The sequence below is a fragment of the Anolis sagrei genome, chromosome 2, assembly GCF_037176765.1.
Source record: "Anolis sagrei isolate rAnoSag1 chromosome 2, rAnoSag1.mat, whole genome shotgun sequence".
NCBI lineage: Eukaryota > Metazoa > Chordata > Lepidosauria > Squamata > Dactyloidae > Anolis > Anolis sagrei.
In genome coordinates this window covers 233,667,281-233,779,595 of record NC_090022.1, presented here as the reverse complement: position 1 = coordinate 233,779,595, position 112,315 = coordinate 233,667,281, and the positions used below count along the sequence as shown (strand labels likewise).

The following is a 112,315-nucleotide window of genomic DNA, read 5'->3' as shown; positions in this document are numbered from 1 at the left end:
ATAAGTGTGTTGTATGAATATAAGAAGAAACCTCTAAGTCTATGTGAAATAATATATTTTAGAAAAAAAATAAAGGAAAAGTTTTCCTGAGATATGTTGTGCTCCCACACATTTTGTTAATACAATTTCTCAGAAATGTCCATATGTATTATAAAGGGTTGGTTTAACCTCCAGTTTGCTAGTAAAACTGAATTACTGTGTCACAAAATTATGTATGTCTGAAAGGTGTCACCAACATGAAATGTTTGGAAAGCTCTGCTTGCCAGGATTTAAGCTCCTCTGAATTCCACAGAGTTTACATTTGAGATGGTATGCACAGAATTACATTGTAAGTAATTAAGCAATATAACTAATACGGTGATACAAATAATTTGGAATGCACTGAGTAGACACACATAGGGTTGCATTACAAATTGGCTTAGCTCTATGACCTCTAGCTGGTTTCTCATCTTTGTAAAGCCTAGTCTCTCTTCCTCCCTTTCTTCCTGTCTCTCTGTATAGGAGAGTGGTAAGAATATGTGTTATGAACTGGAATTCCCAGCATTCTTAATCATCATCATCATCATCATCATCATCATCAGGTATACTGACTAGGGCAACTGGTGGAATGACAGTCTAGCAACATCTGGAGAGACATGTAATTCCTACCCCTGGTATATGAGATACTGCATAAATTTCTACTGCTTCAAGTAACTTCTTTGAAACAGTATGATTGATTCCTGTGACAAAGATCACAAGATTCTGCTACTTTCTATAGACACATCCAGAAGACCTCCTCAATGGATTGTCAAAAGGTCCTGAGGAGAGGACATGTGTTCCACTGAACCCAAGGGTGAAACCATCTGAGTCATGTGCTTCCAGGGGGTCTCCCAGGGTGGCAAGGTCACAGGGGAGAAATCGGACCAAGCACAATCTGAAGTTTTCAATAGCCAAGGAGGCAGATGATAACATGGTACATGTTATAATGGATGTGAAGGTGGAAGAAGGCTGCAGCAGATGAGGGGCCACCGGTTGTCGGGTTAACCATACCACTGGATCGGAACCTATTTCTGTAAAGACTGTGTGTTGATCAAGTGTGCACTGATCTCTCCACACGTAAAACAAGCATCTTCCAAGAAAAATGAAAGAAAACCAATAAAAGTACTGTCGTGATCAGCTAGTGACGACAGGACAGGACTGTGAAATATGGAAGCCCCTAGCCACAGACTGGCACATAGGTGGGGATATTGACAAAATCATCATCCTGGATTATTTTAATGCAAGAGTTGGATGAGATTTTGACCTGTGGCCACTGTCCAGAGACTATAGGAAAAGACTGGGTTGGAAACAGCAACTCAAATGGCATCCTACTTCTCACCAAATGCGTGGAACACAACCTTGTCATCACCAATATGCTCTTCCACCAGAAAAACAAATTTAGGACATCATGGAAGCACCCCCGATCAAAGCATTGAAATCTCTTAGATTATGTAATTATAATCTAAGAGGTTATAATCTAAGCCACAATGTGCTTCTCACAAGAGCCATGACAAACACTGATGACTGCTAGACAGACCACGGGTTAATTTGATCCATGATGACCATCAAGATTGCCCCCAAACACAGACTCCAAGGAAAAAAAGATAAGGAGTAAAGTGAATACCCAAGCCCTTCAAGAGCCCTCCAAATGAGCCCTTCTCCAAACAACACTCAAGGATCATCTACCCATGGAACAACCTGAAAATGTTGAGTAACATTGGAATAAACTGAGCATAATGGATATGGACTGTGATCCTACACATTTACATGGAAGTAAGTCTACTGAGTTCAGTGACTCACCCCTATGTGAATGTGTATCATATTATAGTCATACTCTATTGCAGTATATTTACATGTGGATGTGGATGTATATGTTCTATAACTGCTTGGCAGCAACAAAGTTGCAAAGACAAACAACATTATGGTCTGCCTTGCAAACACTGTACTAACAGTTTATGACTGTCACAGCAAAACAATGGTAACAAAAACAAATCATTGTCTGCATATACAAACTCCCATTGCAAAACATTGGATCAAAATGAAATCTAATGAGACTATGCATATCAAGTCAAGAATGAGGGTGTTGCTCTCTTGGAAGTGTTGAATTCCGAGAGGGCAATTTGGAACATATCTCCCTCTGTGAACCATCAAGGAGGTTAAGATCTTCTGGGGAGGCCCTAATCTCAGTCCCACCAGTATTGCAAGTGTGGTTGTGGGGATGAGAGACGGGGCCTTCTCAGTGGTGGCTCTGAAACTCTCTCCCCAGTGAGATTAGATCAGCGTCTTCCCTCCTGGCCTATAGAAAGAGAACAAAGACATGGTTATGGAACCAAGCTTGTGACTAGTGAAGTGACAAAGTACAAGAAGTAATTATGGAAAATGTGTAATCGACATCTGGAATGGCCTTGTCTATGAGTTTGGATCATGTGATTTTAATGTTTTTAATTTTTACACTTCATGTTTAAATGTCCTATTATCTTATGGTGAATTTGTCTTTTGTATTTTATGCTTAGTCATATGCTGTTTGATTTATGATTTGGTTTATAATGGCAATATTTTTGCCATTATTTTTTTAAACTGCTTTGAGGTGTATAAAAACCTCAAAGGTGTGAGAAAAGCAGAATGGCTAATGCTTACGAATGATGGGACCTGTACTTCAGTGTCTTTGGAATCATGTTTTCCCCTCCCCTGCATTACATATGGCAGTAGCTTTCCTATAGTCAGGAAAAAAAAGTATCATTATACTTTTAAAATCAAACAGATGAACTTGTTGCACTTTCAAAGCCCCTTTGACAGCACAGCTGGTCTCTGTAAATGGGTCTAGCAAACTGTCCAGAGGTCTAGCAAATTGTCCAGAGGAAGGTACAAGCAAACTTTCACTGAACTTATCTTGCCAAGAAAACTTTGCAATGGGCTTACCTTAGATTGTGGTAAGCTGGAAATTGCTTTAAGGCAAACAACAACAAACCCGTATTTCCACTTTGGCACAATTGCCCTCCAGTTTTTAGGACAAATGAAGAGAGCTTTCACTGGCAAGCTAGAAGAAACATACTTCTTTCTGCCTTGGTTCCTTGCTTTGCTTGCAGCAGCACAAGCATCTGACATCACCACCGACAGTGGCGCCCGGTTGGCATTTATACCAGAGAGGTGTTGGATCCAATCCAGGTTTTAGTCTGACCTTCAGAGATGTTATCTAAAAGGGCTGAAAAACGATCATTGAACAGGTTCGAAACCCCGGATAGTGCTATGCCTGCTGAAATTCAGTCTTCCAATCAAGTTTTAATCAGTCTAATCAAATGAGCCCAGCCTGCATTTGCATTAGGCTAACATAGTTTTCCTTTGCATTTTGATCAAGTGACCAGAGATTTTGTATTTGCCTGTCCCAACAGCAGATTTTTTTAAACAGAGGGTAAATCTACATTGCAGAATTAATGCACCACTATAACTACCATAGCTCAGTGATATGGAATAATGGAAAAAGTTGTTTTACAAGGACTTTAGCCTTCTCTGCTAGAGTGCTGGTGCCTCACTAAACTGCAAATCCCAGGATTCCATAGTGTTGAGCCATGACAGCGAAAGTGGTGTCAAACTGCATTAGTTCTATAATGTAGATGAACCCTTAGAGCAGATTCCTCACAGACATGGAAGCTGCCAGCTACCATTGACCATTAGGGTTAATATGCAACACTCTCTACGTGGGGTTGCCCTTGAAGACTGCTCGGAAGCTTCAAATGGTCCAACGTTCAGCAGCCAGGTTACTAACAGGAGCGGCTCTCAGGGAGCACACCACTCCTCTGTTGCACCAGCTCCACTGGCTGCCAATCTGCTACCGGGCACAATTCAAGGTACTGGCTTTAGCCTATAAAGCCCTAAACGGTTCTGGCCCTACCTACCTCTCCGAACGCATCTCCTCCTATGAACCGACCAGGACATTAAGATCGTCTGGGGAGGCCCTGCTCTCGGTCCCGCCCGCATCGCAGGCGCGATTGGTGGGGACGAGAGACAGGGCCTTCTCGGTGGTGGCCCCTCGGCTATGGAACGCCCTACCTGTGGACATCAGACAGGCCCCTTCACTGCTGGCATTCCGGAGGAAGGTCAAGACTTGGCTTTACGAACAAGCGTTTGGCTAATAATGCAATGAAATACAGTAAGATGGTTCAACTGAACATAGGAATTGGTATAAGGATTATGATTATGGATTCTGATTTTGATTTGTTTTGCTGAGGCGCACATTTATGATAATGGTTGTTGTGACTTGATGTTTTGTATAATGTGTTTTAATTGCCTTTTTGATGTTATTGTATTAACCTTTACTATGTAAACCGTCTTGAGTCGCCATTTCGGCTGAGAAAGGCAGTATAGAAGTAAAGCAAATAAATAAATAAATAAATAAATATGGTCCATTTGGGTTGTTCATACTGCATTTATGCCATTGTTGTAGAAGAGCTCTTCCTACCTGATAAATCCTGACAATTGCACAAAAAGCTTTTATTGTTGTTGTTTTAGGCTTATTTGAAGTTAAGAAAACAATTTCCATCATTGTGCTCCTGCCAAATCAAAATAAATTAAACTGTCCATGTGGCCTGCAGATCTGTATTGTTTAGTATTCGCCCTTGCCGTAAGATAAATGTAACACTATTCACTGTTGCTCATCAGTAATACACTTGGGCAAGAGAAAAATGATTAAACCAGTCAGGATGGGGCATTTGGATGCAGTCCAATGTATGATTACGCATTTCTTACCAGCTTTGTGATTTCAATACTTTTGACTTTTTTCCAAGTAAGTCACAATTTAAACTACCAAAGCCATAATGATGGTATTTAAATGATGACTGAAACTGTAAGCTCTTAAGTCTTCCTTAATTATTAGAAAAAAATTCTGTTGTCACACTGAAGCAAAAAAAAAAAAAAGCTAAGTTAAGTAACAAATCTAATACTGAACATAAGTTGGATCACTACATTCTAATTAATATAAGTGCTTATGTATGCAATTGCCCATGGTTTTCTATTAAATGAGGTCCACAGTTACCTACTTAATGGGACATTTATTATATGGCTTAAATTAGAAGGCTTTTCTTCCCACTGGATCTGCTTAATGATGAAACTAATATATTAGAGTAGAATCCATGATGCCAAAATAAAGGCTTGCTGAAGCAAAGTTGGTGCTTCATATATAACTGTTCTCAAATTCAGTCTCCTCTTTCTGTGCTCCTTCAAGTTGCCTGTCAATGTATGCTGATTCCATAATTTTTATGGGATTTTCTTAGGCAAAGAATAATCAGAGGTGGTATTATCAGTTCCTTTCTCTGAAATATAGCCTACAACACCTCGCATTCTCACCCAAGTGGTTGATCCTGCTTATTGTCCAAGATCAGATAGGATTTGGTACCTTAAGGGCAGGGCCCCCCAAACTAAGGCCTGCAGGCCAGATGCAACCCTCCAAAGTCCATTACCCGGCCTCTGCCCTAAACCTTAGACATAGGGTTGCCCTAAGTCTGAAAGGACCTGAAGGCACACAACAACAATCCTAATTAACCTGACTATCTCATTAGCCAAAAGTAGGTCCACAACTATGGTTAAATTATTCTTCATTTTAAATATTGTATTGTTCTTTCATTTTTGCACTACAAATAAGATATGTGCAGTGTGCATAGGAATTTCTTCATGTGTTTTTCAAACTATAATCCACACCCTCCCTCAATCAGTCTGAGGGACCATGAACCAGCCCTCTGTTTAAAAAGTTGTAAGATATTTAAGCATTCAATCCCTATGTTTTATATTTCAAAGCAAAGCAAAGCAAATTTGAGGTTTTGACAAGTACTTGAGCTATTTATTTATTTATTTATTTATCATGTCAGAAGCAAATTGGGAATACAGTTATAATGTATAAAAAACTACAAACAAAGTTACAAACTTTGCATTATACTAAATTTCCTTTGACCAGAAGCTGGCCACTCCAAGTGCCTCTGGTATTGCTGTAAGAAGGTCCTCCACTGTGCATGTGGCAGGGCTCAGTCTGTATTGTAGGAAGTGGTCTGTGGTTTGCTCTCCTCCACACGCACATGATGTGAACTCCACTTTATAGTCCAATTTCTTAAGATTAGTTCTGCATCTTGTGGTGCCAGAGCACCATCTGTTCAGCCTCTTCCAGGTCACCCAGTCTTCTGTGTGCCCAGGAAGGAGTTTCTCATCTGGCATCAGCCACTGATTAAAGTTCCGGGTTTTAACCTGCCACTTTTGGACTCTCACTTGCTGAGGTGTTACTGTGAGTATCCCTGTAGATCTTAGGAAGCTATTTCTTGATTTAAGACCTTGGAATCCTGGCTAATGTCCGAACAGAGGAAGGGCCGGAGATGTTAATGCCTTGGTCCTTTCATTACTGGCTGCTACTTCCCGACGGATATCAGGTGGTGCAATACCAGCTAAACAGTATAATTTCTCCAGCAGTGCAGGGCATAGACACCCTCTAATAATGCTGCATGTTTCATTAAGAGCCAGAGCTGAAACTCTGGGAAACCGGTGTTCAAATCCCTACTTCAGCAAGTCACACTGAGGTTCCTCTCAGCCTCAGAGGAACACAATATCAACCTCTTTGAACAAATCTTATCAAGAAAACCCCATGATAGGTCCGTTTAGGATTGCTATAAGCCAGAAACAACTTGAAGGCAAGTATAAAACCTATTTGAATTTAATGCAGTACTAGATCACCTAGGTCAGTTGTTATTGGGGTTTCCAATTTATGGTGATAATAAATTTTGTAGAGTCAACCTTGTTTGTTCAGTGGTTTGGGACTTCAGACCAGGGTCCAAATCGCCGCTTGGCGATGGAAACCGCTGGGAGACCTTGGGCAAGTCATTCCCTCTCTCTCAGCTTTTGAACAAATCTCATTAAGAAAACCCAGTGATAGGTTTGCCTTGGGATTGCCCACAGTCAAAAATGACGAAGTCAAACATGAATTGCAGTCCCAGAACCAGCAATTCCTAATAATTGAGTAAAATAATAAAAAGTAGCTCTGTTCAGCACCCCGTGTAGGGATTTATTGTATTGATTTGTATGATTTAAATTGTATTTATATTAATATTATATTGTATTATTTATATTTTGTTCTGCTAAAACACACACTAAGCGCCCCCCCCCCCCCCCACACATTATCTGCTTTGAACTGGGTTGTATGGCAATGTGGACTCAGGTAACCCAGTTCAAAGCAGATGTGTGATTTTTTTGCCTTGATATTCTGGGTTACATAGTGTGGGCCCATAGGTCCCTTCCACGCAGCTGTATAAAATCCCACATTATCTGTTTTGAACTGGATTACATGACAGTGTAGACTCATATAACCCAGTTCAAAGCAGCTGATGTGAGATTTTATTCAGGTGAGTGTAAGGGGCCTGGTTTATATGGCAGTGCGAACTGGCCCTCAGATAATCTTGGGCCCTTCCACACATCCCTATATCCCAGACTATCAAGGCAGAAAAGCCCACATTACCTGAGTGTGGACAGAGATAACCCAGTTCAAAACAGATATTTTGGATTATATGGCTGTGAGGAAGGGCCCATAGCCACACTCCATTCTTTGAGCTGTTAGGGCCCTTCCACACAGCCATATAACCCAGAATATCAAGGCAGAATATTCCACAATATCTGCTTTGAACTGGAATATATGAGTCCACATTGCCATCTAAGTTCAAAGCACATAATGTGGGATTTTATTCAGTTTTGTGGAAGGGGCCAACAGTCAAGTAACCCAGAATATCAAGGCAGAAAAATCCACAATATCTGCTTTGAACTGGGTTATCTGAGGCGACACTGCCATATATCCCAGTTCAAAGCCGATAATATGAGATTTTATTCAGTTTTGTGGAAGGGGCCACAGTCATGTAACGCAGAATATCAAAGCAGAAAAATCCCACAATATCTGTTATGTACTGGAATAAATGAGTCCACACTGCCATATATCCCAGTTCAAAGCAGATAATGTGGAATTTTATTCAGTTTTGTGGAAGAGGCCACCAGTCATGTAACCCAGAATATCAAGGCAGAATAATCCACAATATCTGCTTTGAACTGGGTGATCTGAGTCCACACTGCCATATATCCTTGCTCAAAGCAGATATGTGGGATTTTATTGTGGAAGGGGCCACAGTTATGTAACCCAACATATCAAGGCAGAAAATCTGCTTTGAACTGGAATAAATGAGTCCACACTGCCATATATCCCAGTTCAAAGCAGATAATATGAGATTTTTTTCAGCTGTGTGGAAGGGCCCTCAGTTCAAAGCAGATATTGTGGATTATATGGCTGTGTGGAAGGTCCCACAGTTAGGGCTCTTCCACACAGCCCTATATCCCAGCATATCAAGGCAGAAAATCCCACAATATCTGCTTTGAACTGGGTTATCTGAGTGTACACTCAGACAACGTGGGATTTTCTCCCTTGATATTCTGGGATATAGGGCTGTGTGGGAAGTCCCAATAGTGACTGGCCATCATTGGATCTGGGAGTGTGAGAGACCACAAAGCCCCGGCCCTCCTCCCTCACGGCCCCGCCTTTGCAGAGGCCCCTCCCCTTTCTCTCTGTGTGCGTGACGCCACCTCCGGAGGGAAGTCGCGAGGCAGGGGCGGGGCTGATTCCCGCCGCCGCCGTTGCTGCTGCTGCTGTTGGGGTCACGCGCCCTGGGCGGGGCCTGGCGGGGAGTGGGCGGGGCCAGGGCTGAGGCGGAGCGTTAACGACGACGCCTCAGAGAGAGGGAGAGAGCGGCAGTCGCTGGTGCCTCGTCCGCCGGCCTTTCTCCGCCTCCTCCTTCCCTCCCGCGACGGTGGCAGCGGGTGAAGGGGCCGCCGGCGGGAGGCCGCCCGGAGCCCCGGCCTCGCCTCCTCCTCCTCCTTTGCCGCCGCCTGGGCAGGATGGGAGCGCCATGAGCCCCGAGCCGGAGCCGCCTCCTCCTCCTCCGCCTCCTCTTCCTCCTCTGCCAGGCGCAGGGCCGGAGGTGGTGGCCCTGACTGTGGCGGCGGCTGTGGTGGAGGGCGACGCGGCCAAGAAGTGCGGAAGCCGCATCATGCTGGTCCGGAGGAGGGTCGGCCTCAAGCCTGTCGGCTCGGCCGCTTCGGTGAGTCGCTTTCCTTACTGAGGGAGGGAGGAAGGGGGCTTCCCGATAGGCCTCCACCCGCCTTCTTGGGCAGCTTGGCCTCCTCTTGCTTTCTCCCCTCCTCGAGTAGCGAGGCCACCCACTCTAGTCCATTCCTTGCGGGCCATCTTCCCCGCCGCCTGATCCAGGGTGCATCTGCACTGGAATTAATACAGTTTGACCCCACTTTCACCGCTCTGGCTGCATGCTATGGGATTACAAGGTCGTTCGCCTCCTCTGCCCGACTCCCAGGCATCCATAGTATTCAGCCATGGCAATTATAAAGAGGGGGCAAACTGCAGCAATGCTACAGTGCAGGTCAGGCATGGGCCAGCTTGGGCCTTCCAGGTGTTTTGGACTTCAACTCCCACCATTCCTAACAGCCTCAAGACCTTTTCTTTCCTAATAATAATAATCTTTATTTATACATCGGCATACTGGGTGCAGTGCCTAAAGACCTTGGCCTGCACTTAAACACAATCGGCACTGACAAAATTACCATCTGCCATCTGCAGAAGGCCACCTTACTGGGATCTGCATGCATCATTCACCAATACATCACACAATCCTAGACACTTGGGAAATGTCCAACGTGTGATCCAATTCAACAGCCAGTTGAGTGTCTGCTGTGGACTCATCTTGTTGTGTTTATAATAATAATAATAATAATAATAATCTTTATTTATACCCCACCACCATCACCCCGAAGGGGACTTGGGGCGGCTAACATGAGGCCAAGCCCGTAGATACAATACAGCAAAATAAAGTGCAAAATACAACAAAAATTACATCACAATAAAGTACATACAGTGGCAAAATAAAATAAACAAAGCAAAATAGAAAACCGAACACAATGGGCAGGCCAAACCGACGAGATGAAATGATAAAACCCTGGGTGGGGTGGCAGAGGGTGTTTGGAATGATGGGAATTCAAGTCCAAAACACCTGGAGGGCCCAAGTTTGCCCATTCCTGTTCTATACTGTGGAATGAATGCAGTTTAGTGCCACTTGGACCGCCATGGCTCAAAGAAAAAAAGAGAAAAGGAAGGAATGATAAAGGGAGAGGGAAGAAAAGAATAGGAAAGGAAGGAATAGTCCAATCTAGGTCTACGTCTAGATTGGGCTGTTGCAATGCTCTCTACGTGGGGCTGCCCTTGAAGACAGCCCAGAAACTTCAATTGGTCCAGCGATTGGCAGCCAGACTCCTAACGAGTGAATTACAGGGAGTGGTCAACCCCCCTGTTTAAGGAGCTCCACTGGCTGTCATTCATTTTCTGGTCCAAATTCAAGGTGCAGGTAATCACCTGCAAAGCCCTGAACGGTTTGGGACCCACCTACCTTCGTGATCGCATTTCCTCTTATGAACCTGCATGATCTCTTTGATCTTCAGGGGAGGCCCTCCTCTCGCTTTCACTTCTGTCGCAGGCGTGGCTCGTGGGGACGAGGGAGAGGGTCTTCTCCATGATTGTCCCCCCAGCTCTGAAACACGCTCCCCAGGGAGATTAGACAGGCACCCACCCTCATAGCCTTTAGAAAAAAAATTAAAACCTGGCTTTTCCGGTGTGCCTCTGGGGACTGAACAACCAATTTCCATGCCATGTCCCATCCCAAGTCCAACTTGTCTTTCTGATGCTCTTCACCGTATCTCTCAGTTGAAGTCTAATTCCACTGTTATCCCGTCCGAGCCCTTCACGAACCATAGCACTTCTACCTATCTCACCTATGGGTTTTATCAATTCTATCCAATTTTAGTCATGGGTCTCGCTCTCTTCGTCTATTTCTCTTACCATTTTATCATTTGTTTTATTATGGTTTATATTTTTATTTCACTATTTTATTAGTAAGCATTTTATTTGTCTTATTGTCTTGTTTATATGTATTTTTGCTCCATTGTATTCGTTTGGGCTGGCCTCATGTTAGCCTCCCTGAGTCCCTCTGTGGAGATGGTGGTGGGGTATAAATAAAGAATAAAGTTTATTGTTATTCATTATTAATAAGGATGTAGTGATGAAGAGAGGGAAGTAAAAAAAAAGTGGCTTACAACAAAAGAAAACATACAGTACCAAAGTTAAACATGGTTAAAATCAAATCTTCATAACCTGTTACCATAAAACCCCTTTCAATATCCAGCAATTAAATCTTAAAACTCAACTTGAATCCTGGCCTCCCAGTGTGCATCTACATCAGGCAAGGGCAAACTTTGGTCCGCTGTTAGGAATTGTGGGAGTTGAAGTCCAAAACATCTGGAAGACTGAAGTTTTCCCATGCCTGATCTACACTGTAGAATTTCATTCTGTTTTACCCCGCTTTTAACTGCCATGGCTCGATGCTGAGGAGTTCTGGGAATGTTATATGTAATTGGGTGAGGCATGAGCATTCCTTTGCAGAAAAAGCAAGTGAAACACCTTATGGACGTACTGTTCCCATGATTCCACAGTATTAAGTTATAGCAGTTAAAGTAGGGTCAGACACTATCTAGACCAGGCATGGGCTAACTTTGGCTGTCTAGGTGTTTTGGACTTTAACTCCCACAATTCCTAACAGCCTGTTCTTCGATCTTCAGGGGAGGCCCTCCTTTCACTCCTTCCTTCATCACAGGTACGATTTGTGGGTATGAGGAAGAGAGCCTTCTCTGCTGTGGCCCTCCGGCTGTGGAACAATCTCCGTGCAAGCAAAAGAATGATTAAAGCAGTCCCCCGCCCTTATGTTTACAGTTGAGTCAAAACATAATATGAAAAGAAAAGGGGGTGGCAGTATGGGAAGGGATGCAGATGCGGTTTCCATCTTGCTTTGAATTGTACAGCTTCTTGAGAACCTTTTATGGGCTTTGATTCTGGGGGAGTCGATTCAGATCCAAATAAACTTTTTCTTATGAGGGCTTATGCCCCCAAACTTCCCCTCTCCTTCTCATATCCACCTGCAGAAGAATAATGCAAATATTGTTCCTTTTTTCTGGTTATTTAATAGATTTTAAGACCTGGCTCCAGCACAGAAAACTACACGCCTTACCCACATCCCAAACAGGAATAAAGCAGTTTGTTTTGGGAAGGGCTTATAAAATGCTTCTCAGTTCCTTGCATTTCCTTTAGGAGCTTTATTACACTGTTGCCATGTTTTATTTCTTTGGTAAAAAAGCTGTTGTTGTTGTTCATTCGTTCAGTCGTCTCCGACTCTTCGTGACCTCGTGGACCAGCCCACGCCAAAGCTCCCTGTCGGCCGTCACCACCCCCAGCTCCTTCAAGGTCAGTCCAGTCACTTCAAGGATGCCATCCATCCATCTTGCCCTAGGTCGGCCCCTCTTCCTTTTGCCTTCCACTTTCCCCAGCATAATTGTCTTCTCTAGGCTTTGCTGTCTCCTCATGATGTGGCCAAAGTACTTCAACTTTGTCTCTAGCATCCTTCCTTCCAGTGAGCAGCCAGGCTTTATTTCCTGGAGGATGGACTGGTTGGATCTTCTTGCAGTCCAAGGCACTCTCAGCACTTTCCTCCAGCACCACAGCTCAAAAGCATCGACCTTCCTTCGCTCAGCCTTCCCTATGGTCCAGCTCTCACATCCGTAGGTTACTACAGGGAATACCATGGCTTGGACTAGGCGGATCTTTGTTGCCAGTCTGATGTCTCTACTCTTTACTATTTTATCGAGACTGGACATTGCTCTCCTCCCAAGAAGTAAGCGTCTTCTGATTTCCTGGCCACAGTCTGCATCTGCAGTGATCTTTGCGCCTAGAAATACAAAGTCTGTCACGGCCTCCACATTTTCTCCCTCTATTTTCCAGTTGTCAATCATTCTTGTTGCCATAATCTTGGTTTTTTTGACGTTCAGCTGCAACCCGGCTTTTGCGCTTTCTTCTTTCACCTTGATTAGAAGGCTCCTCAGCTCCTCCTCGCTTTCGGCCATCAGAGTGGTGTCATCTGCATATCTGAGGTTGTTAATGTTTCTTCCAGCAATTTTCACCCCAGCTTTGCATTCATCAAGCCCCGCACATCGCATGATGTGTTCTGCATACAAGTTAAAAAGGTTGGGTGAGAGTATGCAGCCTTGCCGTACGCCTTTCCCAATCTTGAACCAGTCTGTTGTTCCGTGGTCAGTTCTTACTGTTGCTACTTGGTCCTTGTACAGATACACACATGAAAAAGTAAGTTCCAGGAAGTTAAGTGGAATTTATAACCAGCTGTATAGTTCTTAGTAGATCTTAATCCGCAGGCATTTTGAAAGTCCATCACCACACCTTGCAAAGTAGACAAGTGTTTCGGTGTTGGAGACCAGCAGTTATCCTCTCCCATCCCTAATGTTTCAGAGATCAGTAGTAGATTTGGCCTCGTTGGGTGCAACTTTCTCTTTTCTAGAAACTCTCCACAGAGCAGCAGCCAGCATTTTATGGCCAGTACTCATCCAGGAACCATCACTTTGAGAAACAATGGGCTTCTCAAACTATATTTTCTATTCTGTATTTCATTCTTCCTGTTTATCTTACGTTGTGTTATCCTCAAGTAGGTGTTCCTGGTTCCTCTGTTCTGAAATCTTTCCCCATATTTTTCCATTTTTCCCATTAAGCTTTCTGGTTAGGCTTCCTTTTAGGTGGTTGTCTTAAGACTGCTTAATGTTCTCTGTCACATGCTTGATGTTTTTCATGTTAATTTGTAATTTCCAGCACTGAACAGATATAATGCAGGCAAACCTCAATAAAGACAGACTTTGATGAAGGGGTTCTTTTAAATAGGAATCCACCGTATTTTATGGGAATCCACCGTATTACCTCCTTTTCTTGTCTTCTGTCTAGCTGGAAGAGGGTTTTTTTTAAAGAGGGGGGGGGTTGTTTTGTGTTTGATAGGAGGTCTTTTTCTGTTTTTGCAGAATTTGCATTAGGATGGATAAAAAGGGCTGGTGATAGAATCACTTTCAGAGTTGTGTTTTTGCAGCATGTGTGTAGTAGACAGCACAATAAAACCTGATACAGAATCTAATGGGATCCTGTACAAGGTGATCCTTTTGTAGGTGTGTTTGTTTATATATCACTCGTAAAGAAAGCCTCTGCCTACAGAATAACTTACTGAGCATGTGTAAAGTGTAAAACAGGGGGGGGGGGGGGAAAGGGGGGGGGGAGAGATTAGCATGCCTTACCAGTTATCATGGCATTTATAATTATAGATCTATAATTTTTGCCACCAAAATGAAAATCATAAAAACTAGAGACTGTTGAAATTAAAAGAATTGTCCTGTGCTGCATTTTGTAAGAAGTCTTCAAGGGATCTCTAAAAGATTAAAAAAGTTTTTAAGTTTACTTATACAAGTTTTACCTGATGTAGTAGTTTGATTTCACAGGTACATGCTGCTAATTTTGAGTAAAAACATGCTGCTAGTTTTGAATAAAAAGTTGAACGGTTCATATTTGTGGTTCAGGTGCCTATTCCTGATCTTTCTATGTTATTTCCACTTTTTATGACAAACTCAGTTTTTGTTAACTGTGTTTACCTGTACTTTATGGAACACACAAAGAATTGACTTATTCTAAACATTATTGGTTGCCAATAATTGATCAAAATTGTGGACTTTCTGATGACATGAAGGAGATTTCATTGGCGTATAGGCGTTGTGTTCTTGGATTGCCACATACGTTGCTAACATAATAAATTTGGAATAAATGTATCTTGGAGATAATTCAGACATTAATTTGACAGTGAAGATTGAATTCACAGAAATAGTTTGTGTAGTAGCTATTCAGACAGTGCACCTCTTGATATTGGAAGTTATTATGTAATCTGGTACAGAGATGTGGAATATATGTGGTTTAGTACTTGGTATTCCTGAGAGCAGTGATGGATAGCAAGGGCAGAAAACAAAGGCATCCCCCAGAGACACCTGTCTTATGTTGTCTTCTCTGCTGTTCGTTCAGTAGCTCAAATGTAAAGTGCAAATCATTCATAATGCCAACTTTATAGAAGCTGCTAGCACTGAAACTCGCAGTACATATTGCATTAATGTTTGTTTCCATTTTTGAAACGTTTTCTGGGTGTCAGGGTACAGAATTAGGGTGTAGAATTAATGCAGTTTGACACCACTTTCACTACCATGGTTCAATGTTGTGGAATCCTGGACATAGTCAAAACAACAACTCCGCAGATTCCATAGCATTGAACCATGTACATTAAAGTGATGTCAAACTGCATTAATTCTACAGTTAAATATTGCACATGTGATCACATCTGTGCATGCTAATCTATATCTAGTATAACAGAAACAAATGATGTATACAGATATTGTGAAAGGCTGCAGATGAATATAGAAACAAGATGAAGGTAAATCACCAAATATACTGTTGGCTGTTGATTTTGAGCAGACAGCTGATCCTGGGATGTACACAGTTTATATGATGGGCTTGTCTCTAAGTAGCTCTGTCCTATCTCAAAGCAGAATATGTACTATATTGCATTGCATTATGTACTTCTGTAGTAAAATTATGCTTGTCTTGCTACCTGAGGCGTGTTTTAGGGTAATATGGTTCTGCTGTTGAGATGATTTTATTCAAGCAGAAAATATCAGGTAGTCCAGACCACTTGCACTTGATTGCTCCCTGCTCACTGGGAATAAACTGTTGCTTGCTTTGACAGATTAACTGTAAGCCAGCAGAGATGTCAAAATATTCTAAATAAAGTGTGGAAGCATAATTATAATAACTCTTTCAAACAAAACAAAGCAGTTATTCAGAATGTCTTATTGCTTTGTGCAGCCAGTTTACTTAGGGCTGTTCCAGATAGGCCGTATATCCCAGGATCTAATCCCAGGTTTTCTGATGTAGACTGGTTCATATGAGTCTGCACTGCCAGATGATCTGTGACAAACAGAAGACCTGGGATCGGATCCTGGGATGTAGGACCTGTCTGGAAGGGCCCCTAGTCTCTTAGGTTTACAAGGAATGGGAAATAAACATATTGTGTGATATTTTTGAGAGTGTATTTCAGAACATGGTGAAAACTAATTGATGGTGGGAGAATACAAAATGTATTCACTTTGCCAATATACAACACAAGACAGTTGCCTTTATTTTGTTATGCAGAACAACAAGTAATACAGTAATAACAAATACCGATATGTTTATTGGTATCATGATATTATTTTACCATTCCTCAAGAGAAAATTTTATTAATATGAAGATGAATGTTGACATTGGACATCACTTTTTCCAGAATTTTGTAATACAAAGAGTTTGTCTCCAAATCATTCTTGCTACCGTTGCCAAGAGGATTTTTTTTATCAACTCTGTCCTAACCCTAAATCAGTGTCTGTATTCAGTAATGGACTGGATGATGGCAAACAAATTGAAACTTAATCCAGACAAGACAGAGGAGCTCCTTGTAAGTCAGAAGGCAGATCAGATCAGGGAATAGGGATCCAAACTGTGCTGAATGGGGCTACACTTCCCCTGAAGACATAGGTCCGCAGTTTGGGGATATTCCTTGATTCAGGATTGAACCTGGAGGCCCAGTTATCTGTGGTGCTCAAGAAGACATTTGCACAATGAAAACTTGTGCACCAACGGTGCCCGTTCTTTGAGGGGCCTGATCTGGCCACAGTGGTACTTGCCTTGGTCACCTGCCATCTGGATTACTGTAACACGTTGTATGTGGGGCTGCCTTTGAAGAGTGTTCAGAAACTTCAGCTGGTACAAAGAGCTGCAACCTGGCTGCTAACTGGGGCTGGCTACAGGGAGCAGACAACTTCCCTGTTGTACCACCTTCATTGGCTGCCATTTTGTTTCTGTGTACAATTCAAAGTGCTGGTTATGACCTTTAAAGCCATATACAGCTCATGTCCAAGCTATTTGACTGACCACATCTCCTTGTAAAAGCCTGCCTGGACCCTGAAATCTTCTGGAGAGGCCCTTCAGTCCCACCTCCATTTCAAGCTTGGTTGGTGAAAATGAGAGAGCAGGTCTTCTTTTCCAGTGGCTGCCTCTCAACTCTGAAACTCCTTGCTCAGAGATGCCAGAATGGCCCCCTCTCTGCTATTATTTTGGCGGCAGGCTAAAATCTTTTTATTCAAACAGGATTTTAAAGAAGAAGGTTTTAAAGACCAAGTCAGGGTGCTGAATACATTTTTTTTAAATAACATTGATATTTAATTCTGTTTTAATGTTTGTGTATTTGCAGATTTAAAATTGTATTGAAATGCTTTTAATTTAAGCCATTTTGAGTCTCCTTTGTGGAGAGAAAAAGTTGGGTATAAATAAATATAACAACAACAACAACAACAATAATAATTGAAAAGTCGACGACAGATCCCAAGTGTAGACTCTACAAGGAAGCAGATGAAACAATAGATCGCATCCTCAGCTGCTGCAAGAAAATCTTGCTGACAGACTACAGGCGGAGACATAACACTGCTGCTCAGATGATTAATTGGAGCTTGTGTCACAAATACCATCTGCCTTTGACAAAGAACTGGTGGAATCACAAGTCTGAAAAAGTTACAGAAAACATGTCAAACTACTCTGTGACTTCCGAATTCAGACTGACAGAGTTTTGGAGCACAATATTTCTGTCCTCACAATCATGTTAAAAAACCAAGTATGGATTTTCAATGTTACAATCCCAGGCGACAGCAGGATTGAAGAGAAACAACTGGAAAAGCTGACACGATACGAGGATTTAAAGATTGAATTGCAAGGACTCTGGCACAAGGTAGTCCCAGTGGTGATTGGCACACTGGATGCATTGCCTAAAGACCTTGACCTGCACTTAAACACAATTGGTGCTGACAAAATTACCATCTGACAACTGCAAAAGGCCACCCTACTGGGATGTGCACGCATTATTCACTGATACATCACACAGTCCTAGACACTTGGGAAGTGTCCGACGTGTGATCCAATATAACAGCCAGCAGAGTGACCTTGTTTGCTGTGAGATAATAATAATAATAATAATAATAATAATAATAATAATAATTTCAGTCAAAAAGGGAATTGGGTGTGGGTGACACATGTAAAGGAAATGAAACTGAAAGAGTGTTTTGTCATAAAACAAGCGGTAGAAACTTCTTACAGTATAATGTAGTTTTGATTCTTAGCATCATTTAAAATAAAAGGAGAGGAGAACAAAGTGAATAATCATAGTGATAATCTCTTAGTGGGCATACCTTATAGTGGATTATTGATATTGCTGGGGGTGGTGATGGTAAATCAGGTTTTACAACAATCTTTTGTGTAGTATTAGGAGAAGGGGGTGGATGGATGAAGCAGGAAGAAAATATATATTTTGGGAGTGGTGTTTTTAGATTAAATACAATCAGAGCAGAAATGTGTTAATAGTCATTATTTTTTCCTTTTAATTTTGTCCCAGCTACATTTAAAAAATCTACTCACAGCAATCATTTGGGTTCTGGATGAAATCCAGTGATTTTGCTAGCACAACTCTGCTGGTGCAGTGTGACTTTCTCTCCTGTCCGTCACCACTGCAGCCCGTGGGAATGCAAAAAAATAAAAAAAATCACATTGATGTTTCTTAGCTCTCTAGAGCAAACAATAGGGATGTGTCCCGACTGCAGTTGGAAAGGGAGAATACCTCCCAATCCAGTTGACATAAACCATTGTGCAGCAGAATCAAAACAGAGCCCCACCCTCTCAGCTCTTCTCTGGTTGTGGTAGGCATAACTTTGGGGAAATCCCTGTAGCTGCTATGATTCATCATGATAAGAGTGGTGTGCAAATAACATTTAATATTTCACATGAATTGATTATTGTATTATTGAAACTGCTCTTTGCAGTAACTTATAATTTTCAGAAAATATTGGACCTATTCGACTGTGATGATTTGTAGGAGTGTAAATACATGTAAAGCTTGGTTAATTGAATAGATTGAATAATTGCATATAAAATATTTGCTATTGGCACACATACCTTCACAGTTCTTAATATAAGTATTAATACATTTCAAATTTGGTTAGTGCTATATAGGGAGTCAATGATACTGCAGAGCATTTTGTCATTTTTACTGTCTGCAGCAAATCTGCATGTATAACAGATTTTATATGTACACAAAATACAAAATGATGTAGTTCTATCATTTTTGAGGAGTGGGAAGATATAGTGACTGAAAGGATCTAAAAGCTGATCAGATTTGTAGGCAAAATTGTGTTTCTGTTTGGTAGAAGGATCGAAGAACATTTTATTAATTTTATTTCACAGAATAGTGTTGCACAGTGACAGATGGTTAACTTGCAGATATCGTTCCACAGTGCTGTCAATGCCATAGGGGGAAAATGCCTTTCCCTCCTGGGCTGTTTTAGCCTTGGTATGTTTGGGGTTTTCTAAAACTTCCTGTTCAGGTAAACAACTTTTGATGGGCATAAAACAAGGCGAGAAGAACCTCGAAAAATGGCATAAATCTATTCCGTGGCCGATAGAAGATGCACAAATGGGGCTTTTAAAGGAAGACATACTGAATTTGTGAATTTTACCTGGTTTGATCTGGGTTAGAGGCACTCACACCTGGTTCGCAGATAGTCACTGGTGAAAGCCATACAGTGATAGCCTGGCAGAGCTCCCTAGCTTGAGTCCTGTAATTGTTATAACAAATGATAGGTCTAATCACCATTAAGTCCAATGTTTTTTTTTTAGAGGTGATGGGAGTTATAGTCAAAATCTGTTGGAGCAGAAAATCACTCTGCTATGCACATCACACTGCATATACTGACAGGGTGTCCCTTGTTCAAATGCTTGGGACCAGAAGTGACTCAGCTCAGATAAGCATGCTGAGTTTTTTTTAATCCCCTAGCTTCTAAAAAAAGAGGATACAAAACCGTTTTTGATAATGTGAATTTTCCCCATGTGCAGTCCGTGGCTTTTATTTGCGTCGAAATTTAGTGATCTAGGTTTGGGTCATACAAGTTTTCTTATCTGCAATGATTTATTGGTCGTGCTTTTACCTGCTCCAAATTTGCAGAATCAACTTAATTACACGTTTTTAGAGAGAATTATAGTGAGAATTTTGTCCTGTTGCTGTACTAATTGTCAAATACTCTGTAGTGGTATTCTGTCTTCATGTGAATGCTTTACTCTGGTTGATTTGACAAAAAAAAAAAAACAACCTTCTGGCTCTATTATTAAATTAAAATACAATGCTGCTTTCTATCATTTAAAATGTTTTTAGAACCTTGTTTCAAAGAACTGCACTGTATTAACATTGATTTCTTTCTTAACAGCAAGGTATTGGCCGACCAAGTGTGTACCATGCGGTGATTGTCATCTTCCTTGAGTTCTTTGCTTGGGGGCTGCTCACAACACCCATGCTCACAGTGAGTTTTCTTACCTGGGGTTTTTCATTAACAAAGATGTGTTCATAACTGTGTTTAGAGTTACACTTGATTACCTTGAGTTAAGACACCAGATCCTGTCTCAGATCAGAGGCTGAACAGAGTATGCCCTGGTTTTACTTGATTGATATACCAAACCCAGGGGCTGCAATTCAGAGTAAGGAAATGGTAAAACTACCTTTGATTGTTGTGAGTATGTCATAGTATAGTGAGGCACAAGAGCTTTATGCCTAAAAATTCTAAACACTCCCCCACCCCCAAACTGAAAATCCCATTATTTCATAGATTTTTTTTCATGTCATGAAAACATGAAATTTAAAGTAGAATCATTGTGTTGGGTGAAAGGATTATGTAGAACTTCTCTTGTATTGCAGCTTTGTGTGTCTCCTAGGCGTCCCAAAACTCAGTTGACTTTAAAAAGAAGCTTCCAAGCAATAGAAGGAATTGGAATAAGAAACCAGAGAATTGTAGATGTATGTAGAGCTACTAAAAACCTTTGGATTGTGTAGGATGCAGCTATGGTATTTAGAATGGCATCTCAATACTATAATTGTAGGGTGAAAGAGCACCTGAAGGTTTCTTTCTGTTTTAGAATCCTTCTTGGAGGTGGTACATTTGAGAGTTACCTGATAATAGTATTATGGAGTTCTTCCCTCCACCCCAGGTCCTGTGCTGTTGATACACTTATTATAAATAGGTGTTTTACCACAACACTCTGAAAATACCCAATCTCATCTGATTTTGGAATCTTCACATACTTTGTTCTGGTTAATACAGATGAAAAAGCAAAGGATCTTCAAGTAGCAGAAAGACAGAATTCTGCCTAAATTGTGGAGAAACCTTGGATAAGTCAGAGTTGGCTGGCTAGATAGATAGATCAAAGAATCTGATTTTGCACAGAAAAAAAGTAGCTGGCTCTCAGGGGGGTGGGGGTGGGTGGGAATAAAAACAATCTTCATCTCATCAGTTTTGCTTTTTTCTAGAGACTGGAATGGTGTGGATAATGTATTTAAATAAATAACATATTCGTGACCTTTTAATGGAAAAATAGTCTTTTGTAGAATCTGCTGAATTGTTAGAATACTAATGCTACTTTGGGCAATTTTTCAAACAATTGAAATCTACTTAAGATGCTTTTTGGATAGTTACATACATTTCTCCTGGATGGTTCCTGATTTGCACTTAGTGGAGTTCCAATGTCACTAAGTGAAGGGAACAGGATGAAGTTTCCCCACAAATCTCCCCATTTCCTCAAGACCCAGCACAACCTCCCTCAACATTCTGTCAATTTGGTGGACCATCCAGAACAGTGCTAGAGATATAACACTTGAAGCTGCACTGGGAACAGAGAGTTGTAGAAAAATCTCTACAAGTCCTTTTCTTCCAGTGGAAAACTTCTACTGGGTCCCTAGTATTCAGCTAGTTTTTGTAATTTATAGTGTCAGGAGCGAACCAAACAGTTGTATTGCATTAAAAAACAAACAGACAGACAAAACACAAAGTTTGCAAACTTGGTAGTTGTTTAAATGTCCTTTGAGCAATAGCTGGCCACTTGGGAGTGTCTCTGGTGTTGCTGCAAGGAGGTCCTTCATTGTGCATGTGGCAGGGCTCAGGTTGCATTGTAATAGATGGTCTGTGGTTTGCTCTTCCCCACACTTGCATGTCGTGGATTCCACTTTGTAACCCCATTTCTTAATGTTGACTCTGCATCTCGTGGTGCCAAAGCGCAGTCTGTTCAGCGCCTTCCAAGTTGCCCAGTTTTCTATGTGCCCAGGAGGGAGTCTCTCATTTGGTATCAGCCATAGATTTTGGTTCTGGGTTTTAGCCTGCCACTTTTGGACTCTCGCTTGCTAAGGTATTCCAGCGAGTGTCTCTGTAGATCTTAGGAAACTATTTCTTGATTTAAGTTGTTGGCGTGCTGGCTGATACCCAAACAGTGGGTGTGCCAGAGATGTCACTGCCTTGGTCCTTGTAATGGTTAAATTTATACACACTTCAATCAAAAGTTAATTTTAATATTTTTTTTCTTGTTTAGGTTTTACGTGAAACTTTTCCTCAGCATACATTTCTAATGAATGGCCTCATCCAAGGAGTGAAGGTAATGATGTTTAAAAGGGTACACCATTTGCCGAACCTCTTGCATAGTGATGGTTTAGGTCTATTGTAGGTAGCCATCAATGTTACCTGCATGACAGAAATAATACCAAAGTAGGCATGGGCCTTAAGGATTCATTTTTCTGATTATTTTAAAAGCATGTCAGGATATATTTTAGGTGACTGTTGCAGTCCAAGACGGAGAATCGCCTCTGTACATAACACACACTCCAAACCAAGATAAAATAGCAAAGCAGTTTATTGAAGAATATATATGAAAAACAATCCAGCAAAATAGTATAAAAGCCAAAGTCCAAATATTAGGATTAATCCACAGAAATCAGTGTGTGATATCATTGTAGTTGGCATGGCTCAGCTGCGTGGCAACTGTTCTGTGTGTATTTCCAGACCCCCCCTTGCAGGCATCTAATGGTTGGTTTCACCCAGAAGTCTGCTAACTTCTAAGTGTCAGGAGTCCAGTGGCCTGTGTAAAGCTTGTTCAAGTCTTTCTTTCCTTGTAATTGTAGATTCCCGATGAATGTCACTGCAAGTATTTCAACTTTTTGATAAAATGTTGTAACTTCCTCCCTTAGAGCAGGCCTGCACAACCCACAGCGCTTCAGCTGTTTTGTCCTCCAACTCCCAGAATTCTTGACAATTGGACAGGCTGGCTTCTGGGAGTTGGAGGCCAAAACAGCTGAAGCGCTGTGGGTTGTGCAGGCCTACTCTAAGGGATGAAGTTACAACATTTTATCAAAAAGTTGAAATACTTGCTTTAAAAAATAGTTCTTGTAAGTTTAATCAGAGCAATGGGTAAACTAGTCTTTGACTGGAGAGGGTATGTGTGTTTTCTGTTTCTAATTCCTGGCTTGTTGAAAATTGGGGAACTTCATTAAATTTGTAAGCTGTTGCCTCATGTTTCTTTTGTCCTTGGGGGGTTAAAAGGAGATTACATTCCATCTTTCCCAACTACTGTCTGTTATAGGAGTAATATAGGTTGATTTTCTCTTATCTGAAATGTGTGGAACCAGAAGTGCTTTGGATTTGATATGCCTGTATTTGCATATATGTACGTAATGGGATATCTTGGAAGTGGGACCTAGCTCAATACAAACCTAACTCAATACACTATCTATACATAGCATGAATGTCTTTTTATACAGTTTTTTAAATTTTATACACTTTTTTAATAAAAAAAGATTTGTATACATTGAATCATCAAGACCACTAAGATCATCTATAGGGGCCCTGCTCTCGGTCCCTCCGCCTGCACAAGCACGGCTGGTGGGGACGAGGGACAGGGCCTTCTCGATGGTGGTCCCTCGACTTTGGAACTCCCTGCCATTAGAGATCAGAACTGCCCCCTCCCTCATGACGTTCAGGAAACTAACAAAGACCTGGTTGTGGAACGCGGCATTTGACAACTGATTTAATTCTTTGCCCACATGAAAGGAGGATGATGAATGGGATTGTGATGGTGTCGGATGATTTGGCTCTTTTAAGTGGCATTGTGTGGTTATTGTATATTTTTGGTATGTTAACACATGTTGTGAACCGGTCCGAATCCCTCTTTGAAGGTGAGAGGGTCGGCATATAAAACCTCGAAATAAATAAATAAATAAATCATAAGAAAACACAGGTGTCAGTTTTGGATTTTTGGATAAGGGATGATCAACTTGTATAATGTCTGAGATTGTAGGCATTGTTTTAAAGTTGTCAAAAGCATGATGGTCTAGTATGATTCAAAATGTATGTTTGACATCTTGTGCAAAAATTCTGCTCTTCAGAAGAAACTGGGTGGAATTACTGGAAAGAGATTTATCAAAAGTTCAGGATTTTGTAAGAAAAGTGAAGGAATGACTAGAGAAGGCGATGGTAGATTGGATCTACCTGCCTTGAGTGGATTACTGCTTGTAGGACATAGAAGGTCCACATGCCCCTATAATAATCTCTGGCAAGTTGCAGAACATTTTGTAGCAGCTTGGAAGGTGATAAATGGATGGTTCCCAGTGGGACCATCCATTTCATTTCCTGAACTTCTGTTTGTATAACAGCAAGTATATGTTTAAACATAACTTTTTGCTGAGGTTCATGTTACATCTCATTTTTTTTCTTAAGGTAGGATTTCTTGATGAATTGGGGCCCAGATAACCTAACCAAAGTATAACTGCATCGCTTATGAAATCTGAGTATATCACATTTGCATCAGTATCATGGAATTTTTTGAGATATAATAGGCATGGGTCTGGACTGTTGGAAGATGCACATGGCAGGAATTGCAGATGTTGAGGGCCTGAGACTTGATTCTTTTGCCTGAGTAAATTTAAAGATGTAGAAAAAAACTATCATTGATGCACATTAAGATGCAACACATTCAGAATTCCAAAATATGTCAGAGTGAGGTATTGAGAGTTCAAAGTGTGTTTGTGGGTCGTTTATGCTAAGTAGAGAATTTTAATTTCAACCTGTTCAAAAATCATTAGGGTATTAGTAGTTAGAGCGACCTTGAGACTGGCATTATGCTACTTAACTAAGAGTTGCATGGGTTTCCTGCCAGACAATTACAGTAATCTGGTACTGCAGCAACACAGAACAGATTTGGCAGGCGTTATGCTTTAGATGTCTAACAATTTCTCTCATGCTCCTTGTGCTCTAGGATGTAAAAACATAAAATAAATGGCTGCTTTATCTCCGGGAAAAAATGTGTTTGTTCAATGTTGATTTTTTTCCCCCATGTTGACATTCACTAATGTTATACTGGAGGGGAATAGTTTGTACCACATCTTTAAACAGAAACTGTATTACATCTTTAAGCTGTGGGATAGTAAACTTCAACTGAAACACTTTAGTTACAAGCCAGGCTTGATAGTGATAAAGATATTGTATGCTATTAACTTTAAATATGATGCTATTTTTATTTCATATTTACATCAGTTTATATTGTGCAGACAAATAATAGTCTTATGCCTTTCCTTAAATATTTAACTAGTCAATTCAGGAAAAAGATTGGGATTCCAAGCACTGTTTCCTTGAAGATGAAGTAATGTTAAAAGTAGACTGCAGGGGAACTAAAGAGAATTGGAAGTCAGGTTCTTACTTGTGTGTGTATGGGGAGGGGGGGGGGGTTCAATCCTGTTTTAACATGCACATAATTATTGACATATGACATGTAACTTACATTTATTCAAATGCTGCATTCAATTAGTTTGTCTTTCACTCCTATTTGATCTGAATATTTCCAACTAAGCTTTATACCTGACAGGGTGCATCAACTTTCACTTATCTTTGTCTTCAAGGTAGAATCTGAATTCCATACAATATGTATTCATGTGAAACTCAACCACATATGTACCTTCAGTGCATTTTTGGAGTGCAGAATTTTGGATGTTGACATGACCTATGAATAAGTTGAGAGTAGATCCACAGAGAGGGGAAGGTGCCAGTGCAGCCTTGCAGTCAGATACTGGCCACCACCACCATTTTTTCCCCAGACATTCAAAAAGGCTATTCACAAATTCTAATCTGAGAAGGAGATACAATATTAATAGTAATAGGTACACTATTAGCTCTTTTCAACTAAAGGAACTTGTTTCTTTGGAATTGTGTGGTGAAATAAAGAGGACTAAAAACAAGTACCAAACCCCTCTATCCTCTCAGTGTTCATTTGAGGTACTAAAGACCACCCCTGCCATAATTTCGCTGCCCAGGCATTCATAAAAGCCCGGAAGTAGTGCCCTGGCAAAGAGGATAGAGGGGATTGGTGCTTCTTTTAGATCCTCCTAGAACAGAATATATATGACTGAGGGTGAGATACATACATTGACTTGTGAGTAAATCAATTCAATTTTAAGGAATCTTTTTTTTTAAATCTTAATATTTTTAGACTTTCTGTTATATACAGTAAACTCTGTGTCTCCCTTGAAAATTGCTATAATAAATAGTCAAGAATAGATTTTATGCTTAAAGAGCAGAAACACACTCATTTTATTTCAGTACATCAGTGCTCAAGGAAATAACTATTGTGTTTTATTTTCCATTTGCCTTTTCCTGTTAGAAAACAGACAGTACTTATATTTGATTTTAAAGCTCCCATTCCAATATCTCAGTGTTCAACATACTGTAGTTACACATTACAAGAATGATCAGTGGAGACATTAAAATAGGAGTTAGCAACTGAGGGCTAAGGGGAGAGAAAATACTTCCTCATTTGTTCCCAAAAGCTGCCCAGCATCTTTGTGGTGGAATGTGGGGGGGGGGGGGGATTTCTGCTATGTCTTTTGGGCCCTTTGGACCATTTTAGATGAAGGAAAGGCATATTAAAAAAAAAAAACAAAAACAGGAAGTGCCCAAAAGTTAGTTTCAAGTTACAAAAAAACTTCCCATAGTGGCAGGAGGGGAATAAGGCAAAAAAGCACCTCAGCTCCCCTAAAAATTATTTTGGGAAAAATGTTGCCCCTTTAAACCATGGGAAGTTTATGTGACCCACAACCTGCAGTTTGCCCACCTCTATCTTGAAGCAGCACCGCTCATTCTCATAACTGGTTGGCAATTGATTGTGTCCCCATGTGGAGAAAGCTGTGGTATAACTAAAGTAAGTAAATAAAATAAGCACCAGACCAAGGAAATAGTGTTTATGCAGTGCATAAAACTAATGGGGCATTTTCATTATTTACTAAATGCAAATCAAATATGTTAAACGAGATCTCAGTGTTTTCATTGTTTTGGAAGTTTTCCAGAAAATTCATGTCACTGATTTCTTCAGCTAAAATGTTTGGTTCCAGATGAAAGATTTATGCTTCAGTCTTTGTAACATAGTGATATTAAAGAATTGTGTTAATATAACTCAACACCAGATTATTAGTTATACTGAGCTCACTGACTCTTGATAGGATTGTATTCCCATTGATAATAGAATGAGTCTGGAATACATCGAAATTTACATGCCAGATTCAGTGATTTGTTTTTTTCTTGCCACATATTAGGTTAGAATATGCAGCAAGACTGTATTAGAGAGTCAGTGAAGTATCTTTTTCCCCACGTGGTCACTGCGATTTACACATATGGTATAATCCGGCGCTCGCGCCGGCAGCAACGGAAGGTTCACGAGACTATTTTGACCGTTAGAGCAGCCCCTCCCGCCCCTCTCCCCTCTATAAATAGCCGTCAAGAGGGGCTGCAGCCAGTTCTTTAAATCCGCGCTAAAAAGGCAGTAACGGATAAGGGAAAGAGACGTTTAAACTAAGAATAATGACTACTTCTTTTAAGAAATGTGTGTCGTGTCCGAATAAATATCCGGATAACGATGCACACATTAATTGTCTTGTTTGCCTGGGAGAGGAGCATCTCTCCCAGGCATGTGAGATCTGTAAAGCTTTCACGCCGCAAACGAGAAAGAATAGAGAACTTCGTTTAAAAGCGGCGCTTTACGAACAAGCTCTTCTTCCTCCAAATGCAATGGAGGAAACTCCTGAGAAGATTGACCCACTACTTGTGAAGAAGAAAGTAATTAAAATTAAGAAGATAAAGCCAATTAAGCCCTCAGAGAGAGGTGAAGCGGCTCAAAATACTCTGAAGAAAATTAAGCCGCAAAACCCCTCTAAGGAGGGAGAAAATGACTTGCAAAGCCAAACGCCAAATAAAATGGCGCCTTCGGCTTACGATGAAGACACTATATCTAAAGCTGAGGGTTCGGCTCCTCATTTACCTGTTGAAGCACCCTCAAGAAGTCTGGCAGCCACGGAGGCTACAGCAGAAGCCTCTGTATCCCCACCGATCCTGATTCACGATACCGTAGGATCGGTATCGGGAGCGCCTTCCTCGCCAGTAAGGCTCTTGGAAGGGAGTCCAGGACGCGCTCGGGGTCGAGCGCCTTCAAGAAAGATGGCGGAGAGCGGGGGACGCCGGCGTCGAAGCTGCTCGGCGTCGAAGCTCGCAGGCTCCGCCTCAGACTCCACCCCTAACTCCTCCCCCTTGAGGAAGCGAAGCGGGGAAGGGAGAGCTCAAGGGAGCAAAAAGGACGCTTCTCATGTATCGAGACGGCAGGATCAACAGCGCTTTCCTCCGTCTCCTTTAAAGAGTCAAGGAAGCCAGCCCCAAGGAGGCACTAATCAAGGAGGCCAATACCAACCTCCACCCCCTTTTATGCCTTATGGAGGCATGAGTCAAGGAGTTCAATGCCAACCTCCTCCCTTTCAATACATGAATCAGGGAGGTATGGCCCAAGGAGGACAGTGCCAATACCCTCCTATATATATGACTCAAGGGAGCATGAACCAAGGGGGGCAATACCCACTCCCCCTTCCTTTTATGAACCAAGGAGGTTTCTGGCAAATGGCTCCAAATGGCCAGATGTTTTGCTATGGAGCGCCAGTGCCTATGCAATGGCCCTCTACCAGTACCAATACTAGTAATAATACTACAAACAGTGACTCTGTACAAGGAATTAAAACACATTCAGGCAAAAGAAAGAGAGCACATACTCAAGTCCAGGAACCAATAGATTCACAGGACCAGTTATCACCAGTACGGCATGCTGAGATACCACTCATAGATGAATCCCAAACATCTGATGAGGAAATGATTATTCAAGAAAATGATAGAGAAGCAGAGCAGGATCCTAATAATGAAGACTACTCTAAGTTTGCATCATTAATAACTAGAATGATCCGTGCGCTTGACCTTCCAACTCCTAAACAGCCAGAGTCTGTGGAAGACCCTATGTTTCCTGCGGAACAGCAGGAATCCAATATCTCAACTGCTCTTCCAGCATTGCCTTATTTGTTGAAACTTACTAAAACAATTGAAGGCTCTCCTTCTTTGACCCCTGCAATTCCGAGGAGAGTGGATAATCTTTATAGGATTGATGTATCCTCTGCGAATTGGATAGCTAGGCCTCCAGCACCAAACACTGTCATAGCTGAGGTTGCTCATGGACAAAAAGGCAAGAAATTAAACCCTACTCCTTCAGATAAAGAAGGAAAGAAATTAGATGCTATGGGGAAAAAGGCCCACATAGCGGCTGGACTCTTTACTAGGATGGCTCATTACGCCACGTACATGAGCGCATACCAGACTTTCCTATGGAATAAAGTGCATCCATTTATGGATTACATCCCGGAAAACGAGCAACGCCTGCCAAGGGCATTCTACACTGAGGCTATACTGCTAGCAAAGTTCCAAAAAGACTTTGCTAAACACATGGCAGAAACTGCAGGGAAGATCTTCAGCAATGCGACATCAATAAGGCGGCATGCATGGCTTCGTGCGTCAGCACTATCAGAAGAAGGACGCTCTCTTGCAGAGCACTTACCATTGCACGTGGAAGGCCTTTTTCATCCCACGACAGATGAAAAGCTGAAGCATAACCAGGAGATGAAAAAAACCATGCAGATTTATGGCTTTCCTCGACAGGGATATTCCCAGCAAAAACCTCGATGGCAGACATCTCCTTCGTATTTTAGAAGAAGTGCTGGTAATTTTTATGGAGGCCAACAACGTCAACGTGCGCCTCAAAATAATAAGCCGTATCTCCCACGGAAGCAGTCTTATGGGGCGAGGAATAGGTTTCAGCCGTATCAGGGTAAACCCAGTCGCCCAGGAGGAAACAAACAGCGTTTTTGACATTTCCTCTACAGGCGATGGAACATCTGACTCGCCTGACCTAGTTTCTTCCACATCGTTACAAGACTGTACTCCTCATGTTTATAGAAACTTAAACAGTGTTAATTCTGAGTTACCTTTCTTTGGAGCACGTTTAGCTCCTTTTTATGATGCATGGTCAGGTATTACTACTGACACATGGGTACTTCAAATTGTTAAAAATGGTTATTTGATTGAGTTTGATAGTTTACCACCAGTTGGGCATGTTAGGGCCACATCCCCTTCTCCTGTACTTTTAGATGAGATTAAGATATTACTCTCTAAAGGAGCAATATGTCCGATACCACCATCATTATATGGACAATGTTTTTTCTCGAGATACTTTTTGATTTCTAAGAAAGGAGGTGGCCTACGCCCAATACTAGATTTACGAGGGGTAAACAAGTTTATAATTACTAAGAAATTTCGCATGGTTTCACTTAAAACAATTCTTCCTTTGTTAAATAAAAATGTTTGGTTCGCATCGATAGATTTGAAAGACGCTTATTTCCACGTCTCCATTCATGTGCACCATCGTAGATTCCTAGCCTTTATGGTCGGAAATCAGGCCTTCCATTTCAACGTCTTGCCATTTGGTTTAGCGACAGCACCAAGGGTCTTTACTAAATGCATGTCCACAGTGGCGGCTTACCTCCGCACAGCTGGTATAACGGTGTATCCGTATATTGATGATTGGTTGCTTGTAGCACATTCAAGACAATTATTACTTACACATATCAACAAAACTTTATTTCTTCTCCAGTCCCTAGGTCTGATAGTGAACTGGGAAAAGTCCAATCTCATCCCTTCAAGAAGGATGCAGTTCATTGGAGCGCTCTTGGATTCGGAGGATCAAAAAGCGTACCTGCCCGAGGAGCGCTTCAAGAAGTTGCAGGACCTTGTATTACAGGCGTCAAGAAGAGACGTCGTAAGGGCCAGACAGATTCAAGTATTGTTAGGACACATGGCGTCAACAACTGCTGTGACTCCTCATGCGAGGCTGCATTTCAGACCCCTACAGTCTTGGTTCCTGTCGGTCTTCGACCCTTTGTTACACCAGTCCAATACGCGCCTGTCTTTGCCTTTGCAACAACGCAACCACCTGTTGTGGTGGGCGGAGCGCCACAATGTCTGTACTGGCCTTCCTTTTCATCAGCCCAGGCCTTCCAAGATTCTGACCACAGACTCCTCACTCATGGGTTGGGGAGCGCATGTAGACGGATTGACCGCCCAAGGGTCATGGACGTCGATAGAGACGACATATCACATAAATCTGTTAGAGTTACTAGCGGTAGAGAAGGCACTGAAGTCATTCGAACCGGTCCTAAGACATCAGGTGGTCCAACTGGTGACGGACAATACAACAGTAATGTTTTACATAAACAAGCAGGGAGGAACTCACTCAAGAGGATTGCTAGAGATAACACTCAGGCTGTGGAATTGGTACATAGACAGGGGCATTTTTCTCATGGCGATACATCTACCAGGAGAGCAAAATGTGTTAGCGGATTTCTTGAGCAGGAATCCTCTCACTCACCACGAGTGGACTTTGAACAGACAAGTTGCAGCCCTACTTTTTCGGGCCTGGGGAGAACCGGAGATAGATCTCTTTGCCTCGGCCCAGAACACTCAGTGTCGACTGTTTTGCGCCCGGGACTTCAGGAATCTGATGACCAATTGTCTAGGCGACGCGTTTCTTTTGCATTGGGGGGAGCGGAGTGTGTATGCGTTTCCCCCGTTTCCTCTTATTCATCGGGTAGTGTCGAAGCTACTCCAGGATCGAGCACAAGGGATACTAATCACCCCATGGTGGCCGAGGCAGCCATGGTTTTCCCTAGTTCTAGAAATGTCCAAAAGAATATTCAAGCCACTACCTCAGAGGGAGGACTTGTTGACGGAGCAGGACGAACGGGTTCTATACCCGGATGTCCAGAAGCTGAGATTAACGGCATGGCGCATATTTCCAGTCCAGTCAGACTTATTATAGAAGCTGCCCAGAGACAATCAACAAAAAGATCCTATATTTACAAGTGGTCTAGATTTTCAAAATTTACTCAGATCAAAGGGGTAGATCCCTTGACAGCGCCAACTTCAATAATATTAGATTTCTTGGCACATTTAGTTGATTTGGGTTTGTCCTGGTCCTCTTTAAAATGTTATTTGGCAGCCCTTACTTGGTTTAGGCGTAAAGTAGGTATGCCGTCGTGTTTTAGTGACCCGATGGTATCCCTGTTTATGAGAGGTTTGAAGAATCTGAAACCTCCGATGGCGCCTATTGCCCCGTCTTGGAGTTTGGAACTGGTGCTTACGGCTTTGTCCAAGCCACCATTTGAGCCGTTAGCAACGGTGGACATGGCATATTTGTCCTGGAAAACAGCATTTCTAGTCGCTATTACTTCAGCCCGTAGAGCAGGGGAATTGTGTGCCCTGAGGTGTGACGAACCCTATATGAGGATTCATAAGGATAAAGTAGTTCTTAGAACTGATATATCCTTCCTTCCGAAAGCGACGAGTAAATTCCATACGTCGCAAGAGATTATATTACCAGCTTTTTTCCAAAATCCAACTACTTCTTTAGAGAAGAAGCTACATTTGTTAGATGTACGTAGAGCTCTTGTTTATTATATTGATAGAACTAAGACTTACCGGAAATCCACGAGGTTATTCCTGAAGTATAGGAAGGACTCCATGGGTTTTCCTGTATCCTCGCAGAGGTTTGCGTCGTGGATTGTTTCTACTATAAGACTTGCATATCAGATGAGTAGGAAAGACTTACCTTTACAGGTTAAAGCACATTCTACAAGAGCAGTAGCCACCTCGACGGCGTTTCTCCGGGGCATCCCACTTGAAACAATCTGCAGAGCAGCCACCTGGTCCAGACCGACTACCTTTGTGAAGCATTACAAGTTGGATGTAACGTCAAAGACAGATGCAGCCTTTGGCAGGGCGGTGCTTTTTTCAGCTGTGGCATGACGCCCACCGTCCAAGGTAGCAGCTCGCTAGTCTACCATATGTGTAAATCGCAGTGACCACGTGGGGAAAATATAGGTTGCTTACCTGTAAACATAGTTTCCCAAGTGGTCACCTGCGAATTTACACAACCCGCCCATCCTCCCCTCTACATTTAGTTGTCATGCCCAGCTCTTCTATATAGCTATTTAGTGACGGAAGAACTGGCTGCAGCCTCTCTTGACGGCTATTTATAGAGGGGAGAGGGGCGGGAGGGGCTGCTCTAACGGTCAAAATAGTCTCGTGAACCTTCCGTTGCTGCCGGCGCGAGCGCCGGATTATACCATATGTGTAAATTCGCAGGTGACCACTTGGGAAACTATGTTTACAGGTAAGCAACCTATATTTCTGCATCATCAACCCAATTCCTAAAGAGGCTTAGTTAGTGTGTGGTTTCCAAGGCTTTTAATCATCATTTAATCATCATTTATATATATATGTATTGTTTCAAACTGCCCATTTTGAATGATTTTTAGTTTTTGATATTATCTGTGTGTATTTGAATTAGGTATTTCAGTTTAAAACTATATAAGTGTTCTGAAAAAATGTTTGAAAGATGGGAGAAATACTACTTTGAAGTCTGAAATTTTGCCAGTCTTGGGTTTTGGAAGGAGAAAATTAAGTATTTGGTTGCATCTGTTGCTTTCTCTTGCATTTTGAATGAATTATTTCCAAACTGCAAGTTCAAATTGTTTCTATTTGTTGTTCCATTGTATCCACTTTGCTTTGCTGTTATCCTTGTTCATTGTAGAGAATGATTTTTGACTTTGTGGCAATCTGTAGCTACTGGGAGTTTCATATGATTCTAAAAGGTGCCACTTTTGGTTGAGAAGAACTGCATTTTTCTTTCTGCTGAGACAGACACTCACATTGTAGAAAACAATTCATCTACTTGTAGAGCATCTTTCACTCTTGCTACTGTCATAGAAACAGCCTTCCCATTTTTCTAGCATATAGCCAGATTTCAAAGGAACTAATTGAGTCTTTATTGTTGTATGGCTAGTTGGCTTGCCCTGTGTAAGCAAACAATTTATCTATGTTCCCAGTTTGCTTTCTTTAGCTCCTTTAAATTGTGCCTTATAAATAGGTGCTTTCCATAATGCAATACATTTGAGAATTACTATATTTTTCAGATTAAATGTTACACTACAGACATAAGAGGAACCAATAGATTTATAATACTTCTGTTTCTTCCTTAGGGTTTTTTATCCTTCATGAGTGCTCCGCTTATAGGTGCTCTCTCAGATGTCTGGGGAAGAAAATCATTTCTTCTGGTTACTGTTTTCTTCACTTGTGTCCCAATTCCATTAATGAAGATAAGTCCATGGTAAGTGGCACAAATAACGGTAGGGGTCTTTGGCATGTTGAAGAAATGAGAAGGGTATTGGCTCAGTTCTTTTAATTGGGATGTTCAAAATGGAACGCTTAATTAGTGATGGTAGAATAATGAAGTTAATGTTTCTAATAGTTGTAAAAGGACTTTTTGCATGGTTACATTATAACAAATGTCATTTAACTCTACAGGTGGTATTTTGCTATGATTTCGGTATCTGGAATTTTTGCTGTTACCTTCTCTGTAATATTTGCCTATGTAGCAGACATAACACAAGAACATGAAAGAAGTACGGCATATGGACTGGTGAGACAACTTCTTAAAGATCTTAAAAATCTAGAATGATGACTTTGCAGATTGCTATTCTGTTCTTTGCATTGTAGTATTGATTGGTAAATTCATTTTAACAAAAACAAGTAGCAGTAGATACATTTTAGTTTATCCTAGACAGATAGTGCTTCAGTGTAGTTCACCCAGCTGTCTTTGAGGAAGAGAAGGATAGCTTCCCTTGCAACTATAGCAGCCTCATATGTGATTAAAGAAGAACAGAATGTTAGAGTTTTTCATTCCTAGACTCATAGTCAAGAAACCAGAACCTGTGTTTGGCAGTCATCTGTATCAGGTGTGTAGTATCCTGTTGCAGGATATGGAGCTGGATAAGTTTACTTACCAGATTGCTTGTGACATGGAGTCTTTCAGTAAAGCAGGGAAAGAATCTGGAGCAAATGGAGTCTGAACTCTTCCTAGACACCATGCTAACTCATACTTTGGCCATATTATGAGAAGACACAATTAACTAGAAAAAAACTATAAGGTAGAAGGTAAGGTATAGTAAGGTAGAAGGTAGCAGAAAAAAAAGGTAGACCACTTTGCAGATGGATAGATTCCATCAAGGAAGCCACGGATTTGCCCAGACCACAGTAGTTGATAGCAGGGCTTGGGGGCCTCTCATTCATTGGGTGGCCATATGTTGAAGCCAACTTAACAGTACTTATAATAGCAGACAACAATGTTTAAGCTGTAACTACTTTGTTGACTTACTTTAAATTGATAGATTGGAAAAGATGAGTGATTTATATAATTGCCAACAATGATATGTGTGTAATTTGTTACTTACCTGGTTTGGGAAGCTGCTGGACTCCAATCAGTTCTCCTGTAAGGCATGCGTGCTCATCTATCTCTTCCGAGTTAACAACATTATTTGCCTTTCGAGAGGGAAAAACTAGAATTGTACGCAGAGATTGCATTGTAGCAGAATGGGGATTGTCCTGATAACTTCCTTTGTACTCTGTGAAGGAGAGCAAGAGTGAGGTGTTGATTAATGTATTGTCAAAATAGGCTATTATATAGGTTAAATTTGTAACTTGGGATTCACATGCACCAAGAGGTTTTATGTTGTTGGAATGTGTATGCCTTTCTTTTTGAACAAAATGTTGAGGAATAGATGGGTTTCCACAGTTTGCCATAATAGCAGTGTCCCATAGTGAGTTTCCCTTGCAGTTTATGCTCACTACCTCATTTGGAAGAAGAGTACTCTATGAGTTACTATGTCATGTGAAAAGTAACAAAGAAAGATATTTATTATTACAATAGTAATTTTCCTAGATTGTAGTCTCATTCATCAGATGAATAAAACTAGCATTTTAGACATCTATACAGTAGAGATGGTTCATTGTGAAATTATAGAAGGTAAATTGAATGTTTGAAATACTGAGATTCTTGATGTTGACAGTATTATTATCAGCTAGTGGGTTGTGCAAATTTTTGATTGTCCGTTGTAAGTCAGATATAATTCATTAGATTCGTACATATGATGCAATGTTCCAATGCATGGGTTAAAAAATTTAAAATTGAAACTTTCACGTGGTATTTTTGCGTAAATTTCATAAAGATCATAACTCTCTATAATGCAGTTTTAATTCACAGAGTAACCAAGCACAACACTAGGTATGTGTTACCGTACCTCTCAACTCATCAGGGTGGGTGAGGGAGAGGAGGTGGAGGTGGAGCGCCACAGCCTCCATTTGCAATCGGTCAGAGAAAGAGAAAAGAGTTCCGTCCTGGGTTCAGTGGAGCTTTGCAGGCAGGCAGGCACCACGCTGGAGAGAAGGACACTCGATTAGCTTAGCTTTACCTGAGAATCGAGTCCGCACCGAAGAAAGAGAAGGAGAGAAGTTTTGCATGCTGTAGGCTAGGCAGGCACTGGCAAGAGCTTGCTTACTGCTTGCTTATGGGCAACTTTTGCCTTACGTATGTTTTGTGTTTTTGCTGTGTTGCATTTTCAACTATCTTTGAGGGCTGCTGGGATGCTGAGTGCTGACCCATTTGTGTGCATTGGGAACCAAAAACTACACACAACCAGTCGTTTCAGCCAGCCAGAAGCCTTTTTTGCCCCATTTAGAAAATCTTCTAGTGCTCCCGCCTGCCTATTTGTGTGCATTGGGAGCCAACAACCACACAACAAGTTGTTTCAGCTATACAGAAGTCTTTTTTGCTTCATTTAGAAAATCTTCTACCCCACCCCACCCTACCCCGCCATAGCAGCTAAAAAAGATTAAATGTTTTTGACAAATAATTCATTTAGTGCAGGCATGGGCAAATTAAGGCCTGTGGGTCAGAGACGGCCCTCTGGGCCCTTATGTCCGACCCTCATAATTTCCCCCGACCTCTGGGCAAAGGGACATGGCAGGTCTCTGTGTCCTTATGCCAAAAGGATGAGGGAGGAAGGCACGCGGAGGCTGGGAGCCATTTAGAGTGCTCTCAGTTGCCGTGTGCCTTCCTTGGGCCCTCCTCCTGGTATAAGGAAAGGGCGAATGGTCCTGTCCCAATGCTGGAAGAACACTGGCATGCTTTCTCCCATGAAAGCATAAGCAGTTACTACTAGATATAACTCTTTTAAAAGTTCTCAAGTCTATGAGATGTTCTTCTTTCTTTGTATATTATCCCAGTTATTCTTCCCCTTTCTAGCAGACATTAAAGAGAAGCATCAAGAAGCCTTATGCAAAGCAGTCACTTAGTGTTGAAAAGATGTGGGTTTTCTGCTTGTCTAGCCCTGTTTTTTCTTTAAGAGTGGGTCCACTCAGCAGTTATTGTGTCACTATATGAAATATATCTAATTGTCAAGAAGTGCTTCTGATGTGTCCAGGGTCTGTAAAATCATTTCTCTTCCGGTTTCACTAGTATGTAAACATTATAGAGTATTTAAATATCTGGAAAACACATTACTTAACACTGATGAAGTGTTTAATCATTGAGGTAAAATTCAAAGATATAACTGTGTTAATGCTGGTCAGTATACTTAGAGATCTTACTGCATCTTTGAGACTGAGGTTAACTAACTTCTTTCTTCCCATTTCAAAGGTGCTGCAAGACGCTGAGTTTGTAAAAGAGAAGGGCAACTTCTATAGAGCAGGTCATATTGTTGAAATGTTAAGATACCTGTTTGAATGCTCTCAGAATGGTTCTCTATCCATGCTCTGGTTACCTAGCCAAAGCTTCTGCCCAATGAGCTATCTCCCAATTCCTATTTGCCTAGAGCAGTGGTTCGCAACCTGTGGGTCCCCAGGTATTTTGGCCTTCAACTCCCAGAAATCTCATCCAGTTTACCAGCTGTTAAGATTTCTGAGAGTTGAAGGCCAAAACGTCTGGGAATCCACAGCTTGAGAACCACTGGTCTAGAGCCTCTGTATTTAGAAGATAATGGTGAGCCATTAAATGTAAATTACATTTCTTTTCCATATTTTCATTGATCTTAAAGTACTACTGAGGAACAAGAGAGAGGCTCAAATTAATCATTATTTTCTAACTGCACTGGACCTGTTGAATCAATGGACATACACGGGTGTTGCTTTATACTAATGGAAGTTCGATAGGTATCGATTGAAATGTCTCTGCTGTAGTTAAGAGTAACAGCTGGATTTAGGTCAGAGTAAACAGTGCTTGTTTCATGCAGCCCCTGTGGCTAAGTTCTGCTAAAATAATGTGCAATGCTCTGGCAGTGCCACATGTTTCTGTGCCCATAGTTCTATGCACAGGCAGGTAGGAAATTACAGAAACCCACATTTCCATCCTCTTAAGAAAACCTTGTATGTTTTTTCAACTATTAGACTATTTGATGTCCTAATCCCAAATTGCTGCACAAAATAAGTTGCATTTTATGAAATATTAATTTGATTCCCAGATTGTTTCTGCTCTTGGAACAACTGCCCCCTAATTTTGCATATGATCCTACAATTTCCTAATTTGGGCTTCTGGTCCAAGATAATGTGATCCATATTATCAGCAGACCTTCAAACTTAACAGTGTCCAAATATCCCATTGTAGGAAATTGATTCACCATGGCATGGCACAGGGAAGTGAAAGTGATGGGCTTAGAAAAGTGAAATTGAGTTGGAAACAGAAAGAGAACCAATGAAAAAATAGAACTTGAATATAAGTACAGACAGTTAAAGGTAAGAAGTTCAAAGGAAATGTGAAATGAAAGACGAGCCCCATATAAAAAATGAAAAAGCAAGAGATGTAATTGAAACTATGTGCTGAGTACATGAGACAGGAGGTAGCGTTATGAACAGGAGAATGAAGACTTAAAATAGCTGCACATTCATAGAGATGAACATTGCAATACTCCAACTTAAGAATTATGAGGCTTCGTGGAATTAGAAATAATTTCTGAAATACTGAAGAATGGAAAGTGACACATCTTGGAAGGGAGTAGAATCTGAAAAGGCAAATTTGAGAGCAGACTTTTTGCTATTATTAAAGTACTTGAAATTAGACAAAGCACTGCACAGAAGAGAGAATATATGGGGCGACCTTTATTAAGTCTTGTGTTAGATGTGTCACACCCCACCATTATGGCCAGAACTAGGTGGGACAGGACAGTCGATTTGATGGCTTATGTTCAGAACATGAAATTTCACAAGATAGAAAAATATGGTTTGGGGGAGAAAGAGTAAGGCTTTATTCATAGGAGTTCAACATTTTCCAAGGGACCACCAGCAGTTTAGCAGTTATTGGACCAAGTCCTGTTGTTAGTTGTTCCCCATTCAAGTGTATTCTAGTTGGGTATAACACACACAAGGCAAAACTTACTTTTTGTTTCCATATCATTTGCTGGATGTGCCTGTCAGTATCTTAGTTTATTTAATTTGGTCTTCAGGAAACAATTTGTGTTAGGTCTGTTATGTGCTGTACCCTAGCAGAAGCGTAGCGTTTCAGTAGATTTTATGAATGTCATTTGAGTTGATCTGTTTCCTGCTATAGGAATTCATAATGTTCTTCCCACGCATACTTAGAGAGAATATATGTTACTTCTTTGATTGCTCTTGTGTAAGAGAGGTAGAAAGAGGCATAAATTGGGATTGGCACTAGATAGTTACCGGGGGAGAGGGGTTTGTTTAATCTATGTGTTCCATTTGGAAGTTGAAAAAGCTCCTGGGCAATTAATTGAAGCAGGAGGGGGAATAGAAGCTGCTGTTTTAATTGTGCTTAAATATATGTTGTTCACACTAGTGTTGCTGTACTTGCGTGTCTGAATATTTTTTCCTAACTATATAAACACATTAGCAGTTCATTAGTAGAGTTTCAACAAATACTCTTTTTTTCTGGAAATATAAATACATAAATATAAATATCGAGTGATTAAAGTGTTGCACAAATATTTCTTATTTCAGCATTTTCAAATCATATCAATGTTTATGTCATAAATCACTAATAAGTGTCATCATCATGTTCTACAGTTTCCAATCATAAAATGAAAAATAATACAACCATACAATCTCTGAATCTCAGAGAATTGATACTGGGGAAAAAATAGGTCTTCGAGCTACAATTTTTTTGTCTGTTTTAAATTGTAGGTAGTCATTAAAGTAAAGGCAGATAAAGATGTGTGGACATGGCTATGTTCCTGTTAAACTGTGTAGCCATGATTTCTTTCCTGGAAAGACTTCACTATTGCCCTCAAGAGCTTTTAGTGCAGCTGCTGACAAAAGTATAACTGTTGCAGGTGTCATAGAAATACATTTTGAAAGTCACAGTCAGAAAAGGTTATCCTACATGATTTTGCACAATGGGACTTCAGATATCTCATGGGAAAGCTTGCTGTTTTCTAGTCTTAAAAGGGAAGATAACTTGTTCCTAAACCATGCTCCTAAAGCAGGAGTGGGACTCATGTGACCTTCCAGATATAACTGTACTATAACTCCCAGCATTTTTTCCCCTTTGGCTATAAACTAGGATTTAAGGGGTTTTCAGGCCAACTAAATTTGGAGGGCCTCATGAATATCATCGGCAGCATAATCTTATTATATCTTCTCATGTCAGAAAAAAACACCTTGGTGACCTTAACAAAGGATATAAAAGCGCGTATACTGTTACATATAATAAAAGTTTCAAGCTAAAAATCTAAGCAAAATTAGGTGGCAGTGGAAAGATGCGGTCTTAATTCACAAGCACTTATCTTTAAATGGGAATCAATGTCATCTTGATAGTATACCATACCTTTGAAATTCTGTTATTTTGTAACATCGGTAGTGCACTGTTCCTGTTTTCTATGAAGCTGTACTTTTCAGACAAGTTATTCACAAATGTGTTTGGACAACTACATTTGTTTTCTATGTATTTAACAGTTTCCTGTGTACAGTGGCCCAAAAGCATCTAAATAGTAAAATCTGCACATAAGTACTGTTCTTTAAAATATGGGTGGGAAACTCTCTGAAGCTGAAGTCTGGGAACTTCTTCTACTCACGCATTTTTGGAATGCGTGAGTAGAAGAAGTTGGATTGGAGGGACATATTCAATAAAATAAATAAACATTGGTGGAGCACTGGGAAATGGCTTCATGCAACCTATGCCTAGTTTAAAGCTTGAAATGTTCCTTCCATACAAATGACATTTTTTTCTAACAAAGTGTTAAAATCCCGATATCTTTATATTTAGGTCTCTGCCACATTTGCAGCAAGTTTGGTAACTAGCCCTGCCATTGGAGCACACCTCTCTACCCTCTATGGAGATAATTTGGTGGTATTAATTGCAACTGTTGTAGCTGTTGTAGATATCTGCTTCATTCTGCTCGCTGTACCAGAATCTCTACCTGAAAAAATGAGACCACCTTCATGGGGAGCCCTTATATCATGGGAACAAGCAGATCCTTTCGCAGTGAGTTGCATTCTCCTAATAAAAGTTTTTGCTGTCCATTAAAAACAGTAATTCAATAGATGCATTTTTAGCAGTTTGTATATACATGCAAGTTGTGTATAGTAACTCCTTGAACCTTATCTTGCTCCAAAAAACAATTATTGAATTGCTAAAGATAGCATACTATTGGCCCTTGGTATCTGCTGACGTTTGCTTCCAGGATCTCCTGTCGCTACCAAAATCTGTAGACTCCATAAATCTCATTATATACAAAGGTATAGAAATATTATATAAAATAGCAAAATCAAGGTTTGTGTTTTAGATTTTTGGGTAGTGAGAGAGAAATTTTCAGGCTGCGACTGGGGGAATTTGTGGATAGGGAGTGAAGGCTATCCTGTTGGTTTATATACTTGAGCTTATTGCAATTCCTTTTCACTTTGTTGACTTTTCCTTATTCTTTTGACAGTCTTTGAGAAAAGTTGGGAAGGATTCTACAATCTTGCTGACTTGCATAACTGTCTTTCTTTCGTATCTACCTGAAGCTGGCCAGTATTCTAGCTTTTTTCTGTACCTGAGACAAGTAAGTAGTTTTGGTCTTTGGAATTTTTAAAGTTTAAAGTTCTAGCCTACCGAATTATGTTTGATACATTCTTAAATTTGAAATATGCCTGATGAATAAATGAAGGCTTTAAACAGAGAGGGGAATGAGTGTGAATGAGTATGGTTTGGGATCTGCATGTGATCTCCCAATACTATTTTGTGGCCCCAGACTCCTGCAGTGATTTGTTTTTAAATTGGTCACAGCTGTATAATCTAGCATTTGATATCAAAAATAAAATCATTTTTTTTCCAAATCAGAAGTGAATTCCAGCTATACCTGATTTTATTTTTCCCATCTCTGATTTCCCATGCACTCAATTGGAAGGTTTTGAGACCATAAATTTAAAGCATAATTTGCAGCTGGACTCACCAACATTGTACACCCCTTTTCTAAAATATTCTACCTGTCCATAGTACGTAGGCATTAAACTGGGCATCTGAGCTGGTTTAGGAATTCAGTTTGAGATCTTGAGTTTCATTGCATAAATCTGGTACAACAGTTAAATATTTTTAAACAGTGGAAAAAAAAAGTCTATTTGACTAATGGCATGCTTGCAGTAGAATCCCCTTTTTTTTCCTTTAACAACAAACTCATTCATTTATTCTTCTGCTTTCTGTTCCAGCCACCAATTCTTTAAAAACTCAGAAGTGATTTCTGATTCAGATTAGAGCACTGCTTCTTAGGGAAGAAAGACTCCTGCTAGGATTTCAAAAATATTTGAAGGATGTAATCATAGGAAGGGTTTAGAAAAGATTTTGGGTGTGTGTGTGTGAGAGAGAGAGAGAGATGTATATGTGTTTTGAGAGGACTCCCAGAATCTTTCACTAGCTATGCTGGATGTGAGGTTTGCAAATTGTAATCCAGTAACTTTTTCTATTTTTAGTCATACTTTAGGATACAGCATATTTCTTTTTTTGTGTGTTAAAAGTACATGGTTTAGACCCCATTCTGGGGGTCAGCGAACTGAAATGGACTGGAATGGGCCACTTCACATCAGATGACCACCAGATCTACTACTGTGGACAAGAGGAACATCGAAGAAATGGAGTAGCCTTCATAATCAATAAGAAATTCGCTAAAGCGGTGCTTGGATACAACCCAAAAAATGACAGAATGATCTCAATTCGAGTGCAAGGAAAGCCTTTCAACATCACAGTGATCCAAATATACGCCCCAACCACAGCTGCTGAAGAAGCAGAAGTAGATCAGTTCTATGAGGATCTGCAGGACCTACTGGATAATACACCAAAAAGAGACATTATTTTCATTACAGGAGACTGGAATGCCAAGGTGGGAAGTCAAGTGACAACTGGGATCACAGGCAAGCATGGTCTGGGAGAACAAAATGAAGCGGGACGCAGGCTGATAGAATTTTGCCAGGAAAACTCGCTGTGTATAACAAACACTCTCTTCCAACAACCTAAAAGACGGCTTTACACATGGACCTCACCAGACGGTCAACATCGAAACCAGATTGACTACATCCTTTGCAGCCAAAGGTGGCGGACATCCATCCTTTCGGTGAAAACAAGACCCGGGGCTGACTGTAGCTCAGATCACGAACTTCTTATTGCCCAATTTAGAATAAAACTAAAGACATCAGGGAAAATACACAGACCAGTTAGGTATGATCTCACTAACATTCCTAGCGAATATACAGTGGAAGTGAAGAACAGATTTGAAGGACTAGATTTAGTAAACAGAGTCCCAGAAGAACTATGGACAGAAGTCCGAGACATTGTTCAGGAGGCGGCAACAAAGTACGTCCCAAAGAAAAAGAAAACCAAGAAGGCAAAATGGTTGTCTGCTGAGACACTGGAAGTAGCCCAAGAAAGGAGGAAAGCAAAAGGAAACAGGGATAAGGGGAGATATGCCCAGTTAAATGCGCAATTCCAGAGGTTAGCCAGAAGAGATAAGGAACTATTTTTAAATAAGCAATGCATGGAAGTGGAAGAAGACAATAGAATAGGAAGGACAAGAGACCTCTTCCAGAAAATTAGAAACATTGGAGGTAAATTTCAGGCAAAAATTGGTATGATAAGAAACAAAGATGGCAGGGACCTAACAGAAGCTGAAGAGATCAAGAGAAGGTGGCGAGACTATACAGAAGATCTGTATAGGAAGGATAATAATATTGAAGATAGTTTTGACGGTGTGCTGAATGAATTAGAACCAGACATCCTGAGGAGTGAGGTTGAATGGGCCTTAAGAAGCATTGCTAACAACAAGGCAGCAGGAGACGACGGGATCCCAGCTGAACTGTTTAAAATCTTAAAAGATGATGCTGTCAAGGTGATGCATGCCATTTGCCAGCAAATATGGAAAACACAAGAATGGCCATCAGACTGGAAAAAATCAACTTATATCCCCATACCAAAAAAGGGAAATGCAAAAGACTGCTCAAACTTCCGTACAGTGGCCCTTATTTCTCATGCCAGTAAGGTAATGCTCAAGATTCTCCAAGGAAGACTCCAGCAATACATGGAGCGAGAGTTGCCAGATGTTCAAGCTGGGTTTAGAAAAGGCAGAGGAACGAGAGACCAGATTGCCAATATCCGCTGGATAATGGAGAAAGGCAGGGAGTTTCAGAAAAACATCTACTTCTGCTTCATTGACTATTCTAAAGCCTTTGACTGTGTGGATCATAATAAACTGTGGCAAGTTCTTAGTGGGATGGGCATCCCAAGCCACCTTGTCTCTCTCCTGAGGAATCTGTACAAGGACCAAGTAGCAACAGTCAGAACTGACCACGGAACAACAGACTGGTTCAAGATTGGAAAAGGCGTACGGCAAGGCTGCATCCTCTCACCCAACCTCTTTAACTTGTATGCAGAACACATCATGCGATGTGTGGGGCTGGATGAATGCAAAGCTGGTGTGAAAATTGCTGGAAGAAACATTAACAACCTCAGATATGCAGATGACACCACTCTGATGGCCGAAAGCGAGGAGGAGCTGAGGAGCCTTCTAATCAAGGTGAAAGAAGAAAGCGCAAAAGCCGGGTTGCAGCTAAACGTCAAAAAAACCAAGATTATGGCAACAAGAATGATTGACAACTGGAAAATAGAGGGAGAAACCGTGGAGGCCGTGACAGACTTTGTATTTCTAGGTGCAAAGATTACTGCAGATGTAGACTGTGGCCAGGAAATCAGGAGACGCTTACTTCTTGGGAGGAGAGCAATGTCCAATCTCGATAAAATAGTAAAGAGTAGAGACATCAGACTGGCAACAAAGATCCGCCTAGTCAAAGCCATGGTATTCCCTGTAGTAACCTACGGATGTGAGAGCTGGACCTTAGGGAAGGCTGAGCGAAGGAAGATCGATGCTTTTGAGCTGTGGTGCTGGAGGAAAGTTCTGAGAGTGCCTTGGACTGCGAGAAGATCCAACCAGTCCATCCTCCAGGAAATAAAGCCCGACTGCTCACTGGAGGGAAAGATACTAGAGACAAAGTTGAAGTACTTTGGCCACATCATGAGGAGACAGGGAAGCCTAGAGAAGACAATTATGCTGGGGAAAGTGGAAGGCAAAAGGAAGAGGGGCCGACCAAGGGCAAGATGGATGGATGGCATCCTTGAAGTGACCGGACTGACCTTGAGGGAGCTGGGGGTGGTAACGGCCGACAGGGAGCTCTGGCGTGGGCTGGTCCATGAGGTCACGAAGAGTCGGAGACGACTGAACGAATGAACAACAACAACAACATTTCTCTCTCCATTTAAATAACAATCCCTGTCATGAGCACAACACATCCCAACGCGATTTGCTCTATTTACCGGGTCCTAGGGAAGTGCACTTGGAAAGCACCAGGCGCAGGGCCTTTTCTATTTCTGCCTCTGCCTTATGGAATTCCTTGCCTCCCTATTTGAGAGCCATGCGTGACTTAGGGCATTTTATCCCAGCATTTAAGACCTGGATTTTTACTAGAGCATTTGACCCATGTTAATTTTAATATTCGTATGTATGTGTTTTTTCCTGTATAATTTCTGCTATGTAAATCGCCTGGAGCATCTCGGATGGAGGGCGATTAATAAGTAATTAAAGATGATGATGATGATCTTTTGTCAGGAAGCTTCATTTATAGCTTTGTATGAAATACGTTGCACTTTATATGTTATTTCTCTTAAGAAACCTGTTATGCTTTATTTCTGATCAAATGTTGAGTTAGTAGTTATACCTGATTCCAACATTCTGATCCAAATTCCTTTTTAGAATGGTAAAAGCCACAGCTACCATTGAGTTTGTTTTTGACTTTCTAACTGAAAAGTGCTTCTATGAATTTACTTAATTATGTATAAATAGTTATTCACTTAATTATTGATTCAAATTATTTTGGTGTCCTGTTTTCCCTACAGGTGATAAAATTTGAATATGCTAGCATTGCAGCATTCATAGCAGTGATTGGAATTCTTTCCATAGTTGCTCAGGTAAGCATAGCTTTGGTAAGATTTTATTGCTCTAAATTTTAATGAACATTCATAACTATAAGCTTCGAAAATTGAAGTCCTTGAAAGTACATGCAGGGAGCTAAGATATAAAACACTGAAAAACTTGCTTCACTTTCATGTGTTACTGGGTGGATTTTGCTTGTTCTAATCAATTCACTCTGGTTCTATAGCAGTATGGGAATGGTGCAGATCATGGTCTGCATGTAGTCCTTCAGGGAGTCTCTTTGCCTCCCTAAGGTGACCCTAATTCCCCAAAAACCTTAACCTCATATTATTCTACATCAGGAGCTTGAATTAGACGGCATTTCAGTTCTCAAGTTCTAAGTATCAGAATATAAGGAAATGAATGATCATGGAAATAAAACACGAATAGAGATGGAAAAAATCAAATGTATGTAACTTGTGATGTGTGTGAATGTTAATAAAAACTGACCATATTAGTTTTGCATTATCAAGAAAAACCCATGAGCATCAGATTTCATTTTATTTATTTTGGAATTATTATACACATGTAGGTGTACAAGTGGAATTACACATCTTTTAAAATACACTCAAAAATAATGTAGGCAATGAGATGAATAGAAATGCATAAGATCTGGAAAATTATGTATCTAAATTCTCATATATTTCCATATTGGAGAAGAATATAAAAACTCACAACTCAATTCCAAACAAGGGTCATACGAAAATGCCAGTAGAAAGTGCAGAATTGAGATTTGTGAAATAAAATAGTCTTCATAAGGACTGCTACGAGTAAAGAATTCAGTTGAAAATTGTAGAAATGGTTTTTCTGATTAATTGGTGTCTCAGAAGGTGGACGAAGATCTATGCCAATTTCATTTTCATCTGATAATATTCTTAATTTACAAACTAGTTTCAGGGTTACAGACGGAGAATGCAAAATAATGGACTTGTTTAAAAAATGCCATGATTAACTTCAAAATATTTGTGTTTTAGAAAGGATAGACATTTTCCAAACTTAAAACATGAAAGTGAGTTTGACATGCTGATTGATGAATTGACTGTAAATGTATAGTTTTTCAGACTTGGTTTTAAAGGGTTTTTTGCACAATAATATATCTTTTCCTTTTGCAGACTATTTTTCTCAGTATCCTGATGAGATCTATAGGGAATAAAAATACAGTACTCCTTGGCCTTGGTTTTCAAATGTTCCAGCTAGCCTGGTATGGTTTTGGTTCTCAACCTTGGTAAGTGTAGTACTCTAAGCTTTCCTGTGAGAGTTCTTTTAAATTCTCTCTAATTGTCACATAGCTATTGCTCTATTAAAGTTATTGTAAGTCACTCTGGGTGTGCAGCTCAAAAAGCAAGTGAATTTTTTTGATAAATCTATAGGCAATCCCCAAGTTACCAACATCTGACTGAGGAAATCTACACTTAAGAAGGGAAATTCACTCCTGTAAGAGGTATCATGGGGAAAAAATGTCTGCATTGAAGCTTTATCAAAAATTCTTATCAATCCTTGTTTCCACAACAAGCCAAACTTTTCAAAATCCAGTTGTCACAGGGACAGAAAGTGAGGTGAAATCTTCTGAACCACAGGGGAGTTAACCCTGCCCCATGCTGTCAGAACTAATACATAAAGGGGGATTTCAGGGGCACCCCAGGAATCTGACCTGTTTTTTCTGGAAGCTCCTAAGGGAGCCCTGAGAAATGGCTAATTGCGTTGTTGCAGAAGCTGCAAAAACTTTTGCCAAGTATCGCCCAAAAAAGAGATACCAGAGGGAAAGCTTTGTGAACACAAAATGCTGCTGCGGAGTTGTAAGAACTCCTGGAGAGGAGTCTTGAGGCTGCCACGACAACAAGCTTAAGAAGCCATCTTCCTCCTTTGCGATTGAGAGCCACTCTGTAAAGAACTGGGTAAATGATTGAGCTGGATTGCTCTTCTGATATCATCAATAACATAAAAGGCAAGATTACAAGCAAACATATTTGGGAAATTTTCAAGTCATCTAGTGTTTTTGAATTAAGGAGCTTTCCGTCTGTTTGATTCTTTCATGGCATTATCAAGTCTTTACTTGATTTTGTGCTTAATTTTTTTCTTCTTTGATTAAAAGCAGAGACTTGTGGAGAATATAAACAATATGCTTGTGCAGTCTGGGTAAATCACAATCCGTTTTGGTGTCCTGGATTTCGATGGGGTGGGGGGGGGTCTCGATCCATTTTTCAGGGGCCTTTTAAATTCGGGAGGACAGAAATCTGTTTTTGATCTAGGAAGCCAAAAGATTTGTTTTCTATCCAGCCCATTGGTAATGTAGGGAACTTTCCACAGGCTCCTCTTCCCATCATTTTAGGCATCGTCTTTGTCCTTACATCCTTCATTAAGACCTGGATTAAAAGCATCAAAGTTGATACCACTCTTCCTGCGATCCTTTCCCTTCTGTCTGTAGAGGAGACCGGGTTTAATGCTTCGTTAAAGCTGTTTCTACTCTAGAGGAGATAGGAGCTGTAGGTGCATGCTCCTTCTCCCTGCAGCAGGAAGTTTAACAAGGCATTTTGAGGAAGCTTCCCATTTCCCAGGGAAGGAACATGGATCGGCCTGGAGGTATCCTACCTTGGGCTTCCTTTAAAAAGCCCTGTTATCTCTCTTGATTTTGAGGCACTGGTGCCTTTTCCCCCCTCACGCTTTTCCTTCTAGCAACTGCCTCCCTCCCTACACTCCATGTATAACCAAAAGCAGCCTGATTTCGACAGCCACTGTTCTGTTGTGATTGGTAAAAAAATTGACAGCGGAGCCCACGCCATTATGGGCTTCTGGACCAACTGAACAAGCTGAAGGCAAACATCCATAACAAATCCATTGACAAACCTAGTAAACAATTGAAGAAGCTGCAAGCTGGATGAGTGAGATTTTTTTTGAGATTATGTTTTTTTCTTTCCTTTTGAAAGCCTGTTTTTCTTTTACATCAGCTATAGGAGATACTAAGACACGGAACATTAAATACAGAATGATATAGAATAATCATAATATAAAATTTGTATTATTGGATTAAGAGATAAAATACCACAAGGACTGAAATCTGGGGCTTGTATTTTCTGTCTGTTGAACATTTGGTAGTGATAGCTGGAAGACATTTCTTTTGGCGAAAGTGTGTTTGGCTGACCTTGAGGACACCTGATAAGGCACTGTGCACTTGAGAGTAGCCAAAGCAAATTAACAGCTGCAAAAGAATTGGCGACTTACTGCTGACTAAATCTGTATGATGGAAGTGGAGGAATACCTATATGAATTTAAAGCAAATACCAAGATATTTTACCTGCTTTTTGGAGAGAATATAGACAATGGCCGCAAGAGCAAAAGCAGTTTAGTTCAAGACAAAAATAGTATATATATATATAAAAATAAAACAGCATATGTTTTTTACAAAAAAAATGGGAAGAATTTCAAGATATAAAGAGAGAACTAAAATCAAACCAAGATGCCATGTTACTGTCTCTGGACACTATGAAGAATGAACCAAAAATGGAATTGTGAGAGGTTAAAAATATATACTCAATTGACAGCAGAGGTGAAATTGCAGTGGAACAAGTTGAGAAGTTGAGGAAAAGAGCAGATATTCTTGAAAACAAAATAAAAGCTGCAGATAATGGAAAGGTTTCTGATAGGAAAAGAAATTTGAATTAATTAACATTTCAAGATCTTAAGGAGAGATAATATTCTATGAGAATATGAGGCTTGAAAGAAGAATCACAAAAAGGCACAAGAAGAATGATTATGGAAGCTTTAGCAGACTATTTGGGCATAAAGGAGATTGAACTTGAGAAACAGGTTAACAGAATTTTCAGGATCACAAAAAGAAGAATGCATCTCAAGAAAGTACCAAGAAATATGATTGTCTGCTTTGTCAAGAAATGTTCCTAAAGAAGAACTGGAAGGAATTGAATAAATGGATGTATTTTCTAAAGTTAAATCAACACAATGCCTTAAAAAGGGAATCTCTGTGTGGAATAGATGAGTATGGTATTTAAAGATTGGCCTGCAACATTGTTTAATTACTAAAATAATAGTGGTTGTTTTTATAACTTTTATGTGATTTTTTTTAAACTAATGTACCATTTATGTTATATACTACACTTGTAGTGCTTTGTAAACCACACTGAGTCCTTTTTGAGAGATGGTGGTGGGATGTAAATAAAGATTATTAAAATTATTGATAGAAAGGAGAACAATATTAGACAACAAAATTATTTTATTATAAGTAATATTTTTGTCTGCTTCCTTATGATACACCATTGGTTAAGAGCGTCGATAATATAACATGTTGTATGATACTATCCTGGTGTAGGGTTGGGGAGTTTTCTCCAAAATACAATATATAGTTTATTACTATTAGAAGGTTTACCATTACCTTGTTAGAAAGTTACGTTCTATGGAAGAAGGCCTGGAGAATATTGCAATGTAATAGTAGTAGATAATATACAGATGAATGTTCTGATAGTTATATTTAGTTTTGTACGTGTGTGTGTATGATTTACACTTTAAAAATGTACTTACTTCTGACTGACATCCAAATTCAACTTAAGAAGAAACTTACAGAACTTATCTTGTCTGTAACCTAGAGACTCGGGTATGCCTTCGAAGTACATTTTCAAATATGTGTAGAGGACAGTTTTTCAACTGTCTGCATCCCTGAAGGTTGTGATGGTTGTAACAGATTTCTTTTTGGAGGGTGTTGAGCAAAGTTTGGATCCAGGGATCTCTAGCATTATAGAGAATTCTTGTTATTCTATTCATGCTACATTTTATAATAACCTCTTCTTTATGCTGTTTGTATGCTGTTATTTTCAACTGTATAGTTGGGGAAGGTTTAATTGATAGGGCAAATGACCGCTTCCTCATCTGCACAATTAAAGCATCTTGTGATACTTATGTGTAAAATGAGTTATTGCCTATTAAAGTTCTCTTCCCCATGTTGGAAGAAGTAAACTATCTTCTTACCGTCTTTCTACATAAACGGAAGATTACTAATAACTTGTAGCTTCATTGGGTGGCAGCTGTGATCATTGCCAATCTTCATGGCAAACATAAAGTAATAGTATCACCATGTAATAACTGTACAGCAATCTTTTGCCCTCGTTTCAATTTTGTAATGGCCTAATTTTGTGTGTCTTGCTAGGATGATGTGGGCAGCAGGAGCGGTAGCATCCATGTCAAGTATTACATTCCCAGCAATCAGTGCTCTCGTGTCCCGAAATGCAGACTCAGATCAACAAGGTGAATGCATCATCTTTGTTTATATGTATAAAATGCCATCTTTTAGTGCTATTTTCTTTCCAAAATCAGCATGCATACATCCACCTGTACTTTACTGCCCATTTGCAAGAGACCACTAAACTTCCAAATACATCCACTGTTTGAAAACAATGTATCATACACCTTACATGTACATGTTTTGATAAAACAGCTATCCTTGACTCATTAATCATTTTTTAAAAAAACTACAGAAAATGTACCAGAGCAAAGCTGCAACATTGTACATGTTTTGATAAAACAGCTATCCTTGACTCATTAATCATTTTTAAAAAAAACTACAGAAAATGTACCAGAGCAAAGCTGCAACATACAGAGAGCAATCTTCAACTGGGGATAGAGGGTGCACCATTCCATGAATTTATATAGGACCTTGGTGGATAAGCAACTTCAGGGTTATTTTATTTATAGAAATCAGTTACCATACAATAGATCTACTAGACTTATATGTTTGAGTTTACATGTGCAATTCCTGTAGCTGTGCTTTAGGAAACAGATAGTATAGCTTTTTGGGAAGCATTACCTCCTATATGTGTACTTTATAGGAAATACATTGTGTAAGGTGATTGGAAATGTAGAACTATGCCATAGGCCGCTTTCCCTACTGTGTAATCTTTGGGGGAGGGGGGCATCATCTTATAGGATGAGCTTGGACCAAGGAATTAGTATAGGGGAGTCTGACTGAGAGAGAGAAAAACTGAAAAGATAGACTGAATTGACTTATACATGATGCAGTCATCTGAGGGCAGTTATCCAGTGTAATTGTTGTCAGTTAATAGTCCTATGTGCTTGAATGGGTGGTCTTATGGGACAGTAACATTTAATTTCCAATTTATTTGACAAGTGATCTTGAACACATTATGAGTCCTCTGTCATTGGTTGTGAACAAAAGACAAGGAGAATTTGTCACTCATTGGCTGAAAAATACTCTTTATATGTAGAGATGGACAGATACGTACTTTAAAAAGGAAACTAAGCAGTCTAAGCCAACTTTCTACTGCTCAGTTACAGCTGTTTCTAACAGCCTGGAGCGATGCTATTTCTAAGGCATTCCTGATAAAGCTGGATATTAAATACCACATAGTAATATAATGTGTTTTATTGAAAAATGCAGTGGATATCTTTTTGAGATATTTGTGGAAAAATATGTTTTTGAATGCCTTTTAAAAGATTTTTAGAATTTTATCATTGATGGTTGTATTATCATGGTATATAAGATTTTTCTCTCTCTGTACTAATGTGGGTGATGTCTCTCATATGATGTATGTTGTTAGATTCCTTACATACAATTTAAAATATGCTAGAGATGTCCTAGACTTGAAAATCTAGGTCCTATGCATATGTACTGATTTTTTTTACATTAATGAATAGGCTAAAAATGTTATAATGCTGCCTGATTATTCTCCGATGTTAAATATTCCAAAATGCCAATATGCAAGATAAATTAAGAGGAGCTAAATGTTGGTGCAATTTTAGTCAGTCTATTTCCCTTTTTGTAAGATGTCCACTGATGTATTGAATGGCATAGAAAGAGAGAGAAATGTAGCATCAACAAAAGAAAAAGAAATACTTCTAAACCTAATTTGAATGAAAAAAAATCACCTCTTTCAGTAATTGTGCTTTGAAGTCCTCACAGTTAAAGAGTGGACATTACTGCCATCTAGTGGTAATTGAATCCTTGATTGTTCAAAAGTGTACAGATTTCTCCATTGAAATGAGTGATCTAATTCAGAGTACATCTACCTGTGTTGTTATTGCAGTTTGACACCACTTTAACTCAATGCTATGGAATCCTGGGAGTTATAGTTTGGTGAGGTTCCGGCACTCTGAGAGACAATAATAAAAAACCTTGTAAAACTACAACTGCCAATATTCCATAGCATTATCCATGGCAGTTAAAGTGGTGTCAAACTGCAGTAATTCTAAACAGTAGATGCACCCTCAATACCTTTGGAATTTTGAAACAAGGACACCTCAAGTTCTAGGTGGTCCACAAGGTCTCTTCCAATTCTATGATTCTATGTTTATGTCCTAAAATAACTTCCAATGTGACGTATACTTTTGAAATCTAGCTAGTCTGGAAAACATTAATCAATACTTGGTCAGTTTGAATTACCATGACAGTTTGTTTATTTATTTATTTATTTATTATTTAACTTATATGCCGCCACTCCCCTGGGGCTCGGAGCGGTTTACAAGAATGGCTAAAATCTAACAAAATTTAAAAGCAATTTAAAACAATTTAGACATAGCAGTATCAAACATTAAAAGCCTGACGAAACAGGTATGTCTTACATGCCCTGCGGAAAGGTGGTAAGTCCTGCAAGGCATGGACTTCAGGTGGCAGAGTATTCCAGAATAATGGTGCCACTGCTGTGAAGGCTCTGCGTCTGGTTGCTGTTAGATGCAAGGTCTTGACACTGGGAATTTCCAATAGATCTTGGTCCTCAGAACAGAGGGATCTCTGGGGTTGGTAGGGGGTGAGGCGGTCCCTCAGGTACATCGGCCTCAGACCATTCAAGGCCTTAAAGGTGAGTACCATCACTTTGAAAGTGATCCGGTGCTCAATTGGTAACCAATGCAGCTGTAGTAAGATTGGTGTTATGTGGCATCTCATCGGAATTCCTGCAAGAAGCCGAGCAGCTGCATTTTGTACCAGCTTGAGCTTCCGGATCACCGACAGAGGAAGGCCAATGTAGAGGGCGTTACAGTAGTCCAGTCTTGAGATGACCGTGGCCTGGATCACCGTAGCTAGGTCGTTCCTGGACAGGTAGGGGGCCAGCCGTCTAGCCTGCCGCAGATGAAAAAAGGCGGAGACCTGGGCCTCCATTGTCAGCAGAGGGTCCAAAAGGACTCCCAGACTCTTTACCAATGATGACGGGCATAACGCCTCACAATCCAGGGTAGGCAGCTGGATATCCCCACTGCCCGGTCGACCCAGCCATAGGATCTCCGTCTTTGCTGGATTCACCCTCAACCAGTTACATGATATCATCAAAGTTCAGGTTAGAGTTTCTGTATTATAATTTAAAAACTCAGTTAACTTATTTTTGCTGTAAATTTGCTTTTGTTTCTTCAGGAGTTGTGCAGGGAATAATAACTGGTATCAGAGGCCTGTGCAATGGTCTTGGCCCTGCTCTCTATGGCTTTATTTTTTTCCTTTTCCACGTGGAACTTAATGAGTTGGCCCCTGTTCAAGATAAAACAACGATGCAGGATCCAAGTGATGAGGTAAATTTCTTGTTTTTCTTTCTTCTGTGGTATTACAGTTTTTGGTTAAAAAATACTTACATATGCCATTCTACTGGGTTGTAGAAATAGGATAGAGATCTGCTGTCAGCATCAAATTATGCAAAAAATGTTTCTAGCTCACATGGTTGCTTAAAGGGTGACATAGAGTATCCTTGCAATCAGAAGATATCAGAATAAGTTTTCAGTAGTTTAATAAATGGATATAATTTCCTTACCCTGTGATCCTAATTCTTTACATTTGACAGCTGTAGACTATCATGCGCTTATTCTGTTTTCTGTCTCTTAATAACAAAATCCTATATTAGTTATATTTAAGAACCCATTTTTTTGGAGTTGGATAGGATAGTGTCATCTGAACATACTTGCCACTTGTGCAATTAATTCCAGTTGTATAATGAAATGTAAGAAATGTGTGGCTTTCTAGATGTTGTTAGATTTCAGCTCCCTTCAGGCTAGTGCTAGGTACCACATAGGTACTACATTCGTTCTTCCTAGTCAGCAGTTCCTGGTTACAGATCATGATCTTTATTGTCTTATAAAACTGGATTTTTATAAGAATTATTTTGACAGTTATTCTAAATATACCTCAGGATGGTTTGTGTTTGATTTTGTCCTTTTTTTGCTTTCTTACACTGTAGGAGAATCTGAAATCTCTTATATGTGTAGAGGTTTTTCACCATACCAAAAAGCTACCCTTTCTGAGCTTGCATTTCCATGAAAAAAGATGGTTGGGAGAATGCCAGTTTTTCTTGGGAACTGAGAGGGTGAAATCTTATGGGGAGAATACTACAGAGACTGAGTGTTTATTTTTCTATCTGTGTTTGTCATAAGTGGGTGATTCATTGTCTCTCCCAGTCACCACAGTGCCTCTATTTATTTTTATGTAGCCTCCTCTGTGCTGGTGTACTTGGGGTGCTTTATAATGGAGTTGTCAGAATTTCCATGCATTTATGGTTGAGTCAGCGCTTCTGTTTATAGGCTTGTATTTTTAATAATTTACAATTTGTGGCAAAGGCACGGCCGAAGGCTGTCATAACAGCTCTCTTGGGGAAAACATTTTCAAGTATCACAGGTTTCCTACTGACTTAATCAGAACTCACACAGGTTTGATTCTTTTATGCATTCATAGATAGTGTGGCCTGAGTAGATCTCCTTCTCTTAGTATTGTTGTGTCATTTGTGCATTAGTACTTCTGAGTGGTTTTAGTAAAAGAGTGAGATACAAATTACTATTAATAACCTGTAATATATCGTTATTAATAATGGCTACTGATAAATTTGAATATGTTAGCATGTACTTAGTCTTTAATTAGCTGTTACTAGTTTATATTGTGAATACTCTCTTTATTCTATATGTTAGTTATACAGCGGATTTCAAAAAGATGGACCAACTATGGGCAGCCCATTAATGAAATGCTTACCACCTTAAAGTGTTTCAAATGATTACCACTAGATGTCTCTCCCAGTGCACAAATAGCCCCAAGTATCAGTCATTTGTAAGATGGCAACATAAGGCCTAATGAGGTATTTTCAATTTGCGGAGTTATTTTTAGATTTGTTTCTGGCTCAAAATGGTTAACTCATTAAATTGTTTGTGACATTTTTGGGAATTATAATACTTTGCCATCGTGGAATATACTGCTTTGAAATTGGGTCCATCATTTTGAAAGCATTCTTCATTCTTTCCCGAGGTTTCCTGGTGTGAGTTTGGGTCAAAGAGAAGTGGGTTGCTACCACTCACCATCCTCCTTTCCTTCTCCCTTCCAGAATATCTGTGAAGCATAGGGGGGAAATCTTCCTGTTCCCACCCAGCCCCAGTCAGACTAAATGTACTCTTTTTCCAGATCCTTTCAAGGGTCCCAGGTGCCATGTGAGTACATGTTGTGCCAGTTTCGTCATGGTTTCCCCTGTGACAGGGCTGCAGTTTGGCGGATCTTGCCTTTCTTTTCTGCTGCCTCCATAAGCAGCGTGTTCTGTGTGGCTTTCCAGCCCAGTGCCAAATATGGCAAGATACAAATGGGAACAGTTCTTTGACCAGCTTTGGAGTTAGTCAGAACAATTGAGATTGTTTACCACTTCCAAGTGCTACTTCCATTCAGTAATACTTTTTGCCCCATCTTTGAGTCAAAGTGGGATTTGGTTTGTGAAAACCATGTACTTTTGACATGGTTTCCAAGGTCAGGTAAACGGTTTTGACTCTTGAATATATGTTATTTTGGTAGTCAGTTAATGTAACAAAGAGAATTGTACTCGCACATTCTATACATAGTCCTAGATAGCTTAGAGAGAGGCTTGCATACTCTGGTTCGCATTTCGTTGCACACAGATTCACTTGAGATTGCTCAGACATTCATTCTCCCTCCTGCTCTCTCTCTGTCTCCAGAGTTCAATCATACCTGGTCCACCTTTCCTGTTTGGAGCATGTGCAGTCCTTCTAGCTTTTCTGGTTGCCTTATTCATCCCTGAGCACAGTAAAGCCAGCAGTTCCCGGAAGCACAGCAACAGCATCAGCAGTATCCAGAGCAACAACCCAGATCGAGGCAGCGATGAGGACATTGAACCACTGCTGCAAGACAGCAGCGTATGAGAGCTAGATTTTTCTAATGTTAATATTGACTGCAAACAAGCAAAATCCATGCACTGAGCTCTGGATTCAGAGCGTAACTTTACTGGAGGGAGCTTTTGACTTATCAGAAGCTTTGCACATTTCACCCACCTAAGGTACATTGTGTAAGTGGCCACTGATGTTCAATCAAGGCAGATTTCAGCCACTTACTGTGCTTTCTGAATAACAGTCCAAAGTAGTTATTTTATGTATCTCTGGAAATCCTACCAAGCCCAATACTGAACGTCGGAATTATGGAATACATTATCTTCGAAAACACTGAGCACCTAAATTCACTGTGAACAGATCACAGCCCCTGCGAGAAGTAGCAAGTAGTCAATTTTTTTTCCATTATGCCTTTTCATTGGATATGTACTCCTTCGTAGCCCTCTTGGGTTTGGGAAAATACTATATACAAATAAATGTTACTGATAGAAAAAGTCTATTATGAAATCTCTCCATCAATATTTCCCTGTTTTTCTCTTATCATGTTGTCTAAATAAATTGAAATATTGCATAACTATTGATGAAGTATTGCAGGAGAACTTCAGGCATTGAAATAGAGGTTATTTTCTTGTTTTTCAACCCTTATGTCCAAAGACTCTTAATGTACCATGTATAAAAAGGGCTCCATTTGGAATCTTAAAGGGGCAAAGACAATTCTTTGCTTTTGGAAGGCATAAGTTGCTCACTGAACTAGCTGGCATCCCCAATGTAGCTAGTTCTAACAAACTAATTAACTGGATGCTGAGGCAATTTACATTGACTTGTGTGTATTTACTACATCATCTGTCACTTTTTGATCTGCCATATGAAGCACTTCCAAACCTGTTGATTTCACTCCTGCCTTAACTGCTAGTACACATTTGTTATCATCTATATTTAGTCTTTATATCAATCTCTGAAGAATCTCATGGAACTGTAATTATGAAATGCTTCTCCAAAAGAGGCTTTAAAGATGGTTTAGTTTCTACACAGTATCAAGCTATAATTTTTGGGGGCATTTTATGAAATTGCACAGATTTCTATGTATTTTGCTGCAGTGGAAAAGGACCATTACACAAAAATCTAGCAAAGTACTCTTATGAATGTTTTATATGTATTGAAATATATGTAGATATTTGTAAGAAGTTTTACTTTTTCCAGATGAGATAATGTGTAAATCTTGTATTTATAAATGTAATGAGGATGTTGACAGATATACAGCTTTTATAAAGGATTGTGTATTGACTGACCAAAATTTAAATATATATATTTTGAAACTTGTTCCGCCTTAAGCAAAGATATCAAACCTTTTGTACTATGCAGTTTGGTTTTTAAGTTAATAAGCTTCCTAATGCATAATAAATTTGCAACCTAAAGTATACGTGTTTCAGTTGTGTTTTTACTATTTTATGTTTCATTTCTTTCAATACAAAAGGGAAGTTTGAATAATTTGAAGTAAATCATTGTTAGCTCAGTGTTGGACCGATGTATTGGAACTAATGAACTTTCTTTCCTTGCCCTAGTCATTGCAGAGTTCGGTATATAGGTTTGGGTTTAATACAAATGAATGGTTTTTAAATAATGCTTTTTATGTTGGATTTTCAATACATAATGAAATTAGAATTTTTTACAAATGTAATTCCTAGTTCAGTTTTTAAAAAATCATAATCATGAAGAAAAAAAGGTAAAAGATATAAGTTTTCCCTTGACGTTAAGTCTAGTTGTGTCTGACCCTGGGTGTTGGTGCTCATCTCTATTTCTAAGCCAAAGAGCCAGCATTGTCTGTAGACACCTCCTAGGTCATGTGGCTAGCATTACTTCATTGAGCACTGTTACCTTCCTGCCAAAGCAGTATCTATTGATCTACTCATATTTGCATGTTTTCGAACTTCTAAGTTGGCTGAAGCTGGGGTTAACAACAGGAGCTCATCCCTGTCCAATGCATTCAAACTATCAACCTTCCAGTCAGCATGTTCTGCAGCTTAGTGGTTTAACCCGCTGCGCCACTGCGATCCCAAAGTCAAAAGTGTCATCACTCATAGTAATAATAGTTTCTAAATATATTATGTGAATGGGTTAAGAGTTGTTTATGGAGATGGGAGAGGATATGATCAGTCCTGTTCTACAAATTGTGTCCATAAAGTACTCTCTCTATTTTAGGGGTCTTTTTTTTATGAAGTTAAAATTACATTGAAAGCAATTCAGTTTTTTTCTTAGTGTGTACCTACCTTTTAAAATTTTGATGAAATAGTCTTCCTCACTAGTGATTTTAACTACAGTAATTTAAATCCATTTAATTTAATCAAATCAACTGTGCAAAGGAGCATTTGGTATAGTAAATTACAGGACTGATTAAAGATACGCCAGTCCTGTAGCTAGTTCAGTGGCAGGAATTGTGCCTTCCATAAGGTCATTCCCCCCCCCCCCCAACAAAATGAGGAGCTGCAAGGTTGTCATTGAGCTTAGAGTGTAACTCTTTGATATCTTCAAGCATCTCTCCTTCCCCCGTCTCTCCTCTGGAATATAGATCCCAAGGTGAATAATTTTCAACGCATCTTGGACCTCAGAATATCAGTTGATATAATTAAAACAACATGATAGAATTAAAACAGCATGAAGCAACCAAAGCCTCCAGCCATTCCTGTTGATTTGTTACCACAAGCTTTCACTTTTGATGCCCTAGGCCCAGATGTCTCTTAATATCTTTTGATCCTACACAAGGGTAAGCCTACAGTCACCAGATTGAAATTAAATGCCATGTGGAAATTGATTCTATGTGACAGTAGCGTTTTGAAAATCATGTTGATACCACACTGCCACAATAAAACAATTCACATGTTTGAAGCCAAGAAAAAATGGTTAAAATCCAAGTTGCATACACAAGGCTTTAGAGCAGCCAAATATTGCATATTTTCACCATCTTGAAATGTAGTATTCATATTAGCACCTGTATTTCAGCCCTTTGTGATTTATATGCACGTATCCTGCCCTTTGGTGTAGAAACATTTCTTGGTTGATTTTCAAACATGACACTAAACACATGAACATTAAAAATGAATGCTGCATGACTAAAAAGTACAATATGAATAGCTGAGGAAATAATTCACTCTTAACCTAAAAACAAGCCTTATAGAGAGGAGAACATCTCACCTTTCTGATTCACCTGCACTATGTTTCCTCAATCTCCTGGTAGGTAAAAATAAAGGATTCCCCTGGGAGTAAGTTTAGTTGTGTCCAATTCTCAAGGGGTGTGTGTGTGCTCATCTCCATTTCTAAGCCAAAGACCTGGCGTTGTCTATAGACACCTCCAAGGTCATGTGGCCAGGGGACACTCCACAATCTCCTGGAGACATTCTAAAAATAAAGGCAGTAATACCAAGTTGACAAGACCTATTATTTCAGAAGCAAGTAAATAAATAGGTATAAATCTGGGTCTGCCAAATCTAATTCTTCATTGTATCCCATTCAACTTTCATCTGATTTCACTTCTGCTTCTCTTGGTAGTACTTCAGATGAAAGTTAAATTTTGACGAAAATGAAAGTAAGAGAGTCACACTGCCTCAACAAGATTCAGACCCAACTGTGCTTTGAAGACTTCAAGGAAATGTTTCAGAATTTGGATCTTTGAAGATGTTCTATTGATATTAATAACTATCATGAGATGCAGAGTCAGGCAGTGCACTTGTCTCATTCTGATCTAACTTCACATGACTTAGTATGTTTCTTGCCTTTGGTTTGATGCAAAAATTCCTCTTTGCAGTTAATTTTCTTCAAACACTGGAATCTGATTTTTAAGATAGTGTTCCTACAATATACATACCACCAACACCACTTTTAGTTGTACTGTTTATAACGCGAAGTACTCTCCAAGACACTTATTTCTTACCTGGCTTTTATTTTCTCCCCATTTTAATGTCATCCAAGTTTTTTTGTGGATTGAGAGGGAACTACGAAGTTAGAACTGAATGTGCAATGCTGTGAAGGTTTATTTTGATTCTGAACAAATTTTGGGACTCAGACAAGTAGAGGTCCATACATTATTCTTGCATTATTAAACTAGAGTATAAATAGGAGTGGAATCTACTTCAATTATCTGCCATATGAAGGGTGATGGCTGAAGAGGAAGCCCTTCTCTCTGTCCCACCACTCTTGCTGTCGCGTCTGGTGGAAAGATGAGAAAGTTTCAGAACTTGGGAGTAGTCCATCTCCTTCACTTTCTCATTTTTAAATTTACTGTTTCTCACATGGGTTTCTTAGGACAAATTATTCCACTGGAACTATTATTCAGAAAGAGATTTGAAGCTTAAACACTGTAACTGTTCAACCCTAAGAGAGGAACAAAAACTGATACGTTTCAACACTAATTCTTTGGGTAAGAAAATCTGCAGGGTGATGAAAATAATTTTGTTGTTCATCACTTTCATTTAATTGTATTTAATTAAGGGCTGGACTCTTCATTCCCCCCATTTCCTGTTCTCAGGACAACATTTTAATTGTACATTGTTTTAAGGCATTGAATAGTTGCCTAAGTGTGAAGCCACCTTGAGTCCCCTCCAGGGTTGAAAAAGGTGAGGTAGAAATATCATAAATAAATAATAAATGTACAGGGCGCACACAATCCCCTGTTACACTAGCTTCACTTGCTGCCAGTCTGCTACTGGGCACCATTCAAAGTGCTGGCTTTACTTTATTAATCCCTAAACAGTTCCGACCTAGATTATCTATCTGAACGTATCTCCCTCTGTCAACCAGGAGGTTAAGATCATCTGGGGAGGTCTTGCTCTCGGTCCTACCTCCTTTGCAGGCGTGACTGCACAGGGCTTTCTCAGCCGTGGCCCCTTGCCTATGGAACTCCCTCCCTAATGAAATGAGATCATCTACTTCTCTTCTGGCCTTCAGAAAAACACTTAAGATGTGGCTTTGAGACCAAGCTTTTGATAAGTAATTGAAGCTGTGCAATAAGTAATCATGAATCAATGTAATTGACAAATGGAACGGCCCTGGATTATGATTTGGGTGGCATGATTTTAATTGATATTTAATAATATGTTTTAATTGATGTTTAATAATGTATGTTTTAATTGTTTGGTTTTAATAGTAATTGTTTCTTTTTTTAAAATATATGTGTTTATGGCATTGAATTGCTGCCTGTAGTAAGGCTGTCTTGAGTCCTCTCCGGGATGAGAAGGGTGAGGTATAAATATGGTAAGTAAATAAATGTAGAAGTTGCAAACACTATGCTGCTGCTCATTTTTAGCTCATTGAAGGAAAGGTGTTATAAATAAATACTCAAAATTTCCAGGCATATAGTTTTATTCTTTTCCATGCAGTTATCAATCCTCAATCTGCCCTCCTCACCATCCATCCATCCATCCATCCATCCATCCATCCATCCATCCATCTATTAAGCTGCATTCCACAAGAACTCAGTCTTCATGGGGTTTCTTTTGGGCTTTAACCACCTTCTCTCCAGAATTCAGCCCCCTTGATATTATGCTTCTACCAGGATAAGGGTTATTCCTAGATTCTCCCTACCTCCCTCTTGTTCATGTGTATTGTGAGTACAAGCATTCCGGCAATCAAATCCAAATTCGAATAGAGCTGGCTATTAGTTTATCATGATTTAAGCTAAGACACTACAAGACAAAATTAATCTTTACAGAAACCGAATGGGGTGGATATAGAGTAAGACACAAATTGGAAATGTAAGAATTCAAAGACTTACCACAGCCTGTCAATCCAGACTAGATCGCAATCAGTATCTTGGGCACCTTGTGGTTCAACACATTTTAATATCAGCAAGCTTTGCTGCCAATGTTTAATGTTTGCTTTACAAAGGCCACCCCCTGCTTAGGCTTTTTTTTTCCGTAACAAAGCAATCTTTGGGGACCGACATGCCATGTTGAAGCATAGGGCATTGTTATGCAGACACAAAACTCTGCTGTATGCGTGTGTTCTTTCTTCAAAGAAATGAAGGAGCCCTTCTTAGATGTTAATACCCACGATTCATGTTTTAACTCAACACTTGAAGGTCAACGCCTGAGGCAAAGTCAGACTTAACAACGTGTTAGGGAGTGTAGATGGATGTACAAGTACAGCATGGATTTTCTCCCATGACCATTCCTCCGTAATAATAGGAATGTTACAATCCTTCACAAACACACTGACAACCTTATGCACCCATGAGATTTTGCTGGAAACATTTCAACACAGAGAATATAGAAGCCTGGATTTTCTCATATTTTAACCTCTAAACCTTTTCACAATGCCTTATCTGGCATAGAAGCTGCTTCAAGAACACAGAAAGAGCAAGGGCTTCTTAGGCCTATTCAGATGTTATTAAAGACATACTTTATAAAACTAGGCAAACAACCACTACTGCCACCTCTGCCCTGTATTTCCATTGACCTAAAGCTTCCAAAGCGGCATACTGAGACATTCACATGTTCACGATTGCCTTGATCATACTGTAGTTCAGGACAAAGGAATCTTACAAAAATGAAAAGATGCAGCTAAAATAATCTACATGCCATGTAAGTGAAAAAATAGAATTAAACATTAGAATTAAAAACATGATTATTAAAGAGTCCAAATGAACAGTAAAGTAGGCCCTTGGCATCCACTGGGGTTTGTTTCCAGGGCATCCTTGCTCGCTTGTGGATACCAAAATCCGTGGATGTTCAAATCCCAATATATACAATGGCAGAGTAAAATTGTATCCCTATATAAAGTGGCAAAATCAAGGTGTGCTCTTTAATATATACAGTGCATTCTAAAAGTCCCGCTATCCCTAAGTCCCTCCATCCCAAAATCAAGGTGAGCTCTACATTCTAAAGGTCCCGCCATCCCTAAGAAAATCAGTTAACAATGGTCTGTCAAAGCAAAAGAAGTCTTCACTTAACTACAGAAGAATAGCAAGGTGAACCTCAACAGGAAGGGGGTTCCGGAGCTTGGGAGAAAGGAGAGGGAAAGCAAGAGAAGGTTTCTGGTGGGGTAAAAAATTAATTTCCAAAATGTCATGCAGCTCTTTGCTTCTCTTCCAAGCTCATGATAGGGAAGAAACTAGAATAAGAGCATGGATGCAATTTTTCAGTGTCATCCCTGGTAAAGCTTTTAGTGACTGTGTTTAACTTAAATTTAAAATATCAATTTAGCAAATGTTTATTTGCCCTAGAAAACCCAATGAAATACATAGGGTTGCATAAGTTGACAGGCACATACATTACTTAAATTTCCCTCCTTTTAACATGATTGTGATTGAATGTCTATTTGAACTATTAATGTTTACCTTGACTTTTTTTCTGCCAACTGCCCTATGGCTACACCAAAATAGAAAAACATAAGTCATGGGGAAAACTGGATGGTGTTGTAAGGACAAAGGAACTAAGACACTCACCCCAATTTTCTAGCAAAGCCCAATGGCAGTTCAGTTAACAAGCTTGGCCAAAAGAGTCTATCATTTTGGCTTTTGTGTTGTTTCCCATTAGATGAAGTTATTCTTTCTGTGATAGGCAGACCTCTAATTAACCTTGAGAAACTCAAAACAAAAGACAGGAGAAGTGCTTCAAGGACATGGCAAGATACCAAGCTGTGAAAAGTTGGAGTCAAGAAAAAGGCATGGGAAAGAATATGGTTTCTTAACAGCTGCCACTGCAATTAAATTATCTGTTGTCTATAATTTAAGAGTGTAGAAGGGGTCTGCTCAAAATGGAATAAAGAATGATAATCAAAGGACAATTCATCCTTTTGAATTCTATCCAATGAGGTGGCTTATATGATTCTGAAATACACTTGTATATTTGAAAAAGTGAAGCCTGGATATCTAAACTTTAACATTTGCATTTGATGCTTCTGTTTAACATGGCTGTCTATGATAAGACAACTAAAGAGAATTATTTCAAAAGCTGCAAATGCCGTCCTCTCCAGTTATTTGAGTTACATTAAAAGGAAAGCTTTTGAAACTGCTTGCAATGAACAAATGTGTCGTGCAATGAATTTGCCACTAGCTGGCAATGTTATACAGTTCTTACTGCAGTGCATCATATAGTATCTTATGAAAGCTGGTTGTGTTTGTTTTCTGTTCTGACTTTAAAAGGTGGAAAAAGATATTGGATTTCTGCAGTGATGGGAATTTTTCAGTATTTCACTGGTGGATTCTTAGCTAGCTTAACAAGCAACAAAAAAGAAATACTATATTTTTTAAAAAAGCTTAGAGAGCTGGGTCAGAATATTTTTGAGCAGTTATGAATACGTAACCCATAGTTATGCATTCATAACTGCTGTGTATTTATGATCCTGGAGTACCCGCTAGTTTAGGGAGTAAATAATGACCATGAAAGCCTCCCAAAGCCCACTTGTTGGACTGTTGGAGATCTGTTCCCCTATCAAGTTAGAAGCGGCTGGCTGGCATTTCCACTCCTTTGCAAACAATCTCCAGTGTGCAGGGGATTTGCGATAGGGGTTCTTTTTCTGCCTGTTGTGCTAGAGATCCCTCATGGGAGGGGTTGGGAATCTCAGAGAGCTGCTTGATTGACAGGAGAATAGATCCCTGTTAATCCCAGTGGCTGCTTACCAGGAAGTGGAGTTTGAGGTGATCTGCACGAAATACACTATGCAACACTGAAGTTATGGTGCTATCCAAGATGTAATGATCATATAGATTGTCCCCTGTTGTTAACACATTAGGTAGCAACAGCAAGGCTACTCACTTTTCATCTGTATCCCCAAGACTCAAGTGCAATATAAGGGTAATAATACTATAATAATAAAAGGTGTACAAACATAATTTTTGTAGGAGCCCCCATTAGCGCAATGGGTTAAACCCTTGTGCTGGCAGGATTGCTGACAGACAGGTTGGCAGTTTGAATCCGGGAAGTGGGTGACCTCCCATCTCAGCTCTAGCTCCCCATGCGGGGACATGAGAGAAGCCTCCTACAGGATGGTAAAAACATCAAACATCCAGGCATCACCTGGACAACGTCCTTGAAGACGGCCAATTATTTCAGACCAGAAGCGACTTGCAGTTTTTCAAGTCACTCCTGACACACACACACGCACACAAATCATTTCTATCATTCCAGATTGTTCCTCTTGCAAATCTGTTCTCCACTTTTCTCTTTCTCTCTCTCTTACTTGAGTTCTAAGTACTGTAGTGTGTCGGTGGAATAGTACTTTCTACTACAAACCCATATAATGCTTTTAATAAATATATATAATAAAAAGCACAGAGGAAAAATAGCTTACCATTCAAATCATAGAACTACCTAAACAAACTAGTTATAGTACAATAGTTTGTCTGTGAAATGACACAATATGATGTCATATGCATAGGGAACATGCTCCTTAATTTACCATGGATACAAAAAAAAAAGGGGGGGGGATAATAATGAACTATATTGATAAGAAGGACTTCCACCAGAAGTCATTCTAGAATACCTAGAAAATTCTTAGAGAGGACATATTTTGTCAGATTGAGGTAGGCGAAACCAAAAGTACTGGTTCGATGGGTACAAGGATTGTACTGTATTACCCAATAATGTTATGGTATTTTAAAAAACCCAGGGAAAAGTATATTTGCCTTTCAAACCATACTACCTTGGTAAATCATGTTGTTGCTGTGTGCCTTCAAGTCTTGCCTGACATAGCTATCATGGGTTTTCTTGTCAAGATTTGTTCAGAGAATATTTGCCTTTGTCTTCCTCTGCTGCTTAGAAAAACCATGACCCAGTTTTTTTTAAAAAAAACAACAACTCTGAAAGAGCCCTAGAGCAAATCCAAGAAATTGCTGTTACAGCCCCTAGAAACAATGAACTTAATAGAGATGACAGCAAAATTGAGAGAGTTATATTGTAAGAACTCATGCTTTAGATGAGTCTGAAAGAAATACAGTACAAGTAAAAAAAATACACAAAATTATAGCATTGAAACACAACATAATATTAAATATGCATCTAAATGAAAAGCAATTCAAAATGACATCTATTTTTAATAGTACATTAGTTGCCTATTCAAAGCTCTAATGTAAAAAGTACATTAGTTGCATATTCAAAGACCCCTACCACATGGAGTTCCTTAAAAATATTGATTACAGGAAGGGAAAATGACAATTGAATAATGCATATAAAGTACTTTGACTGCCTCAAGTGCCCTAAAACATTAAACATTATTATTAAATTTAATTTTTGCATGATTTCTATTGCTTTCCGCCACATATTGAAAGTATTTCCATGTGTCCTCACCTATGTGTGTGCAACAATGTACTAGCGTATTCCAAACAACATATGTTAGAGTCTTTAACTACAAATCATGTTGCACAATGGCAGGAAATAACCCACCAAAGCAGGGGAAGGAGTAATGGAGCAAAAAGTGAGCAATTATGGCAGTCAAATATTTGGTCTGTTACAAAAAGGAGACCAAATAGATTTGTGAGCAACAATAAGATAAAACCAGCAATTAGTCAGAAATCTCTAGGGAACAGAAAACTGAGAGGCGCAAAGTGAAACAGGGTCATAATAGTCAGAAAAACAAAGATGAGAGAAGGAGAACTAAGGGGAAAGCTTGCTCTTTAAGGGTGCATCTACACCAGGGGTCCTCAAACTTTTTAAACAGAGGGCCAGGTAACAATCCCTCAAACTGTTGGAGGGCCGGATTATAATTTGAAAAAAATATGAATGAATTCCTATGTACACTGCACATATCTAATTTGTAGTGCAAAAAACACTTAAAAACAATACAATAATTAAAATGAAGAACAATTTTAACAAATATAAATTTATTAGCATTTCAATGGGAAGTGTGGGCCTCCTTTTGGCTGATGGGATAGGATTGTTGTTGTGTGCTTTTGAGTCGTTACAGGCTTAGGTTGACCCTGAGCGAGGGCCGGGTAAATGACCTTGGAGGGCCTTATCCGGACCCAGGACTTAGTTTGAGGACCTCTGATCTACACTGTAGAATTAATGCAGTTTGACATCACTTTAACTGCCATGGCTCAATGTTATAGAACTATGAGAACTGAATGAAGGCTTTGCTGCAGAGCAGCATTTTAGAAAACTCTTTCTGTACAATTATCAAAATCTGTCTATGGTGGCAGTTTAGGAGATTTTTTTACAGGGCCTCTAGGCAACTCCATGTAGTGACTTTTTCTGTAACACTCTGAAGATTTTAAGTTAAGCATTTTAAAAGGACACACACAGAGAGTGATGCTGACTGATAAATGGGAAAACGACAATGAGAAAAAATGACAATAAGATTGCATGCGTGCTGCAGTAGATGGAGGTAGATGGAGAAAAAAAAAGCCAAGAAAAAACATGGGGAAAGGAAAACAACACTATTTTTTCTGTTAATTGGGGTGAGGAAGCTTTGACCCTCCAGATGTTTTGAAGGGCTTCTCCTTTACTGCCTTATTCTTGGTAATATTGAAGCGGGCTTCATGGAGTAACGTGAAGGTTTCTTCATCTGTGCTATACATGCAGTTTGAAGAAAAGCCTGGGTGGGATATTCTCTGTTTTGGAGGCTTTTTCTCTCCCCAAGAAGGCAACAGCCCAACAATCTTTACAGTGGCGTTAAAGCATTTAACCACATTTAAAGTATCAGAAGCTCACACCTCTTGCATTGGCCTGAGTAGAAGTTAAGGGACAGGACAGGTCCATCAATATTCCCAACAATGGAAGTGTGATACATCTTTGAGTTTGCATTCCTTTTGCAGGTATAGCTCTAACCACATTTTTTCTTAAAATTGGAGGTGTCATGTCTTTGGAAATACAAGGTATACTTAATTTTTAAAATATATATATATAGAAAAATGATGATGCCTGGCTTTCTCATAGTAGTTAAAATTCCTTATTTCATTTCAAATGTGTTTGTCCATCCTTAATAGGACTTTGATATACATATTAAATAACACTTCAGATTCATCACTTCCTAGGGCAGTTCTACACTGACACTTATCCCAGTTCTACACTGACACTTTCCCCTCCTTCTCCACCATAGCGTTCAAATCACCATTTCCCAAAGCAGTTACTTTACTCTCAGCTCAAGAACAGAAAATGGAATGTAAGTGGGCAGCAAAAGAGATTTAAAGGTGGGCTTATTTATTGATTGTGTCAGAAGCAAAATGAGAATATGGTTATAATGCATTTTTAAAAGACCAAACAAGGTTAAAAACTTGGCATTACACTAAATTTTCTTTGATCTGTAACCGGCCACTTCAAGTGCCTCCGGTGTCACTGTAAGAAGGTCCTCCATTGTGCATATGACAGGGCTCAGAGGTGGGCTTAAAGCTAACTTTTTAAAATATGTGGCATAAACACCAAGAACTGGGAAGCCCTTGCTCTCGAGCACTCTAACTGGAGGTCAGCTGTTACTAACAATGTTGTGGATTTTGAAGAGGAATGAATAGAGGGTGAGAGAAACATGCCAAGAGGAAGGCATGTGAAGTAAAGCCTTGTTGGGACCACCTTGCATCTTGAAATGTATGTCCTCGCTGTGAAAGAGCATGCAGATCCAGAATAGATCTTTACAGTCACTTAATGACCGACCTTCAAGACTCTACACTTGGAAAACAATCATATTTATCCATGATTGATAGTCTATGGTGATGATGATTATGTAGGCAGGAGTGAGTCTTGATTGTCCAGTGGCACTGAACTGAATTCCTCACTGCCAGATGGCCCCCTTACCATCCTCTCCCATTCTCTTTGTTACGGTAGCTAGTGGGTGCGATATGGCTCATGTTGGTTACTTGTTTCCTCAAGTGACAAAGGAGGGTAAAGAGGGAAGAGGGGGAATTGCTCTCTTCCTCTATCCCATCCCTTCTCTGATCATCTTGGTGCTCTGTCCAGTGTCACTTCAAGCAACAAGCGACTGGCATGACCCATGCTACACCCATTGACTATGGCAGCAAGGAGAAGGGAGGTGAGTTCCATCCCATGTGCCCAGGCTGCCCAAGGCCGAGGCATTGGGTAAATGCACCCCCCCCCCCCATTCATGTAAAAACACAGCAGATTACTTAGTGGTCGGGGGGGGGGGAGGGGCTTTACAGTTTGCAACAAAATAAATTTAAGCTATCACAGCAGCAGAGTCAAGCCTTAAAGTTACAAAAAAAAACTTATTGGAAAGAACTACATTTCTAAACTAACCATCTCTAAGTGGATAATTATCATGATATCCCTATCTTCCATCTGGGACAGTGGTTCCCAACCTTTGGTCCTCCTATCAATTCCTAACAGCAGGTAAGATGGCTGGGATTTCTGGAAGCTGAAGTCCAAAACAACTGAAGATTGGGAACCACTGATCTAGGAAAACATAGGAAAAGACTCAGACTACAACATGCTGACCACAAGGTATCAGAAACTTTGGGTTTGCCCCGAGAGTATCAGTCTACTCATAATAAGATAGGAGAGAATAGAAAGGCAGGCAACAGGTAAATAAAGAGGGTAATCGGGAAGGGCGTTCCCTTCCAGCTAACTCATCTGTCTATCTTTTCCTTGATGAGGATTATAAACTTGTTCAGGATGTGGTTGATTTCCAACACAGGGAATACAGGCTGGCTATGTAAACAGATGTGGCCACTTCTGTCCTGGAATCGGACCAAATATTGACATGGGCCCAAAGTCATGGTTTGCTGTGGATTGTGAGGGAGAATTCAGAGCAACCTGTGACTTTGGTTACTGCAGATCAAGACTGCACTAAGCCCTTTGGTCTGCATTAACACAAATCAACCCCATGCATCATTTAGTCACCATGGAGCTGACTTGCCAACCCTTTGCGCTAAGTGGTCAGTGTAGATGTGCCCCTAGTACTATCATCTTATGGAAATGTTTAGTAAAGTCCTTCAATTACATGCTTTGTGAGCATCATGTTTACAAGTTGTAAATTATAATAATATATAGCAAACATTATTTTTAAAAAAAAAAATGGAATAATATTTGAGAAGGAAAGATATATCAAAATATGGGAAATGCTTTTCCATTAATGCACAGTGTCATTTTGAAATCCCAGAAAAATTAAATGTTGTGTTGTTATTTTCTCTATTGTCTGCTTTGCCCCAAATCTATGAACCTCTATATGGAAAATGTGGGAACAATAGTGCGATAAATATAATTAAAAAAGCTAGGCTGAAGGAGAGATGTGCATTAAGCAACCTTCTTGGAAAACCAAGAATGTCAAGGCCACCGGTTACTCTGGAAACAGTGCATTCCAGAGTTCGGAAGTAAAACAAAAGGAAGTTCTTTTCCCTGTTGGGTTGGGGACTGGAGGATAAAGAGGCAGGGGGTCTCTTAGGATGGCCCTAAGTTGTTTAGGACTTTAATGTTCTTCCAGGCAGAATTCTTTTTAAATGTCTTCAATTGAGTAATATCTGGCGTATTTTCTGATCCCATGGGTTTTAGAATGAAAGGCATTCCACAAAAAACACTCAGAGCCAGAAAACACAGATGTTCACGTGAGGTGCAATGTTTGTTTCCAGTAGCTGCCAGCCCATCTTGTCCGCAAAAAAGTAACAAATACAGTATCAATATCTTTAAAATAATACCAACTGTCCCAATTTGGCAGGGACAACCCCATTTACTCCTCTGTTGACTCAGTTTTGAGGCTGCTTTTTAAATGTTCTAGTTTCTCTCCTCTTCCCACACTTTCCCCCTTTTCTTCAGTTACATCCCTGTTAATTATAGCAAACATAACATGCACTCTGACATCTTTTCAAAAAGGCTATGAAAGTTGAACCCGAAACTTGGAACATTATTCTTTCAATAATAATAAACTTTATTTGTACCCCGCCACCATCTCCTCAAAAGCGACTTGGGGCGGCTAACATGAGGCCAAGCCCAAACTTACAGTACAGCAAAATACAAGGAAGCAAAAACAACATCAAAATAAAATACACGAAATAACAAAATAAAATAGTTACTCATCAATATGATAGAGAAATAGGACACAATGGGTTCAAAGTAACTTGTTAGATTTCTTCACTACTTTTGATGAAGTAATACTTTGTCAGTTACTTATTCGGTATTACTTTGTGAATAACAGTTGATCAAGAACTCAAGGGCCAGAGCTTCCCAGTTCTCGGTGTCTATGTCATAGTTTTAAATGATAGGTTTTCATCCATCTTTATATCTCTTTTCCTGTCCACCAACATTCCATTTTATGTTCTCGAGTTGGGAATATAGTAACTGCTTTGGGTGCTCTAACTGGAGGTCAGCTGTGATCAGCAGTGCTGCAGATTTCTAAGAAACACAAATGGAGGGCAAAAGGGAGAAATGTGCCAATAGGAAGGCACATTGAGCCAACCCTGACTGGGACCACCTTCCACCTGGAAACTGATGCCCTCGCTGTGGAAGAACATGAGGGTCAAAAATAGGGCTCTACAGTCACCTAAAGACCCACCGCCAAGACACAACACTTGTTGGGCTATCATACTCAGACAATGAGGGATTGCCTAAGTAAGTAAGTAAGTAAGATCAAGAACTAATGCTATTTCTATTTTATTTGCAAATATAAATGAAAAATGACCAAAAATGACAAAAGAAAAGCTACACTTATGTTCAAGAACAACAGTTTGGAGATTATGAGAAAACATTACTTGTTAATCTAAAAAAGAATGACTTACTGATTCTTATGATGCTTTGCAGAATAACATTATTAATGCTTGCTGTTGTTGTGTGACTTCAAATTATTTCTGACTGCAGGTGACCCTGAAGTGATACTGTCATGATGTTTTCTTGACAAGAGTGCTTCAGTGGAGTTTGTCTTTTCTTTCCTCTGAGGCTGAGATAGTGTGACATCTCTTGAGGCATTGCTAGGTCCTCCAGTGCAACAATAAGGCTTCAGCTATTTAAATTTAATTCTGAAATTCATCTGACTATAAACATAATGCAAACCATTTAGTCGACATAATACAAAATGAACATATCCCTACATTCCCTGGGTGATGTGAGGCATTTCCCCAGAGAATGTACTTGAATATCTTTGGAGGTTGCTAAGAATAGTTAGACATTCTTCGTTGCTTTGAGAACCCTGATTCACCTGTCTGTTGTTACAGGTCTCAAATTATGTGGGGTTCCCGCCTATTTTAAACTATCTGGGATGTTGTTGCTTGTTTTTTGATGCTAAGACTTCAGTCAAACTGCACATTTTAGATGATTGGATTGGAAAAGCAGTTTAATTCCATCAGTAAACTCCCTCTCATTTCAAATTTATATCAGTGTTGATTTCTAAGCGTAGAAAATAAATATAGTTCCCAAGTTTATGAAACTATGAATGCCACCCACTTCACAAGAGGAAAAGAAACATAAAAGGTCCACTAAATCCTTGAACATTTATGAAGGTCTTGATATCGAATGGAATATTTATTGCAAAGATTAAAAGGTTTGGCTTTAGATGTGGCATTTCTAAATCACCGCTTTTTCCTTCCTCTTGATATTGAGCTCAAGAGGCCAGTTGAGGGAAAGACGCAGGGCAGAAAAGCTGGAGCCAAGGCTTGTGCTAATTTAAAAACAATAAAAACTAGCTTAGTAAGCAGAAAAAAAGAGAAGACGAGAAAATAATGCTGAGAGTTACGGATTGTGTCTTAAAGTCTGTGGAACTCTCAAGTCAGAAGGACAAAGTGTGCATCTATTTCAAATTCTTGTATTAGGTCTGTACATAGTTTTAGATGAACTTATTATCTGAAAGAGGGTCTCGGGAAAGAAGGTCAGCTTCTGATGTTGCCTTCATGTGGTTGGAATCATGGTTGCTTCTCATACTAAAGAAGCCTTCTCAGAAGGTCATGATCTTCAAGAAGTGCCATCACATAACTATTTGCCCTAGTTTCTAGATTAGGAAGGATGACATATGCATTGGTTCACCTTATCCAGTTAGTACTTTCTGGAACTGAATGAAGAACTGATGCAACACACACACATTTTCAAAACCGTTACTCCACAAACATTACTGTCTGTGTTGGTGGAACAGAGTGGGAAGGGTCTGACAGTAAGGCCAGTGTGTCTGGCACTTTTACCAGGGAGATAAATTTGCTGGTCTGCTTTCACTTGGAAGTATCTCTATAAGTCTGAAATGGTGGGAGCTAATAAAGAAAACCAATCACAATGGACCTGGAAAGGAAATAGTTTAAAAGATATATAAATTGTCTGGCCTGACCTGAACACTTAAATAGGGCAGCAGTTCTGAAACTTTCTAAAATGCATTGAAGAGGCACTCACTTTCAAATTGTTGGAGAGACAGCTATATACATGCACACTCACCACTGCTTTCATTTTTTTTCATGTCAGAAGCAAATTGAGAATACAGTTATAATGTATAAGAAATCACAAACAAGTTGAAAACTTGATATTATGCTAGACTTGCAGTATGTGACTTGCAGTAAGCAACCAAACTGCTTCCAATGAAAGCACCCAGCTTCTCTGAAGTCCCATTCGTCTATCCTAGTGGTATTTCTCTTTTCTGTTCTTTCCTCACTGGTCTTTTTCTTCTTTCACCAGCAAAATACCTATTAGCTTGTACCAGCATCATGTGAGCTAGAAACTCCTCTGCATGTTGTTTTTCTTTAGCTCACCCATCTTTTTTCTTTCACAGTGGTCTTTACACCCTGTTTACTTACTTTTCCTCATCTAACTCTGTTCCCAAATGTAACTAGGCTAGATGTTTTGTGCACCCCAATGAACTTTTTAAAAAACAACATTGTCCTTATCTTCTCACCTCACAAATTTCCTGTGTCTTTAACAGCTCTAGGTGGAAGAAATATGCACCAGGTATCTGGAAGTTTGAAACCCGCTCAGTCATGTAAAACTACTGGGTGGCTGTTGGGCACATCACACAGAAAACCCTGTGATAAAGTTGCCATCAGTTGGAAATGACTTGGGGACATATAACAACAGCATTAAATAGCTTTTCCAGGAATGTCATTTTCACAAATGTTGAAATTCTACTTGAGGCATCTGAAATTACCACTGCATCAATGTTTAGCTTACATCCCATCTGCAGAATGCACTCAACCATGATAAAGTTTCAAGTAAAATCAAGTAAACATAGGAAAAGTGCTTTGCATGCTTATAGGATATTGACAAAATTCAAATTAATAGTATCAATAATAGTATTTCACTATAACTGTAATTATCATATTTAATACCTTTCCTCTGAGAAAGGAACTGGCTTCTGTTTTCAGAAATAGGCAAGTAAAGCATTTGAAAATATACTGAAAGCTTTAAACTACTTGCTTTACAAAATTTACAAAATAAATAAATACTGAGAAAGTAACAAAATAGAAACATATTTTCACACCAACAATGCTGAGCTATGAGCAATCGTCCTGAAAGCTATTTGTGCTATATTTATATCAAGAAACAGGGAAGTGGTTGACAATACAGTGGTTTTCTCTTTTGAGATATATGAAAGGTTAGAATGTAGATCAATTCCAGATCTTTTGCTGCCTGAAGCAAAGGACAAAATAGCTTCCTATTGTCCCCTTCCATTTACAAAGCTTTGATTTTACATTATCATAGACAAATGCCTTCTACTACAACCAGATGTCATTTAAAAATTATGCTATGCTGCCCATCTTATCTCAGGCATGCTGCTTGGTATGAGTTACAGCCACTTTTTATAAGCATGTAGAGCAAGTGCCCAGATGGGACCAAATGATGTCCACCACAAAGCAGTGGGTAATGGCATATGATAGCTAAATTATGGTGTCTATAATTCATTTCCAGATCACCTAAATGAGAAATGTGCAGCCAGAGGTTTGTGTTTGTATATAAATACATGGTTCTACACAATCTGCAATGGAACAGATGGAAATGGAAGCCCATATACTTGAGAGTTGCAGTACATTCTTCATTCTGTGACCAGTGCCGTATTTACCATTGTGCTTAGCTTTTAGGTGTGCTTAAGCACAGGACCCCGTTGGCTAGCGAGGGGCCGGGGAGGGGGCAGATTCATGCCAAAACATTTTTTTTACAATGGATTTTGCTTTGTGGTGCAATTCTAAATTTGAAGGCTTTCTTTTTCTGTGTGATTCCAGACATAATGATAGAGTCAGGGCTGCTGTAGCCAAGGGGGGAGGGAGGGTTAGAGGTTCAACCACCCCCTCTGAATTTTTTTTTAAAAAACTGGTTTACTCATGAATTAGGCCTTTCCCTCTTTGCTCCCTCCCTTCCCTTCTCCTATCCCAGATAGTAGGGTTCTCATTGCTATGCCTTTGCCCCAGGGAAGCACCCTACAATTTGGGCAATTTCTTCCCTTTGCATTTATTGGCAGGGATTTCCCAGCAGAGCATAAGGACTGGATGTTTGGGTAGCTGCACTAAGCAGAGTTCCCCTCCTGGGTTGCCTCAAGGAAGGCACATTCTGCAGCAGAGGAAGTTTGTCCTGCCTCCCCCCCCCCCCCCCGCCCCACTTTAGAATAAACTTAATAAGTTGTTACCTGGGTGAGTCACACTCTCTCCACGTCACGTCAAGTCACAGAGGAAGGTTGCAGGCAACTCCTTTCTGTAAAATAATGCTTAATGAATTGTTGTCTGAAGGGAATCACACTCTCTCAGCCTCAGGAAAGCACAGGCAATTCCACTCATCACATATTGAGACCTACATTTTACTGCATGCCTCATGTTAGGAGTTAAGCTTTGGCCTCATGTTAGGCTTAGCTCTTACAATTATATGGGAGTGGGGTGGGTGGGTTCTCCTTTATTTCAGGTGTCATGTTAGGCTTTAAATCTTGCCATTATATTGGGAGGCATCCATCTTGTTCTAGGTATCGTGTTCAGCTTTATAGCCTTTGCCAGGATATTAGGGAGCCTTCATTTGGAGGTCTGTCTCCATTTTGTTCAGACCACATGTCGAGCTTCATGCCTTTGGGCTGTTGATGCCTCAGGCTGGGGCTCATCTGGAGGGTTCCATGTGGTCTTCTCCTTTATCTGAGAGGCCATCCAGTTTCTGCCTGGTCAGGTTCATGGCCTAACAAACTAGAAGGCATCAGATCTGGCCTGTTCTAGAAGCTGTGCAGTCAAACAAACTTGCTTCAGAGAGCTCTAAAGTGGAAGAGCAGGGTAAGTTGGAGGGAATATGAGGTTTCAAAGAGAAAAGCAAAGAAGAAGGAACAAGAAACAAAGCTGTTGTGCTGAGAAAGGGTGAGTCATGAAATAGATGAAAGAAATATCCAATTGTTTTAGAAGTTATGATGTGGACAAATGTAATTATTTCTTACATGGAGAGCTCTGTTGAACAGTTTCAGGAACCAGGGAGATATAGTATGAGAAGGATCCTCATATTATATTTCCCAGTGCATCCAGAGGGTTAGCTCCAGCATACTACCTTCCCTGGGTATTTATCCACATATGTCATTGTCTGAATAAGGTGCCATCACAACTTGAAAAGTGATGTTGAATGACTATGTTTAGTCTCATCAGAATTTTAAGGTGTCTCATGCATTTAAGGTTCAAACTTCTTATCATGCCTACTAATGGAATTAACTGCAAACTAAAATCTGCTCATTCCAGTGTTCACACTCTGACTTGCATTATTGAATGTCCACCAAAGTTTATCTATAGACCCTTATTTCTGTCAAAGTGTATTGGCACAGTTTTCAAGTGTTTCTAACAGACGTTGTGGTATTTTTTTGTAATTATAAATTACCAATTTGTTTGTTTTAAGACTTGAAACTTTCTAACTAAAATAGAAATTTGATTTGATTAAATCTATATAAAATAGAATGAACCATAGAATTTAAATTATTTTGTGTTATGGAACTACTCTTTATAATTAATTTTTAAAAGTTTTAAACCCCCACCCCCTAATTTTTTTCTGGCTATGGCCCTGGATTGGGTTGATAGTCTATGGGAGTGTGCCACAAAGCAGGCAGTGTAGACCTACCTCCTTCAGGGCACAAGCAAGGGTTCTCATCACTTAAGTAGCACAGGACCTCATTTATCCTAAACCCAGGACAGTCTGTGACAAAATGCTGGACATTCATACATTTTGATACTGTGAAACATTCCAAGGAAAGGACAGAAGGAATGGAGGGAGGGAAGAAAAGCATTTAATGACATGTATCCATTTGGGAAAATATGCAGAAATACACTAGGCATATTTGTAAAAATGCATTCACATTAGTCATTTAAAATCCATTTGGAAAAGGGACACAAAAACACTCCATTTCCTCTCTAAAAACAATAATACTTGGAATAGGCTGGCTGGTATTAAATTGGAGTTAAGAGGAGAAGACAGTCTTCACAAAAAGACTTGACAGATCTGCTCATCCCTAATTTGGAAGCTGATTTCCTCTCCCTCCAGATGAATATCTTTTAAATTCTTCTTCATGCCAGTTTCACACCCAATTTCTCCACTGCATGAGAATGGTCCCCTTTGATAGAATCCTCTGATTAGTTTTTGAAGGGAAAAAAAAGGAACGCATCCCTTGGGTTTTAGACTGTCCCTTCCCTTTGAAATCATATTGAGGGAGAACAGTTGCCGGGTTGAAACTTTTCAGGATGACACAGGGAGCAATCATTTCATAACAACAAATACGGAGACTATGAAAGCAAACAGACTGTCAGTAGTTTCATTTTCTTCTGTAATAGGAGCACATCCAATATAATATCCTGGCAGAGTAAAACACTTGAATTTGACCAAACGGCAACATTTGACACAATGACGACTGCAATATTTTCCCCCTTGTGTTCAATTTCAGCTTTGCTTTTATCATTTCTTTTCTCTTGTCTTCTCCCCAGGAATGGAAATGAGTTATGGGAGCTACTGTGTGGCAGTTTTTCCTAAAGTGAATTTAGCACAGGCCTCCTGAGTAAGCGGATCTCCTTTAAAATGGTAATACAAAATCCTTAGGTATTCTGTATGACTGCATTTGATATCCATGGTTTCACTCACCTACTTCCCTTCCCTTAAGTGTTTATGGACTTCTCTAGGTCTTCCAGTGTGATTCTATTATATGTTTCCCACCCAAGATTTGCTTCTAACCCAAGTATAGTCAAAATGCTGAGTTCACTATTCTTCATAATTTAAGGGGTGGTGTTCCTTGGAACATGATACCTGAGGATACAGGTCTTGGGTCTCATACTGTAGTTAAGTTTCTAGGTCAGGTGTTGTTTGAACCAGCAGGGTTCTTGTCATTTTCACATAATTGCTAGACTTGTTGTTGTTGAATGTATCACCATCCCCAAAATACAGACAAAATAATGTCTCATATTTTAGCCTTTGGCCCACTAGCCAACTTCACTGAATGCAGAAGTGCCTTCTGTCCTCTAAACACACAGTTTGCTGTGTGTTTAGGTAAAGATTTATTTAGTTCTTTAGTTAGTTATGTATTTTTTAAAATAAATAAATAAATTGTGCTCTCTCACAGAACAAGTACTTTTACAACCTCTCTTTAGATTAAATAGATCAAGTTAATTGTAGGTTCAATAAATAGGCAAGGAGGAGAAGATAATAGCTCAATTCTCCCTTGCATGGTTCCCTTGTTCTTCTCACATGAAGAGTGACTGTTCTCGGGGAACATATTTTTAAAACGTAATTCATGCCTGTTACCTGCTGCAGTGTTTGAAAAGTATTCCATCACTATTACTCATTACAGTGTAGAAAAGTAAATTGTCGAATTACGTTGTGGCATTGCTTGTTAGTAGTCAATTCCTTCCTTTTAGTTTCTTTTGAAAGAAATAGCATAAAATGTGAAAGGTCTGACAAAATGCCCCCTGAAGTACCATTTTAAAAGTAAATGGAAAACTTGTAAAAATAGCTTGAAATTGATACTTTTTACTCTGGTAATCTAAATGCACATTTATTTGCTAAATTACTGTTGAAAGGTAACATTGTTAGAAACTTCTTAAAGTTCCAGTACATACTTAGAGTTAATTAAAGACTTGTCTACACCACCAAAATAACCCAGCTGTAATTTAGATTATTCAGTCTTGGAGCTGTCCCTGTTTCACATCATTAGCACACAGCTACTTGTAAAAAATGCATTGAAGTTATATTGCTGTCCACAACCCAAATTATTATTTATTTATTTTATTTATTTCAAAGTTTTATATACCGAGCTTCTCACCTCATAAGAGGGACTCAGCCCGGTTTCAATTCAGCACTGTTTTAATTTTTATCCTTCCCAGCCATACAGCTTCCTAGTAGAGCACTTGCTTGAATGGCAACAGAAGACTGCCAACCATGTGATCAATGGAGAGGAGGTAGCTTGATCAACCCTGGGCACCTGGGAAGTAACTCCCCCAGTAGATAATAATAATATACATAGAAGGACCTTTAGTAGGCTTGTGCATGGATTTGGAGTGGTTGGTTCCCTTTGGCCAATCCGGCTAGTCCGGCTTGGCTGGAGGACCATAAAGGTATAGGCTCAGCCATCACATTTTTTCATCCATTATGGGACCATGTGGCAGTCGATCATGGCTCCTTCTCCCCTATTTGACACCACATGGCGCGGAGAGGCTTGCTGTGTGCTGCTCGTACAGGGTTTCCCTGTGAGCCTTGCATATTTTGCCAATCAGAATAGAAGAATGTTGTAATGTGTCTTACGCAAGATGTGTCTAAGGAAAGGGTCCCAGGAAGTATGCTTCCTTAACCCCTTTCTTCAAACCCAGGCTCCCTTGAAAGGAAGAAAGGAAAGGATCACAGGAACGGTAAGGGGAGCCCTTGACTACCTTGAAAGTAAGATAGGAAAGGGTCCCAGGAAGGGTGCTTCCTTAACTCAGTTCTTCAAACCCAGGCTCCCTTGAAAGGAAGAAAGGAAAGGATCACAGGAATGGAAAGGGGAGCCCTGTAAGTTCCCCACACCTGCCAATGGGCTGGATCTTCCCAGATCTTTCTGGATCTTCCCAGGTCTTTCTGCTGCAGACCAGAAACGTCTTTTCAGCAACCTGCCCATTTTTAGGAGGCATGTGAAAACAGATATGTGGGTCTCCCAGAATTCAGCTAGTAGAAACAGATCAAGGTTCAGCTGAAATGCACAAGCCTAATCTTTAGTGTCAGAAAGCATATACCTCAGCAAGCAGCAGAAAGCATGTAAAATAAAAAAGCAATGCTTGCCATCCCACAACTTGTCCTGCTTCCCTTTCTCCAAAGTCACCTCAGTCTGGATTGTACACATGTAGCAAAACACAGCAACAGATTGGATTTTCCTGGAAAATCTGCAGCAAGAAAGGTGTTGTTTCGGTATATTCCATTAAAGCCTAAAATTAACTAAAGTGGTCCTGCGTAATGTATCAAGATCAAGGCAGCTACAAGGAGAGTATGTGGGGTTTTAAATTGTGTATATAGATAGGCTCTGTGTTTTTGTGCCTTATTGTTTTCAAACCTTGGGAGTGCTTTGCTGCAGAAGCACATGTCTTTTAATTGTGGAATTTCTTTAGGTGTACTAAAAATGTGGAAAATTCGCGCTTTGGATTTTGAGAGCCTTCACAAAAAGAAAATGCTCCATGTTTTACATTGCCCTGCTTCAAGCGTGTTTGAAATCCTAAATGGTTCAACAGAAAAGGCTTTGTTTCATTAATTTGCCAATCTAAACTTCAGGTGCTGAAGCATGCAGCTGGGACATTGTTGAATTTTTCCTTCCAGTCTTCACCTGTTAACTTATGCCCTTTTAAACATAATGCATTTAACAACCATGCACAATTAATTACGCAAGAATCTAGTCTCTTGACATAAGTGCAGAATCTAGAAATATCCATTAAACTTGGAAACATATATTACTCAGGGGTTTATTTTTACTTCAGCAACAATCAGAAACAACTCTAGACTTCCATTGTTTTTTCTTTACATGACATTGATTCAGTTCAAAGTTCAAAGTAAGCTATTTTCTCTTTGTTTACAATGAGGTTGCGTTCACAACCAATAAGGTTATTCTTTAGAATATTCTTTATAATGGTTTTTGAATTGAAAACACAGCCTACCATCTTGGATATTATGGTAACTATAGAAATAAGTAACATCTCCCCATAACTTCAATTAATTCTGACTGTTGTACAGTAAGACTTCCTTATTCATGGACTTAAGTATAGTTTTTAAGTCCTTAAAAAGATCCCCCCAGAAGTAATTGCGAGCTTCTCTTGGTATAGTCAAAATATAGGGTTTGTTATTATCCAGTTTCTGGTATCCTTAAGTATGTGCATATGTATGTCTTGAAACATATCCCCTGTGAATACAGGGGTTGTACTGTACTTCCAAATGCATTGATATCTTCCATGAATGCAATTCAGAACTTCAAATGAAGTCTTTTTCCTATGATAATGGTATAGTTGAACAATTTATTTATTATAGGTTACACACAGTGAAGTGCAATACTGTGACGTGTATTTCTGTGGGTAATTTTTAACTCTTTTTCTCAGGAAACCGGGGCCTTTTGAGATTTATGGGGAGCTGAAGGTGGACGAAAATAATTGCAAAAATTTGGTACAGCAAATTTGCATGTATTGTCGAAGGCTTTCATGGCTGGAATCACTAGGTTCTTGTAGGTTTTTTCGGGCTATAGGGCCATGTTCTAGAGACATTTCTCCTGACGTTTCGCCTGCATCTATGGCAAGCATCCTCAGAGGTAGTGAGGTCTGTTGGAAATAGGAAAATGGGTTTATATATCTGTGGAATGACTGGGGTGGGGCAAAGAGCTCTCTGTTGAAGCTAGGTGTGAATGTTTCAGCTGACCACCTTCATTAGCATTTGAAGGCTTGGCTGAGCCTGGGAAAATGTTCTGTTGAGAGGTGTTAAGATGTGCCTGGTAGTTTCCTCTCTGCTGTTTTGCTGTAGTAATTTTAGAGTTTTTTAATACTGGTAGCCAGATTTTGTTCATTTTCATGGTCTCCTCCTTTCTGTTGAAATTGTCCACATGCTTGTGGATTTCAATGGCTTCTCTGTGTAGTCTGACATGGTGGTCATGTCAACAACCACCATGTCAAACTACACAGAGAAGCCATTGAAATCCACAAGCATGTGGACAATTTCAACAGAAAGGAGGACACCTTCCCCAAAGATCTTAGACAGGCCCCGACATTGGCAGTCTTCAGAAAGAACTTGAAGGCCTGGCTGTTCCGATGTGCCTTCCCTGATTAGGAAACCTCCAATACCAAGTCCCAGAAGCACTTTATTAGAATTAAGATTGCCGCACACTGCACACTGCACTTGCCCTAGAATCCTTACACATCACCTGTCACATCAGCACTTTTTAACCCTGTACCCCTTACTCTGGCCCGGCCCAGTTTTATCTTGTTTCGATGTACTGTTTATTGCTTGTTGTTTGTTGTTTTAATACTGCTTTAATTGTTTTAATTTGCTTTAGGTGTACTGTTATGTTGTGTATTGAGGCCTTGGCCTTTGTAAGCCGCATCAAGTCCTTCGGGAGATGCTAGCGGGGTACAAATAAAGTTTAATAATAATAATAATAATAATAATCCCTTGCCCTGGCCAAAGCCACTTACATTAGAGGAGACTGACACCAGTTTAAAACCATTGCTTTCCATGGGATCCTATTGATCTGCATTGAACTCCAGAAGATACAAGATGAAGTAATCCAGGTTAAAACCATTGCTTTCCATGGAATCTTGTGGTTCTGCATCGAACCCCATAGGATGTAAGAGATTGTTGGGCAATGAAACAGGATGGGAAACCTTGGTGATTCCCATCACACCTTTTTTCAGTTTTAAAGATGTGAGTAAAGTGTGTTAAGAGGCCTGTGTTCAGAGCTCCCTCCTTTCAGGACATTTCTGCCTCATTTCAACCCAAGAACATGTGATGAACTTCACGCCTCTCCATGCTAAAAAATGGCTTAAGAGTCCTATGAGGGGTAAATTTCTCAATGTAATGAAGTCAATTGCTGGATTTTCCTCTTTTCAGAACACTTCTGCCTCTTTTCAACCATGGAGGGCTATGCATGACTGCCAGAAGTAGTTTAACTCATGTGATGAGCTCAGTGTCTCTCCATATTTGAATAGAGGCTGAAGTGTTCTATGACTGGGAAATTTCTCAATGTGATAAAGTGGTGAATGTGCTAAAGATGGGAAAGGTTATAAATGAGGAAGAAAGAAAACATTAACAACCTCTTCCCACAGGGCTAAATTCAGAAGCATGTGCCAATTTAGCCCCGGTCACCTACTGAGCCGGCCAGCTCCCATCAGATTATGCTGGTGCTGCTCCTTGGGTGAAGGAGGGGGAGTTGGTGCATGCCACCACAAGGGCAACACAGGAGAGCTCCTGTGTTGCCATTGGAATACATGGGGGGAAGCCACGAGCTCCATGCATGCTCACACTTCTCCCCATCTGATTGCCATTGGCTGGAGCCAGACAATGCAGAATGTGGGGTGCCGAGATCCCCACTACCCTCTACAAAGAGAAACATCTCCAGCGGCTGTGTGACAAGGTTGTTAGAGAAGCTGAAGCAGTTTGTTTATGATTAAGTCTGCGAGGAAAGACAAAATTCCACCTCTTTTTGTTATTTCTACCATATGGACTAATTGAGTGCAGACTACTTTTGTACTCATTTGCAGCAAGTGAATTCAATGGAAGAAAAGGGAAAGGAGTAAGAAATATATTGGGATATTTCAAAAGCAGCTAAAAATGGGATGAGATTGGATTATTTGAGACTGTCCCTGTGAATCAAGATTGCCATACTAATTCTAAGCCACTGATAGACTTGTGTTACCAAATGGTGCTCTCTCTTGATTTTGACCTGTTGTTTTCCAGAAATAGCAGTACCCTAGACACCCTCAAGTTAGATCTGTTTTGGTTCATAAGATCAGGGAACAGAAATTGTGCTTCCACAAACACTGAAATTGACTGCTTAAATATTTACACACACTTAAACACACATTGCTGCAGCAAGTGCTTGCAGGTTACTACTGTCATGTTGTTTTGTTTTGAAAAATGTATGAACTTGGCTATTTGTGGATACAAATAACTAATGGTCCTGTTGGCTGGAAGATTCTGAGAATTGAAATCCAAGAAATGAACTTTTTCAAGCTTTATGGTGGATTAAAATTATTCTACCATGTAATTTAGTTTTTCCCAACTAGGATATAGTGATACCATAATATCCTAGGAACAAAAGCTTATCCAGCATTTTTCTCCCTGATAAAACAATCACATTAGATAATATAATTAAAGCATACCCTGCAGCATCATGGATTCTTGGCTTAGTGTTACTGTTGTCATAGAACTGTTAGCCTTCCCAAAGAATCATCAGTAGTTACATTTCTGCTTCTCAAATGTACAGATTTTTGTGGGCTATAAAACTGAGCTGAAATGGGTGTCTGCTTTATTTCATTTTTACTTTCAGATAATGCCCAATTGTGTATCTCTCTGGGATATTTGCCAACTTCAAAGCAGTAGTAAAAACATTCTCTGAAATATGTTTCTTGGATGACAAAGCAAAAGGAACTGCTCATCCATGGGGAAGGAAACCAGATCAATACATTTTGAAGTGCTGCAGCTATGCTGGTCCACTTGTACTGTTTCATGGAATGTCAAAATGACAGCCAGTGTGGTGTTGTGGTTCAAGCATTGGACTGCAACTCTGGATTCATATTCCTGCTTGACCATAGGAATCCACTGTGTGACCTTGACCAAATTACACTTTTCCAGCAACAAAGGAAGGCAAAGGTAAACGCAGTGTGATGGAATCTTGCCAACAAAACCCTGTAGTTCCCCCTTAGGGTAACCATAAGTCAAAAGTGACTTGACAACACACAACAACAACAGCAGCAGCAACAACAACAATAGCAACAAAGGCATGGTGGGCTAGGTTAGTCTATCTGAAAAGTGACATAAGATTTCCAGGCATAACATCACAGAGGGTGGAGATCTTCAGTTTGTAGAACAATGGGAAATGACACTGAAACAGAATTTAGTGGAATCCAGGTAAGGCTTCTCCATCAACAGACATATTTTCTTAATGGACTTTGCTGAGGGTTGATTTCCTGTCCCCAAACATATCTTTGTTACCCCATTGTATACTGTAATATCATAGGTTTTTGAGTGTCAGGTGAGACCCAATAGGAGTGTAGAAGAACGAAACACTAAAATTTGTTGTACTATCCTCCAAACTTTGTACCATATCCCACCCCTCATTGTCTACTGCCTGAAGTATGAGGGTTAAATGAAAAGTAATGCCTCCACCTTTGTGACTCCTCAACAGATGGCAGTACTGGTATGTGGCTGGTACTGGCTTGTTCAGTAGACTGTCCTCTGCAGTTCCATTTTGGCAGGAGACTTTAGCATTGAACAGTTGTGTTGTTATAGTGCAAAGTATGGAACCCTGCGCAAACATTCAGTCAATGCGACTTAAGCAACGTGCAATCATTGAATTCTTGACAGCAGAAGGTGTCAAGCAGAAGGAGATTCATCAGAGAATGCAAGCTGTATATGGTGATTGCGTTGATGTGAGTACTGTGCGTCATTGGGTGAGTAAGTTTAAATATGTTGAGGTGGGAACGTCTGACTTGCGTGACAAAAAAAGAGTTGGACGTCCTGTGACAGCAACCACCAAGTTTCACAAGCAAAAGGTTGACAGATCATTGTATCACTCCGAGAGAAATTTCAAGCATAATTGGCATTTCACAAGAATGTGTGGGTCACGTTATTGCTTTGCTTGGTTATCTGTGCAAAATGGGTACCCAGGATGAGAGAACTGTGAGACGCTGGTTGTGGAAACAGTGTCGACTTCTTCCATGACGGCTTCAGAAAACTTGTTCATTGTTGGCAGAAATGTATCCAATTGTCTGGTGATTATGTGGAAGAGTGAATAGTGGTAGTTAAAGAGTACATTCTAAGGATTATTTCTGAGTTTTGATTTATTAAAATATCCCCATCCAAACCAAAGTAACGAAGATGGAGGCATTACTTTTCATTCAACCCTCATACTTGTCTCATCTATCTAAGGGTAGGACCAGCTATGCATGAGGCAATGGAGATATTAAATTTGCACCTAAACATCCCTCAGATTCCACCTTCAAAGCCTGGGAGCATTGGTTGGCGTGCTTCCAGTGTAGCCCATTACTGAAAAGAGTGAGGAAGCTGGAAGAGAGCTGAGGTCAGGAACCTCACTGTAAATTACTTGGGAGAATCTTGGCTTGTGAAAGTCGTGTTGCCAGGAGGTTAAATTCTCCTTCAAGGGCTCTGCAGGCATTTTGCTTAATGTGATGTACCAGAAAATCAGAAATGACACAGCACATAAAGCAAAATGCTTATACAGCCCTTGAAGGAGAATGCTAAATAATGAGTAACACTACTCAAGTAACACAACTTTATTTCATCCTGAAGGTTTCCTAATGATGATTATTACACAGTTTTGCCTATAAACTATTATATACATGAAATAACTCCTCTTATTAAATTTGGATTGGATGCTAATTAAGACTGATTTAGAAAGAAACGGTGTGCAGTTTGGATGATTTGGAGAGGTGGATGATAATCAATGTAAAGTTACATTTCCTTTTTAATTGCTTAAATTATTGTAGGCTTTCTCATGTTCCACTTAATTTGGCATACTTTCTAAATAGTAGATGATCTTCAGTAGAAAAAATATTATCAGCTAAGAAATGCATATCTGGTTAGGAAAAATGCAATTATTTGTATTAGAATATGTTACTCAATTCCCTGCTTATCATTCTAATGGGGTTTGCATGAGCAAGAATGTCCTAAATTGCATAAAGATGGTTTCGTTCTACACAGACACAATGATGGCGTTTGGAAGTGGACTGAAACAAACTAGTTTCTCTGTGCAGTATCTACACAAATACTACAAGAACCAGTCTGAGTCTTGGACAGTGTTCACAACACCCACTGATTGCAGATTAGATCCTGACCCAGGACCCGCAGTACCTGTGGCCTTACAGCTGCTGTAAAGGGATTTCCCCCCCTTAATCAGGCCACTGAGATGTGCTGATGTGCTGCAGATGATCAGAGTATATTCTGAGTTTTGAGCCCTGAACGGGATATTCTTGAATTGATTGCTGTGTGTTATCTGATTTGTTTGAGATTTTCGGGTGAGTTTTTAAGGCACTGTTTTTGTCTTGGTGCATGGTACAGTGCACACTGGTGGTGTATGTTTGGTGGACAGCTTGCCCTTGAGCTGTCTTCCAACTGCATTGTAGTATCTGTGTAGAACCACCCTAAGAAGGTCAGGAACTTGTTGGTGCAGTGTGCTAGCGCAACTAGAGATTGGGCTGGTGTTTATATTTTTCCTATACTATAGGGAGGTATACAGCTATTCACATGACCACCTTTGTTTACTCATCAGTGAAACTGCCTGACTTACATGCAAATTTAATGTCTGGGCAGAGGTTTGAGATAATTCATGATGGGGCCCATGGGGTAAAATGGGAAAACCCTTAAAAACTGGTTTTTACCTTTGGATTGTTGGTGTCATGTCCCTTCAAGTCAACCATTTCTTAGGATGACCCTATCACAAGGTTTTCTTTGGTTTTAAGATTCATTGGGGGGATGTTTTTCATTGTTTTCCTCTAAGGCGGAGAGAGTGTAATTTGCCCAGTAGGTTTTCATAGCTACCTTAAGGGTTGTTCTTTAACCCAGTTTACCTCTGATTCCTGTTACATGGTGCCTTCATCTTCGAATCCAATCACCAGTTTTATCTACTGTCATTTAAATAAATCTTTACATTAACTGCACCCATACATGGTCTCACTGCCTTCAACCTCTTGCTTGTTGGGCCAAACAGATTCTTATTTTCAGTTTTGCAAAAGGAAGCAGGAAGACGCTCTTGTTTGTCTCATCGAAAGCTCATTTCCAAACCAAGTTTGTCTTCATGACCTTGTAATTGATCTTTACTGGTATCTCACTGGTAGATCTTGAACAAGTTATTTTTGGACTGCAAGTCCCACAATCCCATGGTCTAACCCTAACCCTAACCCTAACCCTAATAGACAGTGTCCATGTCTAGCTGGGTTATTGCTTGTTATTTCCATCTAGGTAATACTTTTATTTGTAAACTCTTAGGTTTGCTTAAAAACTATATGGCAAAGTTTGGTGTATCAGAGACCTTCCAGATGTTGATGAACTCCTGCTCCCCTCATGACTGGTCATGAAATCACAGGGAGCATCTGCACAGCAGACTTAATGCAGAGTACATTATCTGATGCTCAGAAATAATACATCTGATAAGAACAGAGCCTCTCTTGTGATACCACTTTTTGTTCTGTACTGCTGAGGAAAAACTGCTATGAGTAACTTAGTACAGAGAGATAAAGGGTCTTTTCATGCTATGCAATTACGGCAATACATTCCACTTCAACTGCTACAGCAGCATCCGATGGAATCTTGGGATTTGTCATTTGGTGAGGCATTGAAGCTCTCTAGCTGAGATTCTAAATTTTTCCCTTAACTGCAAAACACAGAACCCCATAGGATGCTGCCTTGGTAGCTAAAGTGAAATATAGTATTATAATTATGCAGTGTGAAAGGATCCAGGGCTGTGGAGAGGATGGATTTAATATCATTCTCCTGTCTACCCATTATCATGCAAATATGTGAAGAGGATATGGATAAAATATAAAGTGCCTTGTTTTGAATACTGCCAACCATACCACTAGGTAGAATGAAGCACCTGTGGCAGACCATAATCTTTTCCTCCTCAGAATATTGTTGTTGTGTGCATTCAAGTTGTTTCTGATGTATGGCAACCCTAAGGTGAACCTATCATGGGGATTTCCGGATCGGAGAATGTGTGATTTACCCAGGGTCACCCAATTGGTTTTCATGGTTAAGTGGAGAATCAAACCCTGGTTTCCAAAGCCGTACTCCAATTCTCATTACACCAAAACCATTACACCACACTGGCTCTTGCACTGCTAAATGTTAGACAAGTAGATTGATGGGTTTTTTAATTCCAGTAGAAGATAATGTCCTGTTGAAGTGTCATGTGTGTGTGTTGAGAAATAGAGAGACTATGCCTTGTGAAGATTTTTAGTAAATTAAAAAACAAGTAAGCTGTCTGACAGTTTAGCACTTATTATTGTGCTTTGTCTCTTCTTAAATTTTGGAACAATTCTAACAACAGAAACAAGAAGTCTTTTACAGACATTCGACTGATCGCAAATGGCCTTGATCTCTCATTACAGGGTGATGGCTGTGCACGGTCTCTCTTTTCGATTATCTTCCAAAATGTGTCTAGTCTCTCTGAGGTAATTTAGATGGCTGGCAAACTACTCTGTAGTTGAGAAATTGAGACTGGGGAGCATTCTGTTTGCTTCAGCCTTTGTAAACCTAGCTGAAAACATTCACTGACTGCATCTTATCAATTGCCTGGGTGTGTGGGCATATGCCTTGTACATAATTTCACATAGAGAGGTGCTGGGGCTAGAATATATTGGAATGTCTTGTAATAACACTGCTGGACTCCCTTCTTGGTGTGTTAAGGAGCAATGACTCTGTATTTAAAGATTTAACAAGCAGCTTTGGTCTTTGTCAATTCACATGTTTAGATTGTTTGATGACAGTCAATGAACAAAGATGTCACCTGTGGCAGGTAATTTTTGGTATATGAATGTGTTCTTGTGCTCTGCAGTTTTGCCATCTCTATTTATTGCAACTGTATGCACACAGGGATGTTTCAATGCAGGGAGAACAGAGTGCATGAAGAAAAGCTTGTCATTGGAAAAGGTAACTAAAGGTTAGTGACATTGTCCCAAAGAAGCACAGAGATCCAGAAAAGTATTGCTGATATCAAATCTCTTTCAGGTCTAAAGGTCTTTTTTTCAGACTAAATAGGGGCACAAACTCCTAATGCAGTTTTGGTTCCGATTTTCTGCTCCTGAAAGATGTCTTCTTCTGAGGAGAATGATTTGGAGCTAATACATTTGGACTTGGCTCCTGAATCTGAGTTCACACTGGAACCTCAAATGTCCACGAATGTGTCTACACCTACCTGATCAATCCAGTTTAAAGTGCTCTGGAGCTGCTCCAATGCAGCCTAGGAGTCAGGACAAGGATGCATCTGGGCCTTTGCTGGTGTTGCATCACATGTAACATCATCAGCATGCCAGAGGCTTGTTGACAATAATGCATGTGATTAGAAGTGTGATGATGTCACCTATCCGGTAACATGACTGGGCACCCTGGTGAAACATCCCCAAAAATGTGATATCACCAGCAAGCTTCAATGTAGCAGTGGATCTCTTAATGGTGTAGACCAGTGTTTCTCAAACTGTGCTCTTCCAGGTGTTTTAGACTTCAGCTCCCAGAAATACCAGCCAGTTTGTCAGCTGTTAGGAATTGTGGGAGTTGAAGTCCAAACCATCTGGAGGAGCACAGTTTGAGAAACACTGGTGTAGGCAGTGATAAGCCTGATTCAGATGTCTACTAGGCCTGTAAGATCAATTAAAAAATGTTTTAATAGTCATTACGAAATTAGGGGGTGGGGAAAATGATTTCTAAAGTGTTTATGAAATTGGATGGGGTTTGTATCATAACCATAATGAGTTAAATACTTTATCATTACTTTTTGCTAAGTAATTGTGCCAATGGGGAAACTTTGGGGACTCCTAGCTTCCTCACTGTTAGAGCTATTGGCATGAAACTTGCTACAATTATAGAACACGATTACCTCTATTAGCCAGGAGCTCCCGGTGCACAACTGGTTAAACCCTTGGGCTGACAGGATTGCTGACCGAAAGGTTGACAGTTCAAATCTGGGGAGCAGGGTGAGCTCCCATCTGTCAGCTCAAGCTTTTCTCATGGGGACATGAGAAAAGCCTCCCACAGGATGGTAAAAAATCTGGGCATCCCCTTGCAGACGGCCAATTCTCTCACACCAGAAGTTTCTTTCAGTTTCTCAAGTCACTCCTGGCAAGAAAAAAAACTATTAGCCCATCTAAGTTTAAGAATGTTTCACTCATCCACAGATTAATAACATTTTTATAAAGAAAAACTATGTGAGCCATCTCCTTGAATTTTCTATACAATGATACAAGATAACAGGGGATAAATCCCCCAAGTTTCAGAAATATTCATACATCTACTGATTTTTGGGATTTTTAAAAAGTTTTGATAAAACATTTTTTTAAAAAGCCACAGCAGCTATCACATTGAACATCTTTAACCAATAGAATTTCAATTTAGGGATTTCTTCCCAGGTTAGCACAGATTTACTTACTAGTATTGAAATAACAGTCAGTCCTCTTTTGTTGAATTGTAAACTGCGTGGCTAGCCGGCTGTTGCTATGGAGGGGAAAAAGATCTTCCCTATCCTCATTGGGGCTTTCTGATGATGAGCAGAATTCTGGAAAATGTAGTTTAGGGCAAAGTCTTTTGAATTCTCTGCCATAGGGCTCCTCGCTTTCCCAAATTACATTTTCCAGAATTCAGTGCTCTTTCAGTCTCTTTCCCAGCTCACTCAGTTCCTCCTGCCCTGCTACTTTTCTTTCCTCATGGTGAGAGGCAGCCTATTTCTTCTTAATTTAAAGAGGAATGGCAGCCTTTTTGGCTTCACCTCGCTCGCACTGAAGATGAAACTGACTTCTGAGCATTGCAGAATTCAAATGCAAAAGTACCGGGTTAGTTTTGATTCTTTTTTGTGTGGATGCCCCTCATCTTTCTTAATATATACAAAACTTACAAATTACATACAACTTATGATTTAAAAATAAAGATTTGCATACTCCTAATGTCTACATCTCCAAAAATGCAGGATCACTCTGGAGCTTCCAGGAAGACCTGGAGTAAGTCCCGTGTTCCATTGAGGGCTGGATGTAGCAGTTCTGCTCTGAATCCAGTAGCATATCATGTGGACTCCCTTCAGTATTGAGTGGTGAGCCTATTTTTGGCCATGTAGACATCACCCATGTCTGCCATTGATTATCAATGGAAATACAAAACTGTAACTTCTTTGTGTTCATATCTACAGGAAGATGATGGCAGGTTCAATAGCTTTTAAAGAGTGGGTTACACCACCTAGATTTCCGAAATGGGGGCAAAGGGATTTTTTTTTTTTTGTGATATGTGCTGCAAAAATTTGCTTTGTTTTTGAATAAAACTGCCAATAACTTTTTAAATTTCTTGACATAATTTGAAGAAATTTTAAGTTATTCCTAAGAGAGGAGTCAAGTCAGCCAAATTTTAGATTATCAGATTTAGAAGATTTCTGGCAAGAGTAATATTTCAATTTTGAGGGTATTGAAACAAACAACTTATTGCTATGTTTCTTGTGGATCATTGCAATGGAGATGACGGAGAATCTAAAGGTGGCTTTCAATAGGAAACCTACAACATTTCAGAAATATAGGCAAAACAGTTTATGTGGGAGAAAAACAAATGACGTTGATGAGGAAATGATTGATTTTCTCTTCCTTCTGCTCCTGTTTTTTAAAATACTTTTACATCAAAATAGCACAATTCATAGAGGTCACCAGGTAGGAAATCAGTAATGTATCAGATACTACACTTGATCTTAGCCAAAAGGCCAAGAAGAAGGGTATCAGAAAGATGGGTTGTAGAGGTTAGCACATTATGATGCTTCATATCCAGTTTAAAGCCTTTTAAAATAGTGAGCCATGGCATTAGGAAGGAGGAAGCACGGTCAAATTTCTATTCACTGGAAAAATGCATCCACCAACAAATAAATTCATAGCTGATTTTTCCCCTGTCGATCATGTAACTCCATACCCTTCTTCTCTTTTCTCCCTTGTTCTGGGTGCTTTCCACAGAAAAGACATCATTATTGGCACCAGACTGTCTGCCTTTCTGATACTGAAGCTCCCACAAAGCTTCAGCTAGATCAAATTTCAGCTCTGTGCGCTTTGAAGGAAAGAAACCACTTTACCTCATGAACCATCCAAACTGGTCTGAAGGACTTTGGTGTTGTTTGGACTTCAGTTAATTCCAAAGCCCAGTCTTACTTTTAAAATCTAGAATCCCCCATTGAGGTGTTTCCTAATATCACATGCCATGTGTAACTCCTGCCTCTATATAGAACAGAATATTCATTAATTTCTACATTTGGATGCTAATTAAGAGTTAATGGTGCCTTGGTCATAGCTTGAATGTTTGGTGTGTTATGGTCTTGTATAACAGTTTCGCCATTAGAGGGTGCTAAAGACTTTCCAAATTGGATTTCTTTTAAATAAAAAGCTTTATGTAAATATAGATATGGTAAGTGAAAATGAAAGTAAAAGCTTGGCAAACCATTATATTAAACCAGTTTACTACAACAAGAAGTCCCAGTAAACTTTTATTTAATTGGTTGCTTCTCAGTGTTTAACTTACTCAAGTGTAGAGGAGCTATTTCAGAACAAGTATTCCATTCAGTCTTTCATGGAAGTCACAAAAATGTTGGGCTTATGGCACTTCAAAATGGTTTGTTTAGCTGAAACTGAAGTAGCATCTACTGCTTTGAATAAAAACAGAAAATTTGTACTAAGAGAGTGATAAAAAATTGTGGGCTACACCAGGTGTAGCCAAAAGGCAGTTCCAAGCATTCCTCAGCATGGGCTAGGTTGGGAAAGGTTACTAGGAGGGTAATTTAGCAATGATTTGCACTTCAGATTAAATGGCTATTACCTGATTCTCTTTGATGGACAGTTCTGGTCATGCACAGATTGTCCATTTTGTCCATTGTGATTTGCAGTCTAATAAGCTGTGTGGGGTGTGCTTTCATAGAAAGGTGGGTTTTATTTCTATTTTATTTTTTTAAATGCTAGAATCCTCTGTAGCACACATGTCAAATGCAAGGCCCACGGCTAGATTCAGCCCTCCATGTTATATTATGTGGCCCATGACGGTTTCAATGTCAGAGCAATGTAGTTACAGTTACAAATGGTCCTTTGAAGGCAACTATAAGGCTGATGTGGCCCTTGGTGAAAATGAGTTTCACCCTTGTCACTGATTAACCATGCCAATCACCTTCATACAATTGAGATAAAATAAAATGCCTTTTGTACCACAAAGTGGGACATCTGAGGAAGGAACACTACTTTCTCTACGTTTAGAAGTCAAGGCTTGACATTTTGGGTTTCTGATGAAAACTCACTTATTTATTTATATTATTTGTTCAATTATTGGTCGCTTCTGGTCGACGCGAAGCAACACTCACTGGAACACCTCAGCAAGTGAGAGTCCAAAAGTGGCAGGCTCAAACCTAGAACCTCAATCAATGGCTGATACCAAATGAGAGACTCCCTCCTGGGCACACAGAAAACTGGGCGACTTGGAAGGCGCTGAACATACTGCGCTCTGGCACCACGAGATGCAGAGCCAACCTTAAGAAATGGGGGTACATAGTGGAATCCATGACATGCGAGTGTGGAGAAGAGCAAACTACAGACCACCTGCTGCAATACAACCTGAGCCCTACTACATGCACAATGGAGGACCTTTTTATAGTAACACCAGAGGTACTCCAAGTGGCCAGCTACTGGTCAAAGTACATTTAATCAACTACCAGCTTGCAAACTTTGTGTTGTGTTTTGTTTGTTTGTTTGTTAAAAAATGCAGTACAACTGTTTGGCCTGCTCCTGACACGATACATAAATAAACTATTGGTCACAATGACATGGGTCTAACTGAATTTTCTTGTTGGGAGCGGGAGGGGGGGGGGGGGGAGATGTACACCACAACTCCTGTATCCATGAGACCTGTATCAGCAGTTTCACTTATCTGTACCTGGCAAAATATGTCCTCTCTAGGTAGTTTGTAGGTCTTCAAGTATGTCTATATGGTAGTCTTGGACTAATAGCTCTTCATTTCAATAGGGTTCACTATTGTTCCTGGTTTCATGTATCAATACAAAGTTTATATTCCCTGCAGATAAGAAGATCATATAGTATTCAGATGGTAGAATATAGAGTGTTTTTAAAATATATGCAATGCAGTCTGTAAAAGGGTAATGTTTTGTTTTCGAAGGAACAGATCATTAGGAGTTTATTTCAGATACTTAGCTAAGATTTACAATAAAAATACATAGTATATAGTATTAGATTTGCAGCCAGAATGATCATAATCTGGAGATGTATGCTGTTTACATTATCCCTCTGGTCTTCACATGGTAATAGTAAAGTAATTTGTGTGATGTGTTAAATTGCCTGGTGTAATTGAATCAATCGTCCTTGTGTAGACAAGCCTGTTGTTGGCTTCAGGGTCTCATCACTTCCCAGGAAGAGAACAAATGAAGCAGGCATGCATTCATGGGCATTTGTGAGAATCAGGATTTATTAACCCAGTGAAAATTCTTATCCATAGGTCTTCATACAGATACCCATGCAAGAAAGTTTTCACAACCATAGTTATTTATCAGGTACTAATGATTGCAATTTATCAGATACTAGTCATTAATGCTGCAGGCCTGCACCTAATGAGTTGTGCATAAGTACCAATAAATCAATAGGACAATAACTAATATCAGGAATGCACACTCCATTAGCATATTTTGTATTATGTAATTTTAGGCAAAAAGGACCCAGGTTTGATGAAGCTAAAAGAGAGTTGTCCTGTGCTTTTGTTATTAAAGTTGTATGTAAATAGCGGTTTCAAATTCCCCTTCAAAATGTTTAGTTCAATTTACACTGCAGTCTGACATCATTAATACTTTACATTTCCCAGTCCAGCTGCATTTCACTGCTTTCCACTTGAAGGGAACTGATATAGAGCCGCTGTTTCCAGCAGCAACTTCTCTTGGATTGTTGTAAGGCATTGTTCTGCCCCTAATGTAAGATAAGACAGCCAGAAAAAATCAATCACTAATATATAGGCATGGTGTGAATTTAACAGAGCAATCCTCAAATATTTTTAGCTGTATATATGAGGAAGTCAACAGCATTTTCAGAAAGAATAGTACTAGCTTTTGGCTGATATAGCTAAGAGGCATGATACTCAGATCCATTGAAAGATGAAGTAGTTCCAAAGTTGCTTGCATCCTGGACTGAGAATATCCCATTTAAATGCTTTCCACTGGTTTCTAGTGGTGGGAGCACCATCAATGGAAGTCTCATACTCAGCTCCTATGGGAATAGCAACCTTTGACTTTAAAAGAGAATCCAATTCCTGCCATGAAGGGCAATGTTTGCAGCTTCTCTCTATCTTTTATTGGTCAGGTGGTACAGGCTGTAACTATTGTCCACATTGTAACCTCCAGATTTGATTACAGTACTGTAAATACACAACACTGCTTTGTGATGTTGGCAGGGGCTGGACAAAGGGAATGTAGCTACCAGTTCTTAAGCCCTTCTGTGGTTGCTCAACTGTTGATCTATTGTATGTGATTTTAAACTTGGTTGTCCTGAAGATCACCTACTCTAGGGATTTCAGAAATAAAATATGGAAATTCTGAATAAGAGAGCAATCCCTGGAGATTGGCAGGGATGGGAAGAAGAGGTAGAAGATAGAATAGCTGAAGTAGTAATGGGCTGAAGAGATGAATGTGTTGTTGAAACTCCAGGACTCCAAAGACCAGAAAAACCAGCAGCCAAAGAAAGTGTCAGGAAGGGTCACATAGACCAAGTCTGACCTTTTCCCCAGAGGTTTCCTTTGGTTCCATTTTCAGTTGCACAAGCATACACACTGCTGGGGGGTGGGGTGGGGGCACTAATCTCATAATTCCTCCAGGCAAAAGACACAGTCATGAATAACCATCCTTTCCCCTGAAACAATGAACTCATCTCTGGCCAGTAGGAAGAGTCATGAAATCACCCTATCCCTTGTCTTTGTCTCTTCCTGAGAATCTGTCCAGGTGAGAGAGGAAAGAAGAGACACTGCATTTGAGAGAGAGGAACATGGGGAGGCTGGTGAACACTGAATATATGTCAAAGTGAGAAAGGGAGAAAACCAAACCCCAAACAAAAAAGACCGTAGAGGTATAAGGAGAGGAAAGAGAAAGATGGGAAGAAGATTTAGAAGATGGAATAGCTTAAGTAGTACTGGGATGAGGGGAGGGAGAGCAGCAAGAAGGAAAATAAGTGCTTCTTGTTGAGTTTGTATCCTCCCCCTGGTCAAATTATATTAAATTGCCTCACAAGGGCCACAACGGGGACAAGTGGTGAGGTCCCTTTTATTTGGCAAATCCCCATTTGGGAATGTCTAGAGGTTTGGAGGAGCCCAGCAGCGGCTACCAGGGCCCGGGATACTTCAAACGATCTTCTCCCATTTGATTCGTTATATTACTTTCTAACCCCTAATAAACATACAGCAAAGTGTGCTATCTTCCATTTCTGTCTCCATATATCTTCCTTGGTGCTTGAGTCTCCCCTTTCTCCCACTTTCACCTCCCGCAGTTGACCCTGGTGGCCACTGGGCCATATGGTCCTCACTGCCCCCACAGCCCTCCACAGTCCTCAGAGCGGAGCTTATTTTCTCCCTCTTCCCCACAACTGCCCTTTCACCACACTGAACTCCTTTGCCAGCCCCCACCACTGCAGATGTTCCTGGTTACCTCATTGGGAGCCCCCAGTATCTGTGTATCCCCTTTTGTATGTGTTTTTAATGTTTTATGTTTTATATTAAACTTTGGAGAAGTCTGCCATCATTCAAGAACTTTGGGTGACCTTTTGTCAGCACCTCATGACCCAGGAATTCCCTTCAGTTGTTTTCCTGGTTATCATCTACATATGAAGGACTCAATTACCCATAATCTCCAGGGCCAGTCCATCTCTCCTGGCCCCCTAAATCTAGCTGTGCAAAGGACACGAGGAATTCAGGATTTGGGCCACCTGTCCTTTGTACAGCTACTTGTTTATAACAAAGACACTCAGCACCTGGCATGGCATTTCCCAATACTGAGAAGGTCATGTCCCATCTTCCACAATGATATTTCCCCCTTTCCCAGGACTGGATTGCTAATCCCATCACTTTAGACAATACTCGGCAGGAAACACAATGGACACGGGCACTCTGAGTGTCAGACTCACCTTAATGGGTCACTCATATTTACAAAAGAAACTCATAAAATGCATGGAACTTGAATCCCTCTTTGTTCTGTCCCTCGTTGGGACAAAAGTGATACATTCAGAATTACTTCACAACCCTTTGCCTCCTGGACAAGTGGGAATCCTCACCTATTGGCCAGCGGGTGCCGCAGTCCCATCTTTGCAGGGAATCCTGCCCATCTGAGTGTGATGTTGGCATAGCCCAGCCAGTCATGGTAAAACCGTCTCCAACTAGGGCGGGAGCGGGAATTTTAAAGGGTTTAACTGTATTAAAATGTCTGTTTTTCAATGTTATGGCATCTCAGCTTAGTTTGGTGGCTTACTGCGAGCTGGCATCCACTTCAGCTGACTTGAATAAATTACCTCAGTGTCTCCTTCAATTTGCTGAGGTTTCTTGATTTGGAAACATTAGGTAGGTTCTTCCAGGAGCACAGATCAATAGGCAGCTTGTGGCTGTTACTGGTGTCTCCTTATCAGAACTTGATATCCACGCTTCAGGTTTTGCTATCCACAACCTGGATCTCACTATCTGTTGTTGATGTGAATTGCTCTATTTCAAGAGAAAAGAAGAGAATTAGGACTTGAGAGAGAGGAACAAAGGGGGGGGGGGTCTCACTTAGGGGAGTCTGGTGAAGGTTGAATATATAACATAGTGGGGAGGGGAGAAAACCCAAAACAAAACAAAAAACAGAGGAAGGATTAGGAGATAAAAGAGCACTGGGATGAGGGGTGAGATTGATACCTTTGTGATCTGAACAATGGAAAGTGCTTTCACTAGTTTATAATAATGCTGTGGTTTTAAAATTCTAATAATGCTCACTCAATCATTCCACAAAGCCAAAGGAATAATCCAGTTCTGTTTACACCCCTAGATTTTTGGCCCACTGTGAATGATAAGCTGCAGAGATCTAGCTGGAATGAGGTGAAGTTGTAGCTAATGGCTTTTCTGCATGAATGGTTACACTTCAAGTGTCCACATTGCAGTCTCTTTTTATAAAGCTTCTCTTTAAGTTTTTTAGGTTATCGCAGAAAAGATCTGAGCTGGCATTTTTTTTTCTTGGAAGAAGGTGATTGTATTGCATTCTTACCACAGAGTTTTATGCTGTATAATTTTATATACCAGCTCCACATACTGTTTCAGAAAAAGAACTTTGAATTGTAACGGAACATATTACAAAAGGGGGAAGACAAAAAAGTTGCTTTTGATTCTAATCTGCATGAGTTAGAATGAAGAAACTCAGCTGGGTTTTAGGAAAAACCAAGTTCTGATAAATCTAACAGCATGTTATCATATTTTTGCCTACAGTGCTTCTGAACACCACAGCAGATTTTGTTAGCAGGGAGGGGGCACATGATTGTTAAGGCAATTTGAAAGAGTTGTTCAAGCTTTAGCAGATGCAGTAACTTGCAGTCTCAAGGGATATGTGGTATATGTCATGTATATGTCAACTTCAGGTGTAAGTCAGGGACAGGTTTTGGGACCAGGATTAAGGATTTTGATATGACGTATAGTCAAGTTGAGAATCAGTCTGTGGAGAGGGGAAAGGACTGCGCCTGGCCAATACAGCCTCCATTTTCCCACCAAGGCTTTCAAAATGCCAAAGGTTGTGCAATGGCAGAGATACTAGAGTGTGACGTTTAGGTTTTCCTGGGGCAGACCAAGCTCTTGCCTTTTGCTTCTCTACTCAGAGAAGAGAATGCTTTCTTTCTTTCTTTCTTTCTTTCTTTCTTTCTTTCTTTCTTTCTTCCTTCCTTCCTTCCTTCCTTCCTTCCTTCCTTCCTTTCTTTCTTTCTTTTTGATAAGAGTTAAGGTACAGTATTCACATTGAACAGTGGATAAGGCAACCCCGTTGTTTTCGGTAGATTCATCTTTACTACAATTTCCAGACTTGTACATAAATATAGAATGGAAGGTGACGATGAAACTGAACACTTTCCCCTTCCTAAAACTGTGGAAGTTTAAAACAATCTAAAAAGTAAGAATAATTTAAAGGCTAAAACAATTTATAATCACTTGTGAGCAAATCTGGATGAAATCAGTCATCAGTCATGTCACAAGGCCTTCTCTCATATTTTTCCACGCTGTATTTCCCTACCTGATAGGACACAGACCTCAAACATTTTGCAAGCTTTGATAAGGAAAGGTTCTCCTTCAAGTATTGAGCTACCAAGTTATCTCAACTGATTTACTAGAATATTTCTTGGTTTAATCTCTGTCTTGGAAACTATTCTGTCTTTCCAGTCCTAACTTTAGGATTAAAATTATCTCAGGTGCTCAAGCAGAGTAGAAAAACTATGTATCTCGATTTTTCTAAGTTGGTTTCTGTAAAAGGTTTGCCAGTCTTACCTAACAAGTGACAATTAACAAAGAATACACAAAGGATCTAGAGAAAGTACTGGTGGAAGAAAAAGTATTTTTGAGACTTGGACGAGGCTGCTTTTCATAGAGGTTATGTTCAAACAGCGAAGTAAAGCAAAGCAAGACACATCGTTACCCTGACAATTAGAAAAGAATATACAAAGGATCTAGAGAAATGCTGGTGGTGGAAGGTGGATAGAAAAAGACATTCTGAGACCTGGACTTGGCCACTTTTCATAAACATCATGAGAACTGTCGTCAGCGAAACAGGAAATGTTGTTGTCCTTGTGATTTGCTAACTGCAAGTTCATGGGATTTTTTATTAGATCCTCCAGCAGTGCTGGAATTTCCCAAGTTCTGGTGTTGTCTAATGTGAACCAATAAAAAAGATTGTTTCTACATCTACTTGATTCATGTGTCTATCTTTCTGAACAGCCACACGCTTGGAAAATCTCTCCAGCTTCTAAGCAGTGTAAAATTGGTGTACCTATAATAAAGGGCATTAAAATATTAATTATGTTACTACATTTGGTTTCTGTTATATCATACTGATCATAAGTGAAATCTGGTTGATTCAGATGTTCTTAAACTGGTTTGAAGCTGGAATGCTGACTAGCTATAGTAAATTTCAAAAAATAATTGATTTGCTTCTCTTTTCAAGTGTTACTTTCAAATCTGCATACAAGGTACAAAAAAGCATTAGAAAAGACTACATTTCATAAATAGCTGACTCTTCTTAGAATATATGGTGTGAACATTCCTTTTCCTCCCTTGGATGGATGTCAGCACCTTGTCAAAAATGCCATTGTTGATGAAGTCTGTGATTTATTTTTGCAAGTTTGATAGGTTTTCATGATTTCTGCTATAATCCACCCTCGGTTAAATAGCATACTACGCTGAAATGTGCTTAAAGCTGGCATGGCAGAAAAATTCAGATGGCACAAAAGCAAACACTTTCATCCAATGTCACATTTTCCACCAATAATAATTAGGGTTGAAGTGTGAATAAAATGTAATTTGATCTCTCAATGTAACTACACCATAAATTGAGGGGAGCAATGTCAACAGGTGACATCAGTATTATTGGTTTGGTCAGTACTATCCAAGGTGATAAACCAATTGTTAAGATTGGTTCCTACATCTTGGATTTTAAGTTTGGTCTACATCCCATGGTAAGGTGCTCTGGTGGTGCAATGGGTTAAACCACTGAGCTGCTGAACTTGCTGACTGGAAGGTTGGCAGTTCAAATCCTGGGAGCAGGGTGAACTCCTGATGTTAGGTCCAGCTTTTGCCAACATAGTAGTTCAAAAACATTCAAATGTGAATAGATTAATAGGTACCACCTTGGCAGGAAGGTAATGGCACTCCGTGTAGTCATTCTGTCCACATGACCTAGGAGGTGTATACGGCCAATGTTGGCTCTTTGGCTTAGAAATGGAGATGAGCACCAACCCCCAGTGTTGGACACAACTAGACTTAATGTCATGGCAAACCAGTGAGGCAGCTAATCCATCACATGGTGGATTAGCTGCCTCACTGACATCAGAGCTTTCAGCTACCATTGGAGAGAGGTTGATCCATGTAATTGCCTGACTTTTCATCACTGTAGGGACTGTTTATGATCTAGAGTCTATGTGCTACATGCAATATGACAGCCTGTGATGGAGAATTGTTTCCACTGTTTCATTCAGTGCCATGATTTTTTTCTTGATGGAAGCCTGGTGAGATCTTTTTGGGTTGCGTAACAACTTACCTCTTTGGGTAAGACTTCTGCTACTTCGTAGAATGGGTGATTTTGTTTTACCTGTTATCTTTCAGTATTTGAAAGCCTACACATACCCCAAAGGCAACGGACCCTGCCTGAACTTGGAAGTTAAGCATATTTAGCCCTGGTTAATATTTGGGTGGGAGACTATAATGAATGCCAGATGCTCTATGCTATACTTCAGAGGTTGGAACTGGTAAAACCATCTGAGTATTCCATGCCTTCAAAACCCCTCTGAAATTCATGTGGTTGCCAGAAATCGACAGGTGACTTAAAGGACACACACATGCATTTCTGTTCTCATATTCAGCTATAAAATGTTTATTTATTTGAGGTGTCTACATTCTGCCCTATAAATTCTCAGGGAAGCTCACACAATAGAATAGATAAAAGACAGCAGTAGACAAGACCATATAGTAAAAATCTAGGAATAAAAACATTTTAAAACCTAACAAAATCTGAAGCCTAAAATGCCTTTGAGAAGTCTGACTGATGCTTAGAAATGTTACTTATGCTTAGAAATATTCCCAGCAGTATTCAAGGATGCCATTATCATCACTCTTTTCAAAAAAAGGAGAAAGAACAAACTGTGGAAACTATCGAGGTAATTCCCTTTTAATCCCTGTTGGGAAAATCCTGGTAAGAATCCTCACAAACCACCTTCAACCTATTTTAGAAGACATCCTCCTTGAATCCCAAAATGGCTTCCTCCCCTTCAGAAGAATAGTGAATATGATCTTCTTACTGCACGACAGCTCCAAGAAAAATGCAAGGAACAAACTCAATCTCTGGACATGGTATTCACCAACCTTGAAAAAGCATTTGACCCAGTGAATTGCAGTGCTCTCTAGACCATCCTCCTAAGAATTGGATGACCTGATATATTTGTGAACATCCTGTGATTCCTCTATGATGACAGCAGTCCTGGACAGCAATTGCTCCTAAAGTGACCCATTTAAGGTGGGATCAGGTGTCAAACAGGGAAGCATTATTGCCTCAGTCTTATTTTCCATTTTCATAGCTATAATTATGCACCTTGTTGGGAAACTTGCCACCAGTGTGGAAATCACCTGTCAGACAGATGGCAAGCTCTTTAACCTCTGCAGGCTGAAAGCCAAAAGTAACAATTTCAGTTATAGAACACCAGTATGCTGATGATAAAGTAGTAGGGGGTCATTCAGAGGAAAATCTACAAGCCACTTTAAACACTTTTTCAAAAGCATATGAAAAGCTTGGCCTCTCAATGAACATCAAGAAGTGCTCTACCAGTAGGCACTAACCAATCCATCTGCAATACCAGCAGTAAAATTTAATGGTGCAACACTAGAAAATGTTGATCATTTCCACTACCTAGGCAGCTATCTTTCCACAAAAGTCGACATTGGCACCAAAATACAACACCATATGAGCTCTATGAGTGCAGCAATTTTTCAAATGAAGTGAAGTGTAGAGTATGTTTGAGGACTGAGACATTTGTAAGGATAAAAAGATGCTTGTTTATAAAGCTGTTCCAACTCTGTTGAATGCCTGTAAAACATGGACCATTTACAAATGTCACACTCAGCTTCTGGAATGATTCATAAAATCATAGAATCATAGAGTTGGAAGAGACCTCGTGGGCCATCCAGTCCAACCCCCTGCCAAGAAGCAGGAAAATTGCATTCATTACACCACCAGCATTGGCCCCATTGTTCGGATGTCCGATTACTGTCTCTCAAAGCAGTTACTTTACTCTCAGCTCAAGAACAGAAAACAGAATGTTGGTGGACAGCAAAAGAGATTTAAAGATGGAGTTAAAGCTAACCTTAAAAAATGTGGAATAAACACCGAGGACTGAGAATCCCAGACCCTCAAGCATTGTAAATGGACGTCAGCTATTAACAACAGTGCTATGAATTTTGGAGCGGCCCGAATAGAGGGTGAAAAGGATAAACATGCCAAGAAAAAGGTACATCAAGCAAACTCTTGTTGGAACTGTTTTCCATTTGTATGTTTTCACTGCGAAGGATCATGTGGATCCAGAATAGGTCTCTACAGTCAATTGTGAAGACTCTACCCCTGGAAGACAGTCATAATATCCACAAGTACTAGTCTATGATTATTCTAAATATGGGTACCATTCTTTGTGGAGGTACACAATCTATCAGTTCTGTCTTTATTGACAGCATAGTGAAATTGAGTGAATTTGAGTTCTCCCAGAGCTTCAGTTTGTATAACTGTGTTCCATTCCATTGCATCCAAGTTCTTGTTTGTCATTTCCCCCCTTAAAATGTTAGCCTTTTGCACCTGATATTATGGCAATTAGACCTGTCTTCTGAAGTCAAAGGGTCTCTCATCAGCTCAATGAAGTGGCTATTATTCCTTTTGCTAAAAAGCTTTCCTTCATCGGAAAAAAAAGCTTATTAATCATTGCTTCTGTCCAATTTCTCCTTCTTGACAAAGGTGATCTAAAAGGTCATGTCTGAACAGCTGTAATTTTTATGTTTTCTGGAGAGAGAAAAAATTAAAACTTCAGCTGAATGAGAAATTTTAGTCCAAGCCTGAAGCAGTGAGTCATTGTGTTTAAGGCGCGCAATGGCTAATTCTTGATTGACCCTCTTTGGTATGAATAAAGCTGAGAGCTTCCTTTGATGAAGGGGAGGTCATTTAAAATTCACCTTTAAATGTAAATTGACCCAAGCGTTGCCTCTTGCATTTGTATTAAATTGATTTTGTGAACCAAAGTATAAGAAAAGGCCTGTGGGGTCACAAGGTCCATGCAAGTGCAATGTAGAAAATTCTAAAAGTTGTTAAATGTATCTTGCAGTTGCTTTGGCCACAAAAAGTTGTTTCTTTCCCCCATTAACATTGGGGTTCATTGGAAAAACATTGGTAGAGTCAGCCAAATAACAGCAGTCTTTTCCAGGAGCAACTTCTCTGGATTGGAAAACAAGCAGTATGAAAAGATAGCAGAAATTGTACTTAGTACTTGGTGCACAATCGGTCATGCAAGCTTTTTAATTTTTTTATTTTTGTAGCAATCCAAACTGAAGATTGAGCCCCAGAACAAAATTGTGACCTTTATTGCAAAAGCAACTTTAATTTATTTATTTCATCATTATTTATTTATTTCATACATTTCTATCCCACCCTTCTCCCCACAAGGGGACTTAGAGCGGCCTCACATAGGCATCAATGATGCTTACAACATATACATCAAAGAATAGAATAAAACAGTAAAACAGTAAAATCATCTTAAAACATCAAACATATCAGCCAATACATTCATTTACCAGAGAATATTAAAATGCTAGTAAAACAAAAATCAAACGGGGAAATCCAGTGTCGCAACCCAAAATCCTTGTTTCAATTTGATAAACAAATTAAAACAAAACAAAACAAAATGAGGTGAAATTTTATTTTGCAAAAACAAGTTAAACACACACAAAGAAAACACAAAGTTAAAACCGTTCAAACTATGCATAACATTTAAGAAAAATGAAAGCACAGCATCTTCCACTAAAAGAACCTTCTACCATACGAATTAAGAGTCAAAGGCCTGCCTAAGTAAAAAAAGAGGTCTTCACCATTAGGGGCACAGAGAGAACCAAAGAGGGAACAACCAAACTTCTCATGAGAGGGAGTTCCATACGCTATAGGCTGTTCCTCAAGATAGTAATGACATTACCCAGAAATTAATTCAGTACAAGTAATGCTTAAATATCTTAAAGGCATTAGATGCCATCTGATCTTGGAAGCTAAGCAGGGTCATCCCTATTTAATACTTAGAGGAGAGAGTTACCAACAAATAGCAGGTGCTGTAAGCTATCTTTTAGAAGAAGGCACTATCAAAACCTTTGAGTATTCATTGCCTAAGAAAACCCAATGAAATGTATGGGATTGCCATATGTCAACAATAGACTTGAGGCACATACACAATTACCAGTCATAGTTACTGTAATGCAAGGGTTTTAAATCTTTTTTCAACTGCGGGGACTTTTTTTTGAAAGCAAAGTTTCTTTTGGAGCCCCAATAAATGTTTATATATTATATATTATATTATACATAATGTGTGTGTGTGTGTGTGTGTATGGCATGGGCAAACTTTTGGACATAGAGGCTGCATTGTGCTTTAAAATTTTACAAACAGGCAGGGCCAGTGGCAGATAGAGGGAGAATGTTTGTGTGAACTAAATAAAAAAAACACATTCCTATGCACGCTGCATATATCATGTTTGTACTGCAAAAAAGAAAGAAGAGAAAGAACAATACAATATTTAAAATGAAGAACAATTTTAACTAACATAAACTTAACAGTATTTCAGTGGAAGACCCCAGGGGCCATCCCGTCCAACCCTCTTCTGCCATGCAGTTAAAGCACAAATTAAGGCATCCCCAACAATGGCCATACATCCTTTGTAACACTACTACTACTAATAATATTTATAGCAGCTTCTGGCAGCTGCGCTTCTGCCACTTCAGCAGCGGGAAAACAACCAACCAACTGGTGCCTCCTTCCCTGTTGCTGTTTGCTTGGAGGGAGAGGAGGAAGGAGGACGAGGAATGTGCGAAGCCCCTGATTATGTTTCGTGGAACCTTAAGAGCTCCACTGAGCACGATTTGAGTATCACTGCTGTAATGGATTACTTTATGCTCATATGAATTCTAGTTGAAGATGGCATATGTGCTCCCTTGGAAAAGTGATGTGAAGTATCTATCTTGCTAAACCAAGAACTACACTTGCATTATTTGATACCAAGATGGCCAGAAACACTCCAACAAGATAGCACATCACAATTTCTCCAGTGTGACTTAGGCCCCTTTCACATAGCTGAATAAAATCTCACATTTTCTGCTTAAAACTGGAATATATGGCAGTATGGGCTCATATAACCCAGTTCAAAGCAGATATTGGGCCCTTCCACAAAGCCCAATATCCCAGAACATCAAGGCAGAACATCCTACAATATCTGCTTTGAACTGGGTGCCCTTCCACATGGCCCTATATCCCAGAATATCAAGGCAGAAAATCCCACATTATCTGAGTGTGGACTCAGATAACCCAGTTCAAAGCAGATATTATGGGATTTTCTGCCTTGATATTCTGGGATATAGGGCTGTGTGGAAGGGCCCCTTGTGGGATTTTCTGCCATGATATTCCGGGTTATATGACTGTGTGGAAGGCCCTTATATTAACATTCCTGTTAAACACTTGACCAAGGTAGGTCAGAAATTTAACAAATCACTAAAAACATTTATAACTGATATTGCAAAAAGGACTGTTAATATTAATATTGTAGTTTGGTGAGGTACCAGCACTGTTTGGCAGAGAAAATTTAGGGCCCTTCCACACAGTACTATATCCCAGAATATCAAGGCAGAAAATCCCACATTATCTGAGAATGGACTCAGATAACGAATTTCAACGCTGATATTGTGGGATTTTCTGCCTTCATGTTCGGGATATAAGGCTGTGTGGAAGGGTCCTAAGACCTTGTAAAACTGCAGCTTTCATAATTCCATAGCAATGAGCCATAGGAAATAAAGTGGCATCAAACTGCCTTAATTCTACAGTGTAGGTGCACCCAATGCACAATCTACCTCCCTGAAGTGATCCTGAAACTGAAAATTCTGAAAGATTAAAATGTTGTGCTTTAGCCAGGAATCATAGGTGTTTACAAAATTTGTTTTAATTTTTGTATTTTATAGAATGTTTATATTGATTATGTGTTTAAAAAATGTGTTGTAGCCTCCCTTGAGAAGAGGCGGGTAAGAAACAAGATAATAATAATCATTATTATTATTCAGAAGGCCAGTTCTATATATAGTTCCTTAAGTAGGTGCATGTGTTGCACTTTGTATGACTAGCACAAGATACATGACAAGGCAGATGGATCATTTGGATTTAGGAAAAGGAACTAAATCTTTTCCTTGCCACTTCCTACTGGACAGTATTTTGTTTGGCTACCTTTAATGCCATCTTCAACAAAACACCAGGGTAGAAGGGTAACAAATAAATACACAAACATGTGCATGGTGTGCTGTATTTTCTTTCTTTAATTAATTACTATATTTCCATCCTTTAAGAACTTTACTGTGCTGTTTGTCATTGTTTAAGACAACCAATAGCACATTTGATCACATTAAACGTGATTCCCGCATCCACCCACAGCTTCATTGTGTAAAGGTTTTATCACCGTATGGGATGCCTTACACATTTTTGAAAAAATGAAATCTAGTTTGTGAAATGAAAGCTTACAAATCAAACTGCTGCCAGCTCATGAATTTCAGAAAACCACATAATGAAAAGCAAATGACAAATTGATGACTAACAAAGCGACAACACTCAGGTGAGCTTTGAATACAAAGTATAGTAGTACAATGAGGATCACGTATCTGTTATGAATTTGAATTCTGATGTTTGTTCTGAGAGATTGTAATTGTTTTCTTAGCTTTAGGGCTGTTATTGAGAAACAAACACATCAACATGTATGTATCCAGTTTCAATGTGCAGTATATCTACACTATACAGTAAGAGCAATTCAATATCACTGTAACAGCTATGACTCCATTGTATTGAATCATGAGATTTGTTGTTTGGTGTGGTACCTACTTTTCTCAATTGTTTTGGTCAAATTATTTGAATGATAGCATTAGGGCTTCCCTGCAGATAATGTTATGTTCTTCACCAAAATACAAGATTCCCTACAATGGAGTCATGGCAGTTAAAGTAGTATTGGATTCTTAAAACTGCAGTTGGCCCTCCATATTCACAGATCCTGCATCTATGCATTCAACCAACAAAGGCTTGATTTTTTTTTAAATCCACAAGCAATTTGAGTCCAGGCTATTTGTCAAATCGCATTACCCTACATAGGCCATCTTGGGAAGATGAGGCCCTGCTCTCGGTCCCACCCCCGTGATAAGCGCGGTTGATGGGAACGAGGAAGGGGGCCTTCTTTGTGATCATTCACCATCTCTGGAACTCCCTCCCTAAAGAAATAAAAACAGCCCCCACCCTCCTCTCCTTCAAAAAGCTCTTGAAAACTCACCTCTGCACGTTGGCATATGGAGAGGAGGAGGAGTAGACACAGTAGACTCTTATTGGAATGTTGGCTGACTTACTTAAAACAACTATAACATTTTATTTTAATTGTTTTTATCATGATAAATGTTTTAACATTGGCTATGTTATTAGTGTAATTTGTTTTATGTAAGTATTTGTGTCTTGTTTTTCATTTTGATATTAATTCCTTTTTGTGATAAGCTCACTGTTGTTATTATTTTGTATTATGTTGTATTACATTAATGTAGTTGCATTTGTTTAAGCATTGAATGTTTGCCTTTTTGTGTGTAAAACCTCTTTGAGTCCCCTCAGGGAGAGGAGGCAGTCTATAAATAAAGTTGTTGTTGTTGTTGTTGTTGTTGTTGTTGTTGTTGTTGTTGGCAACAACAACAAAATCTTGATTTTGCCATTTTGTGTAAGGGCCACCATTTTACTACATCATTGTGTACAATAGGATGTGAACATCCACACATTTTTTGTATCCATGGGGGTCCAGGAAGTAAATGCCAGCAGATACCAAGGGCCTTCTGTGTGTAGTGTGCATTCAATATTTAAACTTTCCAGTTCATCAGAAAGGGAAGATTCAGGTTTTGGAAAGTTCTCACCAGTCTCTTGTTTCCAATGTAAATTCTTGCTGCATAGTAGCAGATTTGTTGATGGTTGCTGGTGGTAGCCGTCGCTACAAATTCAGTTTGGGAACTATATGGAAACTACAGTCAGATAGAAAAACCAGTCATCTCATACAGGCCTTGTCTACACAGCCACGGAATGTGGAATAACAAACAGATTAGCACATGAAACAGATTAGCCTGGGACATCCGGTTTATTCAGTTCAAATTGGAGTAGATAGGTTTATTCCAGGTTTTAAAAATACCTGCAAAGGTCCAGATCTTATCATTCATGATCCCAAATGGCATCCACACAGCCATCCCTCCTCCCCAGGTTCAAGCAGTGCCAGCTTCCACCCTTTTTAAAAATTTACAATGTTGACAAATGCTTGGAGATACAATATTTGGTGGACTGCATATCTGGAGCTAGAGAGCTAGATTTTCCATAACACTATACAGGCTATTGACAAAGCATTTTTGTTGATTTTTTAAAAAAATGCTGATCACTTGATTTTATGCATTCTCTGAAAAATAAGGAAATGTATTTTTTTAAAGGACATTGGTTGTTGGCATACTGCCTATTGAATTTGGAGAGTGATAATGACTACTTTAAAAGGTGCAATATGCTTATTATCTCTCCCTGTCTGAAGTGATGAATAGACAAAGGGTTGAAGACAAGTAAAGGTGTGGAAGAGATCAGAAGCTGAGCATGGTTCTTTCTTGATATGCTGATGATAGTAGACTGACCTAAAAAAAAGAAAGGGACATTGTAATGTGCCTTTTGTATTGCTTCATTTGGTTAAAAAACTCCTTTCTTTGCAAAGTACAGAAGCCTTATTTTAGAGTGACATTTGACTATCAAAGTA

At 39.7% G+C, this 112,315-nt stretch overlaps 1 protein-coding gene and 1 non-coding gene across 3 annotated transcripts; one reads left to right on the top strand and one right to left on the bottom strand.

Moving 5' to 3' along the window:
• The first annotated feature begins 8,706 nt into the window (after window positions 1-8,706).
• LOC132767287 (hippocampus abundant transcript-like protein 1) lies at window positions 8,707-59,194 on the top strand. Of its 2 annotated transcripts, none has more exons than XM_067464459.1 (12): window positions 8,707-9,125; window positions 20,344-20,436; window positions 22,490-22,552; window positions 34,395-34,522; window positions 34,720-34,834; window positions 41,465-41,683; window positions 42,129-42,242; window positions 46,613-46,684; window positions 47,801-47,913; window positions 51,841-51,938; window positions 55,054-55,205; window positions 56,993-57,807. In XM_067464459.1, the coding sequence occupies exons 1-12, from the start codon at window positions 8,934-8,936 to the stop codon at window positions 57,008-57,010; spliced, it is 1,377 nt and encodes a 458-aa protein (XP_067320560.1). In that variant the 5' UTR covers window positions 8,707-8,933; the 3' UTR covers window positions 57,011-57,807. The 2 variants fall into 2 exon arrangements, with proteins under 2 accessions (XP_067320560.1, XP_060618027.2); XM_060762044.2 differs by having other exon boundaries at window positions 8,709-9,125; window positions 57,609-59,194.
• A 34,843-nt stretch (window positions 59,195-94,037) lies between these two features.
• On the bottom strand, window positions 94,038-94,232 carry LOC132769525 (U2 spliceosomal RNA). Its single transcript, XR_009630864.2, has one exon. It is a non-coding gene; the product is annotated as a U2 spliceosomal RNA (small nuclear RNA).
• Window positions 94,233-112,315: the final 18,083 nt, after the last annotated feature.

What these genes read in the sequence shown, in the direction of transcription:
- LOC132767287 (XM_060762044.2), top strand. Translation starts at nt 8,934, where the DNA reads ATGAGCCCCGAGCCGGAGCCGCCTCCTCCTCCTCCGCCTCCTCTTCCT. An exon ending in TTAATGAAGATAAGTCCATG is followed by an intron (nt 34,523 to 34,719) that starts GTAAGTGGCACA and finishes TTAACTCTACAG; the next exon opens with GTGGTATTTTGCTATGATTT. An exon ending in TTCTTTCCATAGTTGCTCAG is followed by an intron (nt 46,685 to 47,800) that starts GTAAGCATAGCT and finishes TTCCTTTTGCAG; the next exon opens with ACTATTTTTCTCAGTATCCT.